General features: G+C 57.6%; 5 protein-coding genes and 2 non-coding genes across 17 annotated transcripts in view; 2 read left to right on the plus strand and 5 right to left on the minus strand.

Annotated features, from left to right (window-relative positions):
- Window positions 1-805, minus strand: part of PLEKHA6 (pleckstrin homology domain containing A6) — a 23,208-nt gene extending 22,403 nt beyond the window's left edge. For 7 of the 8 annotated variants that reach the window (XM_062594976.1, XM_062594979.1, XM_062594978.1 and 4 more), the window contains exon 1: window positions 784-805. The gene's annotated coding sequence lies outside the window, so the exon portion shown is untranslated. The remainder of the gene's footprint in view (window positions 1-783) is intronic. The other variant, XM_062594981.1, reaches the window with a different exon arrangement.
- Window positions 806-32,110: 31,305 nt separating this feature from the next.
- PPP1R15B (protein phosphatase 1 regulatory subunit 15B) lies at window positions 32,111-39,926 on the minus strand. Its single transcript, XM_062595022.1, has 2 exons — window positions 38,035-39,926; window positions 32,111-35,197 (listed from the first exon to the last, which is right to left on the minus strand). The coding sequence occupies exons 1-2, from the start codon at window positions 39,610-39,612 to the stop codon at window positions 34,985-34,987; spliced, it is 1,791 nt and encodes a 596-aa protein (XP_062451006.1). The 5' UTR covers window positions 39,613-39,926; the 3' UTR covers window positions 32,111-34,984.
- A 1,830-nt stretch (window positions 39,927-41,756) lies between these two features.
- Window positions 41,757-62,720, minus strand: PIK3C2B (phosphatidylinositol-4-phosphate 3-kinase catalytic subunit type 2 beta). Of its 2 annotated transcripts, XM_062595319.1 has the most exons (33): window positions 62,673-62,720; window positions 55,447-56,371; window positions 54,888-54,988; window positions 54,487-54,641; window positions 54,168-54,288; window positions 51,031-51,142; window positions 50,861-50,940; window positions 50,714-50,777; window positions 50,474-50,620; window positions 50,327-50,360; window positions 49,773-49,968; window positions 48,913-49,035; window positions 48,131-48,298; window positions 47,849-47,960; window positions 47,628-47,770; window positions 47,119-47,307; window positions 46,773-46,866; window positions 46,603-46,697; window positions 46,338-46,518; window positions 46,142-46,249; window positions 45,932-46,024; window positions 45,702-45,831; window positions 45,290-45,426; window positions 44,961-45,130; window positions 44,621-44,777; window positions 44,362-44,471; window positions 43,978-44,179; window positions 43,477-43,601; window positions 43,259-43,376; window positions 42,915-42,996; window positions 42,573-42,679; window positions 42,352-42,480; window positions 41,757-42,153 (listed from the first exon to the last, which is right to left on the minus strand). In XM_062595319.1, the coding sequence occupies exons 2-33, from the start codon at window positions 56,284-56,286 to the stop codon at window positions 41,965-41,967; spliced, it is 4,812 nt and encodes a 1,603-aa protein (XP_062451303.1). In that variant the 5' UTR covers window positions 56,287-56,371; window positions 62,673-62,720; the 3' UTR covers window positions 41,757-41,964. The 2 variants fall into 2 exon arrangements, with proteins under 2 accessions (XP_062451303.1, XP_062451304.1); XM_062595320.1 differs by lacking the exon at window positions 62,673-62,720 and having other exon boundaries at window positions 42,352-42,477; window positions 55,447-55,637.
- A 2,642-nt stretch (window positions 62,721-65,362) lies between these two features.
- Window positions 65,363-65,435, plus strand: TRNAK-UUU (transfer RNA lysine (anticodon UUU)). The gene has a single exon. It is a non-coding gene; the product is annotated as a tRNA-Lys (tRNA).
- Window positions 65,436-65,687: 252 nt separating this feature from the next.
- Window positions 65,688-65,760, minus strand: TRNAK-UUU (transfer RNA lysine (anticodon UUU)). The gene has a single exon. It is a non-coding gene; the product is annotated as a tRNA-Lys (tRNA).
- A 459-nt stretch (window positions 65,761-66,219) lies between these two features.
- On the plus strand, window positions 66,220-92,229 carry MDM4 (MDM4 regulator of p53). Of its 3 annotated transcripts, none has more exons than XM_062594880.1 (11): window positions 66,220-66,392; window positions 72,634-72,740; window positions 75,360-75,434; window positions 76,990-77,123; window positions 77,573-77,622; window positions 80,484-80,545; window positions 81,304-81,400; window positions 82,794-82,954; window positions 83,518-83,652; window positions 84,425-84,505; window positions 85,915-92,229. In XM_062594880.1, exons 2-11 carry the CDS (start codon window positions 72,666-72,668, stop codon window positions 86,467-86,469), a joined length of 1,425 nt encoding a protein of 474 aa, XP_062450864.1. In that variant the 5' UTR covers window positions 66,220-66,392; window positions 72,634-72,665; the 3' UTR covers window positions 86,470-92,229. The 3 variants fall into 3 exon arrangements, with proteins under 3 accessions (XP_062450864.1, XP_062450865.1, XP_062450866.1); XM_062594881.1 differs by lacking the exon at window positions 66,220-66,392 and adding an exon at window positions 66,453-66,526; XM_062594882.1 differs by lacking the exons at window positions 66,220-66,392; window positions 72,634-72,740; window positions 75,360-75,434 and adding an exon at window positions 76,668-76,854.
- Window positions 92,230-103,324: 11,095 nt separating this feature from the next.
- Window positions 103,325-105,445, minus strand: LRRN2 (leucine rich repeat neuronal 2). The gene has a single exon (XM_062595090.1). It carries the CDS (start codon window positions 105,443-105,445, stop codon window positions 103,325-103,327), a length of 2,121 nt encoding a protein of 706 aa, XP_062451074.1.
- Window positions 105,446-137,369: the final 31,924 nt, after the last annotated feature.

A 137,369-nucleotide genomic window follows, 5' to 3' on the forward strand; every position in this document is an offset into this window, starting at 1 on the left:
GCCGTCCTCCTCCACGCCACCCTCCCCTTGCTGTAGGTCACCTTAAAACCCTTTGCAAAGCACAGGCAGCCCCAAAGCGAGGGGCAGACCCGGCTCCACGGCCCGGGCAGCGCCGCCTTTCCTGCACCCTAATGACCCAGTTGTCTGCACCGGGACCGGCTCCTCGTCCCACGCACCCTGCTCGGGTGCCGTGCACCCACCGCCCAGGGCTGGGGCCACTTCCAGACTGTTTGCCCCACGGCTGGTGCCGCTGGAGGGGCAACAGCGAGACGGTGACAGGGGCTGGTTACAGGCGACGCTGGGAGACAGGGACGGTGCAAACACTGGCAGAGCACCGCCAGCAGCCCCGGAAACGGGGGGCTGCACCGACCTCCCGGCACTGCCGGTCCGCAGCTGGGGACGTCCCCTGCGAGGGTCTGGCTCTGCCCAGCAGGTTTCTAAAGATAAACCCCGGCCGGCGTCCCCCCTGCCCGCCGCCGCGCCGGCACCCGTCCTTTGCAGCGCCCGCAGCTCTGCTGGCATCGACCCAAGCACCTCCTGCCCCCTCCCCACGCTGCCCTCGCCCACCACCCCCGGGGGCCGGCGAGAGCTGCGGAACTGCCTGGGAACCTCCTTAAATCACCGCCTCGGAGCGGCTGCCGGGGCTGACCCCGCTCCTCCGTAAACTCCCGACTTAACATCTCCTGCCAAAGCACTGCAATGCAGCAGACGCTGCCCCGGCTGGAGCGCCCCCGGCCGCCGCCGCCCCCCCGGTCCCCCCACCGCCCGCCCCGGGGGTCCTACCTCACCCGGCGGTCCGCCCGAAACTTCAGCATGGTGCCGGCGTGCCCGCGGCAGCCAGCGCCGCTGCGGGTGAGGGGGGGGTCCCGCGCCGGCCCCCGCCTCGCTACGGCCCCCGGGAACGGGCCGCGGGAGCGGCGACGCCGCGGCGCGGGCAAGGGGAGGCCGGGGGCGGCCCACGGGGCTCGCCGCGGCAGCCCCCGGCCCCGGGGCTCGGCGCCGGCGGCATCGGCTCGCCTGCCGCGGCCCCGCTCGCCTGCCCTCCTCGGCGCGAGCCGGGAGCTCTGCGGCTCTCCCCGCGGGCAGCGGCTCCCGCGCCGCGGCACGCCGGCACGCCGAGCAGGGCGGCGATGACAACACAGCTCGCCGTCACCTCTCCTCTCCTTGGGGAAGGGAGCCGGCAGCGCCGCACGCGCGCCGCCTCCGCGGGGACGGGGCTGCCGGGCCGCGGCGAGGCAGGGACCCGGGCAGCGGCTGGAGGGGGAGGCAGCCCCGCCGCCCCCGCCGCCGCCGCTGCCTTGCAGGGTTTACCGGACTCATCCCAGCCTCCGGCTCCTGCCCCCAGACCGTCCCTGCTGCCCCGGGGACACTGCGTCGCTTTGCCGCCGGTGCAAGGAGGGAAGCCCAGGGAGCAGGACCGGCGCGGCGTGGGCCAACGCGAGCGCAGACATCACGTAAGAGGGAGACGGGCCCCACGGGGCTGCTGGCAACGGGGCTTTGCGCCCCCCGGCCGGGTCCTGCTAGGTGAAAAGCCCGTTGCACCCGCCGGGTCCGGGGCCAAGGGGGCGAGCACTGGAAGCAGGATTGGGGGTGAGCCGCCGCGGGACGGGTCCTCCGCTTCGGGAAGCGAATTCCCGTCCGTCAGGGCTGTTACGATAACACGCGGGAGGGGAGGGAAGGCAGCACGGACGTTTCAGAGACACCTCCAAAGAAGGAAGCAGAGTGCACCAGGCCAGCTGGCTCATGTCATGCCGCGTCCCCGCGCTGTGTGCACCCCGGCTCCCACGCCGGCGCCCCCGCCTCCCCCACAGCCCCTCCCGAGCCCCTCGCCGAGAGCGGGCCGGGACGGTCCCGTGCAGCGGCGGTTCCTGCTAGGTGCCAGGGACCGCATCAGCCAGCAAAGCAGACAACGCGTCCGCCGCATCACGGCTCCAAAACCAGCCGAATGCACCCTCGGAGGGCGCCCGCGGCTTCCCCGCTCCCTTCCGCCGCCCTGCGGGATGCTGCAGCGGCTCCGGGATGCACCAGCCGGCGCGGGCAGGGACCGCGACATCCCCCTCGCCTCCACCCACAGCAACCTCGCACCGGGCTTCCAGCTGGCCCCGATACAGCCGTAAGAGGCCCCAAACCGGGACAGCAGGAAAAGGCAGACAGGAGCGGTCCACGTTTTGCTTTCACCCTTGCTATCTCCAACCAAGAAGCAGAGCAATTAAACCAGCCCCTAGCAAGGTGCCCCCACTGCACAGCGTTCCCCGTGTCGCCCCACGCTCACCTGTGTCGCGGGTGGGATCCAGCCGGGATGGCACGGGAGACAAGGTCTGCGCGGGCCAGGGCAGCCGGGAGCACGCTACGCCGGAGCCCAGCAAACGCCAGATCTCTCCCCAACACACACCCCGTGCGGGGGTTTCACCTCCCGCCCCAATCGCCCCGTCCGGCTCCAACGGCACCGGCCAGACGCAAGCTCGGGGGATGCTTTAGGAGCGTTTGCACACAGCTTCACCCCAGCTTTGCCGGTGCGGAGCGGGCGCCAGCTGGGCTGCTTCCCAGCCGTCGGGCATGCGGGCTGGGCCCGGACCCGGCCTCCTCCGCAGCGGATCGAGCAGACGCACCGTGGGGCTGCACACCAGCCCCCGGGGTGGAGGGTGGGGGGGTCTTCTGGACTTCCCGGGAGAGCAGCGGGCAGGAGGAGCCGGTGCTTTGCCTTGGGGCAAACATCTAAGAAAACCCCCTGAAGCGTCAAGGCAGGGAGCAAGAGCAGGGAATAACCGCATCTCACGCACAAAGCTTGCACTTGCTGCCGCTTCCTTCCCCGCTCCCCCAAAATCGAAGCTGGCTGCGAGCAGGAAGGAAAACTGCTCTGTGCCAGCAAGTGCCACCTCCCCAAGAGCCCTGCGGGCATCCGGTGCCACGGGAGCAGGCCCCATGCCTCGCTGCTGCACCGCGGCGGCCCCCTCCCCACGACACACAGAGGAGCCCCCCGCTCACTGCTGCCCTTTGCAGCCAGCAAAGGTCACGGGTAAATGTGTTATAGCCGCTCTCAGCCGCAGCTGGGAGAGCGAAAGAGTTAACGGAGGAGGCTGGGAAGGAGCAGGTGGAAAGGAGGAAGCGATTTCCCAGGGGTGGGTGGTTGTTGTGCACCAGCCTCCGCCTCCCCGCAGGCGCGGGTTTGTCCCCGGGGATGTTTGCAGCCCTTCCCTCTCCCCCGCCGTGGCTCCACGGCTCCGCGCTCCTCTCCAGCCCTTGCCCCATCCGCCTGCCTCCCACCGGCTCCCAGGGCGGTGCCGGGCTGCACAGCCGCGCTCGGCCCCTAGCTGGGCAGGATGCGGCCATCCCCGGGGCGTCGGGCCTCCGACCCGCCGGCCGGTGGGAGCCGCCGCCAAAGGGAGAGACGGAGAGGTGCTGCCCGGCCGGGGGTCGCACCACCCCGTTTTTCTAGCCCCTTCCTCGCCGCTCCCCCTCGGCCGCCCGCGCGGGCCGGGCTGGGGCGCGGGGACGCCCCTCTCTGCCGGGAAGCAGCTGCCCGCGGCGCGCTCGGCCCTGCGGGAAGGGCGGCCCCGGGCCGCAGGCAGCCGCAGCGCCTAGCGCGAGCCGCGGGAGAGGAGCCGGCGAGCTCCGTCACTGCAGCTACTTCCACCCCCCTCGGCCAATCCGGGTGGGAAAAAAAAAAAAAAAGATTTGGGCGCTCGCTGCCTCCTTGGCAGGGCCGAGCCGGACTCCGGGGCTTCCCGCGCCCCAGCCCGAGCTTCCTAGCCAAAAGCCAGGTCGCAACCCCGTGGGAGGAGAGGCAGCGCAAGCCGACAGGAATTCAGCTGAACAAAGGGAAGAGCCGGGAGCTGCAGGCCAGGAGCAACGCTGACAGCGGAGAAGTTTGGGAACTGCTGCTCTCAGCGTTTCTAAACTCCCCTGGCCTGAAAAGCACATCGGGAAAAGGGAGAAAAGGAGACAGGACTGGGGGAGAAGAGGCTCAAAGGCGAGGATGGGAAGGAAAGGCCGGAGCCGCTGCCCCGGCGCCGGGCCGGCCCGCAGGCTTGCAGCCGAGCCGGGGCTGCGTGCACGGCGCGGCAGCGCTCGCCGTGCACCGTGACCGGCAGGCCGGGAACCGCCTGGCGCCCGCCAGCTTTGCGGCGAGATCGGCCCCCCCCCCGGGAAGAAAGCGCCTCGGGGGCACCAGCAAACCGGCGCCTGGTGCAGAGCCGCTGCGGGGGCTTCCCGCGAGCGCCGGGCTGGCTGCCCGCCGGCCGGCTCCCGGCCCGGCACGCTCAGCTGCAAGCACGGCGGGCACGGGCAGCCGTTCCTCCTCCGTAACCGAATCCATCTCCTGATCCGAACGCTGCCATCCAGCCGAGCGAGCGTTCGCGGCGCTGCGGGAGCGGGGCGGCGGCCGGAGGGGCAGACCCACCGCGCGCGCTAACCGAGAGGGGCCGGGGCGCGCGCAGGCTGCTGCGGCTGCTGTGCCGGGCGGGGAGCGCCCGGGTTGATCATCCGCCGCCCGTTCGCCCCTCTGCGAGCTGTCAGCCGCTGGAAATCATCGGCCGGCGCCGTCGGCGGGAGCGCTGGAGGGGTTTCGGGAGCGGGAGAGGCGGAGCGGGAGCATCCGCATCCGCAGCAGCGGTGGTGGTGGCGAGGGGGGCTGCCTCCCCCGGCCGGCGTCCCCCGCCGCCCCGCTGGGGTCCGGGCCGTGCCGGGAGCATCCGGGAAGGCCGGGGATTCCCGGAGAACAAAGCGGCTCCCGGCAGAGGCGCGTCGCCCCGCGGCACGGATGAGCCAGCCCTTTCCCGGCTCCCGGACGGAGGGAAAAGGAGTCGGGGAAAAAGCACTGGGTGTTTATGTTTTATCTCCCTGGCAACCCTGGCTCCGTCGCAGCTCCGGCTCTGCGGCTGGAGGGGCTCAGGGGGGCCGCGGCCGCCGTGCCCGTCCCTGGAGGAGCCGTGCGGCCTCCGGCGCCGCCTCCGCCGAAGGCGGCTCTGGACCAGCTCCCGGGCGCTGCAAGCCAGACCCAGACCTGGAGGATTTACACCTCCCCCTAAGCGCCTTAGCGAAGCCGCTTCCAGCGCGCGGAAATACCTGTCGTGAGCAATCGCCCGTGCGAGACAGCAAGGCGCACCGGAGCAGCTGCAGCCCGCCGAGGCCGGAAGCGGCGGATCCAGGGAGCTGCGCTGGGAAATCCCCTCGAGACGAGGCCTCGGCACCTGCTCGAAACACCGCCGGCGATAGAGCCGGCAGCACCCCGGCCGCCGCGCGCCCGCCGGCCTCTTCCCCGCCCCGCCGCTCTCGGCGCCGGGCAGCCGCGCGGTGCGTGCCCCCGCCACGGCAGCGCCCGCTCACCGGTGCCGCGGCAGGCGCCCTCGCTCCGTGCCGCCCGCCGGCTCCCTCGCCGCAGCCGCCCGGGCGGGATGATGATTTCCTCCAGAGCCGGTGGCTGCTATCAATCATTAACCGCCACCGCGGCCGCCGGCAGGGCTTAACCCCCTCGGCACCAGCGCAGGAAGGCGGCCGAGGCGCGCGCGCCTGCTCGCCAGCCCCGGTAAAGGCCGTGGGAAGCGCTCGGCGCTGCCGCACGGCAGAGGAGCCGGGGTGCGCGGGGCGGGCGGCTCGCGGCGGAGCGCCGGCTCGGCTGCCGCGCAGACTGGTCCCGGCGGGCTCCAAACCAGGATCCCCAGAGCCCCGCGCACAGCCCCGACGGGGTCTCCGCGAGGCGTCCGGCGTGCGGGGCCGCGGTGAGCAGCGCCCTGCCCTCGTCCCCGACCCCCGGCAGTGGCACGGCGGGCTTCGGGGGGTGACTGAGCGGCGTCTCGCACGCCCCAAGCCGTCCCCCCGCCGGCACCTCCCCGGGTCCTATCCTGCCTCTGCAGCAGCAGCTCCGGCGCTAAGGAGGCAGCGGACGGGCCGGGGAGCGGAGCCCCCGCCGCGCGCTCCGGAGCGTGATGTGCCGCCCCCGTCCCCGCGCGCTCGCGGCAGCCAGGGCCGGACGAGACCGATTAGATCATCCTTCGGGTCCCCGGAGCTCTCCGCGTGCAGCGCTTCCAAGGAACGGCAACGGCTGTAACTCTATCCGAGCGTGCCTACAGCCCGTCCGCGGCGCTCGGCGCCCGCGCATGGGGCGGCCGCCCCGGCTCCAGCGCCTGCATCCCTGCGCGGGCAGCGCGCCCTGCGCCAGCCTCCCGCACCCGCCGCCGGCTTGGCACCGCTAACAAACGCCGTCGCCTCTGCAGTAAGCGCCTGCCGGCTTATTAGCGGCACGGTTAATCCCTCGGGCCTGGCGCGGCAGGCAGGAATATTCCCTGCCCCCAGACTTCCCGGGAGGGGGAACGGCGGGAGCGCAGCCCCCAGCGTAGCCGGCGGTGCCGAGCCCCCGCGTGCCGGCAGGCAGCCCCGGCCGTGCCACGGGATGGTGGGACTCGCACACCAACAGCCAGGGAATTTCGCCTCCCCCAGCAACCCCCCGGCCACAGCCCTGGGTGCCTGGAGAGTAGCCCTGGACAAACATCCGCATGGCAGCACCCCGCGCAAGCGGGCTGGCGAGCGCCGGGCTGCCGCGCGGATGGTTTCAATCAAGAGGGAGAGCCATCGAACGGCCACCGAAAGACGGGGGCAGCGAGCTGCACACCCCGGCAGGTGCAGGGCCCGAGACGGCCTCGCCGTGCTGCGCGCGGCCCCGTCGCACCGGGCCACGGCCATCGGCTTTACCGGTCCCCGCGGCCGCCGCCGCCGGGGCTCGCTCGTCTCTGCCGCTCCCCGCCGGATCTCCCACTAGCTAAAGCACTTAAGTGCATTAGCAAGCGCGCACGCAGCCCCGGGGCGCTGGAGGCCGCGGAGGCAGCAGGCTGCTTGCTAGCCCGGCGCCGCCGGCGGCTCGGCCCCCGCCGCGGCGCTGCCCCGTGTCCCCGTCCGAGCTTTGCCGCGTCCGGTGGCGCCTCCCGCGCCGGCCTGGGCGCGCGACGGCCTCGGGCACCGCAGCTCGGCCCCCTCTGCCGCTGGCGGGCTCGGCGCACCGCAGCCCTCCGAGTGACTCACCGGCCGCCGGCACCAGACCTCCCGCAGTCAAGCCCCGACACATTCAGCGCATTCCTGGCGTTCCCGGCGCTGGGGCGCTGCGGGGAGCCCTGCGCGCGGCGGAGGCCAGCGAGGCACCTCCGGGCGGCTGCAGAGAGCCCCGGCTGCAGCGGCGCCCGAGCCGGGGTCCCTGCGCTGCTGGCACTGCTCACCGGCGCCCGCAGCCTGCCGCCTCTCCAGCGGCGCGAGCTCCGTGCCCTGGCTGCCACCCTGCCCTGCTTCCCTTTACGCTCGCATGGGCGCGATGGTGGCGTATGGGCAAACTCTCCGGTTTTAGCTCTGATCCCGCACCTTCGCCGGCCTCGGAGCAGCTTGCAACCGAGCGGCGACGCAAGCGTGCGGCGGGGCGGCCGTGCCAGCGCCCTGCACCGAGCCGCCCCACGGACGGCGCGAGCCCCCGGCCACGGCAGGGGCCGGGAGCTGCCGCCGGCGCGGGCCGAGCGCGGTGCCCGCGGATCGGCGCCCCGCTCTGGCGGGCGCCCCGGGCGTCTGCGGCCCCCCCGGGCGGCCGGGGCAGGTGCGAGTGCCGCCGGCCCCCGTGCGCAAACACAGCAGGAACCAAAGGTCCCCCGAACACGGAGGCTTGCTTCTAAGCAAACAGATCTCCGAGCAAACCAAACAGACGCCAGCCCCCGGGCGCAGACGGCGGCGCGGCCGCCTTTGCAGAGGTTTTCCCTGCCGTCGTCCCGGCTCTCCTCCGTGAGACCCAGCGCCCTGGCTGCCGTCTCCCCAGGCCTCGGCAGCGGGACAGCCCGGAGCTCAGACCACGCAGTCCGGCGCCGGGAGCAGCTCAGCAGTTTGCTCCCTGCGTCGGCGTGACCGGGTTGCCCTCCGACGGGGAGGCCGGCTGGGTCGGGCCCGAGTTTTGTTGCCGTCTCCAGCCCACCATGCCCTGGTGTCGCAGGGCCGTGGCCGGAGCAGCCGCGCACGGCTTCCCGGTGAATCACCGGCACGTTCCCGTCTCCCAGGCGCGGCCTCCGTCGCGCTCCCCGCTGGCAGCAGCCGAGCGAGCGAGGGCCGGTCCCGCAGCCGGGGACGCCAGGGCTTTGCCGGGGGTCGGCAAGGGAGATGCAAACGCTTTGCGCCGGACCCTCCCGGTTCCCCAGGAAGGCGCAAAGCCCGCGCGAGGCCGGCACGGCGGCGCCGTGCTCCTGCGCCACCCACCAGCGCTCTGCCCATCGCCCCCGCAGCCCCTCCGCAGCGCTGCGGAAACCTCACGGTGAGCTTCGTAGCACGGCGTCAGCTCTGCAGCACGAGATCTTCCCCCGAAGGAAGTTTATTTGTTGTGGGATGTTTCCAATTGGAAATCGGGGCTGTTCCAGGCTGAAAACAAGCCAGGTTTCCACTTCCCAGAAACCCCAGTTGCAAGCGAGCCCGCTGCCAGTTTCCCTTTCTCCCCAACACCAAGTGACTGAACGCAACTCCAGCCCTCCCTCCGCCGCGGTGGGAGGTGGGCGCCGGGCTCCCCCCACGCACTCGGCCCCCCGGGACGGGGCCGATACGCGCGGCCGAGCGGCGGCAGGCTGGGAGCTCCCTTCACCAGGCACCCTGGAGAGCCGGGAGCCGCTCCGGCGGGCCCTCGCCGCGCTCCCGGGCCCGCAGCGCCGGGTGCCAGCGCCTGCTTCCGTATGGAGACCAATCAGCAGTGGATTCTCCGCTGTCTCGTAAAGAAGTAAAAACCGCAGGAAAACACCGGCGGGACGTTCGAGCCTCCTCCCCTGCGCTGCTTTGCTGCTGCCTAACGCCACAGCTCCTGCCCGGCCGTCCATCCTTCAGAAAACTTACGGGAACGTAATAAGTGGAGGCCACGGTCCCCCAGCCGAATTTGGCCGATGCCAGCCCAGAAGTCCCCGGGAAGCAAGGGTATGGACAGAGGAGCAAGATCACCAACCCCGAATCCCTTTGGAACCAGTGAGGGGGAGAAAAGGCAGCCGCGGCACGGGGGCCGAGCGCTGCGCTGCGACCCGGGAACCGCCTCCTCGCCCGTCACCGCCGGAGCACGCTGCGAGCGCTGCAGCGCCGGGAGAGCGCGGCGCCGCCGGGGCCGGACGGAGCCGGGAGGGCCCTGCGGCGGGCGGTGGATGCTGCCCGCCTTCTCCCCGTGCTGCCGGTGGTCGGAGCAGGGACGTGGCGCCGGGTCCGGCCCCTGCTCCCGGATGCAACACGCCGCCACCACCCTGGAAGCAGATTCGCTGCCGCGCTCAGAGATGGGATCCTAAACCCTCCTGGCGGCCGCGAGCACGGCAGAACGACGCGGGCACCGGTGCGAAGCATCGCTTCCCCCAGCCCGCGCCGCCGCCCGGAGCCGGGACGAGCATCCTCCGGCACGGGCAAGGGGCTGCCGGTGCGTCCCCTCCCAGCTCTGGTCTGCCGGAGGGACTGGGGGAGGAAGGGGCTTTTCCGGGCTGCGGGGCGGGAGGAGTGGAGCAGCCCCGCGAGACGGGGTGGCCCTCTGAGCGCGCGGACTGGTGCCTGCGCACCCCACGACGCAGGCAGCGGCTGCAGCGTCTCCGCTACGGCAGGGAGGAGGCGCAGCAGCGGACTGCTTTAGAAAAGCGTTTCTTAAAACATCCCTGTAAACGGAATAAAGCAGGTGACACCGCCGGATCTCTCTCCAGATTAACCCCCGGGAGAGTGTGGCCGAGCACCGTGCCGGCGGGACGCCGGGCACGGCAGGCGCAGGGCAGAGGCTGGCAGACGTCGCCCCGGCGCCCGGGCTGAGTCTGCAACAGCTCTGCCAGAGCCGGATCCTGCCTGCTCCGAGCCCCCCTCGCCTGCATCCCTGTGCCTGGCGGGCAGGAAGCTCTTCCACAACCCTCCCCCCCGCCCCGAGCCCCGGCCAGGCTGCGAGGACGGGGGCCACCGGCCCCGGGCACAGCCGGACTTACCTGCTCCGCAGGCGCCGGCGCCGCGGCCGGGCTGCCGAGGCCGGGAGGCTCCGGGCGGGAGCGGAGCGGCGGGGAAGCGGCGGCCGCCTCCGAGCTGGGCCGCGTCCAGCCGCCGGGAGGGCTGATAAGCGAGGGCTGAAATCTGAAACCGCAGGTTGGCTCCGGCGTATATAAGCAGCAGCTCACGCACACCCCCGCGCGCCGGCTCTCACGCCACTCCCGCCCGCGCCCCGTCCTGGCGCCCGCCCGCCCGCCCGCCGCGGCCGAGCCTCGAGCCTCGCCGCCGGCCGCGTGCCCCCGCCGCCCCGGGCGCCGCCTCGCGCCGCGCTGCTTGAAGGAAAGTGGTGCATTTTGGCTGCGCGGCCGGCGCGGGCGCTGCGGGGGGCCCCCGCGCTCGCCTCCCGGTGCCTCGGGACGGCGGCAGGGACCCGCGGCGCCAGCGCCTGGCACCGCCTGCCCAGCTGCTAAAAACAGCAGTGTGGGGAAATTTTGGGTGCATTTTCCCACGGTGTGTTTTTCTTTTTTTAACCGTGCAAACGAGCACCGGGCGGGAGGGAGGCGGCACCGTGCTGCGACAGGGGCACCCATGCTCGCAGCTGCCCCCGCACCCGCTGGCGCTCCCGCTCTCGGCACCCGCGAGCCGCCGCCGGCCACCCTGGAAAAGCAGGGAAAAGCCCTGTCGGAGCGCTTCCCCGGAGCGGCGGGCCGGGCGCAGCTCGCTTAGGAAAGCGGCCGCGCTGCCAGCAAACCTCCCCTGCTTTTCCCAGCTCCCCGGGCTCGCCCAGCACCCCAAACCGGGGTGGCCGCATACCGCGGGAGGGAGGGAGATGGGCCGGGGCTGCGGGCCTCGCGCAGGGCGCTGATCCGCCGCGGGCTGCCGCATCGCCCCCGGGCCGGGAACGGGCGGCTCGTGCCAGGGGCCGCGCCGGCTCCGTCGGGGCCGCGGGGAGTCCCACGGCGCGCCGAGCCCGCTCCCCACCCCACTGCCCAAGGCCGATCTCGGCTCGGCACAGGGCGATGCACGGGCAGCGCGCCGGCGCCCAAGCGATGCCCCCCGCGCCTGGCACATTCCCTCCCTGCAGCACCCGGCCAGGGTCGGGCAAGCGCCTCCAGGGAGAGATTTGCAGGGCGAGGGGGGAGAAGTGGCAGCTCGATGCACCGCTGTTATTTGCCCCCTCCGGTGCTGGGCAAGGCAGGAGCCGTCAGCGGTGCCGGGGCGCAGCCGGCACCCACCCCAAGGCCCTCCTTATCGCCCGCCTGGCGATAAGCCCCGTGCGCGGGGCGGGAGATAACCATATCGCTATCGGCAGCCCTTCCTCTGGAGCCGAGGCCGAGGGCTGCCGGGCTCCGGAGCGGCGGGGTCGCCGGACGGCGGCTGCGGCTCGGTGCCGCCCGGGGCGCCGGGCTCCGGCACCGCTCTCGCGCGGCCTCGCGCTTCGGCGAGCTTTGCAAGGTGCGTTACGTTCGCGTGCTTAACAGTTGCTTGTTGTTTCCAAATAAGATTCAAGGAAGAGGAAAAAGGAAAAACAAAACAAAACCAAACCACACACACGCACACACACACCACACCAAAGCAAACAATTTGTCTCGGGAAAGCTGGCAGCAGAGTCCTCGGGAAGGGGAGGGAGGAGCGGGAGGCAGCGGCAGAGCAAACCCCATCCAGCGCGCTGGGCTCGCCACAAACACCAGAGTCGCTGGCGCCCGCTGCTCAGCCGACCGCGAAGAGGATCCTGATGCTGCCGAGGAAAATGAGCCCCCCCAAAAGCCGGGCCAGCTCGCCGGGCCGCTCCGGGCTCCCAGCACAAGGCACCGGCCTGTCCCCGCTGCTAACAAGCGGCGCGGGGACCCCCGGTCCCTTGCAGCCGGCCCATCCTGAAACCCCTCGAAGCCTCTTTTCCCTCCTTCTCCAACCCAGCAGCGTGGTGCCCCGGCACGCTGGCCGGCTGCTCGTGCTCCTGGGAGCCGCAAGCGCGTCGGCGCCCTCCGCCTGCCCCCCGCTAGCCCGGCCTTTAAAGTAGGAGGATTGGGGGAAAAAGAAAAAAAAAGAAAAAAAAAAAGAAAAGGCAAAGCAGCCCCCTCCCTCCCCCGGCACGTTTGCCTTCGAGCGCCTATCCCCACCCCCGGCTATAAATAACGAGAACTCTCCGTTCCGGGTGCGGGGCGACTCCGCTCTGAGCGGCATCCGGCGAGCTGGGCTGAAAAGGGAGCGGAGGAAAAGGGCCCTGCGGCGCGGGGAAGAGAGAGGCCGGGCGAGCGGGACCAGGCATCCCCCCCCGCGGCACAACCCGCCCGGCCGCGCTGCGCGGGCTCCGCGGCGGCAGCCTCCCGCCCCGGAGCGGCGCCCTGCCCGGAGCAGCGGGAGCGGAGCAAGCCGGCCACGGGCCGGGCGAGCCGGACCCACGTCAACGGGGTGATTTTTGCCAGTAGAAACAAGCGAGGGCGAGTCGGAGGAAATTCCCAAGAAACCCCGGAGGCAGAGGGAGCCGATGCCAGCAGGGCGAGAACGGGAGCGGTGACGGTCCGCCGGGGCCCCCGGCACGAACCCCCCGTCCGGGGACGCTCCGTGCGGCTCCCGGGATGCGCGCGGGCAGCCGTGGGCGCGGGGAGGGCGCCGGGGGCCGCGCCGGGAGGGGGGGGGCCGAGCACGGCTCCCGCAGGGCAGAGGGAAGCAGGAAGCCCGGGCGAGGGAAACCCTGCAAGTGCAGGGCGGCCGCAGGATTGCTCTCTCATTACAGAGCAATTACAGGGTAATTACGCTGGGTAACACCCAAAGGCCGATCAGGAAACGGGACGGCTGGGTGCCAGACAGCGGGCGCGCGCGCACCGCGACGCTCGCTCGCCCCTCGGCCCGGGCTGCCGAGCGCGGGCGCCGGGGCCGAGCCGGCCGGGGGCAGCCGCGGAGGGGAGCGGCGAGCGCGGAGGCGGGGGGAGCCCCTCGGAGCGCAGCACCAGCTGGCGAGGCGGACGCGGAAACCAGCAGCCAGAAAACTGCCTTCTGTTTGCCTTCGCCGCGGTCAGGGAGCGGGATTCGCCTTCCTCCTTTGCAAAACGAACGGGATCGTCCCGTGGAAAGCTGGCTCGTAAGCGAGCGCCTTCCTTCGTGCAAACAGCCCGGCCAGCCCGCAGAGCCCTGCGGCGCCCCGAGGAGCCCCCCTGCCTCCCGCAAGGGATTGCAACTGAGTGTTGGAGCCCGGAGGCCCCGGAGCTTGCACGTAGCTCTCGCAACCCTCGTCTCGCTGACGAGCGGGGAAGCAGGCGGCAGCCAGCGCTGGAGCTCCGAGCAGCCCCGCGAAAGGTCACTGCATTTGCACATTCGCAAAACACGCGTTTAGAAAAAACCGCCAGCAACAACAACAGTCCCCACAGGCGCACGGCGAACACGGAGGCCGCGCTGCACGAGGGGCCGCGAGCAGCACGCCGGCGCGGGCCAGAGGAGCCCGCGGGCCAGAGGAGCCCGCGGGGCCGCCCCCCGCGATCCGGGGCGCGCTCCGTGACTCCGGGGTGCCGCTGCGCCCGTCGGCGCTCGGCCGGCTGCCGCGGCACTGCCAACCCCGGGGCGCTCGGGGAGAACCTCGGGGAGGTGACGAGGGCAGCTCGGGCGTCCGCTGGCAGCCCCAAGCCGTGACTCACCCGGCAGAGAGGCCGGGAAGGCTTGAACGCTCCCCTGGGAGTGCTGCAGCCGGCTGAGCCCCGAGCACCGGAGCTCCTGCAACCAGGGGACGCACGCAGCCCTGCCCGGGCTCCCAAATCCTCCCTCGCGCAACGATTTTAAACCGCTTTACAGGCAACAGGCAGCGAATCCCTGCAACGCCGGGCTGAATTTCTCTCCGCTAACAGCAGAGAGGCAGGAGGGAGGTGCAGAGATGACGGCGCGTGAGACTGGGACGAGCTGCCAGCAGCTCCGGCCTGCGGCCTGCAGCAGGAGCTGGGCTGGGAGGATGGGGCCGTGCGAGCAGGAGCGAGCAGACCGCGGCGAGCCACCTGCGCCGGCAGAGCCTGCAGAGCCCTTTGAACCCAGCCCGCCCTGGGCTGTAATTAGCCCCCGCCGATGAGATCACGTGCACCGCGCCACCCATCCGCCGTCTGGGGCTGCGGGAGCGCGCTGCTGCCAAGGCCTCCTGCCCGCCGCGGCTCCCCCCGAGCCCGGCCGGGAAGCCCAAGGCTGGTGGGGGCAACGCCGCTGGGGTGGAGTTTTTAAGCTGTTTTTTCTCTTGCTGCCTGGGATGTTGTGCCACGGCACTGCAGGCACACGAGCACCGTCCTCCCTCCACGGGGGCCCCCTGCAACCGCTGCATCATCCCCATGCGGAGCGCAGGAGACCCGCTGCACCGTTCCTGTGCAGAGCACCCACTGCACCATCCCCCATGCAGAGCGCCCGCTGCACCGTCCCCCGTGCAGAGCACAGGAGACCCGCTGCACCATCCTCGTGCAGAGCGCCCGCTGCACCGTCCCCCGTGCAGAGCACAGGGCAGATGGCAGCAGGATGGACCCAGGCACCAGCCAGGCCCCGTGCCAGGGCGACGCTCGGCAGCATGATGCCCCGAGAGGCAGCTGAGCGCCAGGGCCTGCTGCACCGGCTGGAGCGGAACCGGCAGAGCAGGGTTGGGAGGCGGCGGGTCCTCGCGCCCCGTCCCGGCGTTTGCTGCCAGACTGGTCTCGGCTGTTCTGCCGGGCACCAGCTCCGAGCCCTGCCCAAGTGCGCATTCCTCCCCGGGTCTCCGGGTCAGCAGCGCGGCTCTCCTGCCCCGCCGCAGCTGCGCCTGGAAAACGGCCCCGCGCGCAGGCCCGCGCCGCCGCCGCTCCTGCTCCCCTGGCCGAGCCCGGGGCTGCGAGCGCCGAGGCGATGAGCCCGCCCGGGCCGGGCGCCCCTTACCTCGATGCTTGGCGTCCGGCCGAGGCCAGCGCGGCGAGGGCTCCGGGCCGCGGCGGCACCGAGCTGCCGGTGCCGTCAGAGCAGCTGCGCCGCTGCTGCCGGCTGTTATATAATGAAGCCTCGGAGGGGAGTGCTGCCTCCAAATCCCTGGCGACTGCAGGCGGGAAGAGAGAAACAACAGCCTCTCGCGGCTCGGCAGGCACGCGCAAGAGGGAACGGGAGAGCCCCGTGCGGAGCGGACGCTCGGGGCAGAGAGCCCCGAGGGCTGAGCAAGCCCCGAGGACGAGCCGCCGGCCGGCTCCTCCGGGCACCCCCGCGCTGCCCGCCAGGACGGTCACGCCGCGGCTCAGCGGCGCTCCGCATCCCGCCTCCCCGCCCCGGGGGCCAGGGACCTGCTCCGGGCCCCACGCTTATCCCGGGGAGGGCCGGGGGGCTGCAGGGACGGGCAGAAAGGGTCCCGGTGGAGGGGCCCTCCAAGGCTCCTGCCAGCCGCGTAACACCGGGAGGGAGGCAGGGGCTCGGAGCAGCCCGGCTGCCGGAGCCGTTCAGCAGCGGAGAGAGAAACTCCCCTGGTTTAAATCATCTTTAAGAAGAGCAGCGTCGAGGGGCTGCTTTGCAACGCCGCGCAGCGGGGGCACGGGCAGGGAGGAACCCCCCGGGCTGGAGCAGAGGGTCTGGGCGCAGGCGGGGAGGGAGGGAGGGGGGGAGGGAGGCAGCACCCACGTCTGGGGTGCCATGAGGCCAGCGGCCCGCAGCGAGCAGGGCGTTTGGCGACAGCACGCCTGGCGCACACAGAAGCCCTCTCATTATCCCTAATTAGTGCCTTGCCAGCTCCTGCAATTAACACCCATGCAGGCGGCTCTTGTTGAGGTAAACAGAGGTTAGAAGGCCCCTCGAGCCGCGGGCGCAGACCACCCCGGGGCTGGCGCCGAGGCCGAGCCCGGGAGGGTCGGAGCACTCGGGGCCACGATCCCCCTGCCCAAATCCAGAGCAGAGCTGTGACGCTGGGAGACTCCACCGCATCCGTACGGGAGAAGCCCGCTTAAGGGCAAAAGCGCCATATGCCACCGTCAGAGGCCACTGCGAGGGACACGTAAACCCGCCACAAGCTGCCCCCGCTGCAAAGCAAGCACCGAGAGGAGCTCGAGCGCCTCCGAAACGCGCTAATTCCCCTCTTCCAGCACTGCTAAGACTCGCTCCACGGCACGGATCCGCGCAACGCACGCCCCGGCCCCCCGCGGCACGACGGGAGCGCGCGGCAGCAGCCCGGCCGGAGCAGAGCCGTCCTCACCGTCGCGGCGAGGCTGCCGCCGGGCTGGAGGCTGCTCTGCGCCCTGCACAGCAGGCAGCACCGGGGCTTTGCGGGGCAAGGAGGAGACTTGCCAGAGCTCAGCCAGGAGCGGCGAGGGCTGGACCGCCGGCTCCCGAGCCCTGCGCACCTCCTCTCCCACCTCCACGCGGTGCAGAGGAGGCTCCAGCAAGGCTTTTATGCAAAGGGTGTCTCCTTTAGAAACATCAAAGGAAAGCAATCGCCGAGGACTTAAATAGCCTTTCTCCAGCTGACCCAGAAACATGGATCAAGAGCTGTCTCATCCCTTAATTGAGAAGTTGGTGACTTTGAATCTTTATTAAAGAGCTTTGGTAGATTCACAGATTAAGGCCATAACCGGCCGCGGCGATCATCTAGCCTGATTCCCTGCGTAGCACGGCCGGAGGGACCTCACCCCGCGACGGCTGCCGCGCAGCAAGCCCTCGCCGGGCGCTTTGCACAGCTGCCGCGTTAAACTAAAACGAAAACAGCTCCGCGCAGAAAAGCACGAGAGCCCCAGCCTGCCTACGCAAACCGAGCCCGAATCCAGCAAACCCCGGCTTCCTCTTCCAGCTCAAGCAAGTTGTGGCTTCCCCGTTGTTCCCGACAAGTAGATCTTGCTAACCCCCCCCCCCTGCAGTTCTCCAGAGCTGGAAAGGAGGGAGCGCGACAGCTCCAGGCGTTGCGTGCTAGGAGTGAACGGAGCTCGGGGGGGGGGGGGGGGGGGCTGGAGCGCGCGCGTGCTCCTCCCGCCCCCTCTCCCCGCAGATGCCCTCCTCGCCCGCGCTTCGCCCGCCGCGGCGGGACGCTCTGCAGCAGCCAGCCCTCGCCTGCGGGCCCCAGAAAGCGGGGGGCACTCGCAGGGAGCAGGGCCGAAAGCAGCCGCCCCCGGGAGCCCGAGGGCTGCAAACGGCCCCGGTGGGAGCAGGCTGGGCTACGCGGGCGCCGCAGCAGCACCGCTGCCCCGGGCGGATGCGGAGCTGTCAGATCCTAGGGAGAAACCGGGCTAAAGAGGAGACAGCGCATTCCTCGATGCACGATTTGTTCCTACGGCAGATTATCGTGTTTCCAGCTAAGGAAAGCAGAAGCAGGGAGGGGGGACGGTGGGGGAGCTGCTACTACAAAAGCCTGAGATGGAGGAACAGCTACACAGCAGTGATTGCCCCTCCGGAGAGCCAAAGAAAGGCAGGAGAAATCCCCAGCCTGGCCAAATCCCAGGGGAGCAGCCCAGACAGCCGCTCCTGGGGCACAGATGGAGCAGGAAAAAAAAAAAAAAAAAAAAAAAAGGCAAGCCAAAAAAAAAAAAAACGTGCCTGGTTGCTAAGGGTTAAGCCGACCTTGCCAGCCAGAAGGGAGATGAAACCCCCAACGCGCCTGCCCCGGAGGCGTTTGCACTGGGTGCAATTTGCCCCGACGCCAGGCAGGCCTGGCACCGGCGCGGGGCCCGGCGGCCGGCACGGCGCTCCCCGTCTCCGGCTCCTCCGCGTCCCTCCTCTCCCTCCGAGCCGCTGTGCCGGGGCCAGCTGCTGCTCCCTCCGTTACTATGGGAACTCAGCAGGAAAACACGGTTTCCCAGCAAGGTCAGCGCCGGCCCCAGCCACCCAAACCCATGCAACGAGCTTCCCCAGCAAAGACTTTGCCTCGCCGCTGCTGCTGGCACCCTGCGGGCGCAGGCGGCCGGCGAGACCTCGCCAGGGACGGGGCGCTGGGGCCGCCGAGGCCAGGCGGTGCTGGGAGCCGGGCACGGCTGAGCCGGGGCTGCCTGCAGCGTGCAAAGCGAGCGGCACGCGGAGGGTCCCCCGGCGAGGGGGGGGAGGCTTTGCACTCGCCATGTGATTTTCTAGCAGACGCTCAAGAATTTTAATGCCTCGGCCACCCCCTCTCCGGCGGTCTCCCGCCTCAAACTGCCCGCAGCCCCGAGGGGCCGGCTCCGGGCACGCGTGCGAGGAGGGGAGCGCAGGGAGACAGAGCAGGCCCGGCTCCTGCCGGACCGAGGAGGAAGGGAGGCTACAGCAGGTCCCAAGGGGCCAAGCCGGAAAGCGCCAATCCTGACCGGCTCCGCTGCTCTGGCCGAACGAGGGGTAGGACGGCTGGTTCACGCCGGAGCGGGCCGGGAGGGCTCCTCAGCGAGGAGATGCCAAGAGAAGCTGAAAGGAAAGCCTAAGAGCGACCGCACAAGCACAGCGTGCACGCGCACACGTGTGCACACACGTGTGCACGTGCACAGCCACGCTCACGCACGCACAACTGTGCACCACTGCCCTCTAACGGGAGGAGCCACGCTCCCAGCCGCGGCGCGTCCAGCCGGGAGCAGAGGGGGCCCCGGCTTTCCCGGCCCCGGGGCGCAGAGCCCGTCGGCTGCGGACGCCGCGCCGCAGCGGCTAACCTCGCAGGCAGGGCGACAGGCGGCCGGGCCCGGAGCGGTACGGCAGAGCAGGGCGCGAGCGCGCACGCAGGGCTGCAGCCTGCGGGGGCCTCTGCAGGAGCTCAGCCCGCTCGGCCCCCCCCCCCCCCCGCCGGCGCCTCTCCCCCTGCGCTGGGTTGGAGCGGACTCGCCTGCAGCTCCGCTGCCCTCCCTGCTTCGCACACCCGCCACCCTTTGCAAACAGGCGGAGGAGGAGTTTGGCCTCCCCGCTGCAGAGGAGCACAACATCCCTCCGCCGGAGACGGTTTTCCCAGCAAAGGCAGAGGAGGAAGGTGATGCTGGCAGCTTTCCTACAGGACATATAGCAGCGTGCCTACAGCGGAGGCCGCTCTTGGGATGAAGGCCAGAGCAGCCGGTGCAGCCTCTTCCGCCAGCCTTCAGCGCAGAGCCAAACACGCCGGGGTTTAATAGACTCGTGGCTTATTTAAGATGCATCATGTGATGAATCAGATCGTGTTCCTTGAGATCTAACAGCAGCGCAACAAAGCAGCAATTGACTGCCCAGAGTATCGGCTGGGACTCGCTCGCCTCCTCCAGCAGCGCCAGACACCTAAATGCACGGGGTAGCCGAGCAAATTGGGATCTTCGCTAATGAAATGCGCCGCAGATCCAGGCTAGCTGTTGCTCTCGGCAGAGGAGGGGGAGGTTCGCTCTGTTACTAACAAGTGGGTAGCGAGACTGGGAGCTGAGAAGCCCAGGGAAAAGCTCAGGTTCCCGTTCGTGCCAGACGACATCTCAGACTCCATCGATCGCGGCCTGTCCTGGCTGCAGCCTAAGCACAGCACCTCTCCAAGCCGCCAGCCCCGACCCAACGCGCGTGCCTGGCGAGCGCCTGGCCCGGGATCAGCCCATCTGAGCTCGCAGCGACAAACACGGCGGCTTCGGGGGCGCAGAGCCGGGGCTCCGAAAGCCCAGGGCTCTCCTTAAGCTGCAAGAGAGCATCTGGGGCCTCGGCTTTGCCAGTCTGCCCAGTCCGAGGCAGCTCGGAGAGCGCCGTGCTCGTGTGCACCCCAGCCACCTCGCGCAGCCCCGGCTTCCCGCAGGCCGCGGGCAGCAGGAGACGCAGCGAACGTCACAGCACGCAAACAAGCCCCAGCGCAACGCTAAGCAGGACCCCATTCCTCGCTGAAAGCGCAGCGGGAGCGATAAGGGCAGATGGACTGGGAGAGCTGGGGGCTCCCCCAGCCCCTTTAGTAGCTCCAAGGGAAGAGGTCCCCGGGGACGAGCCAGGATGCCTGCTCCTCAAGCCCTCCCGCAGAGCAGCTCCCCGAGCCCTTCCAGCACCCACAGGACCCCAGCAGCAGCACCACGGCACCCCGGGGAGAGCAGAGCCCCCGATCCAGCCCCACAGGGCTGCAGCCCAGCCACCCCACACCCACGAACACCCCCCCCACACGCACCGTGCAGGGCTCAGGGACTGTGCCGCATCCCCGCAGGGGGGATGCTCCGACTCCCCGCAGCACCCTGGCCGGGCGGCAGGAGAAGGAGGAGGAGGAGAAGAAGAAGGAGGAGGAGGAGGAGGGGAGGAAGGGCACTCACCGTGCGAGGCGGGCAGCGGCGGCCGGCGGGGCCCCCCCCGCAGCCTAGGGCCGGACAGGCGGCGCGGCGCCGGGGCGCAGCATCCCCCCGCGGAGCCGGAGCGGCAGCCGGAGCCGGAGCCGGAGCCCCAGCCCGCGCCGCAGCCGCAGCCGCAGCCGCAGCCGGAGCCGCAGCCGGAGCCGGAGCTGGGCATGCTCGCCGGGCCGCCGGGAGCGCACGTGACGGCGGGCTGCCGCGGGGGGGGCCCGGCTCGGCTCGGCCCGAGCCGCCCCCGCCCCTGGGGGAGCGGCCGGGACCGTGCTGCGCCCCCGCCCCCGGGGGCGCGGCCCGGACCGCACCGACCCCCGCACCCCCGGGGAGCGGCCACCGACCCCCCTGCATCCCCAGGGAGCAGCCAGGACCACACCAACCTCCTGCATCCCTGGGGAGCAGCCCAGACCGCACCGACCCCCTGGATCCCTGGCGAGCGGCCTGGACCACATTGACTCTCTGCATCACTCTGAATGTGGCCTGGACCACACTGTGCCCCCCCCCCCAACACCCCTGCATCATTTGGGGGTCAGGCTGGATCAAACTCCTCCTGCCACCCTGCACCTTTCACTAGAGGGGTGCACAAGCTAGTCCACACATCCCAGCATCACTTGGGGGCAGGGGAGGCAGGAAGCCTGGAGCAACATCCCCCACCTCCCCACCCCTTGGTGTGGTGGTGGGGAAGGACTGGAACACGCTGCCCCCCTGCATCTAGGCATCACTCAGGGAGGGGAGCCCATTTGTCCCCACTCCAGCCGGTGGGACCCGCAGCGGGTGCAAGGGGCTGTGCCTGCCCCGGGCGGCCAGCTGGGGCACTGCCCCACACTCTGCACCCCCAGGAGAGCTGCCCACAGGCAAAGGTGACGGCATGGGGAGGAAGGGAGCGGAGCAGCTGCACCACCGCGGCTTGTCCTCCAGGGCGCAAGGGTCCCGTGCTGCGCTGGGGGCTTGCGATGGCTCAGCGGGGGCTGGCAGTAACCCCCCCCCCCCCCAGCCCTGTGCGGGCCTCACAGCCCCCTGCCCAGCCGTGATGGTGACTCCGGGCTGCAGCACCCAGCTCTAGTAGAAGCTCTGGGGAGCTGCAGGCCCTACAGCGATGGCACCGTGCCCCGATCTATGGCACTGCCCTACTTCTGCCCGCCAGAGCTGCGAGCTCCCTGGCACCGAGGCCGGGCCAGCGCCCGGCGGGCACCGCCGGAGACACAGGCCCTGCAGCCCGCTCCCACCCTTCGTCCTCGGCATGGCCCAGCTGGTGCAGGGAGGGACAAGGGCTCTCTTGGGGGGGGGGGGGGAAACACACCACGCTGTCCTTGATCCTATAATCCCACCATTAGCCACAAAGCATCAGGGACTGGGAGGGGACTGGCTTTCACTGAACGCTTTGCATCCCACCCTCTGCATCCTCCTTCCCCCACAGCAGATGGGCCCAGATCTTCCTTCCCCTCCCTGCCGGCCAGCCAGCAGCAGAGGGGTTGGAGCATCCCCAGGCCTAGGAGCTACACGGCTTCACCTGTGGTCCCCCCCCTCTTGGAGGTGACTGTCCCCAGCCGTACCCCTGTCTTGCCACCTGTACACGGGGGGGGGGGGGGGCTGCTCTCCAACCTCACTGCCCTCCGAGCGCTCCCAAATAGCCCTGTAAACACTTGAGCAACTGGTGGAGCAAGCTGCTCTCGGGGACCCCCCAGCAAGCCCAGCCGGGGGGCCCCAAGCCCCAGACGGGACAGGGTGCAGCAGGGGCTGGCGGGTCCCTTGCTGCCTACCCATCGGCAAAGAGAGGAGAGGACGCGGCCCCACGGCACGTCGCGGCCCTGCGGTGCAGACAGTGGAGCCTTTTCTTTCGCTGGCACAGTTCGGGCACAGAGCCGGAGGCAGGAGCGCGGCGGAAAAGGGCCCTTTGTAGCAGAGCTTCCACGCGGGGGCCAGGCGCTGCCCTCCCCGCACAGCAGCCTGGCGCAGGCGGCGGCGGCCCCGCGGCGGCACCGGCCCCCCAGGCTAACGCGGCGGGGCGCAGAGCTGCTCCGCTAGCAAGGCCCTGCGCCGGGGCCGCGCACGCGTGTGGCGACGTGCGGGACATGCACCGCTGCGCCCGGCGCAGGCGTCAATGCCACCTGGTGGGTGCTCTCGCAAAGGCAGGAGGCACCGCCGCAGCGGGACCGCGCGCGGCCCCGGCGCTCCAGCCCCGGCCGGGCCCGGGCAGAGCAGCCCTAGGCGGGAGCCTGCGCGCCCAGCTCCAGCCGAGCCCTGCTCCCCGCTCTGCAGGGCTGTTTTCAGCGATCGCGGGGCACAGGAAACCCCCAGGCTGCAGCATCAGACGTGCCGAGCATGCAGGGATGCCCGACAGCGGAGAGAACCACCCCGTCCCGGCCGCGGAGCAGCAAAGATGGGACGGTGCCAGGGCCTAGAGAAAGTCCCCGCTGGGGCCCAGAGGGCCTTCGCCAAAGGGAAGACGCTGCTCGGCGCGGCAGCGCCGGGCGCGGGGCAGCTCGGGCCGGCCGGCTCGCCCACGCTGTCGCTGCAGAGCTCCCCAGCGCCCTCGGAAGAACTATTTGCATCTGCAGTGGTGCCTTGGTGCAGGGAGCATGGGCAACGCGCAGAGCAGGTCCTGCTGCCTCCGCCGAGCGCCCTTGGTCGGCTTTTGCGGCGAGGGAAGCGCAAGGGAGAAGGTGGTAGTTTCCAGGGAGGAAATATCCCTGTGCAGGGCCAGAGGCAGCGGGACGCAAGGACGGGGTGACGCCAGCTCGCAGCGCGCGGAGGAGCTGTTCGCCACCGCGGGCAGCACCCACGCGGCCTCCGTGCAGCCCCGCGTGCATCCAGCAAGCCCCCGACGCGCTGCCCCCTTTCCCTCCAGCAAGAGCTCCGGTTTGGTTCAGCTTCTGGCACACGAGGGCCAGCAGGATGGTCCCAGAGTCACATCAGCGACAACACAAGGCGCTCCAGAGCAGGGCAACGGCCCCTCAGTGTTTCGGCTCTGGCCGCTCAAGCCCTGGCACCCACTGGCAGCACAGACTCCAGCACCACCTCTAGTAAGTGGTGTGCTCTGAAGCCTTCAAAACCACCCTTGTACTACCCTGGTGCTCCTCACGCTGCACTAAACCAGCCCAGGCTGCGCTCTCCCACGTTTTGCCGGAGCCCCGGGGAGGAGCCCGGGTCTCGGTGCCAGCTCTGCAGCCGGGGGGATCTGCTTCACCGCAGCTGCCTCCGGCAGCCCCGGGCGCAAACGTGCTCGGGGGGGGGGGGGAGCAGCCCTCGGGAGCCCCCGCCGCCCTCGCCACTTACTTGATGAAGTACGAGCCCCCCTGCAGCGTGGTGTCCGCCTCCCAGCCTCGGGGCAGCCCTGCAAAGACACAGCGCGGGCGGCCGTCACCGTGCCGCCCGCGGCGGCCACGCGCCCAAACCGCCTTTCCAAAGGCGCCGGCAGTTTGGGTCCCCTCCCGTCAGAGAGGCTTTAAAGCGACAAGTTTCAGAGACCGCAGGGGGGTTTCTCTGCCGGTGACTGCTCCTAAGAGGCGTCCGGCGTGGGCTGAAGGCAAACGCGGGGACCCCAGCGCCCGTCCCTTACCGGCGCAGGAGAAGTGCCCGCTCTGGACGGCGTGGCCTGTGCCGGGGTGCACCCAGCTGGTGGATCTCGTCTCATCGCTGCGAAAGACAAGAAGCAGGTCGTGAGCACTGGCAGGGGCGGCTCGGCACGCAGCCCGGGGCCAGGTTTGGGGGAATAGCACCCGCCAGGCAGCTCCTAGGACAGAAGCGAGGGAAGCAGGGCGGAAGGAAGAATCACCCTGTGCAACTGGAAAGAAGGTGGATGGGAGGTTTGCAGCGAGAGGTGCCACTAGCACAGACCCCATCTGGCTTCCCAGTGCCCCGGATCAAAACCTGGCCGCGGCCCCTTCTCCCCCTCCAGCCCGCGCGCGCACCGTGCCGCCAGGCAAACCGCCGGGCAGGACCATACTCGATGAAGAAGACTCGCCCGTCCCCGCAGACGCCGTAGGTCCAGCGGCCCGGCAGGTCCAGCCAGTCGATGTCCTCTGCCATGGGCAACCGCGGCGGGGCCGGGGCGGCCGGGACCCCTCGCGCCCGCGTCCCTGCCTGGGCGCTGCCGCCCGCGCGCCAGGAGCAAGGTGCACCGGTGCCTGGCGAGGGAGGTGCAAAACACCTCCCGATCCTCCCTCCCAGGAGCAAACTCTTGCTCTGCTCAGACCTTCCACTGAGACTGCAAACAACCTAGGAGGGAGGGAAAAAAATAAAAGAAACCAAACCCATCAGCTTAACCCCTGCGCTGCCGCCTCGCCTCGGAGCGGAGCTCGCAGGGCTCCCACGGCGGCGACAGCACGGGCTCGGCTCCGCAGGGCCGGCCCATCGCGCTTCCTCCACTGCCTACTCAGCGCAATTACCGCTAATTAACTCGGGGTGAGTAATTGCGAAGTTGTTCCTTCCCTCTCCTGTTCACTTTAAGCAACGTCGGATTCTTCTCCCGCTTCGGATCGCGCGGGCGGGCGGAGGCAGGATGCAGGGCGCCCTGACAGTTCCCCAGAGCCCTCTCGGAGCTGCCCAATGGGTATTTTCCCCCTGCTTGTTCTTAGCCATCGATTAAGGGTCCGTGGAGGGGAAGGGGAGGGGGTGGGAGGCAGCCGGGCTGGGCGACCGCCGGGCAGGCGATGGCCGCAGCCTCTTCAAAGCCGTGCACGGAGAAGGACGCGTTTTCCGTGGAGGCCTGAAAGGTGAAAAGGAAGGAGCCAGTGCCCGAAGGAGCCGGTGCCCGAAGGGGCTGCTCCGCGCAGTCGAAGCCCAGCTCCCTGCCAAGCTCCTGGGAAAACAGTCCACCCAAAGCCTTGGGAAGGATGCTCGTGTTGTCCTTTGAAGGTAAGGAAAACGGCCCTGGCTAGTTGCAGCGAGCCGGTCGGGATGTTTGCTGGACCCCAGCGTAGCAGGGAGCGATGCCATGGTCCCGGGGCGCCGTTTTGCAGGAGAATCGCTCAGCTGCAAGCTGAAGGCCAAAATCGAGTCTTGCTTGCGCCCCCGCACCCTTGTTTGGCCACGGCTCCGCGCTTCGGGAGCGCGCGCAAGCCGTCCCGGGGGAGCTCAGCACGCTGCTCGCCGGTGTGAGGTTACCGGCTGGCTTTTTGCAAGACTGGGCTTTTTGTCTGGGCTTGGGCTGAACCCCAGGGATGACATTACTCTGTGCCTGCCTTGCCCGGTTAGGTTACGGTCACGGGGGTGAAACCAGTGCGTTGCCACCTCTTATCAAATTACCATCCGCAAGGGAGGCTGCGCCGCCCGCGCGCTTGCTCTCACCTTGCCCCAGCCGCACGGTTTAACACCTCGGCGTCAGTCGCTCCCTGATGAGCGACCGCAGGAGCTCCCTGGGCTGGGATCCCGCGGGGCGCCCCGAGATCGGGAGGTTACGGCACGGCCCCGGGCCCGGCAGCTCGGTTCCCGCGCTGGGCTCTGCTCTCCTGCGGGAGCCAAAATACAGCGAATAAACACCGGGCCTCCGGGCCAGGGGATTCTTGCTCCGTCGGCCTAGACTTGGGAGGGCAAAAGCTGCTGGACGGCACGGTGCTCCACCTCGCTGAGGATCCCCGCTTCCCCCGGGGCGCCTCCGGCAGCCCTTCTCCCTAGCCCGGGCACCAGGACACGCAGCTTCTGGCCAAGAGCAGCCTGCCGGGGCCAAAGGCGCCGCGTTAAATCGCCCCGTGACCAGCCACGGGCCGAGCAGCGATTTGGGCGCTGGGGCTCAAGTCAAAAATAGTTTTATAAAGTCAAATGCAGCAAGAGATCAGTTCCTGATCTGCCCTAATCCTATTTCAGTATTTGGAGAGGCGCCGCGGGGATAACAGCGGCATTCCTAGAAACAAGGATTCCTTCCACCCAGCCCGTCCCAGCGGCCGCTTGCAGAAGCGCCTTTGTTTGCCGGGGCAGCCCCTAATCCCAGTCGCTCCTCAAACACCGACTCGTGCATCAACATAAACATTCTCGTGAGCCGCTCCAGTGGGCCAGGCCTCCCCGGACCCCTCCGGAGCCACCAGCGTCTCCAGCGATCTCTGCATGTGACACAGCTTTCAGGCCCGAGAGCTTTAGAAACCAGCGCTAATTCATTCCTGCAGGTAAGAACTAGAAACCTGAAGAGGACCAGGACCAAACGAAGTCTGCTCGGCAGACACAGGGTTAACAGCTCGCTGTACACACCTCTTAACTTTTAGCCCAGGGCAAAATCTCTTTGATTACCGTGGAATTACTCTTGCACATTCCCTAAGGGTACATAGGATCAGGGTCCACGGGAGATAAGCTCACCTGATCTTGAAAGAGCCCCTTCCTTCTCCAGCAACCCCACCGTGGGGACAGCAGCCCCTCGACTGCGCGTGCCCTCAGGTCCTCGGGGCAGCGTCCGTGCCAACCGCAGGGAACCGTCTAATCCGACACTAAAACCTAGGAAACTAGAAGGAGCTGTTCCAGGCCGGGGCGAGCGACGCGGAGGTTGTTGGAGGCTTTATTACGCACCCAGCCAAGAATCCCGAGCCGCTCCAGGCTCTGCTCTGTCAGGTAAATAAATCAGCTTTTATTACTTTCCAGTAAAGAATTTCTCCCTATTTCTTTATATCTTAATCCAGTGCAAATTCAAAAGGGAAATACCAGCAGGGCTTTTTGTTTTCATTTGGTTTAAAATTCTTTAAAAAACACTTTATTCACTACTGCACAGGTTAGGAAGGAAGGGGAGAGCAAACAGCCAAACACCAATGTTTTCTTCAGAAAAACACTTGTGGTTGGTGTTTCTGCAGAGGGCTGTGGGAAGGTGCCCCAAGCACCAGGTGCCACAGGCTCTGCACCCATCCTTTCTGGGGACCTGGCGGGATGTGGGTGCACCCAGCCTCCCAAAGGACCATCCTAACAGCAGATTCAATCCACTCAGATTTTCTGGCTCCGCAGCCCTCCCCACCAGTGCAGAAATAGATTTGCGTAGCTCCGTGATGCTTAGGCATATGGAGGAGATGGAGAAGAAAGCCCAGTAAATTTACTCCAAGAAAAACAAAACCCTGCATATCGGTCATCTTCTGCGGGCACGCGGCCTCCAAAACGCCCAAGAACAGCGCGGCGCCGGGGTGCGCTGGCACGAGAACGCACAGCCTGGCCGCGCTGCGGGCACGGGCCGAGCACGTGCTGCAACCCCGGCGCTAGCCGAGGTGCTCGAGGACGGTGCGGGAAGGTTGGGTTACAGCACTGGCAGGCAGGTGCCAGGGCGCGGTGCGCTCCGAGCACAGGAGACACGCTGTCCTAGGCCTGCGGGGAGCAGAGCAGCCCAGCCGAGTTTTTAGTAGAGAGGCTGCAAGCTCAGAAATGACAGCATTTGACTAACGAGCCCTCGTGCACGAGGCTGGGAGACCCATCCGCGAGGTGCAGAGGGGTCTTCCCTGCGGAGCGCGCCAGGGTCGGGAGACGGCTCGCCATCGCAGCCCACGCGTAGCGGCCACGGGTGGACACAGTCCCGGGAAAAGGGCAGTGCTAGGTGAGCAATGATGTTACATCGCCACTGCTGTTAGGTTTAATCACGGTGACAGAGGAAGTCTGGCACTAGCTGCTGCCTGATACTACAGCTCCAAGCCTCAGCAAGGAGGACTTAGAGTTCAGGGGAAGATAAATCAAGGCCCGGGACATTTATTGCACAAAGGTCACTTGCGTGGCGTCTTCACGAGTCAGATGTTAGGAATGTTACAAAGCTGGGCGTTTCTGCAAAGTGCTGCCCGATTGCACTTGCCCCAGATTCACCTCCCCGTCCTACCGCTGATTCTCAGGCGGGGAGGCAGAGCACCTTCGGGCCATGACAGGAGGCCACGGGGAAGCGAAACACCACGTCCCGGCTACCGACCTGAACCGGCACAGCGAGGCGGGGACAGTCGCCAAGGGACGCTGGCCGTGCCTGCGCGCCAGTACAGTCAGCACTGCCGCAGAGGCCCCCGGCAGCGGGAGGAGAGTCCCCGCCTTGCACCGGGTGCTGTCGCATTGGGGTGGCACCACCTGGTGCAAAGGAGACTCTCCCCAGAGCTGGAATAAGCCACCCGCCGGGAGGCTCCTGGACAGTTCTGGCACCACCTCCTGGACAAAAGCTTTTTGCTTTCCTAACAAAAACAAGACCAGAAACCTGAGATCAGAACCAGCAAGCAAGGCACTTCCCAGGGGCCCAACCAAACACATCAGTAAGATGCATTTCCTGCCCCTCTCCCCAGTAGTTAATTCACAACAGATTGAGCTAAAAAGAAGTCGCAGCCTGCTCCCCCTAGCTTCAAGCTATTACATACCACGTCCTCAGTACAGTGCTCTCTAGCCTCACTCACCAAATTGAACAAACTCCCCCTCCTGGGGCCAGATGCCAAGCTAAGAACATGACACCCATTACACCTGAGCCTTCTCGCTTCGCGGTGCTGTCAGTCACTGGGCTCACAGAGGAGCACGCTTCTCTTGGCTTCCCACTGTAACAGAGAAACTAGTCGTCACCTCAAGTGTAAACTACTTGTAATTTAATGTACAGTGCCAATGAACACAGCTGCTGGGAGCACTAGTGGGTGCTGCTCGGTGGATCCTACTGAGCCGCTATGGTGGAGCCCAGACATTAAGATCGCAAGCAGATGTTTAACAGCCTTTTATAGCAAATCTGAGTAACACATTCAACATCAGGCATGGCAACCAAATGCTTCTTTATCTACCTAAGACTCATCGCTTACATAAGGCTTGTTACCATAGCTCCTAACAACCTATATCATAGGAGACGCAGAAAGCTGCCACCAGAAAACCATTCCCACCGCCCCCACTCATTCTGAAGGCAAAATCGTCCTAATCTGCTTACGCTTCCCCCTTGCCAGAAGGGTCTGGCTTCACCTCAGTCCTGGTCTATGTTATTTTAGCTGAGAAGCAGTCTGAAACACTCAGCTTAACATAAGCCCGTGCCTCACCAGGAAAGGGAAAAGCGAGTGTTGAATACAAACAGAGCGAAAGCCCCTGCCAGCTCCTCGCTTCTTTCTCAGCACAAAGTCTGTGCAAGAAGCCTGCGATCACAACCAACTTCTCTCAGCCAAAGACTGCTGTTTCCTTACAAAAGGGCTCAAAGCCTGCATAGCTATTTGCCGTTTCTCAAGAGATACCTCATCTTTCAGTGAAAGACGAATAAGCTACCCGGCATTTCCCACAGAGTAGGGCCAAACACACATGTAGTTGTCATGTGGCAAGTGGGATATGAAGAGCTGCTCCACAGTAATTTTAACATACTTACTCTCTTATGCCAACTGCATTGGGCATCAAAGCACTATTTTACAACTAGGATCTTTCCTTTCTCCTGATGTTGTTACTGTATCAGCTACTCTTTACAGCAGCTATCTTCTCTTACAGACAGATGTTCAAGATATTGCCATCCAGAGCTGTCCAAACCATCTTTGACAGAGATTGCAGGAATTCGTTCTTCAGATCTGTGTTTTACAGCTGGCAGGTTAGTGCAAAATCAATCATTTGAACCAGTAAACTATGCTGAGAAAAACATCCTTCTCCACAGCCTCTGCTATGAAGGCTGTTAACACACAGAAGCTTAGTCCAGCCCGCTCAAGTGAAGCTCTATGCACTGTATTTTTTAATATATATATATATATACACACACACACACACACACATATATATATTTTGCTAAAAGCAACACCTAGCTATTGTAGCAGGAAGAATGGGGAAGGCTGTTCATGTGTCTAACAACAGACTGTATGCCATCATGAAAACAGCAACAGGGAGGCAAGGAAAGCGATGAATATAAAATGGGCTCATACAGCCAGGACAGCTTCAAAGTAACCAACGCTTTTACCGCTAACATACTTAACTTGAGCATTAGCAGTAGGGGCAGATGGATGCCTGCTGCTGATGGGCTCTAATACTTTATACCCTCAAGACTAACGGACAGCTTTTGCAAGACTTATCTCCTCCCACCCTCACCCTTCAACCCAAAGCAGGAGTCTTCTGCACCCAGTGACGTAAACAGCCAAACACTGAAAGATCTTGGATTACATCTGAGTTACAGCAGACCAGCTCTAGGCTCTGAAGAGGAGAAGCTGTGGACTTCCCCTGGAACTGCAATCATGTCATGAGTCACAGCCCTTCTGCCACTGTCACTTCCTTCTGCCTGTCTGCCAGCTTCAGAAGAAACTTACCTTTTGGGGACAAAGCAAGCTCTACAGCAATATTAATTTGCAAACAGTATTTTAGTGGATGTAGTCAGCAGTGACTACAAAAATAGTAGCTTATTTACACCCCACGTGCTTTGCTGACAAACAAGTTCTTAAGTTCCCTGGAGAAGATGCAGCTACCAGAACAAGAATTCTACTCTAATAAGAGACTGCAGACTTCAGTGGGGATAAAGAAATCCCAGCAGGATTTCTACATTCCAGATGGCACCTTGATGCACTGCCAGATACATAAAAGCTTTCATCTTGTGCACCAGCTATATTTAAACTATTACAAAGAATAAAGGGAACATAGCACTCACTGTTTGTTCCATAGGGCAGATTTTAGAGCCAACAGAACAGGTGAAGATGACTTTCTAGAAAACCATTGTAGTTCACAAGTTAACTACAAAGCTTTCATCACCATTTTAAACGGAGTGTTGTATGCCTAAGCATTCTACAAAGTTCAGAAAATGTTTTTACCTAGTCTAGCAGTTTTCTATCCAAGACATCATTACAGAAACAAGTACTGGACAACGCTCATTCTAGAGATACCTAGAAAAGATGCAAGTGCAAAGTGAAGTATTGCTTGTGCTACAAGACATGAACAAGTAGTACTCTCTCTCTTATTCTAATGCTTAGCTCTAAATATCACTTTTCTTTAAGGTATTAACTAAAGAAAACAATTTGAAAATTCCCCTCAAAATCTTACTCTAGAAGAGGGGTGGCTAACCAAATGGCTCAGGAATTCATTCAGGTAATTTCTACGCTACAACCATGTTGCACAAAGACCAACAGGGCTGCACTGCCAGTGTCACTAGCCATCAAAGCCTCTGCTTTGGAGGAAGCTAGCCCGCTATCCTCAATACCTGGGATGCACAACCAGGCTAGCCTCACTTCCTAGTAACTCCTCCGGGAACTCCAAAAACCAGTTCCCTTCCATCTGCAAGTCATCCTACATGGCTTCTTCTCCCCATGACTGTGAGAAGAGGTGCATATCTTGCTGCCATCCGACCTACCACCCACAACAAAACTGTGTTTCCAACCTCCTTCTTCCCACCCAGAGATGCCAAGAGCTGCTGACCCAAACAGTCAGTTAAGCTGCACAATCTCCTAAGATCCTACTTCAACATTAAAAAACGTTGGATAATCCTGTGCAAAATTAGGTCTCACTGCACACAGCCACAATTCTATATGCCTGCATATTCCAAACTCATTATCAAACATTTTAGTCTAATTCATTAAACAAAACCAAGAAAATAATTCACTGCATTAGAAGTCAGTGTTACACAGCAAAATACAGAAAAGTGTTTCCAGCTCTTCTCTAATTAAGGATTAGATGTTTGGAACTTTGAGATCACTCCTATTCACAAGACACTTCAAATTAATTTCAAGACAGAAGCCCAAAAGCACTTCAGAGAAATCCCCTGAAATACCTTCAAACCCACAAAAGTATTCATATATAAGCAGTTATGCTAACCAATAAGTAAACTAAATCTACAATATCCATTTTCAATCAAAGCAAACTATCTACAATAAAACAGAACTTAAATACAAGCAATTTCACTTTGTATAGTTCACTTTGTATTTTAGTTTAAAAGCTGAATTCATCAGTATGTTTTACAACTACATAGATTTATTGGCTCAGAAGGAAGTTCAAAGGCAAGACTGCCTACAACCTGCTCATTATCACCAATTCTAACAAAAAAAATAGTTGATGTTCTCATAAACATCTAAACTAAACAAATTTAAGCTTTAAACACTGAACTGTTCACACATTCTTGTTAAAAGGAAAAAAAAGCACACAGGGCACAGCATCTCTACTTTATATGCTGATTAGAACCAGTATTTAGTATTATCTAGACAATTGCCACCCGGTTCAGTATGTATATAAATCATGCCTTGTAAAGTTACTTGCCATCACCTGTATCTTCTTTCAAAGAAAAACAACTCATTATCTTGCAAATATCTTTATTACAATTTACAGATTAGTTCTGAATAGTTTTATATACAGAAATATAACTTTAGATATAAAAACCCAACAAACGTGACACAAATCAATTAAAATCTGTATAAAGCCAATGTTGAAGGTTTTCTAACTTCTCTAAATCATACAAAAATAAAATCTGATAATTACAGTTTTGATTTAAAGTTTAAGTGTTATTTTTACTGTCTCACTCAAAGCCACTTACACATTTACACATCTTGTATGACCATTTTAAAATATGGTATCAGGAAAATGGTGACAAATAAGCTTCGCTTGCTTTTAAGTGGCTTTATTTCTCAACGTTTACGATCATAAAGTTAGTGCGAGAATAACTCCCTAGCACCTTACATTTGACACTTGGAAAACATTAGGTTTGCAGGGGGAGGAGGGGGCAAACACTTACACAAGCAGATAAATTCCAATGAAGACAGGATTTCTTTGATGTTAGAAGCACTTTTGGAAGCAGCAGCTTTTAATCTAGTTTGTATCTAATTTGTGTATTGTGTTCGGTTTCAGCTGTAGTCCTTTCCTAGCTGTTGCAAATAGCACACCAGTATCTGTGCGTTTATATTATTCTAAGGCTTCTTACAAACACTGGTAAACTAAGTGAATTATCTGGAGTAACTGAAACAGCAGCAAGTTCTCCAAGACCAAAGAAACTAGCTGAGTCGGGGGGTAGAGAGATGGAATCTGAATCATTTTTACCAAAGGCAATAAAAAACATTTTTACTTATGAGCCACATTTGGACTTTAACTCAAAAAAGCTTTCTATTATAATACATTTATCATCCTGCATGCTTTAAATGAAAAGCTGAAAATTTGTTATCAAATATGATACAGAAAAACTTTTAGAAATTAAAATTTTCATAGGATTTGAGAGCATGATTTAAGATTTCACAGACAAGATCTTTTGTAGGAACAGAGAACCTGACCTTTTTATTGCACCAGGATTAAACACAAGTGTTTCATGGCTTTCAAGACTGCCTGAATTTAAGTCATATTTTAAGTCTGTGTGACGACTCTACTACAGTTCACTGCTAAGCCTCTGACTTTCGCAACAGTAACACTTCTAAATTATAGCAGAGAAAAATAATTTTTAAATCCAAATAATATACTTTATGCAATGAGAACAACATGTCAAACAAGCTCTGAAATTTTCAAGACAGAATTAAAAGTAATGGCCAGAAAGATCACAAGATAATGCAGAAAATTCATTAAAGTTCACAAAGCCTGTCTTTTGGATATGCTCTTCTCTCCATGTATCCTTATCTTTCTCTTGAAAGAAGATTTCAATTTACTGAGCTTATACATCTAAATTGTCTAGCTTCTCCCTTCCAAAAGTAAAGCAATTCTAGTCAGCTGCTGAAGTAGTAAATCATCTATTCAAGCAACTTCATGAAAACAGATCTGAATCCTTTAGATCTATCTGTTCTATTGCACTCCCTCAATACTGCTTAGATAGCAGTCACCCAGCATCCTTCACCTCTTAAGAGCATATCTAAATGGTGCTGCCTTTTTATTTTAGCTGAAAAATCATTAAATGTTTTAGATTGAGAACACAAATAAGGAGTGTTTTTATTCCACCCAGGACTTCTCAACTTCCAGACCCAAACTGCAGTTATTTTGGTAGTAGTTGAACAAAAGTGCATACAGAGGTATTAATACTGGCTTTTGGTAAAGAATGCAGAAATTTGTAACCTTAGATTTCCGTAAGTCAAAGATAACTCTCCTTACAAGTACCAGAGCAAGTACATTGGACACAAGAAATATGAAAAATCCTCCACTTGAATCCATCTTCAGAAAGTAGAATCAATTATGGTGAAGTTACTTCAAGAGTAACCAAAGAACTAAGGCTCAGTTCCGTATGCATGGGTACACCTAAACTCAGATTAATCCCCATAGTTTCACACACATCTTTAAGTTTAACTTATCAATCAAGATGAGGCCTTTCAGTGTCCTGAAAGCAAACAATGTTGGTGCACAAGCAGCCTACACCCTTTGGAACAGTACCAAAGATATTATTTATATAAAAACAAACCAAAGGGCTCATAGTGCACCAGAGTTCACCTGAACCCCCCAGTGTTCTGGACCGAATATTAAGACAGAGTAAAGGTTATGTAAACACTCAAACACCAAATTACATGCAAAATTAGGATCTTAAAATGAACAAAAAAAGTATCTACTTTGAACAGTAAATTTAACACTAATAGCTAGTAAAATTCAAGATGCTTTTTTTTTTTTTTTTTACGAGTTAAAGAAAATAGAGAAACACAAGAAAGTAGCACATATTTTCAAACTTTAAATCAAAACTGCAATAACTGGGTTCTGAGCCCCATAAATATTTCCTTCAAAATAGGTTTTGCTTTTTCAAAGTGCAAAATTCAAACTTAATAGCCATCACTTCCCAACATACGGCAGACAAGGCATTTCTGGAATGGATTTAATCTAAACCAGTCCATTTCTCAAGTGCTACTTAAAAGGAATGCAATTATACCACTCTATCTTTGATGATACTCAAAAGGTTTTGTTTAGATACCAAAAGGGGACACACACTGGTAAATTCATTGGCTGAATATTAAACTGGGACAAAGTGTTAAAATCCCACCCTACCCCATTTCAAAACACAGGCAGCTGCCATTTTTGTTTTGAAGGTGTTTATGAGTGTCTAGGTCACAACTACCACATCTTTTAAGGTGCTAGAAGAGATCAAGCCTTTTGTAGTAAGTTTCTTGGAGTCTATTAAATACTTTTCGTCTATGCTCTATTGTTAAGCAGTATCCTATGGCATCTTCTGTTTCTTGGATACGTTTCTGGAACCTGCATCCATCTCGCGCAAGTTCTTCCCAGGGTCCTTTACGATCCTCCTCGCTGCTTATATAATACTCAGTAACTTTTTCAAGGAAGGTTACCTGGAAGACAAGCATTAAAGCATTAAGCAAACATTCATGCAGAAAGAGCTCAATCCTCATTTGCACATACAATTATTTATGTTTTATGAAAAAGAAGGTTATTAAATGTCTAAACTAACAAAAAACCTCAAGTATCAACAAGTTCATGCTACACAGGTCTTTGTACCACCCAGACAGTTTATTTTATCTTTTTAAAACAGATAAATTACACTTCAGCTTTAAAAGTGACCTCACTTCCAGGTGTTGGTTTCTTCCTCTACTGAAAGCAGTGCTCAGCTTAGCAGGTTCTGAACTACGGTCCAAGAGGCCTCCTTAAACAGAGGGAATATCCCACAATGTTCCAGACTCAAGTGGCCCTGTGAAATAACATACTCCCTGACATCGGTACTGTACTGGAACCTCACATGTACAGTTAATCAATGAGGTTACTCATTAGGATAAGCCAGAACACTTATTTACAGCTAAAAATGCGCTACCTACCGAGGTCTGATTAGTAAAGCATCTTTTAAAAAAGAAAAAAAAAAAAGAAGTGTTCTACAGAATGAGCAATCGTCTGAGTCAGCCTGTACTTTAGCACCAGGAAAGGAATGCTACATTTAAGGAAGCAACACTCATTACTATGTAACCGGAATAAACCAATCTATTCAGAGCTAGTATGAAATTCCAGAGTATTCAAGTTCATATAAGGAAATGAAATGAACGCAGTGCTTTAAAATATACCATAGCCAGAATTTTCCACTCTATCACTTTAAAAAAAGCTAGAAGTAAAACATCAGCATCACTCTAAGATAGACTACACTCTTTTTAAGAGCTATAGAACTATATTAAGAAAACAAAGAAACCTGTAGGCTCAGAACCAAACTTAACAGAACTTAGCCTATTGCTATAATAAGATTTCACCTTTTCTGTTTTCCAAACAATAAGCAAAAGCCAAACTGTACGTTAGACTCCTGCTGAACTATGTATTGCTCTTCATATAAAAGGCTTAGTTCTAAAGGACAGAACTAGCTAGCTTTCAAAGATTCCATTGAGGGTTGAACTAGAACTAGTTCCTGAAAACAAGCTAATTCCTGTAATTACATCCGATTCTATAATCGGTATACACTGTGAAATTTGCTCTGGTACAGCTACTTTAAGACCACACAAAGACAATATACTTTATTTAGCTTATGGCAGTGTTAATACATTCGCTAAATCTTAAGTGAAACAAAATATTCCCAGGTTTTATGACTTTAAAAACAAGAATACTGCTGTTTGATTGCAGGATGTTACACATCCTGCCTTGGAGCAGGATGAATGACCTAAGGATTTCTTTGGAACACCTCAATCATTGTACAGAGATTTTTGTTCCATTTTGCAGATAGGCCTAATTAAGCATCTGCTTTCAAGCATACAGAGTTGTTACATCAGCCTATCCCTTTGCGACTTACTACCTTTCATCCTTTTTACATCAGTCTAAGATGCCCTTGAGTACAATTACTGGATTTTGTAACATCATGCTAAATATTGCAACTAGATCATTGTTCTTTCATGGTGCCACTAGAAAGCTTACACTGCTATAGGAAAACTATTCTGAAAGTAGGGTAGCCAGAAAATTACTACAGCAAACAAGAACTCCTCATCTTTAACATGCCAGAAGACTTTAATCCATAGAAGTATGAATTTAGAGCAGAGCTCATCAATGCCAAGTTATAGCATTTCAGATTAGTTACCAAGTATCTCTCACAAAGACAGTTCAGCTTGGAGTATTTTCGAGGTAGATGGAAATGCAACAGCTTGTCTGTTATATTAAGGCTAGAACCGTCACTTGCCCTAGCAAAAATAAGTATGAGGTTACCTCCAAGCCAGTATCTCAAAGGAGCAATCAATTGTCTTCACTAAGAATGTTTCAGAAAGCATTATACAACTTTTCTATTTTGCTAAACTGTTACACGAGAGTATTATCCAGGGACACTGTATTACAAGCTATGACTCACACGTTTGAAATACTAGGCAGGACTCAGAAGTATATTATTCCTGAAAAGTAGTGTTGTGCATTAGTAGCAACATAAGATTTATTAGAAGCTAAATTTATTACTATTTACCTAGATCTTAGGCCACACAATAGCAAGTCTTTTACTGAGCCAACTCCTCATACACAATGGAAGTGCAGTGTGTGTATTCAGAACCTAAGCTGCAGATTATTAAAACACAAACTTGGATTACAAGTAGTAATCACTTAACCGAAAATAGGAGCAGTAATATATACATTGAAAACTTTAATGTCTTACTGTAGTGTGTTAACCTACAACAGAAGAGTTCTTCCTATTCCAAAGGCACTCAGTTGCTATAAAGTACTTAAATTGGCCGGTTAGAGGTCTACATGCTTACAACTAAATGTTTAAAATCTCAGTTATTCTATGCACACAAAAGTCCCACAGTATTTTATCATCATAACTCAAAGGATTCTTTCCAGAGGAAAATAAAATGCACCTCACAGTTCTCATCTCAGCTGAAGAAAACTACATTATAACACATAATATAGAATGAAGAGAGAACTATGTTTCAAAGTGAAATTTTAAAGTCTAGAAAGGAAATTTAGAGAAATTAATTTTTCTGGTTCACGTCACTGAACTACAAAATCTGCTATCATGTAAAAAAACATGTGGCATACTGACTTCAGCCAAATAATTAGACCATAAGCTCATGTGGGCATGATCTGCCTACCACTGCGGCTGGAATTCCACTACAAATGACCTCACCATTCACATACTACTTAGCACAATATTGTTTTTTTTTTTTTAAACAAAACATTCCCAAAACATTAAAACGCAAGTATGAATTAAAACAAAGTATACCTTTTTTCTCTTGGAACTCCCACATTTTTCACCAGAAAGAATGCCCTGCTGAACAGAGTCTGTGATGCCACAATTCTGCTTTTCCAACTGTACCAGACAGACAGTTAAGTGACTACCCTCAGAAGTGACCAAAGCTGGCCTCTCTGTTCCTTTTAAACCAGACTTCCCTTTTCTTTCTGCTGTTTGAAAGGGTGCTTTGAAATTAAGAGGATTATATGGATCATCTGAGGTACAGAATGAATTCCAGAGTTTCAAATTTTCTGCCTCATCCACACTACTACACTCCCATTCATCGTCCTCTTCAGAACTAGGGTCAGGAGAGCCTGAAGACTCCTCTGCCCACAAATCCTCCTCCTCCTCTTCTTCTGTGTCAGACCCACAGTGCATATCCTTTTCTAGATCACTGGAAGCTGTATGAATAGTAGCTGTGAAGTTCTGAGGGTTGTAAGGATCCAAACTGTAGAAGGAATTCCAGAGATGTAATCTTTCCCCATGTTGACTGCCAGCATCTGAATCTGAGAGGAGCCCTTCGCTATCAAACCCATCGTCATCATCCCAGTCTTCCTCATCATCTGCACTCTCCTCCCCACTGGAAGGCCCCCCTATGATATAGTCGATTAGTTTATTAGCACAAGCAGGCCTGGTTGAAGCCGGCAGGTTTGGCTCTGCTTCAGAGTCTGTGTCATCTTCATCAGTAAAGGTTTCCCCCTCGAAAGCAGCCATCTCAGGGGAACTCCTTAGTTCTTGCTCCAAGTTGCTGTTTCCAGACTGCCCCTCTGCACTGTGCGGCTCCTCGAGACACTTCAGCTCCCTGGTATCACACCGCTGCTGCTGCCCTGCCTTTCCTCGACCGACACCCCTATGCTGCTGTTCCTCCTCTAAGCTATGATAGCCGTGGTCCGGCTCAGGCACAGCCAGACCCCGCTGCTGGAGAAACTCCAGGCGCTTGGCGCGGAGCAGCTCGATTTCCGGCAGGCCGCCCCGCCGCGAGCATCCGCGCCAGGCCTCCATGGGGACCTCGGCGCGCAGCGGCTGCGGCAGATGGCTCTTACCGCAGCAGCGGGGCTGCCCGCAGTCCGAGCCCAGGCGGTGCGCCGGCCCCAGCGCGTAGGAGAGGAAATCCACGTGCGGAACGGCCAAGGGCACCAAGCTGCTCCGCACGACTCCGTCTCCCCAGCAGGCCTGGGCGGGCGGCGGGCCGCTCTCCCGGCCCGGCTCCAGCGGCTCCTCCGACCAGGGCAGCTTGCCCTCGCCCCAGTCGAGCGAGGCGGCGGGCTCCGAGAGCAGCAGGAGGGACGGCGGGGGAGGCTTGGCGGGCGGCTCGCCGGCGGCGGGGCACAGCGCGCTGCTCAGCGCGGGGCCGGGCAGCAGGCGCTGCAGCAAGGCGGGCAGCGGCGACAGCAGCTGGGACAGCAGGCGCGTCCAGGAGGAGGCAGGAGGGCTCGCCTGCGGCGGGGCGGCGGCGGGCGCCGCGCCGGGGGCGGCCAGCTTGGGCCAGGCCAAGGTGAAGCCAAGCCAGGAGCCGGGCTGCGCCCGCCCCAGCGCGGGGCTCGCCCGCTCGCGCCTGCTGGGCTCCATGGGCGGCGGCGGGGGCTCCTCAGCGGCGCGGCCGAGCCTGGAGAGCCGCGGTCCGGCGACGGGCGGCGGGGAGGTGGCTGTTGCTGGCGATGGGCGGCTTCCTTCGCGAGCTGGGCTTCATCGTGCCGCGGCAGAGGGCTGCGGGGCGGCCAGCGCGGGGAGCCAGGTCCGGCGGCGGCGGGGCGATCCGGTGCGAGGCGACGCGATGAGACGAGAAAACCGACGAGACAAAATGGCGGCGGCGACCTGGGCGCAACAGTTAAATCCGCCCACGGCCGGCGCGAGCCCCCGCTGGGGGGGGGCGGAGCGGCGTCAGCGCGCAGGCGCCTGCCCGCCCTCTGGCGTGTGACCCATGGGCGGGGCGGAGGCGCCGCGCGTCACGGTGCGCCGCCGCCGGCGATTGGGCACCGGCGCGCCGTTGCTAGGGTCTCCGCCCCCTCCGGAGCCGTTGCTAAGGGCGGAGGCTCCGCCCACTCCTGCGCGTGGGGATTGCATCAGCCGTAGGGTGGGGAGTGTTGGGGGGGGGGGGAGGGGGCTGCGCGGCAGCGCCCCCTCTGGCGGCGCCGCGGGGACTGCAGCGGCGCGGGCGCGGCGCCCCGACGGCGCGGAGCGGCGCGGCGGGCGGGACGGGGCGGGCGGCCCCGCGCCCCAACCCCGGGGGCATGGGACCCCCCGCAGCCCCACGGGGGACGAGACCCCCCGCAACCCCAGGGGGGACGGCACCCCTCCAGCCTCCGGAGAACGAGACCTCCCAACCCCCGAGGGGACAGGACCCCCCCAACCCCTCGGGGGGACGGGACCCTCCAGCCCCGAAAGTCTGGCTGCCCTTGGCCCTCCATCTGGCAGCGGGTGGGACGAGCCGCAGGTGCCGCGGTTATCGGCGGCGGGCAAGGCTGCAGGCAAACAGCGATAAGGCGGGTCACCATGGCAGCGGGGCGCGGGCCAAGGGCAGCCGCCGGGTGAGGGCTGGGAAAAACACCCAGCGAAGCGGCGCCCGCTAAAATAACTTCCCAGGCGAAGCCGAGGCAGCGGCTGTAACCTGTCGTCCAGCCCGCAGGCCCGTGCGTCTGCGTGGACGGGAAAAGGCCAATTAGCTGCTTTTATAGCACAATATTAGGGTTGTGACAGTAGGCTGCAATCATCCTTTAGTGGGGAGTCATTGACGCCCAATGGCGTATTAATTACCATTTTAACTGGTAATTAAGATATTTCATGTTCAATTCAGTGTGGGTGCATTTAGTCAGTATATCCAGCAATTACGGTCCAGGGAAAAATTACTATATTCCCTGGCATGGGGAAGACGAGACAGAATTAGGTTGCAGCCCGTCTTTGCTCAAACGAGGTCTTACGCAGGGCTAGAACAGCCTTGGCGCGGTAGCAGTCAGATAAGCCTTACCGGTCATCGGAGTCGCCCAGAGGCGCAATAATGCACTATTATTTGTAGTAATTTACCCTCGCGTTTTCCAGGGTGCCTGGAGAGGATCACCCCACGCCGGGCGCAGGTGCAGCCAGACGCTCCGGGAGGGGGGATTGAAGACTCCGCGTGCTCCCTTGCTGCATTTCATCTCCTTTATTTTAATGCCACCGTGTTACAGCCGGGAGGACTCCAGTGCCAGAAAGGAGCCAGCTTCAGGAGCCCTCCCCGCGCCGCCGGGGATGGCCCAGCGCCGCGTCCTTCTGCACCCTCGGCTTCCCTCCAACCTCCGTCTCCTGCTAGGTACAATACTTAAAACTTTTTTTTCCCCCTTTTTTTTTTCATATAAAGATAAGTTCATTATTCTCGATCCTGAGAAACGTTTCATCCGTTTACGGAGCTCGCGCTGTAAACAAAGCACCACAGGCACCAAGCCTGCATCCCGGGGCGGAGGAGCCGCGCGCGCCGGGCGCTCCCCGGCTCCGACGCTAGATGGGAGAGGACGGCCAGGAGACGAGCGCTGGTGGCTCCGTCTCCTCCCCGCCCCCAGGCCTCCAGCCCCGTCTGGACGCACGCTACTCATTGTTATTAAAAAACATTAAAATACCGATATCCCAAAAGGAAGAAACAGCCCCCCCGAAAGGCCCCCAGCAGTCCTCCCTGACCCCGTCCCCCCCACGTTGCTCCCTTGACACAAGGTAAACTTAAAAAAGAAGACGTCTACTGCAGCTTTCCACGTCACGATAGCGGCCTACCATGACTCGAGCGCTCAGTCCCTACAGGCAAAACACAGAGAGAACGAAGTCCCCGCGACAGCGTCCCCGGCCCCTGCCGGCGGGCCCTGAAATCCGTCCGTCAGTCCAGGATACAACTCCTGGAGTGGGACCCCCGCGCCGGCAGGACATGGGTTGAGGGCACTGCCACCACCGCAAGGCTCCTCAGAGGGTCCCGTGTCCCCGGGAGCCCAGTGCGAACCAGCCCATCTTCTCCTGTGTCAGGTCCAGGTCCCGCAGCTTGATGCCAACCTCACCGAGGAGGATGTTCTCCCAGAAGCCTTCCTCGCTGAGGACACTCAGGCGCAGCTCCCGCTGCTGCAGGTCGCCCTTGGGAACCCCGTCGTAGACCAGCTGCAGGTGCACAGCGAGGCAGGGCCTCAGGCCAGGCCACCCTCCTGGTGCAGAGCCCCCTTCGTGGACTCATCCTTCACCCTCCCCAATGGACACCTTCACGCCTGCTCCCAGCCAAGCCCCAAGCCCCTTTACCAGACCCGTAGCATGGATCTGGCCAGCCATGGCACCATTCTGGCCCACCAGACTCCCTCCTACCATCTCATTGTATGTGGGATTGCAGGTTTTCCGGGCCACTTTGGTTTTCCTCTTGGTGGTCTTCTGGGGATCAGGTAGCAGATAGGTCTTGACATACGGGTCAGGGTCATTGCCATCCTGCAGCGGCTGCTGTGGGGCAGAGGAGTGGGGACACCCACTTAGCTGTGTGGTGGGACATGCACTCAGAGCTGGGAGACACCTCCAAGGAGCCGGGCACCTACCAGACCCCGGATGTGCATCACCATGATGAAGAGCTTGTTGTTCTTGTAGGAGATGGAGAGCTTCACCTCCCCACCAACCTTCCCCACAGGCCGAGCCCATGTGGCATCTGGAAAGGACAAGAGGAGGGATGGCAGCAGCGCCGGAGGGTGGGCAGTGAGCACAGGCACCACGTGGCCAGGCAGGGAGCTCTGTACCAGCACCCAAGCATGGGGTAGGGAGAGCAGCCGCCCCACACAGCAGTCATCAGTCTGTCTGTCCTGCTCAGAAAGGCCAGGGAGGGATGCAACACCTGGCCGTGGGGCATCCCTTCCCTTTGCTCCATGGGGCGTGGGAACAGGTACCTGCAGGCTTTGGGGCCGGGTTGATGCCTGCTGCCTTCTCGTCCCGTGGCAGAGGATGGAAGAAGGTGTAGATGAGGTCGCACTGCAAGGCAAGTTGGCTGTTACCAGTGTCAGAGGTGGCCACGCATCGCCCCGTCTCACCGTTCGCAAGCAGCGCACGGTGCACGCTCTGACGTTTCACGTAGCATGTTCACCTCAGCAGATCCCGTGGGCCTTTCCCACCTAGGCCGGGTGAACCCTGCAGGGCCCCGCATCCCTGGTACCATCCCTACTTCTCAGGAGGAAAAGCCGCTGCAGAGAGCAGCCCTCTCCTGCCCAGCACTCGCTCCAAGTGCCCCCCTCACCTCCGCCACTTCGGGAGCCGAGTGGATGAGGTGCCAGATGTAGCCATTGAGCTCCTCCTTCCTCCTCTCAGCCACCGCCTCTCCCCGTGACCTCCCGATCACGAACCTGCTGGGGAAACTGCCCCACGCGAGCGAAGGGAGAGTGGGTGAATCCCTTGGGGCAAGGGACCGCGTGGTCCCGCGCTCACCCGGATGCAAACATGGCCCTGCCGGGGTACCTGGGCAGCAGCGAGGAGGGGAAGATGAGGCGCAGCTTGTTGTGCAGCTCCTGGAACTCCTCGAAGGTGCGCTGCACGAAGGCCGCCTCGCCCGGGCTCTCCCGCTGCACCTTCACCACGTAGGTCTGCGGGAAGATGCAGCTGTAACGTGAGCCGGTGCCACCAGGCAAGGACACGGCTCTGGGTTTAGCAGCATTAAGGGATGGGGATGGGAAAAAGCAGCAGGACAGAACTGTCCTAGGCTAGAGACTAAGTTGTTCCCTTTGCTATTATTTGCGAACCAGAGCAGGGACCAGCTAAGAGGAATGACAGGAGTAGGAAGGGAGAAATTAAATTAAGCCTCCTTGGGGACACAGCAGTCGTGTCTGCTTCTAATTATTACCAACGAGAGACTCTTCCCCCGCAGCACCAGAGCTGCTATCAGTAGGAGTCCCATTCCCTGTCCCTCAGAGTGGTTCGGCAGCCTGATGCCCCCAGGTAGCTTTAACCCTCCCAACTCACGTAACCCTTGCTGGGATTGAAGACTCTCTCGTGGCGGCACAGGAAGACGTCGCGGATCCGGCCGGATGTCTTGATGGTGTGCGTGCGGGGGGCAAAGGAGAGGGTCGGTCGGGCATCACAGCCCGTGAACTTCATCTGTGCCAGGTTGTGGATAAAGAAGTTGAGCTTGGTGGCCACGCTGCCCAGGCTGGACTCAATTAACCTGCGATGAAGGCCACACATTCAGCATGGAGGGGTCCGTCCACTCTTGGTGCTGCAGTGCCAGGTTATGGAGCCCAGCTCCCTGCTGAGAATGAACTGGTGCCCGTGCCTCCGACCGAGAGGTCTCTGCTCTCACCGTCCTGTCCTGCCCCATCTCTCAGCCAGCACACCCACGTCCTTTACCTGGTGAAGTAAGTGGTGGCATCGGCTTCAGAGTCCTGCGGCCTCAGGGCATCGTAGACATACTTGAGGTCCTCCAGGTCGGAGAGCTCGGGGATGCCGCAGGACAGCATCTGGGGAGCAGAGCAACCCGATGAGGGCAGGTGAGGCTGGGGCTTGCTGTGGGAGGAGAACCACCAGCCCTTGGGGGACCCCGTTCTCAAGCCGTGCCCGCTGTGCTGCGGAGGGGCAGGCGGGCTGCCCGTGGCCTCCTGGCTCTCACCAGCCCCAGCAGGTTGAGGAAGAGGTGGGTGTGTTTGCGGATGAGGTTGTACGCCTGGCAGCACAGGTCGACGAAGTCGTGGAAGCGGCTGGAGGGCTTATCCCCTCCATTAATGACGTACGCCATGTCCGAAGTGAAGACGAACGGGGCCCGATCCCTGCACCAGGGAAAAACGCACAGAAAGTGCCACGTTAGCGTGACTAAGGTCACCCACTGCTGGGGCCACAGCATGACATCACCAGGGATGGAGGGGCTCACCTACGAAATCAGGGCAAACCTCTGCTCCAGGCAGTGTGGGTGCTAAAGCAGAGCGAAAGGAGATACCAGGGGCTTTTCTCACCTCTTGATGTTGCCAAACATCTGCGCATGGCCCAGAAACCTCCCAAAGTCGATGTGAAACATGTGACCAGTGGTTTTGAGCATGATGTTGTCATTGTGCCGATCACAGATGCCCAGCACGTACGTAGCCACACAGCAGCCTGCACAGGAATAGATGAAGTTCTCCACGGCCTGGAAGAGGAGGGGAGGGATGGAGCATCCAGGGCAGGGAGAAAGGCTGGACAGCCCCATGATGAGCACAGGGCTTTGCTGGACCCTCCAAGTTGGGAAGCGATGTAGCTTGTCCTTGGAGGATGTGAAGAGCGGGGACCCTGCCATGCTCCTCCTCACCTTCTCATACTCGTCCTCCCCAGGGTTGTGTTTCTGCAGCCAGTCTGCCAGTGGGCGGTCTTTGAAGGAGCCTGTCACACCATGCTCCACCTGGATTTTGCGCAGGGTCTCAGCGTTGGGGATCATCTCCACCATGCCTGGCAGACAAGACAGGAGGGTGAGACCTGTCCTGCCAACTCGAGGCAGCGCAGAGACCCTGGCCCCATTCACCACTGACCCGGCTGCTCCCCAGCTGCCACTGTTTGGTGGCAATCCACAAAACCACGCTCCTATAGGCAGACTGGTGGGATCAGCCCCCAAGGTGGACCACAGCTACCTGCAGAGGCTGTGGCCCTCTAGCACTATCACCAACCCAGGACCATCACAACCCTGGGGGCCTCCGGCACCTGAGGATGCCCTAATGTCAGGTTACCTCGACCGCGGCCTGTGGAGAAGCAGCGGAAGATGACCATGCGCATGTCCAACCCCTCCTGCACCCAAATCTTGTTCATAATCCGGATCATCTGCAGTGTCAGCATGTCCTGCCGCAGGTCATCTCCGCACTGCGAACCCCCAGGGGAGACCTATCAGACCTGGGAAACGCCAGGCAAAAGCAGAGTAGCTCTGTGGAGCAGGATAGCATCACCGGCGGGACAGCCTCACCTTGAAGATGACCCGGATATTTTCCCCGAGAGGATCGACGTTCTGGAAGGACAGCTTCAAGGGGACGGCGTTAGAGTTGAAATAGGAGCAGTCCTGCCACCAGCAGAGGAAAGAGCAGCCCATTAAGGTTAGGGGATAAGAGGGCTAGGGTCTCCCCGAGCCGTGATGCCCCGCTCCGTGGCCCCACGAGGGTCCAGCACTGCCACTCACCCTGGGCATGATCCCCTTCACCAGCAGGCTGGGGCTCAGCGGCAGCCGGCACGACCCGTTGGCCTTGAAGAACTGCTTGACGTCCTCCAGCCCCTCGCGGAGGATGGCCTGCCGGGGGGGGGGGATGCATGGCGCTGGGACACGGCGCGGCGCGGCGCGGCAGCCCCGCTCCGTCCCCGCCGCCCCGGGGGCTCACCTGGCGCGCGGACGGCGCGGCCTCCCGCACTTGCTGGGCCAGCTTGGCCAGCGTGTTGACCAGCAGGCACTGGCGGTCGAACTCCTCCCGCAGCCCCTTGCCGCAGCAGCAGAGCAGGGCGGCCAGCAGGTACTGGTAGCGGATGCTGAACTGCGAGTCCTTGAGACCGTCCTTGAGCAGCCTGGGTGGCAGCGTGGGGTCAGGCCGGCCCCGCCGGTGGCCCCCGTCGCTGCCCGCTGCCCCAGCCTCCCCGGACCTCCCTTACCAGAAGAAGTAGTGGGTGATCTTCAGGTCGCAGATAGCCCGCTTCATGAGGAAGCGCACCAGCGGGCTGTCTAGGTAGCACTCGTACTTCAGTGCCTGGAGGGAGGAGAGGGGAGGCGGGTCAGGGGACCGGCGGGCCGTGCCCTGGGGACCGCGGGAGCTGCCGCTCACCTGGACCAGCTGGGGCAGGTAGTCCAGCAGCTCCGCGTCGGAGATGGAGTCGATCCACTGCACGGCCGTTCTCCGCACCTCCTGATCCGGGAACCTGCGGCCGGAGCGGGCGTCACCGGGAGAGCGGTGCCGCCGGCCCCGGGCCTCGGCAGAGCGCCCGCTCCCCCGAGGACCGCGCCAAAGCGGCCGCAGCCCCGGATGCCCTTCAGCTCCAGGGTTACTTGGTGGCACTGGGGTGACTTGACCCCGTTTCCACCGCTGCCCTCCCCGCTCTTGGCGGGCAGGTGCCGGAGGGCAGCCCGAGCGCCGCGGGCGCAGCCCCCGGCCCCTCGCGCCCGGGGCTTACGTGGCGTGCAGCAGCCCCAGGGCGTCCTGGTGGTTGACGTCGCTCCACTGCTTCAGCAGGGCGTAGATGTCGGGCAGGCAGCCCCAGTCCCAGCTGGGCGCGCTGGCCAGCAGCATGGGCAGTGCGCTGGGCTCCGCGTGGCAGTAGTAGCGCTTCTCCCAGAGCCGCTTCCGATCGGCGTCCATCAGCCTAGGGCAGCGGGGAGAGGCGCGCCGGACGCACGGTTCAAGCTCAGTTGTGAGGGAGAGGACGGCCCAAGAGCTCGGAGGCTGGGGCTGGGGCATCCCATCCCTCTGTGCCCGCCACGACACGACGCAGGGAGGCAAATTCAGCGGGGAGGTCTGCACGGGGCGGCGGGTCCCGGTGCAGCTGCCGACACCTGATCCTCCATGTTTACAGCCAGCGCCGGAGCACGGCAGCCTGGCTCGGCTGGGGCTGCTGGGGAGGGACGTGTGCGTGGAGTCCCACCAGGGCAGGACGATGTTATGTTCCCCCGACTTCTTTCTCACCAGTAGAGCGACTTCTTCTGCATCGCCTCCCTCAGCTTGCGCTGGTCCTCCTCGCCCAGGCTGCCGAACTCGTACCTGGGGCTGCCGTCGGCCGCTGGCGGGCTCGTGAACTTCACGTCGAAGGTGGAGGTGGGGAAGTCAATCTGGCCGAGAGGCAGGCGGGTGAGCCAGGGATGGGGGGGGGGGCGGGCGGGGGACGGCGCGGCGGCAGGATGACGCACCTGCAGAATGACGCTGTCGGGCTGGTTGAAGTTGGGAGCGCTCGAGCGGGCTCTGGAGTTGTCCTGCGTCGCCGGCCACAAGCCCAAGAGCTTCCGCCCGCAGGTCAGCACCCTGCGGGAGCGAGCGGCGGGCTCAGCGCCCCGCTTTCCCGGCGGCGGGGGGCTGCCTTTCCCGCCGCAGCGATGCTCTTCGGGACGCGGACGGGGACCCTCCGGCGCTGGGGACCCTCCGGCGCGTCCCCCTCGCCCACCCCTCCGTCCAGCTGCGGGGAGGATACGCACTGCCTGAAGTTGAAGAGCGGGGTGGTGACCCAGCCCAGAGCCTCGGGCACCCGCCGCTGCTTGTTGGCCTCGGAGGAGCTGCCGGGCGGCGGGACGGGCACGGCGAAGAGCGTGACGCTCAGCAGCGTCTCCCGCGGCAGCCGGTTCACCTGGACGGGGAAGCAGATCCTGGAAGAGAGCGGCGGGCGGCTCAGCCGTGCCCCGGGCAGCGGCGAGGCTGGCAAACGCCTCTGCCGCCGGCACCGCGCCCCGGAGCACCCGGGGCCGCGGCTCCTCTCGCAGCCCGCAGCGCTCCCAGGGAGCCCCCGGCGAGAGCTACATCCTGCCCGCGGGCAGGCGAAGGGAAGAGCCGCGCGGAGGAGACCGGCCCCGGCTCGGCTCCTCTCCGTGCCCTTCGGGGGAGGAGGGAACGGGGGACAGGCGCCTGCTAAAATTATCCCGTTCCCATCCCTGGTGCAAATGCCGGGCACGGCAAGGGCTGGGCACAGCCTCCCTGCCTGCTCCCAGGGCTATTTTTAGAGCAGATCCCCTTTCTGCCGGGGCAGCTGGGTGCAGACGCCCGGGCGCGGGGATCACAGGGCCGGAGCCGCGAGCCAGCGCTATTCCCGGGAATGACACCAGGGCCTCCGACACTCGCGCTCCCTCCGCCGGTGCAATGACCGCTCCGAAACGGGGAACGGCGCGGAGCTGGAGTTGGAGCGCCCGTGGGAGGAGGAGGAGGAGGAGGAGAGGAGGAGGCAGCATTGCTCCGGATGGCCGCCAGCCCCCGGGGTGCTCCTTACTGCTGGTCCCAGATGATGAGGTGGAAGAGGTACTTGTAGACGTGGGCCTTCCTGGTGTGCAGGGGGCTGCACAGCTCCTTGCCGCCGTGGCTGAGGGAGCAGGAGAGGTAGAAATCTTCGTAGCTGCAAGGCGAGGAGAGGCACGGTGAAGGGCAGGCGCCGGGGCGGGCGCAGGAGGTGCCCGGGGCTCTGCACAGGCCGGGCAGAGCCGGCGCGGGGGGTTGCCCCGCTGCAGGCACCCGCGTGCCCGGGGCTGCCCGTCGCGCTGGCACCGCTTCCTCCCCGCCGGTGCTGGAGGAGGGGGCGCGGAGCGGGGACACCTCCCCGCCGGCGCGCCATATGCCGCCGCGAATGCCATCGCACGGGGGTCTCCCGGGAGGGCCCCGCCATGTGGCAGGTGCCGAGCCACAATCCGGGGAGGGCCGCGGGGCGCCGGAGGTCAGGGGCTGCCGGCATTTCCCAGGCTACCCGCTTTGTTCGGAGGCAGTCACCAGTGGGAATACATTAAGGACAGGACAAAGGCGAGGGGTCCCCGGCGGGGCGGCCGCCGCCGCCGCCGCCGCCTAGTGCACCCTCCCCGCGGCGAGCCCGCGAGCAGCCAGCGGCGCCGCCGGGCCCCGAGCCGGGCCGAGCGCCGGCAGCCGCTAACAAAGGCGCGTCCGCCGCCGGGACCGGGCTCCGGCCGGGACGGGACCATCTGCCGCCGGCCGCGGCGAGCCCCGGCGTGCCGCCGGCCGCGAGCGTGCCCTCCGGCAGGGCTGGGGCGCCTCGGCCCTTCTTCCAGCCCGGCGCCTGCTGCAGATGGGGGCCGGGGCCGCGGCGGCGGCAGAGCCGGGCGTGCCCCGCGCCGCTGCCCTCACCTGGCGGCCCAGGTGATGGGGATGCGGTGGGTGGCGTAGACGGTGAAGGAGAGGGGGCAGGTGAGCAGCCGGGCCTCCTGCACCGGGTGGTGCTTCCTGCAGCCGTGCACAGCTGTCTGGAAGTCGGCGTTGAAGGTGCTGCAGTAGAGCTCCACCAGGTCCAGGATGGAGGCCGTCAGGCTCTCCACGATCCTCTCTGGCGGGGAGGCAGCGGTGAGCCGGGCTGCTCCGCGGGGCCCCCGCGCGCCCTTCCCCGCCGCCGTCCCGCGCGGGACGGCGACGTGGGGACGCCCCGGGGCTGGGCGCGCGGGACCCGGCGGGTCCTGCCGCGGGCAGAGCTCCTCTGGGACTGAGCGGGCGAGAGGAAGAATTTGAGTCTTCCCCTCTGGCTGAATTTATGGGAGACACGAGAGCCATTGCCTCGAGAAACCCTCCTTCCTTAGACAGACAAGTTGCAAACCCATTTTTTGGTCTTAACAATTGAGCAGAAGGGGGTTGAAGATTAAAAGTACCAAGAACTTCAGCCCAGAAGGGGAGGAGGGGAATAGAAATACCTCGGTTTTCCTTCTTGGCCAGAACACTTGGATCCTGTTGAGGAAAAAAGAAATAAAAAAAAAAAAGAAAGAAAGGAGGGGAGCGGCGTCAGGAGGAGCCGGCGGCGAGCGTCGCCTGCCGCGGGGCCCCCGCGGCTCGCCGCTCACCTTCTGGATTTTGGGCTGCATGCGGGAGGGGCAGGGGGGCATCTGGTTGAGGGCTCCCGTGATCTCCTGGGACTCCACGGCGGCCAGCGCGTTGCAAATGGCCATGACGGACTGGATGACCCGCTCGGCTTTCAGCGGGAAGTCTCCCTGGAAGGCAAGGCGGAGGGCTCGGGCTGCGGCGGCCGAGAGCCCGGCTTCGCCGCCCCGGCGCCTCGGCTTCGCCCGCGCGCGGGAGCTCACCTCGGCCGCCAGGAACGCGTCCACCTCGTTGTGGAAGGTGTCGAAGAGGAGACTCAGCGCCTGCCTGCGGGCACAGGGAGCGGCGCTGAGCCCCGGCGAGGAGGGCGCGCGCGGCGGGCCCCCCCCCTCCCCCCGGGCGCCCCTCACCTGCTGATGGTCTGCTTGACGGGCCGCTCCTGCAGGTGGACGTAGTGGTTGAGCGTGGAGGGGCTCCGGTCGTCATTCGCCTGCGGGAGGAGAGCGCTGCGGAGCTGCAGAGCCGGCCGCCGCCGAGCATCCCGCCGGCCCGGGTCCGCGCCGGCGGCGGCCGCGCTCACCGTCCTGGCCAGCTCGCTGCGCACCGCCTTCCTCCTCATCAGCTGCAGGCGGATGTCGATGCCGAACTTCCTGCAGTGCTGGATGTACTCGTGGCTGCCCAGCGGGTGCTGGCTGCGGGCACACGCGCGAGACGCCTGTGCCCGCAGCCTCTCCGGGAAAAGCCTGCAAATTCATCCCGGGGCGCCCGCTCCCACCCCCCGCCGCTGCCGGGGCTGGCGTTCCTCGCCCGCGGAACGGGTGCCGCGCGGAGAAGCCGGAAAGCCCCCCCGTTTTCCTAAGCCCCTGCCCGGGAGGGACGGCGCGTGTCCCGTGCACGCCGCCGCGGCCGCGCTGGGAGAGACCCTGCGGGTGCAGGCTGCTCGGCTGCCCCCCGGCCCTGCCCGCCCCGGGGGGCTCGTCCCGCTCTGCCCTGCTTTCCGCGAGGCGGCTCGGGCCGGCTTCGGAGCTCGGCGGCTCGGCCGGCTCCGCACGGCGCTTCTGGCACCCCCTCCGCGCGCAGAAAAAAAGCCGGGAACAAAAGGGCTTTATTCCCGGGGGGGCTCTCCGAAAGGCCCTTTGAGGCCCCCCGGGAGACGGAGCCGTGCCGTGCCGTGCCGGCTCCCGGGGAGCGGCTCGCTGGCGCCGCGGCGGGCACGGCGCGTCCCGCTCGGCGCCCGGATGCTCCGTTCCCTGCCAGAACAAGGCACGGGCCCCGCGGGGAGGCGGAGAAGGCTCTGCCGCGGCGGGGAGCCCCGCGACCGGCGCGCCGAGGGGATGGGGCTGTTGTGACCCATTTTCCGAACGGAGAAATTGGGCAGAAGGGAGGGAATTCCTCCCCCGGGGCACGCGGCAGCGCTGCAGACCGCAGGCCCGGGCCGGCAGCCGGCCCCGCCGAACCGGCCTCGGGGCCTGGGCGACGGCTGCAGCATCCCGCAGGCAGCGGGTGACTCCGGGGTGAGGAAGAGCCGACCTTGCCCCTTCCCCCTGTGCAGCCCGAGCGCGAATCTCTGTAAAAACCAGCGCTGCGGAGCAGCCTGTAAAAGACACGGCGAGCGCTGTTTTCTGGCCTGATGCAAATCCCATTTTTTCCAACAGAGGCTGTTTCTAGTTAAGGCTCATTAGAGAAAACAGAGACTATCTTTTTGCTGACAACGGCAGCATTCACGGAGAAAAGCCCCGCAGCTGAAGCGCAGCGAGGACGGGGGTGTACGCTGCGCCCTCGGGAGCTTTGCTCCCGCTGTGCCTTCGGGGGCCGTTTCCCTGCGAGCTGCCTGCGTTCAGCCCGGCCCTGCCGGTGCTTCCCGGCAGCCCCAGTGGGTCGGGTCTGCGCAAACGCTCCCGTGTCCCTGCATACTCAGCAGCTTGCACGCCCCACGGCATGCAATCTCACCCCACGGCATGCAATTGCACCCCGCAGCATGCAATCGCACCCCGCAGCATGCAGTCACACCCTGCAGTGTGCAATCACACCCCATGGCATGCAATTTCACCCCGTGGCGTGCACTTGCACCCCGTGGTGTGCAATCACACCCTGCAGTGTGCAACCTCACGCCGCGGCATGCGCGCACACCCTACGGCTTGCGCGCACACCATGGCGTGCACGTACAACCCGCGGCATGCACATGCGTGCATGCACACGTGCTGCGCAGCTGCACAACGGCGCAGCGCAGACGGGGCGAGCCCCCAAACGCCTCTGCCGGCCAGCCAGACCGCCGGCTCGGCTCCGCCAAGCTCTGCTCGCCCTCCTCCCCGGCACCGAGGCTACGCGGTGCCGTTACGGAGGCACTCCCGTGCTGAGCTGTTCCCAGCTGCCCCTTTAGGGCCTAAAACTGCGGCTTTCGAAGGCAGTGGCAAAGCTCCCACGGATTTCAGGCTGCAACGCCAGGCCTCGGGGCAGCTCTCCAAGAGCTGGAGCTGGCTCCCCGCACGGAGCCAGCTGGAAATGCTGCCTGTGCCCGTGCGTGCGTGGTGTCTACCCTGCCTCCAGAGAGCACCTGGCCTTGGGGAGAGCTCTGGGGAGATCGGACGCAGAAACCGCTCCGGAAGTGCGGCTTTCCTCGGGCTAAAGGCAGCGCAGGAGGGGAGCAGCGAGCCGGGGAGGGCGGCCGAGAGCCGGGAGTCCCCGGGCCGCCGCTCCGACCGCCCAGCCCCATCCCTGCACCCGGCCAGCGGCCCCAGGCTCCCGCGCGCTCCCTGCGGCTCAGCAACAGGAAATAGCCCCGAGGCTTAGAAAGCTTTTATTGCTTTCCGTGCTGGAAAACTGCAGTGGATCTGGGAGAATCATTCCCTGGATTTGCCTCCCGCGCGCCAAACCGCCCCGCGCGGCGGCTGCTCCCCGGCCGCAGCGGCTTTTGCTCTCCGCCCGCCAGCTCGCGTGCCCAGGCAGCGCGGCCGGGCCGCCAGCTCCAGCAATGCAAAGCTGCAACCGCGACCGGCGTCCTCCCTCCCCGCTTAACCCGCCCCGCGGGACAGCGGCCAGCACGGGGGGCCCGACGGCTGCCGCGGGGCCCCAGCCCTGGGGCAGCTCCCGGGCTGCTCCTCCACAGCCGAGGAAGAGCCGAGGAAAAGACATGTCGGCTTTGGTTGCGTTTCACAGGAGAAGGGAAAAGCGGCCCTTTTCTTCCCCCTTCGCAGAAAAGGGCATTTCCGAGGCAGCCTTGGAAAGCCCCTGAAGCCCCTCTCGCTCCCACTGCCTTTTCCCTGGGAATGGCCTTTTAAAGCCTCCCTCTGCAATTTGAAAACAGGCACGGAGAAGCCAAGCTCCCGCCTGGACAGCTGGGCCCGGCCACTCCGCAAAGTGACATCGCTGTTACTAATACTCTTCCAAAGAGCTTTTTTGGCAGCTCCCTGATTTTCAGGCCGCTCTCCGGGCCCGCGCTGCAGGCACGTGGGGGTCAGCTGGTGACTTACGTCCTGCGGTTGAGAAAGATGCTCCTGACACGCTGGTTTTGGCAAGAGCATCGTGCTGATCCGGGAGGCAGGAAACGGAGCAGCAAAGAGGCTCCTGATGCGCACTTGGACGCGCGAGGATAAACCCCCGGGCCACCCGTCGCTGCCTCCCGAGGCCGCGCACGGGGCGCGCGAGCCGGTTAAGGGGTGACCGGCGCGCCAGCCCGCGGACCCCCCATCCCCGCTCGGGACCCCTTTGCACGCTCACTTTTGCAGGAATTCCTCCAGGCCGCAGAGCTTGAGCACGAAGTCCTCGACGTCGACGGCGTGCAGCTCGTTGTGCGTGTAGCACAGCGTCTGGTAGATGAGCAGGTCCACGGTGGAGGAGCCTGGGGGGGGGGGGGGGGGGCCGGAGCAGCGCGGTGAGCCTCGTGCACGGCCACCAGCCGCCACCAAACTCGGTGTAGACCCCCCCAAGGCTCTGCCCGGTGGTTGCTTGAGTCTTCTCCTGCCCCGCACCATCGTGGGCTGCACTGGGCGCCGCGGGCGGGCAGCGGGCAGGAGGCTCTGCCCCGCTGGACACTCACAGTCGCAGGTGAAGGTGAGCGGCTCCCGCAGGCTGTCGCACACCACCGTGACCTTCAGGCTCATGCCGTGGCCCAGGTGCTCGGGGCTCAGGTTGACCGCGCTCCACACGTAGCCGGTGAGGGAATAGTCCTGGGTGCTGTAGCCCGAGCGCAGCCTGCGGGCAGGGGACAGGCGGTTGGGGGTCGGGCTGGCACCTCGCTCCTCACCCACGCTCGTTCTGCTCCCCGCAAACGCCTCTGCCGCGGGGCGTCCCCGTCCCAGGGCTGCTCCGCTGCGGCCGCAGGGTGCCGGTGCCCGCGGGCAGGTCCTCGGCGGCTGCAGCCCGCGCTGCTCCGACCGGCCCGGCTCGTGCTTTAGGGAGAGGCGCAGCAGCGGCTCCGGGCATCGCCCGGGTACTTACACGTCCAGCATGTGGCAGAAAGCAGCCACCTCCTCGTCTCGCTCCTCGGAGACCTCGAAGAGCTCGTAGCCGTTGGCTAAGGAGTGCGGCCGGGGGGCGACCTGCGGGGCAGAGCGCGAGCCCCTGAGCCGGCGGCGTGCCGGAGCATCGCTCCTGGCCGGGGCACAGAGGCGGCGGCGGGGGGGAGGCAGCAACCGGTAAAGACGGTTTTGATGCTCTTTCTTAAGTAGCTGCCGGCAGCGAGGAGGCAGAGTGGCCCCGGCTGCATCGCTCGCTGGCCGGGAGCCGCAAGCGAGGCGGCTTCCCGTTCACTTAGAGAGGAATCCCGCTCGCCGTTTAACGGAGCCCGAATCCAAAAGGATATTAGGAGCAGGAAAGCGGCCGCCGGCTCCCAGGAGGAGATTTGCATCTCTTTCCAGAGGTCTTGGCAACGTTTCCCAAGCTGTCGGAGGAGCTGGCGGGAAGAGCGGGGACACGAGCCCTGCTGCAAGCCGCCCGCAGCCCTGGCCACCGGGAACAGCCCGCGGGGGGGACGGGGACCGGCGGAGCAGCCTCTCACCGGCTCCACCGCGCTCCGGCGGTCCTTGGTGGGCGCCAGGTTCTTCCGGCTGCCGAAGCGGGAGGCGGAGGCGCGGGGCGGCACCTGGGGCGGCATGGTCTTGCTGCGGGCCACCGGCTTGCCGCCCGCCTCCTTCTCCAGGATGCTCCTGCCCTCCTTCCAGCCGCGGGCGGCCTCGCGCAGCACCTCCGCCTCGTAGGTGGACTTGAGGTTGAGGCAGGTGATGGCGTCGGCGATGCCGCCGTAGCCGGCGAGGCCGTAGGAGTCCTCCTCGGAGATGCGGCGCCCCAGCAGCTTCCCGCGGGGCGCGGAGAACGCGGCCACGTCCTTGGGCGGGGGGTCCTGGCGGGGGCCCTTGGGCGAGCCGCGCTCCGCCGCGGCGCAGCTCCAGCCCGGGCGGCGCGGGGGCAGCGGCGGCGGCGAGAGCTTTTTGCCCGGGGGCGAGGTGCCGTGCAGCGGCTCGCCGAGCAGCTCCGGCCCCGAGCCCTCCAGGATGTAGAGGTAGTCGCCGGCGAGCGGCGCCAGCAGCCAGGGCGGGCGGCCGGGGGCGGGCGGCGCGCCGGGCGCCCGGGAGCTGAGCGCGGGGTCGGAGCCGGAGAGCCCCCGCGTGCCGCGGATGCCGTTGCAGCCGCTGCCGTCGCGGGGCGCGGGGGGGTCGTGCCGCGGGGCGAGGGGCCGCTCGGCCGGCCGCTTGGCCCGGCTCTCCTCCTTGTCCTGCCGCAGGCGGGACAGCGCGTCGTACTCCATCTGCAGCGCTTCGGCCAGCGCCAGCTCCTTGCGGCTGATGCCCACCGACTCCAGGGACTGCCAGTGCTCCCCATTGCCGCGGGTGGCAGACATCGCTCCGGGACGAAGGCCTGCTCCTCCTCCTCCTCCTCCTCCTCGGCTCAGGGCTCAGGAGAAAGGCATGCTGCGCGCCGGCCACCTAGGAGGAGCGCACGGCGAAGGGTTAAGCGTGGGGCAGGGCGAAGCGCTCGCGGGCTGCAATAAATCTGCCCGGAGGCGCCCAGCAGGGCCCCGCGCCCCCGGGGAAAGCATCCGCAGCAGCTGCCGGGGCGCTTCGCCGGCGCCCGGCGGATTTCCCCGAGGACGAGGTGGGACGGGGAGGGCGGCGGGGACGGCGCCCGCGCCTGCGGCTGGCTCGACCCGCAGCCTGGCTGCGCGGGGCTGAAGGTCTCAGCCGTCGCAGCCGAGACCCGGCGAGCTCTCCGCGCCGCCGAGCACGGCTCCTTCCTCGGCAGAGCAGCCGGGAGGAGAAGATGGATTTGAAACCACCTTCCTGGCACCCGCCCAAAGCGTCCCGGCCACAGCGACCGCAGCGCCGCGCGCCCTGGACCGCAGCCCGGGGCCAGCGCCGCCGCGCCGGGCCAGCCGCATGCTCTCCAAGCAGGGCTCCTTCACCTCCTCTTCCCTTCCTAGCAAAATAAATAACTGAGTGGATGTTAAACAGGAGAAGGGAGTGAATCCAAAGCCTCCGGAGATGCTCGGCACCGAGCCGAGAGGCAGCTGAGTGTCTTCAGCTCTGTCCGGGGCTGGAAAGGAGAGGGATGGATCGGCGCTGCAGCTCCTGCTGCAAAACTGATGCTCTGGTTTAAGGCGAAAGGGTGCAAGCGCCCTTCCCCGCGACCGGGAGAAGCTGCGCTTGGCCCGCTGCGAGCACGCCTCCTCCCCGAACGCGCAGTCCCGCGGTCCCCCCAGCATCCCGGGAGCGCGGCCGGGGCGATAAAGCTGCAGCGCTGCCCCTGCGCAGCGAAACTCGGCCAGGCCGGGATTAGCGGCAGCGAGCAAAGCGGGGCAGCCAGCTGCGGGAGCGCGGAAAACCGGCAAGCTGGGGAGGAACGACCTCCCCCACGCCACGCCGGGGCCGGGCGGGAGCTGCCGCCTCTCCTCCCTCCCCCGCTCGCCCCTCCGCGCTGAGACCTGCCAAACTCGCTGCACCCGCTGCCGCCGGCCAACAGACCCCTCGCTAAACCTGCTTTTTTTTGTTCTTCCAAACAGGGAAAAATGACTCCTGGAGGAGGCTGGAAATGTTCCCTTCCCCCAGCATTTCTGCCCCTGCTGACAGCCATGGGCTTTTCCCAGAAAAATAGAAATCCCAAAAGCTGGCAGTCCCGGGCTCCTGGAAGTTCAACAAAGAGAAGCTGCTTCTAACCCCAAAGCAATAAAACCAAACCGACTTTTGCAGCTGACAAAGCCGCCGACGCTTTCCCGTCCCCAGGAGCAGCGCCCGCGTCCCACGGACACGCCGAACGCGGAAACGCTCCCGCCCGGCTCGCTCCAGACCTCCCCGAAAAGCCGGGGTGGACGGACGCCCCGCTGCGCCCTGTCCCCGCGGGCCTCCGCGTTCGCCGCAGCGGCTGGCCGGCCGGCCACGCTTCCCCACCGCGCACCTCTCCCCATCCGGCAGCCTATTAAAAAAGAAAAAAAAATTACATAGGACTGAAATTTGGCGGGCGAGGTCTCAGCCCGGGAGCCGAGGAGGCTGGATGCAAATTCCAGAGGAGCAGAGACGACTGTGTTTTTCCTCCTTGAAATAATGCCGCTAATAGTATAGGAATATTTTTTTCTGACTTTAAATTTCCTGGCGCCTGCCGCGGTCACGTCAGCCCCAGGAGACCCGTTCAGCGAGCGCTCGGTGTCCCACCGTCCGGCGAAACCCTTCCCCGCGCTCGCTTAGCGCTGCTTCAGCGTGCGGCTCGGCCGGCAGCGCCCAGGTCCGAAAGCGAGCATCCCCCGATTACGGAGCGGAGCGGACCGGCCGGCCGGACCCTTCCCCCTCCCAGGCAGCTGCTTTCGGACGCAGATAGAAATGTCTGGAGCATCTGGGAAGACACGGAGCATGGGAGGGCAAGGAGGCAAGGCAAGCCCGGGGAGCACCGCCCGGGAGCGGGAGCCGGCGGCGGACCGCTGCAGGGGGCAGCGCGGGAACCCAGCTCGCCCTGGCTCTGCTCCTCGTTCGCCTCTCCCACTCCCAGGCGGGAGGTTAACCAGGCCTCTAACACCTCCTGTGCTATGCCAGGACCGGCAAAAACTCTCGGCGTCGGTCCCGAGGCTGCATTTCAACGCGGCCGGAACTCCGGGTTTCACCCCGGTTTGAAACCCGAGCTCCAAAAAGTGAGTTTGGTCTCATAGGTTATTTAAAAATGAAACCCCAAAGCAAAATGCTTCGTTTCTGACGCCACGCTTGGCGCTGCCCAAACGCCCCTCGTGGAACCGAAACCAGTGAAGTCGGAGCTCCGGAAGCCCTTGCAGCGAGAACGAAACGCTTCCGCACCGGGTTTGGTCCCGACGGACACCTTCGGCGGCTCCACTCGCTCCCTCTCCAAAAAAAGCCAAACACGACAGATCAAGCGACGTGCCCAAGGCCAGAGAAGTGCCCAGGGCAGAGCCAGAAACCCGGATCAGCGCCGCGGGACGGGGAGGGCCACGGGCAGGGAGGCGCCGGCGCGGGAGAGGAGCCGGCTCGCGCCCGGCCCTCGGCTGCAGCCCTGCGCGACCCGCAGCCGCGATTGCCCTCCAGCACGGCCCGAATAAATCAGTATTTTGCAATCAAAACTTTCGAGGAAGGAGCTGCCGCGGGCGCGCAGCAAGGCCACACTGTCGGCCCAGCAAGGGGATGCGCCGGCAGAGCCTCGATGGAGCAGGAGCAGGAGGAGGAGGAGGAGGAGGAGGAGGAGGAGGAGGAGGAGGAGGAGGAGGAGGAGGAGGAGGAGAGAAGGTTTCCATTGCAGAAGAGAAGCGGAGACCGGCCTGAACAGAGCAGAGCGCGGGGAAGGGACGAGCAGCCCCGAGGGCTGCTCAGCCCCAGACCCCAGCCCCAGCCCCGCTCCCCCACACCCAGGGCTCCCCGGGGAGCTCTGCGGAAAACTTTGCTGTTCTCACCAGAACCCATTTCTCTCTCCTGCGGGGAGCCGGCTCCACTTTTCGAGGCTGGTTTGAGGCCTCTCTCTCTCCCTGCTCCCCCCCCCAGCATCCGAAGCTCGTCTTTTGGCAGCGTTTCTTGGCATTTTCCCACGCCGCCCCGGCGTTTTCCCGCGCCGTGCCGGCTTGCTCCGAGGAGCCGCCCTGAACCCCCCAAGGGGAGCTGCACTCCGGGTCGCCCTCGCCTCCTCCGGGGCTCTCGGGGCACCCGGCAGAGCTCTGCCCCGTGCGCTGGAGCACATTTCCAGAGCCCACTGTAACCTGGAGACCCGCAGCCCCCGCCTGACCTCCCGGGAGCGCCCGCAGTTGCGGCAGCTCAGCGCCATGCAGGATTAAGCCGGTCAGTTAAGGGCAATAAACTGCACTATCCGCCTATCACCCTGCACCGCGCTGCATGCACCGAGCTGAGCAAACACCTTGAAAACAAACAGCAACAGCGTCGTTCGCTCCCAACCTGTTGCCTTAGAGCATTAGGAGTTTCTTCCTCTTTAAGCCAATATGTTTCCTATTAATAGCAGAGTCCAGCCCAGTCCCGGCTCTCTGGAGGAGGCAGGATGTGCTGCTTGCTGAAGCCAAAGGCTCTGCAGCCGTTTTTCTACGCATTTCCACCCTCGGGAGGAAATCCTGCCCCGGGAAGATGGGTCAGGTTTGGGACGGGAAAGCCCTCGCTCCGGGCAGCCGACAAAGGGAGCTTTGCAGAGCGAGCAGCCCCGCAGAGCGGCCGCCCCTTGTCGGAGCGGGGTCCGCGCCGGACGGGGACAGCGGAGGGGATGCGGGGCCCCGCCGGCAGGACCGCGGGGCAGGAGGCAGCGGGGCCCGGCGGGGAGCGCGGTGGACGACGACCCGTCGTCGCCCGCCCCGGCAGCGAGGTGCCGCAGCCGCACGCCCGGCTGCGCAGCGGGCGTCAAACCGGCCCTGTGCCTGCGCGGCCAGCGGCGAGGCGAGGGGGGAGCCGGGAAGGACGGCGCCTTGCTGCAAACCGCCTCCCCCCCCCAGCTGCTTCCTGCCCCGGGGCTTCCCGGTCGGTCGGCCAGCTGCTCGCTCCAGAGACAGGGGGGGAAATACCCCGCGCCTGCTCCCACCCCCGGCCCCGGGGCACACCTGAGCTCAGAGTTTCTAAATTACTCAACCCTCCTTCCTCCGCCGCTCTGCACCCGCGTCCCGGCCCAGGTCTCCTCGAGACTGAGCTTCCCCGGGGGACGTTTGCGGTCGGGCTCTACCCCACGCAGCGGCTCTGACACTCGGCTCTCATGCAAATCTCGGCTTCCACCCGGCTGCAAGTGCACGATGCCGAACGACCGTCTCCGGGGCGGTCTGCGTGTCCGCGCGTGCAGTCGCACGTGGGCCGGCTGGCAGCGTTCCTGCGCGACGCTCTTCCCGGCAGCGACGGGTTTAACCCCTGCGTACACTCAGACAGAGCCTAGCAACAGAAACCACGGCAATGCAACAGCTCCCGGCCTTAGCAACGGGCGCTGCACCGGCACCGCCGCCCCAACAGCAGAGTCCCATGCGGAGCAGAGAGCCACGACGGGCTCGCCGACGCCAGCCCTCGCCGCGCCACCGCTGACCCAACGTGTCGGACGCGACGGCCCGGATGCCGCTGCTGCGACCGCAGCCGAATTTGCCGTGCCTCGTGCTGGCAGAGCCATTCCCTGCTGCCGCGGGCTCGGGGGCTCTCCCTCGCCCAGGTGCTCCCACAGCCGCACCGGCAGGGCGCCCAGCGGCAGCTCTACTTTGCACCCGCCTCGCCAGCCCCGGCGGGTGTAAGAGGGGCTGGCAGCTCACCGCGGCACCGCACGCCAGCCCCGGAGCAGCCCTCCTCGGGGACCGGCTCGTGCACCGCTCAGCCCCCTTCTGCGGGGCCGATCCACCTACCGCGGGAGAGAAAAGCAGCCCACGGACGCACCACGCACACGGCTCCTTCAAAGCCACCCGAGACGCACGGGAACACCTCGCTGGGGACGGGGCCGCGGCAGCGGCGGGTCCTGCGCGCTGCTCGGGGCGAGTGTGCCCGGCGCCGCAGCCGCCGGCCGCCCCAGGCGTGCCGGCTGTGCCCCGGCTACGGCCGCCTCCGGCGCGTGCATCGGGGCAACGCGCGCACACACATGTGTGCACGCGCGAGGGTGCCTACTCCCGCTGCAGCACGCGAGGGCGGTGTAAGCGCCAGCACGAGACGAAAGGCAGCTCCTGTCGGCTCCCTTCTCTCCCCAACCTCACTTCGCTGCTGATTTAAGAGGGTGCTGGCGAGGCGAGCGCCCGGGAGAGGCGGACAGCCCTTGACCAGGCGGGTAGCCCGCATCCCGCTCCACGCCATGGTATGCTTTTCCCTCCCACGTTGGGAGGGAAAGATTGATTTTTCTGATCACACTGGTGCTAGCTCACCCTGGCCCACATCCCACTCACAATTACGTTCCTGCTTGGCTTCGTATGTACGAATAGCTGTGGTTAAGTCAATATATCTCCCTTGCCGAGCAGCAATAACCCCGGTTAGCCTCACATATCTCCAGGGTCCGCTGTTAAATACATGAGCACTTTTGCACATCCAAGATCCAAAATACTCGATTACAGCAGCAGGAAAAACATCACAGCACGCTGAGAAGCGCTTTTGCTGCTGCAGACCATACCTACTGCCCTCGGCGGGTTCGGTGGGACGAGCCGACCCCTCTGAAGCGAGCAGGGGCACTGGAGCGTGGGCCTGTCCCGCGAGCGGCAGGGAGACGGCTTGACATCGGGGAAGAGAAGGGAAAGCCTAGCGCTGCCTCTCTCTGCCACTGAGACTTTGCTGATGGGCAACTTTGCAATTTGACGCGGATTGTTTTATTGTTCTGCTAATAAAAATAACACAACTTCCCCCTCCAGCCCCTCCGCCTGACCGTGCATTTCCAAAGGCAAGGATCCAGCCAGCGCTTGGCTTTCGCTAGCTCAGGCGGCGCAGCGCCCTTCCCAGCCTCCCCCCAACCCCGGGTCCATTTCGCGAGAATTTTTCGGGTTTGCAGTTCGGGGGGGGGGGGGGGAGGGAGGAAAGAAAAAACAAAAGAATACAAGGCTGGGCTTGACTTTTTGGACAGCACACAGGAAATGAATCACAGCCACCCGCTCCGTGATCCGATCGAGCAGGGACCCCATCTCGGAGAAGGTTCTTTAAAAAAAAAAAAAAAAGAAGAAAGAAAGAAAGAAAGAAAAGAAAAAAGGGAAAGAAAGAAAAAGAGAAAAAGGGGAAAAGGCGGAGGGAGGTGGGGGGAGGAAGAGCGGGATGGGGGAGCCGGGGCCGCCCTGTCCCCGCCGCCGGCCCGGCGCGGCCCTACCTGCTCGGAGCGCGGTGCGGCGGCGCGGGGCAGCGCTGCGCCGGGCCCGGGCGGCGGCGGCGGCGGCGGGAGGAGGAGGAGGAGGGGATGGAGGAGGGGATGGAGGAGGAGGGGATGGAGGAGGGGATGGAGGAGGAGGAGGAGGAGGAGGGAGCGCGGCGGACAATGGCGCGGCGCGGCGCGGGGCCACCTCCCGGCGGCGCCCCGCATTGCACGGCGCGGGGAGCCGCTCCCCGCCGAGCCCCCGCCTGACCCCCAATTCGCCCTGCCGAGCCCCCACTCCTCCCTCCACCCCCAACACGTGCACACCTCGGTTGCCCCCCGGCTGGTCCCCCGTCCCGCCCGTCTCCCCCCAGCACCCCCGCGGTGGCGCGGGGACGAGCCGTGCCGCCCCGCTCGCAGGGTCCCCGGCGGAGCTCTCAGGGCTCTTGCTCCCCCCTGCGCCTCCCCCCCTCCGCAGGGGCAGCTGCTGGCTCCCGACTCCCCCTCAGCACCCTGCTTCCCGCGGGGGGCGGCGGGGGGGGGGGGGGCTCGAGGATGCAAGTCCTCCTCTCACGTCCCCTCGGGATGCTCTAACAGCCCGTGGGGGCCTTTGTGGGTCCTCAGGGTGGTGAGGGGGTCAGGAGCCCCCCGGCTCCCCGCCTGCCATGGCCACCGGCCCTGGGGTGGGCAGGGACCCACATGGTGCTGGAGAAGCCACTGGCGTCACGAGCAGATGTGCTGTGAGCGATCGCAGCAATAGCCGTAATTTGTTTTTCCAGGCAGCTGTCCCTGCCAGGCTCTCACAGATGAGGGTAATATTCTCCGCAGCCCTGGCGCTGCCCAGAGCCGTGCTTGGGAGCTGCCAGCCCTGCTGGCACGGCTGCGGGGAGGCCACTGGCCCCTCTCCGAGCTGTCCAGAGTGCAGGACGGTGCCTGCTTCGTTATGTCCTTCCCAGGCATCGCCGCGAGGCAGGCATTGCCCCATGGCTGGGGCTTCTTCCCTGCATTAACTCCCCCAGAGCCTTTCCCAGGGTGGCGCATTTACAGCCCTGGCCTGTCTCCAGCCGGCTGAGGACATGGCTCGGCCCCGCCGGTGGCTGGGCCAGGTGGTTTTGGTTGTGTTGACACATTATTCCAACCTTCCTGTTTTTCTAAGGAGGCTGGAGGATGGAGTTTGCTGCTGCATTTGCCCACTCTGGAGCCCCTGGACATCCCTGGATGTAAGCAGTTACTGCAGGTTATCGCTGGTAGCAGCCGGGTCCTTGAGTCTCCGGTGATTACAGGTGCGGCGGTGGACACTCCTAGGAACTGAGATAGCAAGCGCCCAGCCATGTTTCCAAACAACTGCAGTGCTTAAAATCAGCACTCGGTTCTCCAAACATCTCCCCTGCTGGTGCAGGGCCAGGTGGAGCAGGTGCCGCTCGGGGCTGAGCACGCCGTGGCCCCCATCCCGCCAGCATGCGTTGTCCCCCGGGGCCAGCGCCCCATCGCCACCCGCACCGGGCTCTCGTGGGGGGGTCGGCCCCGAGCGCGAGACCTTCCTCCTGCACAGGAGGGGCGACGGGGGCTCGCGGGGGCAGGGTGCTCCAGGCGCAGCTTTGCATGCCCGTGCAGAAGGCCTTTACAGAAAAAATGGCTCTGGCCGCTGTGCTGTCTGCCTGCAAAACCACGCGGGCGGCATCCGCCCTCTGATGGAAAACGTTACCCATTGCACAGCGGGACCCAGTCAGAAGCTCGGTCTCATCCTTCCCAGTGCATCAGCCCTGTGCCCAATTTCCCCCTGCCCTGCTCTCCACCAGCCCCCAGCTCTCAGTTTCTTTCTCTGGGCAGAGGGTGAATATACCCCTAACACTCATCTGCTTGTACTGAGACGTGTGGCATGGCCTCTCCTCCTGCACCCCTGCACCCACTTCTTCGAGCACCTTGTTCCCATGCTGCTTTCTCATCCTCATAGCCAAAGCATGCTCCATGTCCCAGCCCCTCCGGTGCCCCTCCAGACACGGATACCTAGGCTGCATTGGGAGACAACCTCTTTCCTTCCGTGGAACTTCTTTTGGGCTGGGCAAAGGCATGGGGTGGGAAGCTGGGTTCCTGCAGCCTATGTTGAGTCTACGTTAAGAACAACATCCAGCATCAGCCTGCATTATTTCATGTGTATTTCAAGATACGCAATAAACGTGGGGTTAATCAGCAATGCTGAGCGTTGGGGGCCCCGATGAACGTTGTCATTGCCATCGACATGGGAAGAACGAGCAGCAGTGGGAAAAGGCCAGCCTACGCCGCTTCGCCAGGAGGTGCATGCATCTTGGGATGGGACAGGTCCGTCCCCTGTGTTTTGGGGACAAAATGCCAACGAGTCCATACTGTCACCCTGCACCTTCAAGAACTCGAAGACACCCACAGAAGCAGCTGGTCCTTCGCTCAGCTCCTGCCCGAGCCTGCACGGGGGCTGTTTCTGAGCAGGGCGGGCTCCTTCCCTGAAGATCTCCCTCAAGCTACAGCTGGGAAGAAAAAAAAGAAGAAAGAAAGAAAGAAAAAAAGCTAGCTCAAAAGCTTTGTATGCGGCTGCCAAGGGACAAATGTGAAACGGCGGCGGGGCAGGGAAGAGGAATCCCCAGCGCGGGGCTGGCGGCGGGAGCGGGGTGCGAACACCGCGCGGGGCCCGCGGAGCAGGTTCAGGTCGAGGCGGGGGGAGCTGCTGTGCCAGAGCCCGGATAGCTCAGTCGGTAGAGCATCAGACTTTTAATCTGAGGGTCCAGGGTTCAAGTCCCTGTTCGGGCGAACGATTCTTTCTTTCTCACCTTTTTCAACTCCTTCTGTATTTCCTTCTCGTTCTCCCAGTTTCCTTAATGCTCCCTCCGTGGGATTTTTTTTTTTTTTTTTTTGCTCCCTGAGCGGACTATCAGGATTCTCAGACGGGACCTGCGGATGGGAAGAGCAGTCCCCCTTCATAGGGGTTAAAAAACAGCTTTGGAGGAGGAAAAATCCCTCAGAAAGAGGGGGAAAAAAAACAGATCAGAAAGGAAAACTATCCGCCCGAACAGGGACTTGAACCCTGGACCCTCAGATTAAAAGTCTGATGCTCTACCGACTGAGCTATCCGGGCTTCGGAAAAACACCGTTGCGGCCGCTAATGTAACCACGTCGTCCCGGATAGTACGTGCTGTGGGCGGTGCACAGCCCTGCACCGTGCCGGGGGAAGGAGGGGGGGGCACAGCCGTGCAATAGGCTGGGAGAGAAAAAGGGGGCTTGCACGGGGCGGGAGCACGACCATGCACTAGGCTGGCGAGGGGGGGCGTGCAGAGAGGACTTGCACTCGGCTGGGGGGAAGGTTGGTGCACAGCGGGGCTTGGAGAGGAGTGGGGGGGGGGCACAGCCATTTACCGAGCTGCAAGGTGGGGGGCAGAGGAGCTTGGGGGCTGCAGGGGGCAACACGTGCCCGCCTCCTGCACCGCGGTCCTCCAAGGCCTGGGGGCAGCAGAGGCGCCCTCGCGGGGTCGCGTCCCCTCTAGCGCCGCTTCCGGCGCGCTCTGTGGCGCGGCGCCGCCGGGCCGGGCGCGTCCCCGCGGCCATGTTGCCTGCGAGGGGAAGTGGCGGCGCGCAGCCCCGCTAAGATGGTGGCGAGGCGCCCTCGGGGGGTGTAGGGGCCCGTGTCCCTCCCCCCCCCGCCGCCACCACCACCCCCCCGCGCCCCTCCCGGGCTGCGGGGCGACGCGGGGCCCATGGAGCAGCTATAGGGTGAGCCTGCCGCCTGCCAGGCCGCGGCCCGGCCGCGGGGTGCTGGCCGGAGAGGGGGGGGCGGGCGCCGGGCGGGCTCCAGCGAGAGGGAGAAGGCGCCGGGGCAGAGACAGACACCGTGCTTCGCCTCCAAGGTGCTTCCGCTTCGGAATACTTATCTTTTTTTTTTTTTTTTTTTTTTTTTTTTTGGGGGGGGGGGGGGGTTGGAGAGCGAAAAAGGCTGAAAAACGGGACCCAGACCTTCCCGTTCGACCGCTGCCTTCCTCTCAGTAGCATCACGTTGGTTGATCGCAGTAGCGCTACGACGTTCATTTATTTCTTCTCCAAAGTCAGCAAGGGCTCTACCTGCATGGAGTCATCCTCAAAGCTCTAGCAGCAGCATTCAGAAACTAACATATACTTCCAAACTTTAAGTATTATTCTGATTATATTCATTTTCTGCTGAATAGTTTTAAGGACCTCTTATTTCCAACAGCTTATGGTTTGCAGTTAGCTGATGCCTATACCGTCTGTTTTGGTAATAAAAGGAAATATGACAAGTGTTTCTGCATTATTGCATCTTTTCTGTAGCATGCTTTGTCCCAAGTCTTTGCATACTTGGTGGTTGTCTCGAGCACTGGTAACTCCAATGGCATGTAAACAGCTGGATGAACACAGTATGACCTGACTGCAAAGGAAAGCTATGACTGGGACTGTTCAGCCATGTGGCTGTGTGTCATCTTTCATGCCATGATTTTTAAAGCTTAGATCCCACTATGTTTTTGCAGGGCAGAGCTCTGCTAGAAGCTGTGCAGTTTAGCCATTGAAAGTACCTCTTCTGCTAAGTGTGGTATTAACATCAAGGAATACTTTAGAAAAAGATTTAGTGGAAGATTGGATGTGTAATGTCTCACAGTTGTTACACAGATGAAGTTTAAAAGACATTCCCTGGTTTCTAGGGCAGTCATGACATTGTCTAAGTACTGCAGAATTGCAGTTAACTCAGTGGGTTAGAACAGATTAAAAGCTCCACTAAAAATACTGAATAGTTGTGTTTGATGGAAGCATAGTTTAACAGATGCAAAAAATTTTTTTGGAAGAGGAAGAATAGCAAGGATGAGATTGCTAATACCAAATGGCCCACTGAAATGCAAGTAATGTTACAAGAACTTGAATTTATTTCTGCACTGATATTTGATCCTTTCCTGCTCCCCTACAATTGCTAGGATGAGTGGCAGTATGCCAAGCAGTCTTGTGGACTGTTCATGCCAAGCAAGTGGCAGTTACTGCCCTGTGAGATAACCATCACTAGGAGGCTGTGGTAAATGTGCTCATCAAAAAGAGTAAAAGTGTCCCAAGTACCTCTCTCTTGGGAGCTGTACTGTGGACTCTGTGCATGGCACACATTGCAAGAGGACTTAAAAGAGTGAATGCTTATATATTTAGCAACTCTTTTAAGAGTAGAGCAAAAGTCTCTAGATGTTCAGTAATAAACTAATCTCTAGTGAAACATTATATACTTACAGCTAGTTCTACTGAAGGTATGACTAAAATAAAGGCATTTCTTGGGTTTTTTCTTCCAGTGCTGCAAGAAAATAGTTGATTCTCTGCTTCAGTTTCATTCATCATATTTGCTAAATTACTTGACTCAGCACTGAAGAGAAACAAATTGAGGGCTTACATCTGTGACAAACAGCTAGCACGGTCATTTCAGTGTATTACATAGCACTTACCTGAAAGAAGTATATTTTAATGATCTTAATCATTTCCTGCTTCATATTTGAATGTATTAGTGATACTGATTTGACATCATGTTAAGGAACATATGCCATTAGAAAGAGCATCCTGAGACTAGCCCAACTTAATGTGTTTAAATAAGAAATGAAAACAATAGCTTATGTAGTGGGTGGAACTCTGCAGGATTTTAGACACATCACCAATGACAAATATGCTGTCAGCTGCAGTTGATTTTGGAAGATTTGTAGGGCAATTTGCCAGTGTTCCATTTTTAATTGAAACAATCAGTTTTACTTTGCTGCCTGCTTAGCTACTTTTGCAATAAAAGCATTGCATAACATTTGTACTTGTTAGCTACTAACATTTATCAAAGGTGGGATTATTTGTGTGTTACTGGGAGATCTTTGGGTAGCAGCACACTCAGTTCTTTATGGCAGATGCATCATGTCACCAACAGAGCTACTGGTGGAATTCAGACCTGTTAAAATGGATTTTTAAAATAGTTCTGAATTTTACTCTGCAGTAATTTCCCCAAAAGGAACATTTTAAAATGAGTGTTTCAGCTAAATATTAAATAGTACCACTGCCTTGCCTCTTGTTGCAGTGGGCAATCCATTAAAAGACTGGGTAGTGAAGTTATTCTCTGGATACTTTTCCTAGCATAGGGTATTTTTTGTAATTGAATACCAAGTCAATATCAAAACACCAAATTTGAGCACTAAACTGAAAACAGGATAACAAATTTTGAGTTCAGGCACATGCCAGATTCCTCCTCCTGATGCCACTTCCCAGCCACAGTTCCCCCCCAAACACTCAACACTTGCACTGTCCAATGGAATAAAATCATGGAAAGGCAGCACTTGTTGGGAGGTGGCACTAAAAGAGCAACTTGAAGGTTTCCTTGGCTGACACATCTCGGCTCTTAAGTCACATGTGTGAGCTTGTTGGGAATAGTGATGTGATCAGGTGAAGTTATGGCTCAGAGAAAGGCAGAAGTGCTGTTAAAGCAGTGATGAGCAAAAGATGTAAGCAAGGCATGGTTTATGCAGAGTGTTTTAGTAAGCCAACAAATAACTTGACAGAAGGATGTTCAGGCATATAAACTTTCACAGGGACTCACTGATGGGAACAAACCTAGTTAGCTTCAGCCTAATTGTCAGCTTAGAGCTTACTTAAAACCCTCCCCTCCAGGGCTTCTCTCTGCATGATATTGTACATGAGACTGCAAGTTTGTTTTCTGTAGAACTTCCACAATATTTGAAAGCAGGGAGAAGGATGTTTATTGAGCACAAGACTTGATGACATTAAGTGTAATCCACTGTTGAAGTTAACCACTACTGACTCTGTAGATGCACTAAACAGAACACTAGTGTCTATTTTGCACTCCCCAAAACTATTTTCACTTCACACAGAAGAAACTGCATTATTTCCTTAAAGGAACAAAAATTAAGTAAACCCTGAACCTTAGAAATTTAGCTTCAAAATTAACCTTACAGGCACTGGATGCCAAGAAAAGTTATACACCCAAAAGCTTGCATTCTTGTCCTAACTACACTGGTCTGTTATGATCTTTTGCCACAAGCCTTGCCTTCCCCAAGCACCAAAAACTATAGTTTCATGGGGTTTTGAACTATTTGTTAAGCCTTGTAAACTTGTACTCACAGAATTGGGAAGCTACTTGTTCCTGTAGTACACATGACCATATAAAGTGTTCAAATGGAAGAAATAGTTATTTCATGACTTTCCTTGTGATTCATGGTTTCCTCCGAGTCATCAGTCTGTTTCAGTGTCATTTTTTTGTATGTGCCATTTCAAAGCTATAGAGGGGAAGAATACCAAGATCACTGGTGCTTTGTTTAGTTGAATACAAATTCAGTAGCAATCCATAGTTTAGACACTTCCAGGGTTATGGGGGAAAATATTTGCCATAAAATAAGTGGCAAGAGCACAGCTGCAGGGAAGTTATACAAAATTGATGGAGCAAGAAGCTTCAGTCTAGGAATTCCCATTTCTGGCTATCCTGTTTAGAAGGAGTAGTAATAGAAGATTTTGTCTTGTTTGTACTGAGACAAGATCAGTAGGTGCCTCCATAAATCCTGTGTGTATCTGCAGCCTAGACATGCTTGGGAAGACAGCATTCAGTAATCCCAAATTTAATTTCTGTTTAAAATGTAGTTCTGCCTTGCAATATTAAGTAAAAATACGTGTTACTTGTACAGACTGGAGGCAAAACACTGGCTTGGCTGCCTGTTTCTCTAACAAACCTAGTACTGAAGCAGTTAAAATGATGCTTACATCTTAGTTCACTGTCTCAACCTAGCAGAGATTCCTTTTCAGGAATGCAGGGTGGAGGGGCAATGCATTGCTTCCTCCTGTTCTGTTTTTCACACCAATTCAAGCTCTCATCAGAAAATGATGTATTTAGTGCCTCCCTTTCTCGACTAGGAAAATAGTCAGAGGAGGAAGAGAGCCCTCACCACTGCCAGCACAGACAGGAGCATTTTTTGAAAAAGTGACTCAGATCCCAGAGACCAGTAGCAGAGGCAGGACTCAGGAGCTGCTCTTAGGCACAAGGACTCGGACTCTTAAACAGAAGCAAAGGGACTGCCTGAGGAACCAAGGAGACTTGCCAATCCTGGTAATATTCATTACAGCAGAGAAGTGGGACTGTTCAAGGTCAGTAAGTCAGTCTGCAGCTAGTACAAAGTACAGCTCAGCTCATAATGTGTAAAGGCTCTTGTAGGCAGGCTGCTGCAGTGTGCATGGCATTACAAAGTAGAAGTCCTAGTTGAAATTTAATGCACTGATAACATGGAAGTTTTTTGCATTTATAAGCAGCTTGCAAGCTAATATTGATAGTGAAGAGATCTAGATGATTACTGAACTCAAATATTTGATATGCATTAAACAAGCTTTCCTGTGTATTTAGATATTTGATATTTGGGGGATGATTTTATTCCCTATAGTGCCTTGTTTCAGAGAAGTGTACCAATATAAGAAACATCAGAAGGCTCTCAAAGTGAGTGTCTGTCACTTGTTAACAGACAGGGCAGTGAGAGGCATAGAGGTTGACCAAATTAACACTGGTCAGAGTTAAACTAGTTTTAGAACTAGATGTTTAGTCATGACTGAATTTTCTACCCTAACTACTATAGATATTCTGCCTCTAGTTTTCTTAAAACCCTGTTTGATTGTATTCTTCAGAGGTAAGTTGTTTTTTTGCCAGTATTAGTACAACTAATCTTATTGGCTTTCTTTTTTTATAGCTTATGGTAAAAATTGTAGCTGGAAAATTCTAAAATATAGGTACTTCCTAGAAAGCTTTTGAAAAATTCAGCTTCAGATTTTCAAATCTATTTTAAACTACTGAAAGGGTTAAGATGGCACCTCTTCCAGAATCCACACAAAAACTTTAAGTTTACAACTATATACATAAATTTAAGGAAAGATGTCACTTCAGTTCATCTCTTACTCTAGCCTTAACTTTGCCAAAAAGTACAGCATCAGTTACATGGCTTGTTTTAGTAGTACCTGCAGAAGTATGACCAGAATCATGCTGAAATTTTACTGTAGCTGGGTCCAGAGAGACAGAACAGTTTTACTGGTACATGAATCCGGACTTTAATGCTGAAGCATTGTTGTATAAGAATAGCAGGTTAAGACTTTGCTTTCTTCTCCAGCATGTTGAAGTTACATATGCTAATAAGTAGTTATTTTAGTGTCCTTTTTCTGTTTTAATATTACCAAGTTTTTGAACCTATTTTGTGGTGAGTAGACTAAGCTGAATTGTTCCTTGAGCATGAGTCATTACAGATCATTCTGCATTTGAAGCTGTGGTCTTTGGGTGGATACTGAAACTATTGAAATAGCTTCAGGACTTCCCCTTTGTTCCTTTCCAGGAAAGGATCCTTTTACCTGCTCACCCAGTTACACTTAAAACTGTTAATTTGTAGCCTGCATTTAGTCATTTGGGATGAAGGCTCCAGCAAGTCTTAACTTCTTGAAAAGCAGGTGGGGAATGTGTTAATCACTGCCATCAGCAGTGGGCACACAGCTGAGAACCTTGCCAGCACCCCAAGGGGGTTGCCCCTTTGATAAAGATTTCCATTGGGGTTAATTGTGACTCAGTTTATTTTCCCCTTCTGACTCAGAAATTTCAACATTTTAAGAGCTTACCATGCCATAGTGAGACTGGCCATTCTCCTCCAGCTGGCAAGTCCCCGAGTACCTCAGTCTACCACACTGTTCCCGGAGATGAGCCGAGTAGCAAGGTCAACAGCAGCCCGAGTCCTGCCAGTTTGTCCCAGCTGTTCTGTCCCATGGCTGCTCATCCAGGCATTGAGCAGCCAGATGCAGCATGAACAGCAACAAGCACATCAGGACAGGTTGGGGGAGGCACAGTAGTGTTTGCTTTCTTCAGCAGTTTATTTTTAAACACCAATTTCCTGAAACTTCTAAGTGGAAGTGGTTAAACTTAAGATCAGGTTTCTCAGCTTAACTGGTAAATAAACCTTCTAATTTCTAGGTTTGTACTACAAACAGCTAATCACTGCCAAAATGACATCTTCAAGCTCTACCCAGTATCCAGCAGCTGAGAATGCCTGCAGAATCACACTTGGACAAGTCAGCCAGGTAATTATCTTCTACTTACCTTTATTGCTTTGTTCTCTCTAGTTCCTTAATAAAGGTCAGACTTCTTCCATCAAACCAAAGTTCTCCTAAGTAGGAAGGATTTCACTTGATGGCATATGGCTTTTATCTTGAACAGCTGTGATCTGAACTTTTACCATCAATAAACATTTTCATGGAAAGAAAGAGAAAATTTAAATGAGATATACAAGAAATTGTATAAATACATGTTTTTGCACTGGACCCATACTCAAGTATTATATATAACATTCCTCATATTCCTTAATACGGGCCTGTGTGACAGCTGCCCTGGGGCATTATAAACTCATTTTGAAATTAGTTATCAGTAACACATCCCTATGCCTCTTCTGGCATTAGCTTTGGTTAGTATTGAACATGTAGTGCTCCCATTATTGACTGTTCCTAGTAAGCGGTAGCTGAGAGCCAAGGCCAGCCTGGTGTGTAAATAGTGTATAGGAACATGGCTCACGGTACATGTTAACAGCCAGTCAGAGGAAAAGCTTGCAGCTCAAGCAATGGCTAGAGAAATCTGGTCTGAAAGTCAGGCAGGTTTCTTCAAGACTGGCAGCCCATCTTCCAGAGTTGCTTCATTAAAACATACATATATATAAGCATAATATGGAAGGAAGCAGCAGGAGGGGAGATAAGCTGAGAAGTTCAGAGAGCTTCCCATCTGAGGTTAATTTAGAAGTTGGGAAATTTAAGTCCTGTGAAAAGTTTGGATGCTTGTTTATTCAGTTCACTTTGCTTGAATAAGTTATGGATAACCAGACTCTGATACTAGTACTAAAACATTGATTGTCAGCACTTGGTATCCTAGGCAGGGTGATTAAACCAGCTCTTCCATTTTGGCTGTTTTAGTGGCTAAGGGCTCATTTAAAATGATCAGGTTAACTAGATTACTTCTTCACTCAGAATAAGATGTATGAGAATCTATTTCAAAGTCCTTTTGAGAGTGGTTATTAGAGAAACAAATACATGCAAATATATGTTTTTATTGTGTTAAATATCCACATACTGATGGAAGTATTTAGCTGAATTGTGCTCAGTTTTTTTCCTGGTAGAATAGCTGTTCTTGAGAAACAGGCTTGTGGCTAAGCATTAGTTCTGTTTGAGCTTGAAAACACGCCTACCAGCCATAACAATAAGAAAACAATAGATAAATTCAGAGGAGATGAATTGTTTATAGTGCTCACAAACACAAAATGAATACCTTGTCAAGATACCCTCTGATAGCTGAGGGACAAACAACAGCAGTGACACCCAACCAAAACCCTCTTGCCTTACCTTATGCAGGAAAAATAAGGCTGCTGCTAGAGGTACATGTTGAGGAGCTGCTGTAAGAGCTCTAAGCAGACTCACTCCTTGAGAAGAAAGGGAGTATTTCAATTGCATTTATATAGGCAGGGAGGAGGGGTGTTTATGAGACGCAGCTGAACCCACCAAAAACTGACAGGTGAAGGCCTTTGCAGGTGAAAGCAAGTATTACGTGCTTTGAGAGCAGAAGCCTGTCAAAGTCTAGGGGAAACTAACAAACATCATATGCTGAGTGTTGGACTTCTTGTCATGTGACTGATTAAAGTATCTTGCTGTATTAGCTTTTGACAGACAAAGGAGGAGAACAGAGGAAGAGATTCACTGTGGGAAACATTTACATCAGTATACAGTATTTGTATGCAGTTGTATAGCATACAGCTTCCTGGCAGAACAGTGAAGGCTTTTTGACTTTCAGGAACACAAAGCACGAGTTCATGGGGTGACACTGTCCTAGGAATAAAGGAGGTGGGGCGTGGGGGAATAGATATTTAAAACTTGCTGCTGTTTTATATAGCATCATCTGTCTAGGCTCAGTTTGCTTGGGTGTGTGGGTGAAACCTAAGGGGGCTGTGGTGCACTTGCATCTTCCCCATGATGCTTTATGTTTCGTATAATAAAGATTTGTTTTGATGACTGAGATCCACAGAAAATACAGGTTCCGATCTTTGTTAATTAACCACGACTTGTGTTTAATGCTGTCTAATTATTATATGTCTATTCACGAATCCTAACAAATACATACTCCCTAAGTCTGTACAGAGCAGATTATTCACCGCACTAATTGAGGAAATTCATGCCTGCCTGTTATTGAAGTTCTGATGTGAATACAGCATCCTTGCTACATTTGGTTAGTTGCTGCCTAGGACTCCATACTAAAGGTCTGCGTTTTCAGCCTTCCCTCATATGATGAATGACATCAAAGTTAATGGGACAGTGTGAGTGATTAAAGCATTTAGAGCTGATTGCCCATGTTCCCGGCTTTTTTTGTCTTGCAGGTTAGTCAGAGTAATTGTGTTGATTTTCAGTCCTTCCAACTTGTTTTTTAAGCATTTGTCCATGCAGATTATTTGTAAAAGAATACTAGCCTTCAGGAAGCTAGCCTAAGGCAAGCAATATTCCATGGCCTCCCACTCATACTATAGTTGTCTGCTCAGTGCTTAGTGTGACAGTCAAATGTGCATCAAGCAACTCAGGCTTACTAGCTACGATATGGAGCCACAGATGCCAGGGTGATATGGAAGGGCACTGCTTAATTCAAACAAAACTCTGTACTTTGCATTTTAGATGCGACCCAAACTGCCGCTTCTGAAGATTCTGCAGGCTGCAGGTGCACAAGGTGAAACCTTCACATTGAAGGAGGTGAGCTTCGTTTCTAGGCACTGAAACTGAGCCTGTCCCTGGTTGTTTAGCAGATGATTCTTTGTGGGGGAGGAATTAGGCTGACTCTTGATTTTTCTGTATTTCAAAGCCCTATAAATAGGGTAAAATAGGGTACCTTACCCATGGGGCTGTTGTGATTCTATTGATCTTAAATTGCATTGAGAGCCTCTGAAGGAATTGGGATAGGAGTGTGAAATACTAAAGAAAATTATTTATTTTGGAAAATCAGAAACTACATTAGAGAAAGGCGAAGTAGAATAGGCTCACACTGGAGAGAATGCGGGAGATTTTGTTGTCTTACTGTCTACTCAGCCCTTGAAAATTTGATTCTAGTTGATATTTTTCCCTTAAGTTGCCTTTGAAATGGCTTGTCAGCTAAACCTAAGAGACTCTGAATTCATTTATTTTAAGATAAAAATACAGTGTGTGTACAAGGTTAAAAAAATAACTGTGATTTACAGGAGTATTCTGCCTACAAAGGATTAAATGCAATGCTTTTTCATTATGAATGTGTCAAACACTTATGCATTTAAATAACTTACTTAGCTTCTAAAAATCTTTGTAAAACAAATTGAATGGTTTAAATGGGGAGAGTTGAGTATTAAATGCAGGTTACTCATGTAGATTAACATTTTAACTCAATTAAGTCAATTTCTCTGCCACGAATGGAGTACTACTAGCAACCTGTTGCTTGCATTTACTGATGTTCAGGAGGGTCGCTTTGATGGCTAATCAGGGGTGGAACTTTGCTTATGTTTTGCTTAACACATACTGCTTTTCCCTCTGATACTCTAGATTTCTTACTGTGGCTGGCAGTGTCTGGTAGCTCTCAGAGCATGTTTTCTCTCCATGCTTCTTTGTGATCTGTCAAGCAAGTTGTCTTCTCAGGGCCAGCACTATAGTTGTGGTCATCCTTCAGTAATAGCTTATCCTTTCAGCTGGTGATACCTTCTCCCTCCCCATCACACCATTTCCTTCTGATCTTTACTCCAAGATGTTATACTGTTCTTCCTCGTGTTTCAAAGGGAGAACACAACCAACAACCTGCTGTGGTCCTTGCAGGGTGTTCTGCACTATCTGTGTCTTGGCTGTGCTGCACTGCTTCAAATAGTTCTTCCAAAGGCATTTGGAAGAGTGGCAGGCTCCTGTCTGGTGCTCTCACTGAGCCACAGTTCCACCACTTGCTTTCCATGTTGCTGAGAGGGAGATTGCCCAGATAAGAGTGTCCTTACCATTGTCATGTTCTGTTTTAATGTGGGCTAGAAAAGACACTTCTAATTATCTATCTTTGACACAGTTTTTCCTTCTGTCAAGGGTTAATAATTACAAATCTTAAAGCATATGGTGAAGCATAACTCTCCCTTGTTTGGGACATACAAATGCATGACAGAAATGACGAGTAAGTACATACTACTTGACTGACACTGCATAGGGCAGTGAGAGGCAAGTACCATAAACCAAAGCAAATTTCCAGGGCCTTTGGGGTTTTGATTTCACTTTCACATATGACTAAAGGTATGCTATGTATCCACAGGTTATGCATTACCTAGGACAGTATATAATGGTGAGGCAGCTATATGATAAAAGGCAGCAACACATGGTCTATTGTGGAGGAGATCAACTGGGAGAACTGCTGGGACTGGAGAGCTTCTCTGTAAAAGATCCAAGGTAGGAGAAAGTGACCTTTAACGTATGTTGCATTACAGAAATTGCTGAATCAGGAGACCCTTGGTGATACTGTTCCTGTTCATTGTAGCAGAAAACTCGGTGAATGCCAGATACCCAGCTCAGTGGCTTACTGCTAATGTTCTGGAATGCCATTTAACAAACTGTGTTTTGAAGAGCAATCCAGGCTGTGAGCTGCCTGAGGTTACATCTTTTCCTCCTTTTATTTCTGCACCTTCTCAGCCTCTTGATCTCAGACCCATGCTAAAATTTGCATCCTTCAGTCATGTTCTGAAGTAGACTTCTCTATAGCAAGAATTTAGGAGAGGCAGACAATCCATTGCAGTTTCCAGCATCTTTTTGAACAATAAATGAGAATTCGTGTCTGTAGTTTAAAATGGTAGTACTGATTGTTATTGTGAATAAACTCTGTGTCTCCTTCTCTCTTGTAGCCCAGTCTATGACATGCTGAAACGGAACCTGACTTCTGCTGCTATGGCAGGTAGGTTTGTCACAGTATGGGCAAGTATATTCAGTACAGTGTTGATGTAACTTGGGTAAGTAACAGCATTCAAAAAAGAAAAATGTTTCTGAAGTTGGAACAAACTGCTAATGAAGGCTTTGGTGAGAGAATCTCTTGAGTATGTGTCTTTTGTGTGTCTCTACCATCAGTAGCTGTGATTTGAAATCAGTTAGCTGTCTGAGTAACATGGCTGCCCACAACCAATGACCAAACCTCCAGCAGACAGACTCTGTCTGGAAGCACACAGACAGGGCTAAATACTGCGGATGTGCAAAGCAACTTGGCTGAAGGATCCCTCCAAATTATTACCAGTGTCTCCATTGTTTTCAGTTTCATAGCATGCTGTGACTTCCCTCTCTTACCTCATTTTGTGCTTTCATGTTCTTGAGCCTGAATGTAGAGTGCTGAAAACCCTAGCAAGTCAAAAAGCCAAAAAGTTCTGCAGTTTAACCAAATCCTTAAACCCTTAAAGGTTACTGTCTCAGCTTACGGGAGAAGTTACCATATCCATTTACATCAAAAGTCCTTCAGTCATAAATTAAAGTGCATTCTTAACTTAATCTCAGCTGATGACTTCCTTGCAGCCATTTACTATTGTACATCTGGCAATTTTTATGTGAAAAAGAACTTCTGATGAAAGTGCAAGTCATGAGTGAGATGCACTGAGAAAAAGTCTTGCATCATGCTTGCAAGGTCTCTAAGCAGAAAATATGGGCTTAGTTTTTCAGAAGGACTTAGTCTATTTTTGCACTAGTGCAGAAAAGCTTGTGCCAGTTTAGAAACTGTTGGAGAAAATGGGGTCCTAAACACAATAGTCCCCTGCTGTGATCCACATGTCTTCATATGTTCATGCCTCTGAGGTCACTTCTTTTTGCTGTTTGTATAGAAGAACCTTCCTAAGCAGCTTCTTGTCTAAACACTTGCGTGAGTGCTCTTTCCCTTGCTGGTGATTCCCTAGCCTCTTACCTATAGGTGGTGTATGTGGAGAGCAAAGGATCCCAGGGAAGTGATCTCTCCTCTGCTGCCCTTTTCCCTTCTGCTTGGTGTGTGCATATGGCTATGTGTACATGTGGCTATGTGTGCATGTATGGTCTGGTCATGGCGTAAATCTGCCAAAGGAAATAAGGTTCGTTTAGTGAGCTGACCATTGAGTTATACCAACATGTCTGCATGTGTGTGTGTGTGTGTGTGACTACAAAACGAAGCAAGCTTGGCAGACCAGGCCTTTGACAAGTACATAGGAAGGAAGACTCAAGGTATTATTTTTCCTTCATCTCAACATAGGAATAACAAGAAGTATCACAGGCCTTAGAGAGACCATTGTGTTCTTAACAGCCACTTGTATTCACTAGCCAAATCAAGGCCTATCAGCATGTCATTTTGCAGATTATCTTGACCACTTCTTTAAAGTACACTTGTAGAAAGAAAATTGACTGCATAACATCTTGATAATACAGACTAAGCTCTTACATAGTACTCTTTATCAGATGGTATCCTTACTTGTCTAGCTTTTACTGTAAGTATGAATCATATGAGATGTGTTTAGGGATACCTCACTTTAAGGACATTTTGTATTCAGTTCCTAATATATATTGCAGGAACACTTCTCCAATAAGTGGAGCGTATTGTCACACAGTGTAGGACTAGTGTGCAGTATTTATAAAATATCAAAAAGGCAAGTCTATACCTCTTCTAATGCCACTGCAGAGCCAAAGCAATTGTGGATGAGCCTGTTGGCTTCTGTTTTGCTTCAGACATCAAATATCTGTACAGCTGTTGGTGATGGAAGGGAAAAAGGAAAGTGAAACTAATGCGTGGAAGGCAAAGAATATGGAGTTCAGCCATAATGCATGAATGGAAAAGTATACAGGATTCAGCCGTGTCATTTCATGGTCCTGTTTTTTGATCCATTTTATGGACCAGTTATGGTCCACTTCTCTTCCTATAGCAGCAGTCTTCAATGTCTTCATATCATGCCATGATTCATGACGTGAATCAGAGTATGCATGTCTCTCTGGTATTTGGTGGGAATTCTGCTGCCAAATTGAAAGGGGAGCAAGCAGAAGCCATCCTTACGTCTTGTTCTCTAGCAAGTCCTTCTATTCGTACTTCCTAAATGCAGCTCTCATTGTGTTGAAATATTTATATTCATTTGATTATTCTTGCTAGTTAGGTTGGCCTTTAATTAACCTTTGAGGCCAGCATAATTGTCTGGATTAAATTGTTACCCAGAAAAGAGCCTGCTGTACATGGAATTTTCTTTAGTCTAGTTTTTGTTCTTCATACCCACCTTCTTTAAAAATGACATTTTTCCTGTCTGTGCATATGCTGAAAAAGACAATGTCCTCAGATTCTTATAAAAATATTACTCTTCTATATTCACCTTCCTCAGCACTGATCTGATACAGCCTTCAATTGAGACTCCTCACCCTCTGCTGTTGCTCTGGCTTTCCTGTCCTCATGCAAACTTGTTGTTTAACCTAGAGCTTACAATGGGAGGACAGACTGTAGGAAAAAGAAGTTTTTTTTTTTTTCATATTGGGCAGAAGGTTCTTACATGCTGTGAAATTTCACCAACCTTTTGTCTCTCAGTAGGCACAGACTCTATATTCCCTCGCGCATTGCCTCCATACATACCTGGCAAAACCAAGGGAATACTGGAGTAATGCATATATAGGAAATGACCAGTTCCCTAAGGAAGAAAAGATTCTGGTTTCTCTCAAAGGGTTACCTAGCAGTCTGTCAAGCCTGGCTCGTTGGTTGCTTGCTGAAGGCCTTCTGTGTTGTGAGAATGGTTATTACCAGGGAAGGTTTTTTCTCTTGTTTTACCTGCCATCTAGATGCTGCACAGAATCTCGCAAAGGAACAGAGCGTCGATAAGCCAAGCCAAGACCAACCGAAGGTAAACCCACTGCCTGGTGGTTTCTTTTGTTGTACAGAGTGCCCCTTCTCTGTACCTGTGCATGGTGGACTACGAGAACTTTTTGCTGCTTGGCTACCAGGTCCTCACCTTCCTGAAAAGTTCTTGGAGTCCACAGAGCAGGGACAGAGTGACCCTTCTCTGTTCTCTTCATAACAGAGTACCAGTCTCTGAGCGCGTTTCTCTGGGGTGTAGCACTTCTAGTCCTCAGTTCCTCCAGCGTGCTCTGTATTTATGTCTTTCCTCCTCTTTCTTCCCTCCTCTAAATAAGAATTGCCAAATAATTAAACTTTCTAAAAGTGTAAACAGGTTGTGTGTTCAGTAGGATTGTTTCAAAAGCTTTCAGGCAGAATCTGAAACCTAGGAAAAATCTTAGCACATTCTGACTTGTTTCAGATATATTTTGGGGTTAAGGTAGTCCGATCTGGGAGATGTGTGTTGACACTGGGGGCCAGGGAGTCATGAAGATCGTAGTGTTACTGCATTAAAGATGGCAACTTTGGACTTTTGCCAATCTTAAGATTTTTCCTGGGTTGAAAATATATTGTGTGTGCTGATAGCAGATGCATTGCAGCCACTTTAAAGGGTTATAGCGTGTAGTTTTTGTTCAGTAAACTTTATTCCTGTGTGTACCTTCTTGGTGTTATACTGCTGCTGGTGACTCAGAATGGAAGTGCTACATCCCCTTGTCCCTATAAGCTCTGATGGACTAACATCTGCATTTTCCTTCCTTCATGCAGTTTAGCACACAGGAGGGTTCAGACACTGGTGTAATGGAGGGTGAAAGCAATGCTTCTGCTTTGTCTACCTCAGAGCACAAATGTGGAAATTATGAAGGTGAGTGCCACTTATCCCCCCATAATACAATGTATATGAGTTGTTCTGCCCATTCTCCAGTGTGACACGCTGAGCTCTGCATCAGGAAACTGCTGCAGGAGGGTGTTGGGAGATTAATAAACCTATTGTGGAAAGCAGTCTTTAAATGTCATCATTTTATGGCAAAGATTTAGAGAATCGCAAATGTCTGCAAAAGGTATTTTATGATGGACACGTTTTCTGGCTTGGATATTTGGCCTCATAAATAAACAACACTTTGAGTAAAACAGCAGATTAAGCCAAAAAGCGCATCTATCACTAAACAGTGCCACCAAAAATCTTACAGACCTTGCTGAAGGGTATTTTAAATGCTGAAATTATACCTGTATCTATTTATCTTCCCAAAGGACTCTTTCGTCTGATTACATAGAACATATACTGAGCTGTCTGCAGTCATTACTTGCAAACCGTTACTTCAGTCAAGAAACTGAATAACAATGGTGTATATTTTCTATCCAGCTTAAGAATAATACAGCTCCTTCATATTTAGACATTTCCTTTGTTTTAGTACCTGGGGATTTCTTGGTAGTTCACTAATACGGATTTCTGATGTTACGGAAACAACTCCTGTTTTTCCACTTTCTCCTCTCACATCCATTCTCATATTGAGGAACTTAATATGTAAAACCAGATCTTCTTTGCAAGTGTGGTTATATCCAGATCAAGTGAGGACACTAGATAATTTTCCCGGCTGCAGATACAAAGCAGATAGAAACAGTCCTTGTCTGTGCCTTTGAAACTCTTGGCACTGAAGAGAGATGGATTGAAGGTTATCTTGACATTCAGACCTCTGCATTTAGGATCATGGATTAAACTTCCTGGGCTAAAACAAAGAAGAAAGCTGAGGCAAGGAATTACAGAGGACAGATTCTTATGTTCCTGCTTTCTGTTTTGAGCCTGCTTTTGGAATCCAAGGATTCCAGTCACTGGAAATTTGGACCAAATTCAAAACAGTTCTTCTACATCCTAAGTTACTCTGGAAATTTACTCAATGTTGATTTAGGTTGAGCTCTGAAAGAAGTGTACTAATTTGTGTGTTGGGTCTTAGTAAGGCAATGCTAAAGAGAATCTGTACAGTTATAGAGACACTGGGAACATAGTGATGTTTCTCTGACCTCTAATGGCTGTGCAGTGACTATTCTGCCAGGTTCACTTGGCTAGATACAGCAATACAGATGTGCTGCATATCTAGCATTGCAGTACTCTCATATAAATACCAGAGCTGCTAGCTGTAACTCTGGCTGTAAAATGGAGCAAGAAAGATTTCTAAAATTGGATGGGGCCAGATTTTTCTCTGCTAGTCTCTCAAATAATTTAGGTGTGGCATGACTTAGATTCTACTTGGCTCTTACAGACAAAGACTTAATAGAAAACCTCTCTAAAAGCAAGAAGCCTAAACTGGACCTAGTGTTTGAGGAATGGGATGTAGCTGGTCTTCCATGGTGGTTTTTAGGCAACCTCAGAAGCAATTACAAGTCCAGAAGTAATGGATCAACAGATATTCAGACTAACCAGGTGTGTAGACATTTTAAAGAGGTGCACTGTATTCTCTTCCTCTCCTCTTTTGTATTCAAAGTAAATAATATATTCTTGTCCTTTCTTCCCTCTTCCCACTTCAGGACTTTCAGCCTTTCGCTTGTGTGTTCCCGTCCCAGCCTTTCACATCACACGGTTACGTTTGGTGTTTCTAAATAAACTGTGTGTTTTCTGAAGGCTGTGTTCAGCCATTGGAGGTCCTTCTGCACTCCAGAGCATTGATTGTATTTCAGGAGTCACCCCTCTTCTGGATTGAAAGTTGTTACACAGTGCAGATGCCTGTACCATGGCAACCAGCTGCTGTATGGACAGCTAGCAAGGGGAATGAGCTGTAGTACTGCTTGCAAAAAGGGGCAGCTTTGTGAGAGCAGTTAGTGAGTTGCCCCTTTCTCCCCAAGGGGCAACTGAATAAGCTGGCTAGGGCTCAGGCTGTTAGTGAGGAAAAGGGGAGAAGCATTCACCGTGGCCATGGCTGCCGTACTGGTATTTCTGCTACTGAAAGGCTGAGCTGTAAGTGTTCTCTCCTGTTTCTTCTCTAACAGGACATAGACACTGCCATTGTTTCAGATACTACTGATGACTTGTGGTTCCTCAACGAATGTCCATCAGATCAGAGCAGTGCCACGGTCAAAGTGGAAACAGTTGACTGCGAGGAAATGAAAGAAAGTGACAAAAAGGTACTTCCTCAAACATCCCTAGTGTACGTGATCCACAGGTTAGCCTTGTTTAACTGATCTTATGGATGTGCAAAATCCTTAATTTTTCATCTTCCCTGCTGCTGTAGAGCTGGGAGGTGCTAGATCTGTAACCATCCAGAGTTCTAACTTGTGTTTAGAAAAGGCTGTCACCATGCCATACATGGAGTGATAGTTTTTCTCTGAGGATGTTGTGCAGGTATTAGGAAGGATCTGCTTGGTTTTGGTTTAAATGTGTATATTTTCAAGGCTTAAAAATGATTTAAAATGATTTAATATTCTAGCAGGAATTTTCTCTATCCCATCTCTGGCCACTATCTGAAGACTAATAAATGAAAAGAGGAAACTCTCTCTTGATGTTTTATTAGCTCTCAGTATATGATAGGCTGGTCTGAGTCTGCTCGCTGAGGTGGTAGAAAGATTGGTGTTAAAAGGACTGAGCTCATGATTTCTTGCATGGAAATTAGTAGGAGTGCTCAGGTACAAATTTGTTTGCCGTATTTGTATGATTCTTTTGTGTATCAGGGAGAGAGATGATTTGGCCTTAGAAAAATGTAACATAAGCCACCCAAGCAATACTTACCAGCAAGATTCTGGAGCAGCTGCAGTACATAAAATGGCTTTTCATTTGCTTCTAGAAATGTATTAATTTTCAGGGCCATTATACTGTCATTTTAGTTTTGGTGTACAGTGCTGGGCTTATCATAAATACAAATTTCTGCAGTGCTTCTAACGCCATATCCACACTTTCCAGGTGACTGAGGAGACACATTTGCATGACTTTGAGGATTCTCAGTGCTTGAGTGATGACACAGATACAGAAGCTGCCTCTGAGGTAGGCATCCTTTAAGTCAGCGTTCCTTGCTTGGAGTGTGCTACAATCTCATCTGTAGTTGCAAAAACTCCTCCTACAGCTTCCACTGGTTGTGTGGTAGAAGAAGCTGATACTTGTGTAGGTTTCAGAGATCAAGAAAGCAACTCCTCTCTTTCCCCCCCCCCCCCAAACATTATTTTTTATAACCTACATGAAGGAGTGCAGCGAAGTTGGCTTGACCTGGTCCAGTTTGTTTTGGATAGGGCTCCGTTAAATTCTAAATTAAATTGACATTAAGCATTGGCAGCCCATTAGTGCTCTGACCTACCCAGACCAACAAGACCAAACATCTCTCGTGGCTGCAGAGCAGTACTGGTATATATTTGATTTGGGCCACTTTTTGTGGCAGTGTCAAAGGATTTATATGTGCTATGAGTGTCTTTCCACTACAAGACTGAATCTGTCAGTTGCTTCATGGTGGGCTCTGAGATGAGAAGAGAATCCACTGCCCATTTCAGCCTTTTTTTTCAGAGGTACTTTTATAGCCTTCGTCAGGGGGAACGCCTGGATACCTGCTAGTTTAATGTCTTTGTCCTCACACTGCCTCTCTGAGGACAGATCAGAGCTAGTGTTTGTGTTTAAATGAAAAAATAAGATAAAAAGAGAGAATAAGCAATAATTACTGGGTTGTCACTCCTCCTCACTACCCCATTTTTCTTCTAAATTCCTTCATGGTATATATTGAGGGACATCAAATTTGTATTCTTTCATCTGCACTTCTTTTTTCTCCCAGTCCTGCAGGCTGCCTTTTGAGCTTCTGTTGCAAGTCAGCAAAAGTGTATCATGATACTCTTTGCAGCTGGTGGCAACAAATCTTTTAGCACAATTTTCTAGACTGTGCATGCTTGACAAATTAGATTGTCCCTGGCAATGGACAGCTAAATCATAGCTCTGAACCTGGGCAGCTCTTGCCCTTGCTATGTGAGGTAATCAAGTAAGCTACTATTAGTTGCACAGATTCAACAGATGCCAAGTGATTACTGAGTCTGGAAAATATATTCCTAAATGATTCCGGGAGCACTACCCTTGAATTTAGAGTGGGATTTTTAAAACTGCAATACTTCAATAAACTGCATAGCTTGAGAACATTGCATTCTTCCAGAGTGCTAAAGGCTGAGGGGGAGGAGGGACAGAGTTAAATGTTTAAGAGGTCTGAATCTGTAGAACACACAGGGGCAGTAAAATATACCTTAGCCTTTCTGAGGTACTGATAATCAAACTAGTGATCATGTATCTGCAAGCCTTTACTCAGTAACAGATGTCCTCTTCTGATGAAGCAGCTTAGCTGCTTTTGCCACAGAGAGGAAAGCAGTCATATGCAAGAATACCCTAACCTGCTGCTGTTTTTGTCTGCCTCGATCATTCTTCAGGACTGCTGGCAATGCACCAAATGCAAGAAATTTAACTCTCCAGTCAAACGGTACTGTTATCGCTGTTGGGCCTTACGGAAAGACTGGTACTCAGATTGTCCCAAACTGGCTCATTCTCTTTCGCTGTCCAACATTGATGCTATGCAAAACAAAAATGATGATGAAGGGATAGATGTCCCGGACTGCCGAAGGACTATTTCTGCTCCAGTTGGCCAACCCAAAGACTTATATGGGGTAGAAAACAAATCACGTATAGATCCCTGCAGCTCTATTGAGTCTTTGGATTTGGCAAAAGAATGTGAAAGCAAGGAGTCTCTGTTGCAGTTCACTGAGCATAAAAAGGAGGAAGAAGTACAGTCTTTAGAGAGTATTAAAAAATTACTCAATCCTTGCTTCTTATGCCATCACAGACCACGAAATGGGAATATTGTCCATGGAAGGACTGCTCACCTGGTGGCCTGTTTCAAGTGTGCAAAGATGCTGAAGAAAAAGAGGTCACCTTGTCCAGTGTGTAGGAAAGAGATTGAGATGGTGATCAGAATCTTCATGGGGTAGTTTTGTTAGTTCAGGGCTCCTCTGCCAAAAGATTTCAAACAGATTTTCTTGCAGTCCCACAAAACCTAACTTTAGAGCTCAGCTGGTGTATACCAAAGAAAATTAAGATGCACAACTGACCAAGGACACCGAGGAATCCCTCACATCAAATGAAGCAGCGTCCAGTTTTTGATGTCCATTTAAATTAAAGCATGTAGGGAGCAGGGAGCGACTGACATATTGGTATGAATGACCTAGGTTTGAAATTGTCTAAATCTCTGAATTTCAGAAGTTCTGTGGTGTCACTGGTTCTCTGTTTTGACAACTGGTCCTTGCAGAAAGCAATTTTTGGGAAGAATTATAACTTTGGCTGTTGGAGTGTTGTTCTCCAGTAAGTCAAATCCTGTGCAATGCCTTTGAAGAGAGGAGTCCATATTTGAAGAATATAGCGGTGGGGGTGGGACAGAAGGCGGATGGGAAGGAGGATGAGATAAGCCATTTCTCCAAGGATCAGTTTTCACGAGGGTAGTGAGAAGTGAATACCCTGTTTCTTATAATCTCTGATTTTCTTTTTAATGTAAGTTTATTAGATAAGGTAAAGGTGCTCTTGCTCCCAGACTGGAACAAGTCCTCCCAAACTTTTAATCTATAGCAATTTCAGGTCATATATCAGTTGGCAGAAGAATAGGGTGCTACACTTTGCGTCTTGATTAAATCAGATACAATGCTATGTTGGTTTGCATAGCTTTGTTGAAGCCTGTACAATGTTAGCTGAGAATCTGGCCTGCTGGTTGAGTTAAATTATAACAGCTCTGTGCATGTTTTGGGATGTTCTCATAGTTTTCTGCTCACAGCTCCTTTGCAGCTTCTACCTGCCTTACTTCATCAGGCCAGTCCAGGAGAAGCTCTCTTTGGAGTGTGATGGAGATTTATTAACATACTGTGGACCTTTGAGACACAAAAACATTCCCTGCAAAGCACTGGATTGCAGTTAGTTAGTCTGTGTCTGGTGATTAGCATGGTTAGTCTCCTGTGCTTGGTGTTAGCTTTTGAATTCCTCCACTGACTTTCTTTCCCAGTGACTGAGCGCTTCAAATCTATTTGCAGCATTTATATTATCCTTTAAAGCAGTTCATGGTCAGTCAGCTGGCCATTAAAACTCAGCTAGGACTTGCAGTTTAAAGCTAAATTTTCTCTGAGATCAAGTCCTAGTGCATGCTCAGATCTTCAGCCTGCTGTCTTCATGAGGGCTGGTGTTCAGAGAATATTTCCCTATGGAGAGGAGCTTTGTTCTTCCAGTGTGTAGTAGGTGGCTGGGTGCGGCCCTAAAGCTGGGGAGAATTACAGGAGGGTAAAGCAGTCACTGTTGCCACTTGCCCAGGGTCTTGAAGAACTGCCTGTGACCATCCTGGGTGCCCTGAGATCCCAGGAAACTGGCACCCTATTCTGTCCCTGTTCTGGCTTTCTCTTCCAGGGAGGCTGCACAGGGCAGCGGCCTCTGCAGAGTCAGTGGAAAAGTCAGCACTGTGTGAGCGAGCATCAAGCACAACCTCTGCCATGCACAGATTTCTAGCAGACTTAAGAGCAGATCATTCACCTTTTCTGACCAGCACCATCTCTCCTCTTTTAAAACACATTTACAAAACAAAGGGAATTTACTTCTCCTCCCTCCCCGCATTTTCTCCTTCTTTCCTGATTCTTTTTTTTTCCTTACCTAGAATGGTGCTGAGGAGACAGGAGTAGCCGATCAATTTACTCTTTTAGTTTTCTAAGTCATTATTTATTTAAAATGTAAAGCTGACGAATACTTTTTGGCCAATCCAGTCTAGTGTTCTCTAATGTGAGCAAGAGGTGTGGTGGAGACATCTCTTGACATGTTCTCTAGGGCTTTGGGAGAGCGCATATCATGTAGCATTAGCAATAGCGCCTTTACCTCCAGCTTTCAGGTGTGCAGATGTTTGAATTCAGTACAGTGCGTAAATCCCACGTTTTGTCATCCTCTGTATAATTCCCTCTCTGACCTAGAAGGTGGTTCATTCCTTTCTGAAGACAGACATTCCCACTTTGCTGTGGCAAGCATTCATACCGTGCAAGCAAGGTGGAAAATCCTATTTGGGTGGTGAGCTAGCAGAGTTCAGGAGCAACGCGCTCACTCTACTTTTGAAAGTCTTTGTGGAATCAGGAGCTGCTTAGATGCTTCTCAAGGCACTTTCCCATTGCTTTCCACACTCCTTCTGCTGGTCCAGTCATAACAAGCCAGCTGTGCAACAGGAGGCCCCAATACTTGTCAGAAACAAGCTCTGTCAAAGTTGTTTCTCTGAAAAGATATTGGAGTAGATGCAATACGCAGTCACTGTCAGTCATTGCCAAAAGATGAAACCACTTTATATTTTGCGTAATGTTGTGATTATTTCTATGTTGGCTGTTATTTAGACTATTATTGTTGACTGTTATTTACAGTTTTATTTTAAAAACCAGAGGTTAGCTGTCTGGTATTTGCTGCACTATCCGTAGTCCATAGAAGACAGTCCACATAAAAGCCTACTTATTGCTCCCTTAGTTGGAGGGCTGTTAAATTGAAGGTGGTGCACTTTAATCATGTTAAGTTCAGCAGCGTTACCTCCTGGAATTGTGGAAGCAAATGCTGCTGGGTACTCTCTTCCATTTTAAATGGCTTGGGCGCAGCAGGGTACTTTGTAGCAAGCCCTTAATGCACTTCTGGATACTGTGAAACTGCCCCCCAACCGGCGATTGCTAGTAAGAACTTACATTTTGCTGAAAGCAGCTTTACTGAATTGTTCAGATCTGGCTACACTGAAAAGTATGTGATCTGCATTGACCAAAATAAAAGAAAATTGGGAGTGTTCAGGTTTGAGTAAGTTAGGGGTTAAATGCTCATACCAAAATCCTCCTGAGACCTAGATACAGGAAGTCAGCAATGTTTCCTGAAAACATATGGTGTCCTGAGGTGCAGCTCTCCCATTGTTAAGTGAAAACTGATTCCCTTGTTACAGTTTGTGATAAAAAAATGAATCTGCAGGATAGCTTTCAGGGTAACACTCTTTGTATCTGTGATTGTGCTTGTTCAATATAACCATGTTGGTTAGGACATGCATTTGCTAACTTCATTGTTCCCTTTACTGAAATAGTTGCTGGGTATCGCATATGAGAATGTTACAGCCAATTTTCCCTCCTGTATAGGAATAAGCTATTGCAGTGGAAGCACAGTGTATGTAGGGGTAATTGCCTAGATTGTGGATGGAGCTTGGATGGGGGGAGGCTTGGGGGAGGGAGGGAGGATGTTTTATTACTTTAATTTAATCTAAATCTGAATAGTAATTCACCCAGAACTGCCTTTTTTTTTTTTTTTTTTTTTTTTTTTTTTTCCTGACACTTTTTAGGAAGTGCAGACTTGGGATGTAAGTTGAAGAAATAGCTCAAAGCATTCGATTATAATACTTATGTAGCAGCTTAGAGATATGCAGATGAGTTGTTTCTGGGGTGGTATTACTGCTTTCCTTTTCTACAGATGAGGCATTTAACATGGACACCTATGTCGGAACCGCAGGTTTTTCAAAGGTGCTGAGCATTAGCTGAGATGGGTGTGAACCACAGATGCTCAAGACCTCTGAATATCTTGCATTGGTGTCTCATAGTGAATGATAGCTCTTCTCTCTTACAGTGGTTTTCCTATGAAGTGCAATATGAGAGAAGAGGTCCTAGGGATATCTTCAGCAATTGTTGCCACATTTCTGTTATGAGTGGTATTGAGCGTAGCTGTCTTTTGCTGTTCTGACTAGAAAGGTTTATCTGTTTCCCTGCTTCTTCCTTCAGTGACCTTGGTCACTGTCCCTTGGGAATGTGTGGAAGTCTCACCTGCACCTGTGCTGCAGGTGGTATTTTATGCACAAGATTCCTTGGCTTTTCAGCCAGAAGTTTGGGTACCATTTATCCCCAGAAATAGTAAGTTTTGTACTTTAATTGGTATTTAATTATAGTATGGGAACCATGAGCCTCCCAACTAAATAGTGCCACTTAGTACATTACAGTGCTCTGCAGTGTGAAGTCATATGTGTATATCATATGTATATGCCCACACTCTCTGTTTTGGTAACCAGAGGTACACATGCTGCATTTACTTCTGCAAGTTTTTCCAGTTTTAAGTGCCTCTTCTCAGTTGCTCTCTGATTCATTCACTAACGCACCCAGGATATCGTCCTTTTCTTATGCTCTGTTTAAAAATCTCGGTGACCCTCCTCTGCTGGGATGTGTTATCAAGCTAAATTTAGCCTAGCCAAAGCCATGACATAAATTATAAAGAGTCTGTAGCGCAGATTCCCAAAATGCTTATTTCTTCTGACTGATGGGTATTTCCAAGAACACTGTTGTGAACTTCCAGCCTGCATGTATTACATATTTATTATGCTGCATGACTGTGATGAAAACTATGGTGCAGCTATCCAGCATGCTCTCTAGCCTTCTGCATCCAAACACTGTTTGTGTCTACTACTGAGACGCTATCCTTGCAGAAGAAAGTAGCTATTGGACAAACCAGGGCCCTCCAAAGACACACAGATGCTGCAAGGATTCCCAACATGTACATGGAAATGGAGTATTTCAAAACCCACTGTGGTAGCTTGCTTTTGCCTGCTTACTTTGCCTGCTCAGAGCATCTCTCCTGCACGGAGGAAGACAAATGCTCTTACTGAAGGCCTTCAGTGAAGGCTGATTGTTTTGGAAGAGGTGACTGAAAAAAGGATTCAGAGCCAGGGCACTGGTCTCTGTTCTCATTTTGCTTCTGACTTGTTACATGAGCTGAACGAGGCACTCCCTCAGTCCTGTGCATGCTTGTTAGCTACCTGAACATTTGCAAGCAGTGTCAGAATCCTTGAGAAAAAAGATACTGCAAGGCTGTTCTATCAAGAGCAAGAATAAGAACCACAAATGATGTGGGGGTAACACACTTCGTGTATGAAACATCTCCAGGAGCCCAGATGACCTTTGGACAGCTGCTTTTCTGCTCTGGAAATCCTCTTTTGGTTATCTGCCTGGAGAGGCTGGAATTAGCCTTGTTCCTTAGGAAGTAAGTGAGAACATGCCTGTAACTAGATGTTATTGTCAGACCAGTAGAATGGTCAACTGCCACAAGCTGGGCTGTACTTCCCATCAGCTTGCTGTCTGTATCTGATTTTGGTTAGTACAGTCAGCTGTTACATTTACAATCCTGTTTTTCTACCACTTCATGAGTGCATAGGTGCTATTGCCCTGGTAATGTGCATTTGCTGCATACATGTATGGACATTCAGTGTCTGCTACACTGAGCAGATGCTTCATTAGCTTCAGAGTCTGACTCCTAGAATATGTGACTGCCTTTGAGGATCTGTCTGAGAAGATACATGAAGAAGGCTGGAACATGTTGTACCTCTGGAAAGATAATAAAGACTTGCTGTTCTGGAAAGAGTGGTTTCCTGCCGGATCTCCCCAGCACTCTTCCTCTGCTGGATGTTATTCCTGAATGTATTTTTTTTGTTCAGAAAAATTCAGCATCTGACCACACACCCACACAGTCACTGCAAGAACCACAATCAGGAGAGCTCACTAAACAACATCTGTGTGTTTGCACTATTTAAAAAAAAGTCTTGTAACACAATAATTGATGACCTGTTTTTGTTTCCTGCTCATAATGAATTTAATTAAATTGAGAGCATACTATGTAGGTTTATTTTTTCATTTGTACTGCGTTTCGGGGAAAACTTTAAGTAAAGACCTGTTACCAGTTAAGTAGCCTCTGATCTTTCTGTGTTCGCCTTTTCAGGGAGGGGGAGACTTCTCATCCCTCCCAGGATGTCTCTACTTTCTGCTCAGGAGAGGATGTTGTAGCACAAATACACGTGTCTGCAAAAGACGGCAAGAATGGTAGCAGGGGAATTGCATAGGATTCATCTCCTGAGCCAACCTGAAAAAAAGTATTTGTTGTGTTGCTTTGAAGGTGGAGCAGTTCCCCAGTCCCATCCCCAGCAACAGTTATAGCCACTGAAGATCCCCCAAGTGGCGAGGGAGCAGGGTGACGACCGCCATATGATTTGCTTCTGCTTAATGCAGAAGATTGCTTAGCCCTCTCATTTTTTTTCCCAAGCTTTTTGCTTTGAGTGTGGGGTGGAAGCAACCGTGGCGGAGCCGTCATGCACCCGTACACCCCGCTGCGCCGCTCGGCGTGCAGAGCTCCCCTGGCAGGCTGCTCACTAGAGGGCACCCACAGGCCGCTCACGGTACGGAGCTGGATGCTGGCGGTTCCCTGCAACTCTCATGTCATTGCCTTTAGGCTGTGCATACTGAACCTTTAATGCTGACATAAATAGGTTGCACTGGGGGACATGAGTACAAGGCTGGGATTAGGCTTTCCTCAGTCGCCTCTTAGTTTTTGTTTTTCGGGGGGGGGGCTCAGTATTTTAGTAGCACCCTGGCTGTGCTTGCTGGACAGGAGTGTCCCTGGTTTGCAGTGCTAGCTGGGGACAAGCAGGCTGCACATAAGAGGGAGATGCAGCAGATGACCACTCTGTGCTGGAAACTAGCCCCACGCACACGCTCAGCAGTGGTTTAGCACTAGTTGCTTGCCAAGGAGATGCTGCTTCGTAATAAACAGCACCTTGATGCTTTGTAGGAAAACAATAAAACTCCACCTTTGGCATCAAAATAGGAGAACCGCAGTCAGCTCCCCTGTCTCCCACACAAGGATACCTTCTCCTGGCAGAAGGTAGAGTTGATTGTGTTTATGGTCCTGCATGTTCACTGGCTGTGTTACTAAGAGCAGCTGTAGGTAGAACTGGTTTCCGAGAGCACCTATTGGCAAGCTGCTCGGCTGCACCCTGCAGTCCTTTCCATTCTGTCTTCCATTCTGTCTTCAGTATTTACACTTGCCGATAACCTCTGCCAGACTTAATGTCTGCAGGGCAGTTTTGTGGCTCTGCCTCTGCAGTCTTTTGTCTGTGCGGCTGTTCCTTCCGTCCAGCTATCCAGTCCCAGTGTGCTGTAAAAAGCAAGTCCCTCAGAGCAGATTAAAGCACTCACCCACTGCCAACACTCAGGTTCTCTGAAGCCAGTTCCCTTCCTGCTGCAGGAAATCCCAAATCAACAAGGTGACCTAGGGCTGCTCTGCGCACTTCAGGCAGGAGAAGCCTTCCTTGTGGAGGACCAGTTGCAGCTCTTGCTTTCCCCATCGCCTGAATACAGTGCGTCGTACACCCCACCATTTGCGTCTGCAAGGCTGCCAGGACGTGGAGGAACTCTGCCTCTGTCATGGCAGGTGCAAGATGCTCAGGAGACTAACTGGGAAACAATCCTGTGTGAATGAGCTGTTCCTGGATAAATGCAGCAGATTGCTTCATCTGCTTCCCCCCCAGTGTTTTGCTTGCTTGTTTGTTTTTCATCTTCCTCTAACTCATCCACCCCTACAGCAATCCCTGCAGTCTCCTTCAGATCTTGGGTGAAATGCTAGGCGTGTCTTGGCACACCTTCCTGCATCAGTGTTCACTGAGGAGCTTTCTACATACCAGCTGCCCAGAGATTCTCACCAAGCTGGCTAAGGGAAGGAGGCTGCTTCGGAGCCTGTTTGCCAGGGGCTGTCTGTGCAGGAACACCACGTGAAGCTTGCACTCCCAAGTCTGTTGGTAGGAGCTAGTGGTACTTCTCCCTCCTGGCTATTGGGTAAAGAGGGCAGAATCCAGCTCACTGAATCGAAACGGCCTCACACCTACAAATCCGGTGACCTTTAGCAGAAGTGGCAGTGACCCAAATGTGGCCATTCCAGCCCCAAGAACAATCTAGGAGACCATCTGATGTCTGTTTAGGATGTCCAGCTGAAGCTTGCTGGAAACAAGCTACGGCAGGGAGGCAGGCAGTGTGAAATCTTGCTAGCAGAGCAGGCCTCAGGTGTGCACTAGCATTGCACAAAAAATGAGCTTTTTTTAAAGGAAAGAACAAGCCTTTTTTAACAGCTAAAGCCTCATTAATTTAAGACTGAAATGGCCACACCATCAGGAGCTGGCATTACAGTCCCAGCAGTGGATCTGAATGTGGTTTGAAAGGAAGCAGCGTGAGCCCCTGAGCTGATGGGATCGCGGGAGGACCCATAACTTCACTCGCCTTCTGTCTTCCGTTCGCCATGGGGAAGCTGAATGAAGCACTCCAGGTGCGGCACCAGCTCCTGCACAAAGCATCAGCAGCTCTCACATCTGTGGATACCGTTTTGTTTCTGGCAGGCCAGATTATCCTCTCTCTGCTTTGCCTTTGTAACTACATTTAGTAAGACTCCACTGGCTTTGCCTCACAGGAGAGCTGAGTGGCTCTGAGATGGTGTTAAAAACTATCTTAAGTCAGGGGTGTGTTGGGATACATCCAGGTTGGAGTTCAGGGGCTGGCTGGATCGCTCAGCGCTGAGCTGTGCGGAGGGAGGTCCCCAAGATGCAGACACGTGCTCCAGCCAGGGCAGCCCCCAAATCGCATCCTGGCCCTGAGAGAGCTGGAGGGCCAAGCACAAGTGCAGAGCCCTGATTGCCACCGAGGATCCGTTATGTTTCCCTGCACAGCTCCTGAAAACCCCCCTTTCCTCAGCATCCTGTAGCTTACCTAGCTGTAAATCAGGAAGGGTATTTACCCCTCAATGGCATGTAAAGATTTGCGTACTGTTTTGAGTGTGGGAACAGCTTTACAAGTGCTAGGTATTGCTGTTTTCCTTTGGAAACCATGTTCTCTTTAAAATTGACGATGCAAGGAAGAATGCTGCGAACACGGTATTTGACTTGCTACAATACTCCTATTATTGCTATTAGCAGAGAGGATTGTAATCCACGCTGACACAGCCCTTCTCGGTTTGGATGTTATTCTCATTTGGTATAAAGCAATGCTTTCTTCATCATGACAGAGAACCCTTAAGTCTGACCCTTCCTTGGAAAACTGCAATTTCTGCTAATACCTAGAAATATAACACGATGCAGTCAGGCCTAACAAAAACTGAATGCATAGAGAATGCATTGATCTGGATTAAAACCCAAGTCCACGGACATCTTGCCATCCATCAACAGCACTGTGGAAGAGAATAATGAACCTGGTCTGTTCATCATGTGGGCAGTGCAGGCTTTATGTCCTTAACTATTAATCCTGTGCTATTACTTTCTGTGTAAGGAGTGAAGTTGGTGGCTCTGTTGCTGTCACTTAGCAACCCTAAGTGGGCTTAATGGTGGCAGCGTTGGAGTGTTCTCCTGGGTCCTGATTCTGCACGTGCTTTGAGGTCCCACTTGCTCTCCAAGCGCAAGGAGGTGATTTGGTCTGCCAGGCTGGGAAGTGTGTGGAACAGCTATGGGCCAGGCTGCCCCAGGGGTAAGGTGGCAGAGCTGGTTGTGCCCCGCGAAGGGTGCGCGTGGGGTGGTGGCCTGGCAAGGGGGCTGAGCAGTGGGGTGGTGGCCTGGCAAGGGGGCTCCCCCCCCCTGCCCCACGTAGTCCTGGTGCTGGTGCCCTGAGAGCTCGCTCTTGCCTTGGCTCCTCTTCCAGCTCTCAAGCTGCAATCAGTTGCCTGGAGGAAGAAGTTTATTCCTGCCTTTGCTGACAGGGGATGTTTTATTTTATCTCCTTGGTGACTTTATTTGGATTTAATGTTCTACAGGTGCCACTTTCATCTGTCTTCTCCCCCCTTTCCCTCAACCTTGTTAGAGTAATCACGGTATCCATATTAAATATTTACCATTTTTTCTCTACTGGTGAGCCTCCCAGTTCCCTTCCACTTTCAATTAAAGATTTACTAGGCAGGCATTGGTGCTTATGCAAGGCCAACAAACCAGCCCCCCTTCCTAGGTTTTTAAGTGCTTCGTTATCATAGTTCAACAGAGCACACCATAAATTAGGTCCAAAACACGCTATCACATACTCACCCACCCTAGAGAGGCTCGATTCGTCTGTGCAAGGCTGAGCCAGGAGGCAGCAAAACAGCCACCGGCGAAGGTGGGCTCCTGCCAAGGCAGCTTGCAGCACAGCAGGTCAAGCGCCAGCTCAGCAGCAAGATCGTCTCTGCCCTTGGCAGAAGATCCAGGCCCTCCAGGGTCCCCTGCTAGTCTCCCAATCTCTTCTTGCACAGCCTGAGCGCTGCTGGGTGCTGGGGAGATGGTACCGCTCCCGAGCAGAGCCGCTGCCTTCAGCCCAGGCCCTTGGGCCGCGGATGATCGCTGCGGTCTGCGCTCGATGATCCGGCGGCAAGAGTGCTTCCGCGTTAATGCTGTGGCTCCCCGAGGGAGAAATAACCGCTGCTCACCGCTCGCTCGCGCCACGAGGGCCGGGCAGAGGCGTCTTAGCTGCTTTGTGAGTAGAGGGCGCAAAGTGCCAAGCGGCACCTTGCTCGACATCTGCTGAAGTGGGATGGAAACCCCCTTGTCGGAGCTTACGGGCTCTGCCCGCCGTGATCTTGAGCGCTTGGAAATGGCTGAGTTTGGAGACGGCGGAGGAGGCCGGGACGTGGGCTCCCGTGCTGGAGAAATACCAAGTCACAGCACGCGAGGACAGTGCCTGAAGTCTCTGCACAAACCCATTACGAACCAGATAAAATCATCCTGGAGGCCTCAGAAATGGGGGGAAACTTCATTCAAGCGGCAGGGCTGTGTCCGTGGCAGGTCTGGGTTCAAGTCTCTAAAAGACAGTGAGGACTGTGCTGTGCCAGGCGCCCGTCCTGACATCCCGAGGCCTGGGAAGGGGCGATAAATAATAAATAATAAATAACATAAGTAATAATAAATGATGTCCCCAGGGAGCTCGTCCCCCCGGCACAGCGTGCTGTTTCCACGGGCTCGGATGCGCTGCTCGGAGGCCGCCTGCCTGCTCGTGTCTTCCACCCGGCGCCTCGGCTCCGCGGCTGCGTCGCACCGGGACGTGGGGCTCGAAGCGCCGCGGGTGCCCGGGGGCAGCTGTGTCCTTCCGTGGGACGTTAGGGCAGCAAAACGCACAAAAATGGGGGACTTTCTCCTCGCTCTCCTGCAATATTTATGACTGGCAAACTTTTTCTTGATCAATATTTTATTGGGAAGGTTGCTGGGGTAATTCACACCTAGAGCATCTTTCGTCCATGTGAATGAAGTTGGACTATTAGGACTAATTAACTTTTGCCAGTTACCTTTAGCGAACTAATAAATCTTTAATGTTATCTGGGAATTTAATAATGGAAATGCAGTCGGTGACCTCAAAACTTAAAGAAAAGGTTGGTGGAGGGAGGCAGATGGGAACAAGCAGCAGGAACAGAACGGCAGACGTGGTGGCAAAGCAAGGAAAGGAGCCCGACCCGGGGGGCTCTGGGGGTGAGAGACCGCTTCTGCTGGGATGGAGGTGGATGCGGCGACGAGGGGCAGATAAATCCAGGAATTTATTCGCTGCGCAGCTGCTGCGGGCTGGTCAGACCTGGTCCGAGGCTGTGCGAAACTTTTGGCTCTTCCTCAGCTGCTAATCGAGGAATTTTGTGTCCAACCGGGAAGGAAAGGCTCCCCCCCGCCGCCGGGGCTCGTCGCAGCCCGGCTCCCCCGGAGCCGATGCTTCTCGCTGCTTGTCCCTGCTGGCAAGCCGCAGGGCTGTCAGAGACCTGCATTATTTATCCGCTCTGTAACATTTACTGGGATTTAGTGTTTAATAACTGTCACTCCAATATATCTTTTCTTAATCCCCCTCAGATATGTGGCTGTGGCAATTTTAAATATTTATCAACGCAGTTTGTGTGTTCACTGTGAAGGTTGCAATTTTCTTGTAATTAAAGATTTACAAGACACTGCTCAAGATTTAGAAAGAATTGGTAAAGATCAAAGCTGTTTGGTATTCGCACTAGGAGTCACCAGCTTTCCCGAGGTTTCCTGCAGGACCCCGAGCTCCCGACACGCGTGTGACAGTGCAAACCCCTCCGCAGCGGGCGCCCTCTGCACCGTGTTTATTTTTGCCGTTGCTTCTCCCCGCTCGCGGTGCCGGGCTCGCTCCTCTCGTGGCACAGCCGCGCTTTGCGGAGGTGAGAGCCGCGGCGCGGCTCGGCTTCGCCCCCGGGCGCTTCCCTCCCTCCTCGCCTCGCCGGGCGCTTTCGGGAAGGTCCCTGCTGGCCCCGGCACGGCCCCAGGGGTTTCTGTGTCTGCTCCCGTCGCCGCCGAGCCGGGCTTGGGGTTGCTATTGCATATTAATATTCATTTCTCATCAGCACGAGCCCTGCCTGCCTTTCTCTGCTCCCTACTTTTTTTTTAGCCGCATGCAACTCTGAAATCGATTCCCCCTTTCCCCGCCTAATGAAGATTTAATACGGTTCCAGGATGACTCCGAAACCTCGGCTCGCGCCTTCCGCCCGCTCGCCCTCGACGTCGCCGGCGCCGGCGGCACGCGGGCCTCGAGCACGGCGCTGCGGGCTCGCTCCCCGCTGCCGCGCGGGTGCACGTCGGTTTGAAGCACCAGGTCTCACCGCCCGCGTGGGTTGTCGATGCCGCCGGGCGCTCGTGGTGAGCGGCGGCTCCGCGTCCCTGGGAGAGCCTCCGGAGCAAGGCTTGGGAAAACGCTTCCCGGTGGTCCCAGCAGAGAGGCCCGGAGGAGAGCAGAGGCGGGTCCGGAGGAGCGGAGAGGCGGCTGGCCAGGGCTCGCCCCGGGCCGAGGCTGCGGCCGTTTGGAAGTTCGCAGCGTGGCTAATTGCAAATCAGGCCCCCGGAGAAGTCGGCATCTTCCCAGCTTCCGACAGCACAAAACTGACCTCACGCTGCCTCCCCTGCCCTGCTGCTTGCAATCAGCCTGATTTCAGCCGAAATTGCCCACTTGAACGCGGCAGAATCCATTGAATAGGGCCAGGCCAGGAAGACCAGTGGTTCTAGTGGGAAGCAGGAGCTGGTTCAGCTCTGGAAGGCTGGGAAGAGGGAAGAGGGAATAAATGAACCATAATCATTTCTGCTCCTTGGATCCTGGCTCCGCTGCTTCCTCCTCGCTTGGGCTCCTCCTCAAGGTGAAGGCCAAAGAGGTGCTTCTGCAGTGGCTCGAGGGCGTGCTTGGACATGGCAAAGGGCCCCCGGGCTCCTGCTGCAGGTGCCCGTAAGCCACGGACCTGCTCCGTGCCTCAGTTTCCCCCCGCTGTACTGCAGCAGCGTCGGCGCAGCGGGGCGAAGCGCTGAAGTGTTTGCAGGGAGAGGTGCTCAGCACAGAGATTGATGGGCAGATTTTTCCTAAAGGTTTTTCAAACTGCACCTGCTTCCCCGTAATGGCATCATGCATATGGATAACACTGCTGACATTTCCCAGGGAGGTCGCGGGTTTTAATTTAAATCATTCTGGAGGAAGTGCTGAAGAGAGGAGGAGAGGCCTGCTTTGATTCTTTAACGAACTAATAAATATGAGCCTGTCACGTACTCCTCCGCCAGCCCAAAAGACTTTGGTCCAGGCAGGCAAAGCCAAGGTGCCCGGGCAGCAAGCGGGGTGATAACGGCGCGTCGGGGACGGCCCCAGCGGAGCTCGGGGACTGGCGTGGCGGGATGCCCCTGCCCTCTCCCCGGGCAGAGCTCGGCTTTGGCTTCAGCAGGAGAGCGCGTCGCTGCGTCCTTCCCCCCGCCGCGGGCTCTCCTGCCCGGCTAGGTCGGCATCTCCTCAGGACCTTCACGCAGCCCCACCGCGGTGCAGCGCGGCGGGACGTCTCCTCCCGGCCCCCTGCCCAGCCTCAGCCCAGCCGCCGCGGGATGCTCGGCGGCTGCAAGGGCTCTGCGCAAGAAGGACACAGTGATGGAGCCGTTCCAAAAACCAGTTTTATTAGGTGCTTAAAATAGTCTGGCACACGATGTTCTCAGTTGGGTTTGTCAAGAGAAGCTAAGTTGCATATGAGATCCACAATGCTGTTTACACTGAGAAAGAGAGGAGGAGGAGGACAAAGGGCGGAAGAAGCAGAAATGAGGACTTTAGTACTGGTCTCAAAGTGAAGGTAATGAAAAAAGGAGAAATTAAACTTGATGAGCTGCTAAGGAAGGAAGGGTTCACGGGAAAGATGCCAGTGCCCAGAGGCAGGACCTGACGGGACATGCTGGAGGAGCAGTGATCCCCAACCAAGCCTTTTACGTCCCCGATGCAACCTCAGGTTGTGAGGAGGACACCTGATTTCTAATCTGAGTTTCTCCACCTTCATCTTCCAGCCCTAGACCTTGTTACGCCTTCGCGCGCTAGGTTGAAGAGCCGTCTGATCCGCAGGTCAACCGCTCGTTTCCCCCTTTCCGAAGTGCCTTCGGGGGTTACTTCGCGCCTCTGTGCTCGCCCTCGCTGTAAGGGGGACGCAGGCTGCCGAGGTGGGACCGTGCCGAGCAAGCCTCCGGGAGCCGGCAGCGCGCCGGCGCGGGGAAAGCCCGCGCGGGAGGAGGCCGTGGCCGCCTCTTGCAGCGAAGCTCAGTCCAAAATCAGCTCCCGATCTCCGGTGTCAGCTGCTTCTGGGGAGGGTAGGGAGGAAAGGGGCCCCCTAGACCTGCCCAGTTCCTCGTGCCCTTGCCCAAACACCCACGCGTGACCCCGATCCGGCGCGCGTGGCAGCTCGGATCACCGGGCAGTCGGTGGTTTTCTCGTGGTGCTTGAAGCCAAACCGTCAAAGCGAGGACCCACGCGTCTCCTGCGGGACCTGGGCGGACAGGGGCGGGGGAGCCCTGGCGAAGCGCAGTCCGGCTGGAGCAGGGAGGCCGTTTCGGAAGCGTTTTGTCTAGCACCGTGCCCGGGAAAAACTGGTTAGGGCTTTAATTATAAATAACAATGATTAATAGTGTATGAGGCTCCTCCGGCACGCTGCAGCTGACGTCCTCAGGGTAACTCAGGAGGTATAAATGGTTCGCAGAAAGTTTCCTGTTCCGGGGGAGCAGCCCGAAGGCACCGGGGTCGGTGCCGTGGGACGTCCCCCTTGCCCGGGGGCGCCCGGAGGAGCCCGTTCCCGCGCGCCGGGGCGGCTCTGCCGGCCTCCGCGCTGCCTCCCCTCCCCTCCCGCCCCCGCCAGAGGCGAGGGGGTCCGTGGCCCGCTTCTTGGGTTTTAATCCTTGCTTTTGATGGCGCTGCTTTTAGATTAGAGCAGATGGATTCAGGCGGCGGTCGAGCCTTCGCCTCCCGGTCCCGGCCGCGGCCACGCCGGTGACGACCGGAGATGCTCCTTCGCTCCACCCGCACGAGTACAGCTTCCCAGGGGCTCGGCGCTCGCCTTGCTTGGGCGCTGGCTACGGTCCTGCCGGGCGCGAGAACGAGCTCGTTCTGCGCGGCGGAGGCCAAGGGGGAGGCGAGCGTTGCCGCCCGGCCGGCTGGCACCGAGCCGCTACCGAGCGGAGAGGAGCGGCGTTAAATTAAGGCTGCGCTCACGGAGGGGAAATGCCTCGGCAGGTATTGCCACGGATTTTAGCATTGATTTAGCCGAACCGAAGGGTGTATATTTTGCGTGTAATTTCCCCCATCATAGAAAAGGCCAAAGAAAAAGATTATTTTTGGCCCTGAGTTTGCAAGCGTTTAACCCCGTGCGCCTGAGCAGCTCCGCTGCCGGGACTGGGGCTCCTCCGGCGGATACCAGGGTGGCTTGTGGCCAACTCGGCGCCGTATTTAAGCAGGCGCTGAGCTTCCAGCACGTGCTTCAGGCCCTGTGAGCTCCTACCGGGGCCCAGACACGTGCTGAAGTGTTTCGGTGGATGGCGATGGTGCCGAGCAGGGGCTGGGGAGAGCTGTTACCCTCCAAAATAACCACTCAGCAAAGCAAGCCCCGGCGCGTGGGACCCTGCACCCTTTACGTCACCTTCAAATAGCCTCAATTCCTCCAAATTCCCAGGCACTAGCAAGTCTCCCGCCCCATCAAGGGGTAACGAAGCAGGGCAGCGTGCGGCTGCGGTGGCTCGGGCGGCTTCGTTCTCGCAGCCCCTCGCACATCAGAGACCCCCGTCCCGCTCCCGTCTGCCTCCGGAGCGAGGCTTTTCTACCACGAAAACCTCTAACTACAACACCAGCATACAAAGGATTTTTCTTCTTTTTTTTGTTTTTTGGTTTTTTTTTTTACAAAAACAGAAAAGCAAGTATTTCCTCCCCTCTCTCCCATTTTTTTTCCTCTCCTTTCTTTTCTTTTCTTTTTTTTTTGTATCCACAAAAGTTTACAAAATAGCCTTGCAATTACACTTGTGGGACATGGGATCCAACTGACTCTTCCTGGCAGAAGTCAGCCAGCTCTACAGAGATGCCGCTAGCCAATTGAGAGATGTGTCATCAAGATCATCTTTATTTCTTTTCCCAAGTCACCTCCTTCCCCTCCGCTTTCCTCTGGCCGATCGCAGGCGAGCAAACGACAGAGCTGCGGGAAGGGAGCTGGGGCTGGGTTTGTGGCTCATTATCTGTGACTGCTCAAAAATGAAAAGAAAACCACCCTCCCTGAACCCAGAACGTGTATCCCGAAGGGAAAGGCATTTTTCTTGCATTTCCAAGACGGAGACTGTCCAACAAGGAGCCGACACTGCTGGGGGGTGTCGTGTCGGCGCCGCGGGGAGAGGGGTGATCGGCCGATCATCCGTATGGCTGTTCGAAGGCTCAAGGCATCGCTCTTGGCGCCCGTTTCGGGCACGAGCGCTACGGGCGCCCACCCTGGCAGGCGCCTCTGAGCTGCACCCGGGTCCGGACGGACGCTGCCGGAGAGGCGGGCGAGAGCAGGGCCACGAAGGGGCTCCGCAAGCCCCAAGCCGGCTCTGCCTTTCCCATCGTGCTGCTTTGCTTGCATCAAGTCCTTTGCTTGTTTGCTTGAAATCCCCCCCCCCTTTTTTTTTGTCTGTTTTGTATTTGGTTAAAAAAAAAAAAGTCACTCTCCCCACCCTGAACCGTCCCACGACTGGTCCTTCCAACGCGCTGGCACTCAAGACTCCAGGGGGGTCGATTGCACCTCCACGGTGAGGAGCTTCTCCCTGCGCTGCCCCCGACCCCAGTGCTGGACGAAGGGTGGGTAGATCACACGCTCCGAGGAAGCGCCCGGGCTGCACGGCGTGCAGCGTGGGAGCAGCTCCGCGGCGCTCCTAGGCTCTGCCCCGAAGGACCTGAAGCCATAGTGACCTACCAGGCTGGCGGAGAGCAGCAAGATGCAGAGCACCAGCATTGTCAGGATGCTCTGCCTGCCCTCGAGGAACCTGTAGCGGTAGCTGGCCTCTTTAGTCCTGGCGTTCACGCAAGCCACCTTGGCCTGCAAGTCTACAAAGGCCATGTGGAGGCAGGCCCAGTACTCAGTGTCCTGGTGGAGCCGGGTGATGTTGTACGTGTGGGTCCCTATAGGGATCCGGGCCACATTGGTCATGTCCAAATTGGAGCTAAGCAAAAAGCTGGACCAGCTGAGGTTAGAGGAGATGGTGTTGAGATGTGGCTTCCATGCAACCAGGATGTGGTAGGCCTGGACCTCCATCACCACCAGCTCCAGGCTGTCCTCATTGAGTGGGAAGGAGCTATTGACCGTCACACTGATACTCTTGGTGTCTGCACCAAGGAGGTTATGAGCCACGCAGGTGTACAGCCCAGCCTCCTGAGCGGAGATCCTGTGAATCTCCAATGTCCCTTCGGGGTGCACTTTGTACCGCCCATCTTCCACATAGGGGATCAGCTTAACACCTGAAGGAGTGACCCAGTAGATCTCTGGTTCTGGCTCTGCCAGAGCTCGGCAGTGCAAGGAGATATTCTCACCGTCTGCAACCTCAAGATGGGAGGGGAAGTTCTTGGCAGAGATAAGAGGCAGGCACCGGTCCGTCATCTCCCGGAAGGGGACATCTCGGATATGCCTCCTCTTCAGGTCTGGGGGCTCAGCGCACAGGGTAGACTGGGGTTCAATGAAGCGGATGTGGTTCTCGGTGCTGTTGACCCAGCGGATGATGCAGTCACAGCGGATGGGGTTGCTGTGGATGCTGATCTCCTGCAGGTTGGGCAGGGACTCGACCGTCTGCTTATGCAAGGCACTTAAGGCGTTGTTGTTGAGCATGAGGGTTTCCATTTGAGGAAGATGGTGGAATGCACTGGGGTGGATAAAGGACAGCTTGGGGTTGTTGGTCATGTCTAGTTTAGTCAGCTCAGGGAGGTTGATCAAGGCAAATTTGTCTATGGAAACCAACTCCTCCATGTTGTTAAGCCCCAGCTCTTTGAGGTGTAGCATGTTCATGAAGTCACTTTGCTTAACCCTCTGCAACGGGTTTTTATTCAAATCTAGGAACTTGAGGCCAGGAACTTGCTGCAACGCCTGCTTGGGGACATTCACAAGCTTGTTGTCATAGAAAGAAAGGCTCTCCAGGCTCCGCAGGCCTTCTAGCGCATAGTCTGAGATCTCCCTCAGGTTCATCCCAGCCAAGACCAAGCTCCGCAGGTTTGACAGGGGCCTGAAATTCATATCCAAGATAGCATCCACCTTGTTGCCTCCAATCATGAGGATCTCAAGGTTGGGGAGCATCTGGAACCAGCGGCTGTCAACTGTTCTGAGCAGATTGGAGTTGAGGTGGAGCCGGAGCAGGCTGCCAAGGCCGGAGAAGGCCTGGGGGGAGATCCTGCATAGCTGATTGTGGTTCAGATAGAGCTCCTGCAGGTTACCCAGGCCAGGAAAACTGTTGTCAGGCAGCTCGGCCAGCTGGTTCTCCTCCAGATGCAGGCTGAGCAGCTGGGGCATGTTCTTCAGGCCAAAGTCCCAGACATCAGAAAAGCTGTTCTGTGATAGGTCCAGCTCCGACAGGTTTTTGAGATAGTCCAGCTCGCTCTGCTCAAGCCTGGCAATGTTGTTGCTTTGCAAGAGCAGGGTCTGCGTCCCCTCCGGCAAGTTTTCAGGCACCGCAGAGATGAACAAGTCATTGCAGTCCACCGTGGCAGCCTCACAGTACACAGAGCGGGGAGTATACCACGGCCTGATCTGGCAGACGCATTGCAGCGGGCATTTGACCTTCCAGGGCACGATGGGGATGGCGGTGGCAGCTACCACGCAGAGGAGAAGCAAGCTTGTCTGGAAGAGTCTCATTTTCAACTGGAAAGACTGGTTTCCCTCCAGGCAGGAAACGTTCACGGGGCACATCGAGAACGGGGCATTGAGTGGCAGCAGGGGGGAAATGATATCCACAGGAAGAGATCCCCCATGCAAACCCCATGCACCATTCAGTCCCTGCTCCCAGCAGTGCTACAGCCCCGCTGACAGCTGCCCGGCCTGGCCCTCCCTGCTGGAGGAGTCATAATATGCCAGACAGAGGTTTGTTGCTCCTTTAATCAGAATTTCTCCTTTTTTTCCTCCCCAAATGATTCATTTTTGCACTTTGCTGCATTTTTCAGGTTGCTCCTCAAGGTCATTCCTGAAAGAGGCCAGACAACAAGCTGTGTTAGAGGAGACCTCGTGCACGTGGCAAAAAGCATGTCAGAATAAATGAGCACGGGGAAGGCTGCTGAGGCACTCAGAGCCCCCCACCCGGGAGCTCCAGCGCCCTGCCTGGCCCTGCGGCAGACGCTAACGTGTTCTTTTAATGTTTTGTACTCAGTGTTAAACGTTCCCGCCCAGCCCAAGAGCGTTTGGGTGTTATCCCAACCTTTGCTCCCCACAGCCATTGAGCGGGACAAGGAAGAAACGTCCCCGTGGGCAGGCTGCCTCCTGCAGGATTTTGGCACAGCATTTTTGGCTGGCCAGTGCTGGCCATGGCTGTGGCCCAGCCTTGGAGCTGGAGGGCCTGTTTGCTATGATTTGCTTCCCCCCTAGAGCATGTGGCCAGGAGAGCTGAGGCAGCTCTGACAGCCCACCAGGGAGAGTGGGCTGCTCTGCGGAGAGCTGCCAGCAGCTCCACGGCTCTTGGGCCAGCCTTGCTCAACAGCTCGTCCCTGCTCTGCATGTCCTGTGCTGGCTGAGGAAGGGCCACGGTCCAGCACAACTTCCCCAGGCTCTCAGAACTCATGAAGTTCAAGAAAGGCAAGTGCAGAATCCGGCCCCATGGAGCCCCACGCACCAGGACAGGCTGGGGGCTGACCTGCTGGAGAGCAGTTCTGCAGAGAAGGACCTGGGGATCCTCGTGGACCAGCTGGCCACGGGCCAGCCATGTGCCCTTGTGGCCAAGAAGGCCAATGGTATCCTGAGCTGCATGAGGAAGAGCAATGCCAGCAAGTCCAGGGAGGTGATCCTTCCCCTCCAGCCAGCCCTGGTGAGGCCACACCTGGAGTGCTTTGTCCAGGTCTGGGTTTCCCAGTATGAGAGAGACATAGAGCTACTGGAGCCAGTCCAGCAAAGGGCTACTAGAATGACTGAGAGACTGGAGCATCCCTCATTTGCGGAAAGGCTGAGAAAGCTGGGACTGTGTAGCCTGGAGAAGCGAAGACTGAGGGGGGATCTTATCAATATGTATAAATACACACAACCCCAGCCACTCTGCGACCGAGCTGCGACACTGGGATCACAAGCACAGGGACAGCGGGCTAACAGCTACCATGCCAGGCAGACCCCGGCCCCTCGCTGGCAGGCAGGGAGAGCAGATAGCCCCTGGCATGAGCTATTTTTTCCAGGATCTGCATTTACTGCCCCTGCATCCCTCTGCATTTGTAAGGGCTTCCTAAGCTCCACGCTGGAGCAGATGCAGCCCGGCCTGCACGCGAGCACCTCACAGGGTTAGTAAATCCAGGTGAAGGTTTTACAGTCTTCAGCTCCTGTTTGCTTTGGACAGCGAATAGATTACCTGCAGCCCCACACAGATCAATCTCGTCCTTCTTAGTGTGAACATTAGTCAAGCAGTAAAAGAACCTAAAGCCTGTTTTCCTTTGAATTTGCCCCTTCCAATCAGCCAGGCTAGTTGCACTTTTCACTCTCTCCAGATTCCCATTTTCTCATAAGGCTTCTAATTATTGCAGCCACCAGTTTTTTCCTGTGCTAAGGGCTACTATGATCACAGCCACTGCCAGAAGAATCTGAAACATACACCTGTCTCCAAGCAAAATTAGACCTCAGGGTTTAAAACAGCAGACACTGGGGAAGCAGGTGGTCCAGACAGCTGATGGGGAGCAGGAAAGCAAGCTTTTAGGGGAAGAGCAAACAAGTGCACACAGCCCCAGCACAGCAGGGCGGCAGCATCCAGAGCAGCACAAGGACTCAGCAAAGCTGAAACATCTCCAGAGCTCACAGATCAGTCTGGTCTGTGGTTCCTCTTCTACCTTCCTCTTTAGCTTCTCCATTAGAGTAAAATTGCTAGCTCTAAGCAATGAGCTTTCCCAAAGTCAGCCCTGGCTACCTGCTGTTGCCTGTCCTGCCCAAAGCAGTGCAGGGAACCCAGCTGGTCTGCAGGGAGTGCTCACAGCAGGGCTCCTTGAGCACAGGAAATCTCATCCCACCAAGCTCCTCCCAGAGCCCAGGTCTTCCTGGCCCCTGCCTTCTCTGAGGATCTCTGATGAGTGCTCATCTCAGTACAGCAGCAGGAGAGCTAAAGATGAGCAGCCTCATGGACCTCTGCCCCCAGCTCTCTGCATAGCAAAGCCAGGCAGCCCCAGCCCTGGGCTGCTTTTAAAGCTAAGGGCGAGCAACTGCCTGTGTGCAATAAACCTTAACGGGGCTCATCAGTGGCTCCTGGGTGAAGGCAGAAACCCCAATTAGTTCCCTCCATGCTGGGTGCAAGCCTGGCTCAGCCCCTTGCCGGAGAAGACGGGGCTGAGGTTGGTTGGTTGGATGCTCTCTGGGTGCACAGAGCCACAGCAAGGGTGCGAAAGCCCCGGGCTCGGGCTCGGGCTGGGCGGCAGCGAGGGAGCAGAGCCAGGATGTCCCTCCGCACCCCCCGGTCAGAGGATGCCAGAGCCAACCACCAAGCTGCCTTTGATTTTTCATTTTCTACAGCTCTTCTGACCTGCGCTGATACAACTCAAACTCAGCCCCAAAGCTTTCCTCCATCTTAAAAGCCTCTCCCACAGCAGGAAAAACATTACAAAGCAGCCGGAGTCAGAAAAGAAAGTTTCTCTCCAAGCCACTGTATTTTATCACCCCCCAGTTCTCTCTATAAAGGCTCCCAACCAAAGTTTATTCAGCACTGATGCATCCAGGCCTTGCACCAGAATTGATCCCGCACGCTTCCTCTCTTGCCTGCTGCGAGGGCATTGGCTTTTAAACCGCCTCCCAGAGAAACAGCATTAAAGCAGAGGAAGGCTATATTGATTTCTGCATCCTTCTGATGGACCCTCATCTTTCTTTTTAAGTGCACAGGCATTTCTGTGACTATAAATCTTCCTGGCCATTAAAATATTATAGAATCTTCTCTTCTTAAAAAAAATAACATGGAGGATTTTTTTTTTTAACTTCCTTAAGGTTGTGAAAAAGGGTCCCAAAAAAGTACCTTGGCTCTAACTCCATTTTTATAGGAAAGACTCGCTAGCTCTGCTTTCTGGTGATATCTTTATAGGCTTCATGTTCAGCACAGGGTTTTATCACTTTTGCCCAGCGTGGGAGCGGGCTGCAGAACCGACGGCCGCCGAAAGCCTTGCATGCAAGATTATGCTGTAACAAGCCAGGTGTTTGTATAAGTAATAGGATTGGTGCTTAGAGAAAAATGCAATTTTTTGGAAACCTCTTCATACTTGGAGTTCCAAACGAGCGAGGCGAACGGGGGTTCTGCCGGCTCCGTCCGCAGCCCGTGGCGGCGGCGGGTCACCAACGCTCCCGGCCCCGCGGCGGCCTGCCCGGCGCGTCCCCGCGGCTCGACCCCGTGCGATGGCAGGGGGCTCGCCGCCCGTCCTCACCCGGCGCGCAGCCCACGGTGCAGCCTGCCTCGTTACTTCTTAATTAGCACCGAGGAAGCCTGCAGGCAGCACGCAAACTCGTCTAGGCTTTCATCGCGCCGCACCGAGCCGCGGCCGCGGGAGCGCCCCCGACCCGCGGGAGCCAGCGCCTTCCCGCCCGGAAAACGGCCCCGCGTCCCCCCCCGGCGCCGTCCGACCCGACGCCACGAGGCTCAGCGGTCTCCCCCAAGGAGCCCGGATTTCATCTCCCCGGCGGCGCCGGCGCCTCCTGCTATTTCGGGCTCCTCCTTGGCATGGGCTGCCGCGCGGCGAGCGTGACAGCAGGGAGCCGGGGGACGCCTCTGCCCGGAGCCTATTTTTTCTGAGAAACGCAGAGCCGGGGTGATGGGAACATGCGTTGCGGTGCTTTGGGACAAGGAGGAAAGTGCTCCCGGCTGCTTCTTTTCTCTTTTCTTTTTCTTTTTCTTTTCTGCCCAGACGCCCGCTGATTTACCGCTTGCTTTGCAGCAGCGCTTCGGCCAGACGCGGCGCGAGGAGCTGCAGGGAGCGCGGGAAAAGCTGCCACCCACGCCGCGGCAAAGCCTGGTCCTCGCCTCCGGCCCGAATTCGACCCAACCCCACGGTGTTTTCCCAGGGCTGGAGGAATCGCGCCCCTCTCCATCCATCCCCAGCAGGCACGGAGGGAATACAGCTGAGAGATGAGGACGGAGGGATGAGGAAGCGCTAAGGAGGCAGACCAGGAGATAAAGAAAGTGGGGAAGGACCAGAGATGAAGAGAAGGAGCAAAAAAGGAGCAAAGAGGCAAATGGAGAAGCAGTGCAAGAGGCTGAGGAGGGAAAGGGAGCCGCGGAGCAGGGCGCGAGGGGCCGAGCGCAGCTACACGAGAGCAGGCAGAAACCCAGGGGAAAAAAAAAATAAAATAAGAGAGAGAAAAGCACCGAGAATGAGAATTGATGAGGCACAGAGAAGGGAAGAGTCTTTTCATCAGCAAGTTTGCTGGATGAAGGCGGTAGATAAATCACCAAGTGGAAGGAGCCTTGGTCTCGGTGCTTGCACCGGCTGCCTCTCTCCCTCTGTCATCTGTCTAACAGCCCGGCGGCGCGAGATAAATGGCTGCAGCTGAGTCCCAGGCTCGCTCCTTCCCTCGCTCGGCCTCACCGCAGCGAGCGGGGCCTGCCGCTTCCCGGCGCCTCGGCAAAGCACCGCGGCGGAGCCCGGGCCGGGGGGCAGCCCGGGCCAGGCTGGGGCGGCGGCGGCGGCCGCGGGAGCCTCCTGCGTTTTGCAGACGCGCCGGGGCAGGCGCCCGCCCGTCGCCCCGCGTCAGCCCGCCGGCTCGGCCGGGCACCCGCGCCGGCCCCGGGGAGCCGCCGCTGCCCCGCCGAGGGCCGCGAGCTGCGGCCGAGCTCCGTCCTGCCCGGGCGCAGAGCAGCCTCTCCCGGGGGGACGGCGAAGCCCTGGTGCGCGACGGCTCCGGTGCAGCTCCGGGTTCGTAATGTTGTTAATAAAATCCTTCCCGTTCCCCCGGGGAGGGGATCGCACAGCGCCGCTGCTCAACAGGCGCTTCCCTTCTCCCTCCATCCTCGCTCAGCGCAGCGGCATTTCCGGAGGGTGAAGCTGCCTCGATCGCGGTAACAAACCCCTGCGAGGTCTTAGGGGCAAATAAACTCCCTGCACCTACAGGCACGGCCACAGGGCATCCATCGACCGAGGGGCTGTTCGAGGTCGTGCTCTACCCAGATTTCCGGCTGAGCTGCCTGTTTTCTCCCGTGCGGTGCGCCGCCCCGCTCAAGCCTTCGCGTAAGCGCTTCTGCAGCACTGATTAGCAACGAAGCCAGCAGGAATTAAACAGGATTCAAAATCAATCTCTTGCAAAGCCTTTGAAACAAGGTACTCTCTGCCGTCACCCGAAGCGCTCCGGGATCGCTCCTTTACCTCGCGGGGGATGCTGCATGAATTCTGCACGGCTTCTCCCCACCGGCCGCAGCGCCTCCGGGCAGGGGGCCGCCGGCCGCGGGGGAGCCCGGGGCCCACGGGGCCCACAGGACCCACGGGGCCCGCCGGAGCCGACCCCGCGCGGGCGCCGCGGACGCGCTCGGGCCGTGCCGCACGGTCACGGTACCGTGACCACATCCCCAGGGACTGTTAAACGCGCGCGATCTGGATCAGCCGCCTACAGAGCAGTGGTGCTAGCGGTGTCTGTTAGATAGCTGTTAATCTTGAATAAATGTTTTTAATGATCTCCTGTTTAACACACAATAACCGAGTTATTAAACCTCAATTAAGCCGTGGAGGTCAAGGCATTCTCCAGGGTTAATGGTGAAGATGTAACTCCTCGGGCACCAAGAAAAACAAATATATCCTTCAAGTGCCACATGTGCCACCGAGAGGCTTTTTCCCGCGGGTGGACGACCCGGAGCGGCTGGCGGCTCGGGGGCGGCGGGATGGAGGCAGCGGGCCGGCGTGGGGCCGGAGCCGGGCGCTGCGTGGCGTGGCTGCCCCGGTGCGGGGGGCTGCTGCTCGTCAGCGGGGCGCCCAGCTTTCCAGGGGTTTTCCGCAGTGACACCGCCAGGGAAGGAAACCTCCGGGGAGAGGGAGCTGGAGGGACGCCCCGCGGACACGCGCGCCGTCAGCCGCCGGAGCTGCCCCGGCCGCAGCCGCGCACCGCGGAGCAAGGGGCCCCGCAGCTCGCCTGCATCATCCTGAGCGTTAATCCGCTCCCACTGCTGGGGGGAGACGTCCCCCCCCCCCCCCCCCCCCCCCCGTGCAGTAACGTTTCCAGGTTAAACCCTGGATTTCAGGGCCAGGATTCAGTTCCCATCTCAGCCCCGCGCTGCAACTGTGGCAAACGGTTCAGGCTTGCTTTTTCCAAGGTGCCGTGCCCCGACGAGCTCAGCGTGCAAGGCAACGGCAACAGCAAGCGCTCGGTCTCTTTGCAAACCAAATACATCCCCTCCCTCCCTCCAGCAAAACAGGGATGTTTCGGCACGGCCGCCGCAAAGCCCGCGGCTCTGAGGCCCTCGGGCAGGAAAGCGGCCGCTCCGTCCAAAGCGAAGACGATCCTCCCGCAGATCCTGGCAGGCAGCTTACAGCCTCGGTGCAAATAAATAAATAATAATAATAATAATAATAAAAAGCTGACTCTCCGCGGTAGCGTGGCAACGGCCCCTCCTGCGCCGCACGAGCCGCCCTGATCTGTATGCCTTGTCACAGCCCCGCGCCAGGCGCTGGGTTAGTGCCATGGCAACGCGCTGCTCTTTAAACACAGGAGTTTGTGCTGTGATCGCAAACAGCATTAGGCAATTTAATTAAGCAGCTGGCAAAGGAAAAACTTTGTCTGTTTGAGGCTCTCTCTTTTTTTTTTTTATTATTATTAAATTCCAGCCTATTATGCAGCTCTGCGCCTCTGCTGTGTGGTTCGAGGGGCAGGAGGATGCTCCCTCCCCGTCCTTTCCCTGGGTTTAACCCCAAACTCGCGCAGCTCGCCCGTCACGCCAGCAGCTCTCCCTTCGGAGCCGGGCAGCCCCGAGTTTTCCCCCCAAGGGAATCACAGGGCTGGTTTACAGATCACACGGCTTGCTTCTGCCCTTGGAAACGTCTTGCAAAAGCAAACAGGAAGAGCTGGCTGATCCCTGCTCCGGATCGCTGGAATAAAGAAAGGGCTGGCGAGACGGATTCGCATTCTCAGCTCGTAGCCAAATTGGTCTTTACTCTGTAAAATTTGCATCGTTTAATGAAATTCATGCTGCATTGGACTGCACCTCACTGCACTTTTGGAAGCTTCCCCAAGGCGCAGCAACGTGCCCGGGCTGCAGGAGGAGCTGAACCCCCCGCGCGTGGCCTGCGCCCGCACCTGCAGTCAGACCCCTCTCCCCAGCTCTGACGTGCTTGCAATCGTGCTTCAATAAGTATTATTTCCCTCATCTACTGGCGACCGGCTGCCTCATTTCGCTGCGCCATGGCATTACTGTATCGTAAGGAAGAGCGAACGATTTCTCCCACGCCACCCGTAATTTTACAAGCCCCGCTGCCTCCCCATCTCCCGCACAACCCGAAGCGTCCTGCTCCGTTCCGCTCCCCGACGCGGCCCATTTCGCAGCTCCGGCCCTCGCTGCTCCCTCCCGCCCCCCCGGGAGAGGCTGCGGGTGCTGCTCCGGCCGCAGGCGTATCAGCGGCTTTGGGCTGCTGCCGTTGCCCTTTCCAGCTGTGGCTGTGCTGTGTCACTGTTTGCAGCGAGCTATCTCCAGGATCTTGTTTCCTGAGTGGCAAGAGCTAATTTAGAGCATAAAAGCCGTCGCTGGGCCCCCCAGAGCCTAGCGCATGGTTTCAAATGCCATTCGGCTCCTGAAGCCCCCGGAGGCTTTGGCAGACGCTGTCTGTGATCAGCATCGCTCGGCGTCGCGGGCACGCGGAGCCGCGGCTTCGGTGCTCCCGGCAGCCGCGCTGAGCCGCGTTCCCACGTCCTCCGTGCCCACGGCAGCGGCCAGGACGCGAGCCAGGCTTCCCGGTCGCCGTGTCCGGAGCTCGTCTCAAAGCCTCCGCCTTCCCGAGGAGCGGGTCCCTGGGACCGCGCAGCCGGCGCTGCCTGTGACAACGCTCGCAGTAAAACCAAGGGCGGACTGGGCAGCCGGCCGCTCGCACGGGTAGAGGATCAAACTCCCCGCACATCTGCTGGCAGCGCCGATCCTTCCCGCTCCCAGAAATGCGGGTGGGTTTCCAAGCTGGATGCAGGGAGGTGCAAGTCTGTCTGTCCTGCATGCCAGCGGGGGAAGGCGAGGGGGACGGAGGAGCATCTGCAAGGCTGCACGCAGTGCCGGCATCACCCCTGCCAAAGGGGAAGGGGACGGGTCCTGCTGAGCCGCGAACGGGACTCTGGGGTCCCCGGGGAGCTTGTTTCAGTGCCTCGCTCCTCCTTTGCCTGGGCAGCTCGTACGGGGCTGCAAACGGGGTGCATGCCCGCAGCAGCAACGTGCACCCTGAACTGCAGTGTGCTCCCTCACCAGCAACGTGCACCCCGGCCAGCAACGCGCACCCCGGCCGGCATCGCACGGGTCCCTTTGTGCCCGGCAGGGCTGGAGGCGCCGGGAGCCGGTGCCAGCCTGGCTCCCCTCCCCGGAGCGGCTCGCTCGTCCCTTGCGAGGCAGCGGGAGCTGCGCCGCGGGCACAGCCCGGCCCGGGCGCCGCCGCGCCGCGGCCAAGAGACGGCCAGCCCCGGCCCCATAACGAGACCCCTCGGCTTGCGCCCCGCCGCGCGAGCAGCGGCGTGCTAAATAATTCAGGCGCGTTCCTGAACTGCCTAGAAAACACCTCCAGCTCTTTCCTAACAAGCTCGGCGCAGAGCCGGAGCCAGCGCCGGCGGGAGAGGGCAGAGCCGGTGAAGGCAGGGCCGGGCGTGCTGGAGAGCGTAATCTCGGCCAGGCTGGCTGCAAAGCCCAGGTTTAATATTTGCTCGGCAACCTTCTGCGAGGGGGTTAAGCCCGCGGGACCGGAGCCGCCTCTCTCCTGGTGCCTATCAACTGCTTTTTGTGCTAATGCTTCCAGGCCGCAGCAGGAAAAGAGGGTGAAAATGAACAGAGAGAGGAAATAGTGGGAAAAAAGGGGGAAAAAGGAGGGAGGCGGAAAGATTCCCTGCAGGCTGAGGCACTACGTTGGGTCGATCTCACTGCTGCAACTACCCACCCAACTTGCCGAGAGCTGCTGAGCTGCTCTCCAGGCCGGGCGGTTTCCGGAGGCCCTCGGGACCGCACGGGTGGCTGCGTCCCACGGGCCTGCCCCGCTCCCGCTTTCGGGGATCGGCAGCACCATGTCAAAACGAATGCCGAGCGCTCGGGCCGCAGCCCAACAAGGCGAGCGCGCCGGCTTGTTTGGAAAGCCCGAGCCTGGAAAGCAGAGCAGCCCTGAGTCCCAGGCGGCCCCATCAATTCCAGCTAATAAAAAGGATATTTCACACATCAGGCACTTCGCAGACGCTTTAATGAGAGCAAACAAAGGCTCTGGGATGCAGATTAGGGGATGCAGAAACGCGGCTCCCGGGCCGGCTGCGGCTCGTCGCGGCTCGTCCCCTTCGCCGACCCGGTGCCCGGGCGGCTGCCCCGTCCCCGCGCCGCGGCTCGGCCACGCGCGACGCTCCAGGCAAAGCCGCCTCGGGTTTCCCGCAGAGCCCCGACCGGGTCCCCGGGGCTGCCCCACGGCTGGCAACGCCGGAGCCTGGGCCGCCTCCGGGCGCGCTTCCCGCCCGCTCCGCTGCCTCGGGCATAGTCAGGAACGCGGGTTTTTTCAAGCAAAGTGAAATCCCGTGCCGTAGCACTATGAAATCCAGCACCCCCTGCCCAGCAGGGCCAGCGCCGGGTGCCCGGCCACGCACGCAAGGACGAGGGGACCCTGGGCACGCGCTGCGCTGGGCCGAGCACCCGTCAAGACAGCAAACGCTTCCCCGAAGCCGGGCGGCGATCATGGCGCGCTCAGAGGGATGAAGTTTGCCAGCGCTTTCCTCGCCCTGCGCAGCTACGGGAAAAATCATGGTTTTGAAGCAGACGGAGCCCAAAGGAGAGCCCAGGTGGCTAGAGCTCAGCTCCCCACGCGATAACCCCCGGGCAGAGCGCGGCTGGACGTGGCGCTGGAGCCCGCGTCTCAGCTGGACGGGTCTCCAGCCAGCTCAAAAGCTCGGACCAACTCGGAGCAGCGCTGCGTCGCGCAAGCAAACAAGGTGCTGGGGCCGTGCAAGGGTCCCGGCTCGAACGGCTGCGACCCCGCGTGGGGAGATGCCCCCCAGCACCTCCAAAGCAAACGGGGCTCAGCAGAGGAAAAACAGGGCAAACAAAGCAAAAATAGACTGTTAATTGGATCCGTTCATTGCTTCAGCTCCAGTGCCTTTACCAGGCGCTTAAAACCACGGGAGTGCTCCATCTGAGCCAGACTTCTGCTGCTTCTGGTGTGGACTGCCCAGAAAGGGAAGCATCACTGGAAGAGTTAATTTTTTTTCCCTTCCCTTTTCCTGAAGGAGAGATTTCATGCCACGCTGAATAAATAAAATAATGTGATATTATAAAAGACTGCAGCACAGTATATTAGATACCACAGCACTGTTGCAGGGCGTCTGTCAGCACTAATCACGATGACTGATGACTTATCAAGAACGGACCTGACATTTCCAAATGAGCTGCTTTGATAGGGACGTCATTCAAAACAGATCTAAACTAAAATAATAATAATAACAACAATAATAATAAAACGGATAGGAACAGGAAGAAAAACAGAAAACACTTGCCGCCTTTGTCCCATTTTTTTTAGAGTTCCCAGCTTGGCAGCAGGATAATCCGGTGTTGGGCTGGGACTGGGAGAGCTGCAGGAAGACTGACGGGGGTGCCCAAATCCTCCCTCCAGAAGCAAAACTTTGCTAAGACACAGCAACAGCCCGAATCCCCCTTCAGATGCGACAGACGCCCGGGATGCACGGAGCAGAGCGCAGCCCCGCTCTGATCCGCACCGAAGCGGGCGGGCGCTGAGCCCGCGACTCTGCCTCGGCTGCGGCGCCGAGTCTCCCTGCCGTTTCCTCTAGGCGCTGTGCAAATACTTGAATTACTTCAAATAATATCACAGCTCTTTCTTGCTCTTCTGGAGAGGCGAGTTTGCAAGGGATACAGGATCCCTCTTGAAAAATTTCGGGCTGGGGCTAGCGACGCCCGCGCGGCTGGGGAAGTCCTCCCCGCCGGCCAGGGCCGCCTCCGCGCAGCGGCGGAGCGAGGCGACGGAGGAAGAAAACCTGCACGCGGGTTTTCACCGGAGGCTTCCCGACTCCCGTCGCGTTTGGTTCCCGTCGCGCCTCCCCGGAGCCCCGGGCGGGAGCTGCTGCAGGCGCCGCGGGAGGACGGGCGGGGAGAGACGGCCCCGGGGCTACTTATCTCCAGAGAACTGACGAAATATTGTTTTCTTAGGAAAAGAAAAAAAAAGAAGGAAGACGCACAGAAGATACTGTTCGCATGACTGAGCTCCGAGGAGATATTCATCCATTCACGTCAAAGAGAGCGAGAGGAACTGTTTTCGGAGGAACTTTCAGATGTGTCATTTCGGGTTCCAAAGAGCTGTAAAACATCAGGCAGATTATGCATGTGTGTGTGTATGTATGTGTATTAAGAAAAAAAAAAGATAAAGAAAGGAAATTCCAAGGGCCATTTTCAAGCAAAAACCTACTGTGGAAATGACACGGCAAGGATGCCCTGTTGCAGGCAGCCAAGACGCTCTTTAGACGGGCTCAGGCCTTCTAGCAGTGATTTTAATTGTTTTTAGCTTCCAGCGAGCTGGGCTTTGACCTGCGTTGTGCAGACGGCTGCCCGAATCAGCACCGAGCAAGCCCGGGGCGGCTGCAGAGCCCGTCGGGTCGAGGGCCGCGGGGATGGACCGCAGACACGGACTAACCTGGCGGCAGCGAAAGGAAGGGGCCGGGAGGCGGGCGGCTCCGCGCAGCTGCCCCGGCTCGGCGGGCTTCGCTCGCCCCTGCCCCTCCGGGCACGGCTCAGCCTCCAGCCGACGCTGCGCCACGGACCCACTTGGTATTCGAGAACCAGCAACCGCCTTCTTCAATCTAAATTAAGCATTAAAGCGCAAGGCAATTCAGCGTGAGAGCAGGAATTCGTCAGAAAACGTAGCTAGATCCAAAAGGTGCTGCAGACGATAACGCAACGGCAACGCGGGGCCGGGAGAGGGCTGCAGACAGAGACGTACAAGCAGCAGCCAGGTAAAATCAGGAGGAGGAAAAAATCAGTGTATTATTTTAGATGAAGATTAAATGACAACTCCTGGCTTCAAAGGGCAGGCGAGAGAGGCGAACAGGCGGCGACAAACCAGGATGCACTTCCCTTAAATAAAACTTTTACTGGCCGCGATATCTGCAAAGAAACCGCCCGCGATGGGAATCGACGGCTTTCCCCAGGCGCCCCCGGGCGCCGGGGGGCCGCGGCCCCGCGGCACGAGGCGGAGCAGCAGCGCGGGGGAACCACTTTAGCCTTCATTAGGCCAAATTAAAATCAGAAGTGAGATGACAATTACAATTTGCGAGCGGCTGACGGTTTGTCTCGGCAGCTGATCGTTGCGCAGATTGGGAAAATTAATTGCTCGCAGTCCCAGGTGGGTCGGCTCCGAACCGCGGCTCCGGCTCCGGCTTTCCGGCAGCCCCGGGGCCGCGATGCTCTGCCCACGGGGGCCGTGGCCCAGGCGACTTCCCCAACCGCCCTCTCCAGCTGGCGCAGAAACGGGGACGCCGGGGAGCCGCTGGGACGGAGGAGGGAGCAGCCGCGGGGAGTCCCACCTTTCCCTCCCGGGAGACGGCGCTGCCTCCTCCCACCCAGGGCTATTTTGAGAAGAGACGCGCTGCCGCGTTTGGATGTCGATCCCTCCAGAGGGATAAATCGAGGCTCTTCAAACCTTCCTCGTGGAGGGAGGGGCGGGCGGGGGAGGAACAGGTTATTAAACAAAGCCTACAAAAACGGAAAGAGTTCCTGAGCGCAATTAAAATCCAAACCGTGGTGGGACGGCTGCTGTTATTTCTCTAGAGACGGCTGTTGTTGGAAACAGTATTTCTCCAGCGAGGCGGCGTCGCTGCAGGCGGGGAGCGTTTCAAAGGCAGAGCGAAGAGCAGGCGAGGCGCAGGAGGGCCAGAAACCTCGCTCGGCCCTCGGTTCGCTGCGCTGCGCTGCGTCCTAGAGCACCTGCAGCGAGAGCAGGGGCAACCAGGGAGGAAAGAGCCAGGGGAACCGCGGCCAGCGCGGGGACCTGCTTCCTTCGTTTGCACGGCAAGTCGCTGCGGATCCACACGGCGGCTCCTCGTCCCCCGGTCACGGCAAGCAGCCCGACACCAGCGTGGTTGCACCAGCGCTGGGACGTCTCTTAGGTCCCTCAGAGGCCTCCTGCAGAGACAGGTCCCACCAGCGCCGGCGGGCAGGAGCGCCGCGGGGCCGCTCTGTGCGCGCAACGCGGGGCGAGCTGGAGCCCAGCCCGGCTCCATTTCATCTTCAGCGCAAGAAAGGTCAGGATGGCAACGCGGCTGCTTGTAAGTGCTGCAAAATCAGGCTTAATTTCTAATTAAGGAGAAGTCTCTCCTCGTTATCTTCCCGGAGCGTTCGAGCCTCCTTGGGCTGTGTGGTTGCGCTTTGGGGCCGGAGTCACAAAGCAGCTGCTGGGGGCTCTGGTGTGTCCCCCCACGGAGGACACGATGGCCTCTGGAGCCTGAAGGGAGCAGGGCATGCAGGTACTCGAGGTGTTCCCGGGGGGCTGAAGCTGCCCAGCACATGGCTGGACTCTGCTGCTGCTTCCCACAGCAGCCTGGCGAGCTCCTGGCCACCAGCATCTCCAAGCCGGTTCCTCCACTCTGGCGAGGAGCCTCTTCTCCTCCAGGGAGGAAAGTCAGCGCCTGCAGCTGCTGCAGCGCTTGGCCCTCCCTTAGGTGCTCCATTGCCATGATGCCCCTGGAGATACCTACATGACCGGATGATCTCTGGAGATCCCTTCTAACCTCAACCATTCTGCAACATGATGTCCCACCAAAGCCACCCCGTGCAGGCTGGCAAACGCCCAGCCACCAGCCAGGGGTGCTTTCTCCCTTCCCCATTCTGCTGGCCAGCAGAAATCCCAGCAGGTTCAACGGCAGCATGCGGTGTCCCATTTTGGCCCCAGAAAACGTTGTTCCAGGTTGGATCCGAAACGACGGCCCACGCCATTCGAGGTCCCCTGGGATCTCCAAGGGCTCTGCAGTCGCGCGCGTGAAAGCACCGGCTGGGCTAGACCCACTCCCAGCCCGCGCGCCTCCAGCGGGCCACGCTCCTTCCACCCACCCGCACCCCGCACGCCGCAGCAGGGCCACCGCGCCCCAGCGCCGGGACGCTCTCCCAGGGCACCCACGCGGTGCTCGGGCACACGACACCGGCGCGGAGCAGCGGGCACCGGCGAGAGGATCTCCCCTCCAGCACGCAAGCAATCAAGGCGAACCGCTTCGAACAGCGCTAGAAATTGGGTCTCTGATTGTAAAATAATAATAATAATAATAAAAAGCCTTGGGGAAAAGCAAACACGACGCTGGCTTCCTGGCAGAGGCAGCGAGTCCTTCTGCTACCCCGCTGGCCAGGGCGAGGAGGAAGAGGAAGCTCTTGTGACCAAAAGCAAAGACGAGGTGACGCTTCCCGGGCTGGTTTTGGGCCAGCAAACGTGGGGCAACCCCCCCCCCCCCCAGCCTGGCAGCCAGCAGTGTTCCCACGACGTCCCTTGAGTTCCCACTCACGCAGATTTCTGCTCCGGGTTAAACGTTTCGGCCGGTAATTGCAATCCCAACGTTTCAGCACCTGACTCGGAGGTGACAGCCCCAAAGAACGAGTCGGCGGCGGGCGGGCTCGGCGGCGCCGCGCAGGCAGCGCCCGGCGCGCGGGGCCGGGCCGGGAGGTGCTGCAGCGCTGCGAACAGCCGACAGGCAATAGCAGGAGGTGACGCATGAGCGTAACCAGCGTTTATCTGGCTTAAAACCCCACAACCGATTTTAGGGCTACATATGAGCTCAGCACTCGGAAACCGGCCCCCAGGTGAGGGCAAAAATAATCTCTACACCTGAAAAAGACTTTGGGCTGCCTTTTGCAGCTCTGTGGTGGCATGCCAGGGGCTGCATCCAGCGACCGCTGTGCAAGACCTTGCACGTGGTGATGGATGTCGGCTCCTGCAGCGCTGGGCTGTGCATCGACCCCCTGCACCAGTCGGGGGTGGGACAGGCTCAGCGCGGTCCCCCGTGGTCACAGCAGGGTCCCTCTTGCTTCTCCTGGGGCAGCAAGCCACGATTTGCCACCTGCCTCTTGCAAAAGGCTGGATTGCAGATCCCAGTCTATTCCTTCCCCTTGGGAAGCACCAGAGGAGGCGGCTGCTCCCGCGGGAGGTGGGAGCAGCAGCCCCAGCCAGGCCTGGGCTCTGAGGGATGGGTCTGCAAACAGGGGGAGCCGAGAGGGGGATGAGGGGCGGCAAGCTGGTCTTTTGCAGCCCCCAAAGCTGTAAATTACCACAAATGCCAATAAGTCATTAGGAATCACAAGAAAAATGTAGGGTTGTCATAGCAACTGCCGCGCACAGCTTTCGGGGCTGCTTCCCCCCTTCCTCAGGTGCTCCGCAGCCGGGGCCGGTGGCAGGGTCCCCCCGGAGGCAGCCACGGCCGGGAGCCGTGCTGGCATCGCTCCTCCTTGGTTTTGGGTGCCCAGCAACACCCCGGGGAGCAGAGGGGCTCTGCCACCGGCACAGACCCTGGAGACACTTCCCACAAGAGGACGGGCGAAGGGACGGGGGCCACCGAGTCCCCTCGGCCCGTGCGGGGGGGGGGCCTGGGCAGCAACCCCTGGGTGCCCAAGGGACCGAGGAGGATCCCTCCCCAAACAGGAGATGGGGGTAACTTTGCATGGGCGAGAAATTTTTATTTATTCTTTGCAAATTCATCTCCAATTTATTTTAAATTAAACTGTCTAACTGAATGCTTAGAGCCTGATGGCCAGGGGAATTGAGAGTGGAAGAGAGGGAGGGAATCAGCCTGCAGGAAAGGAAGACGGTTGGTTACAGGTGACCTGTCCTCCGGCACGGCTGCTTTTGGAGGGTGCAGAGCCAGGGGCTGAGCCTTCGAGCGCAGAAGTGACCCTAAAGTTTTATATTCCCTGGAGGAATTACAGGAACAAGGGACATGTAAAGAGGCAAAGTGCATCCAGCTGCTCCTCCACGCACCCGCCTTGCACTGGCCCACGAACCCTCGTTTCCTGGGCTGCCACGTGCTGTCGCAGCTGGGTCCCTAAGCCCTGCAGCGGGGCAGGATCCAGCCTTGGACCCTTCCCCAGCACTCACTACCACTTTCACGTGCACTTTAGAAAAATGCAACCTTTCCCTGTTCTGGTTTCCCCTCCTTTCTATTTCCCGCCCTTTTCTTGCCCCTCGCAACATCCACAGCAGCAAATTAGAGGCTGGCTTTCCGCAGGGCGCCTGGGTTGCAGAATAACTGCCTTTCCCCTCCTGCCTCGGTGCCGTCCTTCCCCAGAGATCTGCCTTCCAGAGCGGTCGCTAGCAGGAAAACCTTGTTCCCATCCTCATCAGAAGGAGAGAGCCACGAGGTTCTCTCCAGTTTGCCCTTAATTCAGAAAAAATGCTCCTCTCCTTGGGATCTCGCCGGTTTATTCGCAGGACTTGTTCTCCCCTGGGTTTCCGTCAGCGGAGCGCCGCGGGGGGCAATCGCGCGGTTGTGTTATTTACGGGCGCTGCCCGAGGAGACCCCTCGCACCCCGGACTTTGCAGCACCCCTCGCCCCGCCGGCGGCCAAACCCCGAGCTGACGCAGAGGACGCAAGCACGTGCCGTCCGCAGCAAGCAGCGCCGCCAGGCAATACCGTAGCGCATATCACCCGTGTCTCCTCCGAGCGCACCCACGATTTCCCGGAGGCGGGTGACTTTGCACATTGCTCTCACCCACATCGGCACCCTTAAAAACACACAATAAAGCACAGCGCAGCGCGGGGCTTCGTGCGGACGCCGCGCGGCCGAGGCCCCTCCGCAGGCGGGACCCCCGAGCGCCGCCTCGCCCCAGCCGCATCCCAGCGCCGCAAGCGATTGCTTTTGAACACGAGCAGCCCTGGATGTTTAACTGCCGTTAAAACCCGAGTGCAACAGGGAAAAACGCAGCACTCGCCAAATAGGAAGGGACAAGGGCAGCCCGCACGTCAAGCCCGGCGACCCTCCGCGGGCCGCGAGGGGCTGCAGGCCCACGCGGGCTTTGCGAGTCAAGCGAGCTGCTTTGATTAGGCGTTTCCAAGCGAGCTTTTGAAAACCACTGAACCATTGAATTAAATTTAACAATGATACTTTGAAAGAGTGACAGACACCCTATTAAACTGTTTATTCCAGCCCAAAATGAATTGGTTCTTTTTTTTTTTGTTTCACAAATAAAACCCAGCACTTCCCCCCCATTTCCAGCAGACTGACACTAGTACTTCTTCATTTTCCCAGGGCGTTGATGTCTCTTCCCAGTACCGCTGGGGCACGGGGCTGAAGGAGGAGCAGGGAGTAAAGCTTCCCATGGGGGAAAGGTGCTTTCGCCACTTGCAACTAGGGAGCTGGTTCCTTTCTGCCTTTTAGAAAGGCTGGTTACAAGGCAAAAACCTTTACGCTGATTACAAATTCCTCCCTGACGAAGGCTTTGAAATTCAAAGCCAGCGTTATTACGTTTCACGGAAGCGCAGTGGCCTGTCTTCATGCAAAACAGTTTTCCCTGCTCGAACCCGAGCGCAGACTTGGCTGAGATTTGGTCAACGGGAAGGACGAAGCGAGTCACGCTCAGACCTCACCCGCCAAGTCTAATCTTGGAGGGAGTTTTTTTATTTTTTATGACTGGTTATAAATGCCACAAAATACGGTTTTATAATAGCACCTGGGATAGGCTTTTAAATCCAATGGGCAGCTCTGGAGCCTGTAGAGGGTCAGAAGATACCAGAGTATTTATAAGCTGCTAGAGGAGGGAAGCTGGCGTTAATTCTGAATTGGTGAATAATTTATCACAAGTAATTTATTGACTAAGTTTGTCTCTTTTCGCTGTCTGGGTGAAAAGCACCCCGGTGCCGAGAGCCAGCACAAGACTTAGGCACCACTTAAGTCCCAATTAAGCCCTTTGTGAATTGTCTGGGAACGGATCCCAGTTTTCCCATATTTATTTGTAATTCAGAATTACACGCCAAACAGAGTCGATGCATAATTCCTGCTCTGCCTCGGTGTTTGCAAACAGCTCCCGGGGAGCAACGGCAGCGAGGCCTCGAGCTGTCTCCCGGGACCCCGCGCTGGGACGGCGCCTTTCACCGAAGCAGGTTTCCCGGCCGGATCGCGAGCGGCGGCGGGGGGCTGGGCGGGGGTCCCGGGCTCCCCCCGCCTCTCCCTAGCCAGCCGCCACTGGGCTGCGACGCTCTGAGATGCAACCGGAGCAATTTCCTCGCCCATTTACTGCCTTCCTAAAACCCACCCATCAGAACGGCCTTTTGCAAAACCCGCTATAAATATATTGACTGCAAAACAGCCTAGTCCCTCAGCAGTCTCCAAAGCCGCATATATATTTCACTACCTATAAGTGACTGATGCCCTGGAGCAGCTTCAGGCTTCCAAAGCGCCATCCCCGGCCCACCAGGAAGGTCCCGTAGGAGCTGGCGAGCACGTGGGGAGCAGGGCAGACCCGCGGGCTGGCACGGCCGAGGGGGGCAATGCCCCGGACCGCTGACGCCTTCGCGTTGCAGCAATCGCCCGGAAAAGTCCTGGCTGCGAAAGCTCACGGCCAAAGCGCATGTTTTGCACGGCCCCATCGAGCGGCCCCAGCCTGCTGGCAGCCTCCAAGCCCCCGGGCGCCTCGTGGGGGGTGATGGAGCCCGCAATGAATCTGCAACCTAGCGACCCCGCGCAGCGCTTTAGCCACCAAGACCGGCTTCCTGCTTAAGAGCAAGCTTTACACTCATCTAAATTTAATGTTTTTCCATTTCCGATCCACTCCAAGCAAGCACGAGGCAGCGTTCTCCTGCGCAGCAGCATCCATAACTCCCCCTTCCCTCGGCTTTCCCGGCCGGAGGTGGGAAGAAGCTTGTGGTTTTCAATGCCAGCCCTGGAGGAGGGCACCTCCAGGAGGTCGTTTGGGAGGACCCGAGGCACCGGCACCTCCCGCGCATGCCCGGGAATAAATAAAGGGAGAGAGCCTGGGGAGCGTTTCCAGGAAAAGCATTCCCGGGAGACGGCCCTGGCCTGGCAGAGGTGCTGCCTGGGTGGCAGGAAGCTCCCAGGCTTGCAGGTGCCCACCTGGACCGAGCCCAGGACCTGCCTGGCGTCCTCGTCCCCATCCCGGCCAGGCTCCGGCAGCTGGACGGCGGCAACGAGCGATCCACCGCCGGCATCGCTCTTGGAGCTGCTCGGCGCCGGGAAGCGCTGCCCTCCTGGCCCACACCGAACCATGCCGGGTGGCCGGGCTTCCCCAGGGCGGCAATTACACAGCCTAAGACACGGTGCCATCAGAAAAGTATTTTTTTGCTGATGCTTTGTCCCTGCGCTGCTGGGACCCTGGGAAGAGCTTTCCCCAGAGCTGCGAGGCAGATTGGGAGGATCCCGCCCCAGCCCCGCATGGCAGCGGGGAGCTGGGCACGGCCTCCCAGCTCCCAAATCCCAATGGAAACCCACAAGAAGAGAAGCTGCCGGAGCAGTCAACACTTGGGGAAACTTGTGCTGTGCTGGCTGCATCGCGTCACCCTGTGGCTGCGTCGGGCTCAGGCTTTTGCAGATAGCCGAGAAAAATCTGCTTCCCAGCGTTGCTGCAAGCTTCCCCGCACCGGGCTGCGGGCTCGGGGCTGCTTGTGCACCGACTGACGGCAGGAATCGCGCCCTGGCCCGGCACCACGACCCAAGCGCGGGGTGAAACCCAGGCAACGCAACGCGCTTGGCCCCGTTTCTCCCCGCCGGCCCCGTGGGTCCTGGCTCAGGGAACCGGATCCTCGTGGCCAGGGCGACAAGGGCTCCTACTTCCCCCCCCCCCCCCCCCAGCTTCCAGCAAAAGCCTCCCTGAAAACACAGTTCCGAAGGGCCTTTTCCCACCTTGCAGCGCCCAACCCAGAGCAACCCCTGCTCTCCCCCAAGGCCCCACCGGGACGAGCCCCGAGGGGCAGAGGCCTTGGTCCCCTTCCCCACCCTGCTGGCAGTTCCCAAATCCCCTTGTACGGGCTGTGGCAGGAGGAAAAGGTGGGAGGAGAGAGGAGAGGAGACGAGATCCCCGAGCTCGGTCCACCACCCTCCCCTCCGGGGCCGCCGGGTGCTGCGGGGCCGCCGGGTGCTGCGGGGCCCCGGTGCGTGGCGGAGGCTGCGTGCCTGCAGCCGGGGAGGGAAACGAGCAAACAGCAGAGCCCTCGCTCAGCGCCCACCCGGCGTTTCTCATGCTCGGAGGGGACGGGGAGTGGGGGACCCCATCGCCCGGGCTCCGCATCTCCTTCCCCGCCCGCGGCACCCCGCGTCGGCTGCTCCGGGGCTGCTCCCACGATCACCTCTGCCGTCTGCCAAGGCAGCCTGCCCTCTGCCGCGCGTGGGCCGTGCCCGGCACCGGCGGGCTGGGAAGGAGCCAGGGAGACCGGAGGCAGACGGGGATGCTGAAGGCAGCGTCTTCCCCGCGCCCGTCGTCCCTCCTCGAACGGCTCCCGCCGGGCTCAGGCACCGAAGGGTTAACGCACCGAAAGCGCCGCTCGCTCGCTCGCTCGCCGCCCCAGCCGCCCGCCGGTGCCTGGATGCTGGATTTGGGTCTCGGCGAGACCAGCGCAAGCCCACGGCGTTGCCGCGGGGCTCGCCGCCGTTTCCCCACGTTGCACCAGCGCTCGGGCGAGGATCTGCCCCGTCCGGGGGAGATCCCAGAGCGCGAACCGGCTCCCGACATCCGCGCAGCAGGAACCCTCCCTTCCCTCCGCCGCTTGCCCCTCCCGGACCAGCGTGGCTGTGAGGCACCGATGCCGCAAGCATTTCCTATTTCCATCTGCTTATTTTTTCGTAAACACACAATTCACCATCCATCCCAGAGACTAGAGCGAAAGCAAAGCTCTGAAAGGAAGAGGGGGGAAAAAATCCCGCAAACAAACTGCCAAGCTCCGGGCACAGGAGACCCCCGAGCCGCGCTCGCCCCCCGCCGGCCCCGCCGCCGGGGCCCCCGCTTACCCTCGGGCTCTGCTGCCGGCCGCGCCGTCACGGGGCCGGGCGCTGCCCGCCGCGGCCGCCCGCGCATCTGGCTCCGGCGGACGAAGCGCCGGGCCCGGGCGGCGCGGGAGCCGGGGGGGGCCGGGCCCCAGCGCGGGGGGCTGCAGGCGGCCGCCGAGACCTTCGCTCTTCCCCCGCGCGCGTCTCGCCGGCAGCGGCGCGCTCTGCGCCCCGCTCCCCGCCACCTCCTCCTCCTCCTCCTCGCTTCTCCCCTCCCTTTCTCCCCCCCTCCCACCTCCGCCTTCCCCCTCCTCCTCGCTCCAGCCTCCTCGCCACGGACGTGCCACCCACCTGAATCAGCTCCCGCCGCCTGCGCCGCTGCTTAACTCCCGCGGCTCCGGCCGGCGCGGAGAGCAGGGAGGCGGGCGGCGCCGGCCGCCTTCGCGTGGGCTCCGCGGCGCCGGCCGCCCCGCTGCAGCCTCTCCGGGGACGCTCGCCCCGAGCAGCAGCGGCGCCTCCGCTCCCGCAGCGCCGCTGGGCTCCCTGCCTCCGGGGTGCCCTCGCTGCAGCACGGAGACCCCCGGGGTGCGGGGGAGATGGAGCCAGTCCGGTCCCCGCGTGGGACGTGGAGCCCCGGTGGCCCCAAAGCCAGGCGAGCGCCCCGGCAGCCCGCGGCTCGGCTGCTCCCTGCAAAACCGCCGCCGGGCTCTGCTGGGTCTCTGCCCCGCGGTGAAAGCTAGCGATGGCTAGCGGGGGGCAGCAGCCAGGGCTGCCCCCGATCCGGCTGTTCTGAGCTCAGAGTCAATAAATATTTTTCCAGCAAAGGCAACCGCATCATTTTGATGGCAAGACGCAATGGCGAGAGGCAGAAGTACACTTGGTGGGAAGGACGGACGGGCTGTCTGAGGCTCATCCTTTCTGGAAGGGGATGCTGTGAGCCTCCTAACCTTGAGAACACTGGGGAAAAGCCACTTTTTGCTGTGTTGTGCCTCAGACGGAGGGATCTGGGTGCTGGCTGGCTGCCAGCAGCACCTCTCGTGGGGAGGGACGCCTGCAAGTGCCGGCCTCATGAGTGCCCCGGCATGGCCAGAAGAAGTCCCCAATTTGCAAGGAAGGGCTGGTAGGGAGAACTGCAGGTTTCTAGTAACCTAAAGCCTAGTATGGAGTGGGATTGCAGCCAAGCTAATTTTTAAAGTCATGATTCAGTTGCAATTAAAACAAAAAAAAAATAGTAAAGCCTAATTTGGGATTCTGAGCAATTCCAAAGGCCTGAAAAACCAGGATCCAGGAAGGGCACTGAGACCCAAATGGACCCTAGATTCTTCACGGTTCCGGGCACAGACACAGGGCTCACGCGGAGGCAGGATTTGGGGCTGAAAGCCACCCACTGCACCACGGCAGCAGGCCAGCCCCAACTTGCGCTCGCTTTCCAGCGGCCTCTCCCCGAAAACGCTTTTCCCAGCCCATGGCTCTTCCTGGCCGACGGCAGAGCCCTTTGGATACCACGTGCCCCAAGAGCGGCAGCAGCCACTGCGTCCTCGTTTCGTGCCTCTTGCGAGCCGCACTGGGGATTTGGCTTGTTCCCAGAGCATTTGCCTGGGGCAGAGGGCTGGACCACGGAGATGGAGAACAGACACGTGCAGGCTCCAGAGAGGGAGAACGGGAGAGATTGGAGTGACCTGATTTAATTGGCAGGACTTCAATAACATAAAAATCCCTGCCCATGTGCCCAAACCAAATGGGTGATGTTCTGGCACATTGGCCCCCATTCAACAAAGCATTTAGGCAGATCCTTAATGGGAACACATGCTTAACGTTAGTCTCGCTTAAATGCTTTTTAACACAGACTGATAGCCAAAGATAAGTCTTGGCTGGAAAGTCCCCTCCTGGCCCTTCAGACAGCAAAGGGCGAAGCGCGAGGTCGTACTGCAGCACAGGGGCAGGCGAGCCACATCTCCTGAGCGTGCTGGAGCCCCACAAGCGTCCCACGCAAGCCTCCTCCCTCACGACGCTGCGGAGCTTCGCGTCAGTCCAGAGAGCCCTTCAGGATGATCTCCGCGTCCGTGCCCACGATTCGCTCCCGCTATCAGGAGCGCAGACGCTCGGAGGAGGGAGCAGGGCGAGAAGGTGGGGTTGCTTGTGGTTTGCAAACCCCCCCGGCGCCGGCCAGCCCCGGCTCAGCACGCAAGCAGCCCGTGCCCTCACGGCAGCTCAGCTCCTCCAGGACTCATCCGGCCTGGCCCAGCCACCGCGCTTTGCTGCGTGTGGCACCGAGCTGGGTCACGCAGAGCCACCGCTGCTGCCCGGGGCTGCGGCTGCACGAACAGGCACAGCTCGGGCCCAGCCTCACGCGGGTGCACAGCACCCTGCAGGCAGGGAGGAGGGTGCAAGAGGAGAAGAGCAGCCTGCTCTCTTCCACCCGCCAGCCGTGCCAGACGCGCGCTAGACCCAGGAGCGGGGCAGCAGCTGGAATCCTGCCAGGATGAGAGAGCACGCGGACGCCCCTTCCTTCGCCTCTGCGCGATCCAGCCGAGACGCGACATCCCGGAGACGCTCCAGCAGCAGCTGCAGCCACTTGCCAGGTGACTTGCTCACTCGGGGCCGCCCTCTCTGGGAATCCCTTGGGATCCCGGGACTGCAGCAGAGGGGCTCGCGGGAGCTGCAGCTCCCTGCATGGCCTCAGACCAGGTGCTTCCTCAGGGATCCCTTTCCTGTCTGCAGGACGGGGACACCAGTGTCACCCCGCTCCTGGTGCAAGGGGACACTCACAGCTGGGGACAGCGAGCTGCTCTGCCTCGGGGGTGGCCAGTGGAGATGCTGGCCCACATTTACAGGGCTCCTCCATATGATTTGGGGTGTGGAAGGAGAAGCATTTCTGGAATATGCTTGTATTGATCTGAGATGTTTCCACTGGAGGCAAAGCAAGAAAGTGGAAATGGGCATTTCCCTGCATCCTCTCCCAGCACACTGGGAGGGGACGCGAGCCCCAGGCGGCCCGGAGCCATCACCGTCTAACACCTTGCTGGTAAACACGCTCCTGCCGCACAGGGCACCAGCTTGCTGCAGCTGATGACTAATGCATGTCATTCTCAAGAAGCTATCTTCAGGCAGATGAGTACAGCCTGATTCAGGTTTTAATTGTGTGGGATTTTAGCCGAGATGGCACTAATTCATTTTCTCTGCTGCTTCAGCAGTTCTCATGCTTTTCCTGCACTGGAAGTCACTTGAAACATGTTTCCTTAGTATAAGGGGTTAAAAACTGTTCTTGCTGGAAAAGCAACTTGCAGCCTGGGGATAACTTTTTGCCTGCAGCCAGGTACATGTGTACTGTTGTATGGAGCCTTGTATCTCCCTTCCTATCCCCCAAGACACAGCACCAGCTCCTTGAACAACAGCATCAACATGGTCTTGCAAAGCTCAAGCTTTGCCCAAGCTCAGCCCTGCCAGCCAAACCTTAGCTCTGAGGGACTTGGATGAGTTGCTACCCTAGCACCTCTGCTTCCCTTCCAGATCAGCTCTCCAGCTCCCAAAGCCTATTTTGTGAAGGACACTCCTTGCACAGGCTCCTCACAAGCCTTCAGCTCAGCTCATTACTCTCGGTTGGAGGGGCCAACACATACAGCACTGTTTCACCTCATCTCCCACTCCAGCAAAGAGCAATAGGCACAACAAAACCGCATGAGACCAACACACCAGGAGCCTTTGCGCTTACCCATACCTTTGGGGTTTGGGAATTTGGCCACCAAGCCATGCACTCACTTTAATTTCACACCCATGGTGGATTGATAGCTCATGAGACCAGATCAGGAGCTTGTCAGCCAAAAGAACAACCAAAATAAAACAAGAAATATCACACAGACCTCATTCCCTGCCAGCTCTGCCACCATGGTGTCTCCCTTTCCAGTCCTCCTGGTGCCCATAAGGGCAAAGCTGTTGCTGCCGGCCCTTTTTGCAGCCTGAGTTTTCCCCCAGCTGAAGCCCATCCAGCGCAGCTGGGTTCAGGTTTCATGCCCTGCAGCTGGAGCATCGAGATGGTCTATGAAGGGATGAGCTTTCCCAGCCATGGCCATCCCTGGCCCATCACCTTTCTCACAGGGCCCCAGGGTGAGGCTCTTTGCTGCCTAGGGAGTTTCTGCCAGCTCAACATTTTGATGCCCCCTTCCCAAAAGAAGAAGAAGAAAAAAGGCCCCCAAAACACGCAGTTTCCCTTCCTCCGGCAGGCAGGTGGTTGCTGCGTCAGCCCGACCGCTACCTCCCCGAGGTAGCTTCCTGCTGGGCAAGCAGCGCTATCCGCTGCCGGAGACTCGCTTCGGCATTATTCGGGTGTGGGTATTGGTTTGGGTGTCACGGTTATTACTATTATTTAATGATCTAAGGATATAACAGCAGCTCCTGTAGGCGGCACGATGGAGTCGTAAACCCTGGAGGTGTTTGGAAAAGCTGCCTGCGGCCCTTTCTCGGGAGCCGGGGAGCAGATACCCCCTTCCTCCCGCATCTCCCCGGAGTGGAATAAACCAAATCACTGCTGAGCTGCACGGAGTAAGTTACTGCAAGCGTATCAGTGGTGCAGGACAGAGCCGTAACTCACGCGGGCTCCGGCTGCTCCTGAGTTACGGCAGCTCTACGGCCCGTGGCAGGGCAGCTATACGTTACCCCTGGCATTCGGGGCTCTCCCCTTGGGCGCTGTTGTAAGCAGGGATCAATAACCCTGCTTCCTTTGGCAGCAACGCCAAGAAAAAACAGCCAGGAAAAAAAAAGCAAACAGGCTCACACAGGCTGAGCCCCAAAGCTTCCTCGATCTGCCTCAGAAAGGGAGGTTTTTCAGGGATGGACACTTGTTCTCCTCCTCCTCTTCCTCCTCTCCCGGGGGCTCCACTAGCTGTTGGCAGCGGGGGGCTCCGACCCACGTTCTCCACCTGGGGCAATTGCTGGGGGCTCTCCTGCAGCGAGGCGGGCGCAGTTCACCCCAGCAAGCAAAATTACAGCCCACGTCGGGGGGCTTGGAGGCAGCCATCCACCAAAACCATCCAAATAATCGGCATTTTTGAGGCGAAACATTCGTGTCCTGCTGCGGATACCTCTCTGCGCTTGCCCCATGAGTGCTGGAGCGAGGAATCGAGGCACAGAGAGGCTCAGGGCCAGATCAATAACAGCATTTAAGCAGCCACCTCCAAGCCCCCAGGGAATTCAGTATCTTAAATACATTTGGAGCTCTGGGTCAACGCGACCAAGCCAAGGTCACACCAGAAGCGTGTAACAAGGAAGGGAATTAAACGCAGGACTCTTTCCTGAGTCCTAGCCAGCGTCCTGAATTACGGCGCCGTCCCTCTCGCTACCCACACAAGCTAATTCGAAGCTGATTAAAGAGCGCTCGCGCCCAGCCTTGCGCCATCCTAAAGAAATCGATACGAAACCCCGTCTTTTGGTAAATCAGCACAACGGCACGCGCTGCCCGGCCGGGAGAGCAAAGCCCCGACGAACCGCGCTGCCGCTCTGCAGCGGGGACGGGATGCAGACGCGGCAGGCGGCGAGGCCGGGCCGGGGACCCCGCGAGCAGCATCCGGCGGGGCTCGGGCGCTGCTGCAAAGGAGCAAGTTGGGTGGGAAAGGAGAAATGTTCTTCTAGTTACTTTATTTCTCTACTTTGGGGCTGGTTTACAGCTACTATAAAAGTGGATAATAAATCAAGGCTGATGCTGTAAAATGCAGGAACAGCCATAGTCGGAGCCCAGAAGAGACTGACTCCCTCTACCAGCCCCAGAAATGCAGACAGAGCCGCGAGGTTTATCTTCCCCCCTCCCAGGTGCCTTTATAGCCACCTTGGGAAGGAAGTTATAGGGGTGAAGGGAGCCTGATGGAGTCCCCCATTATATGAACACGCCAGCAAGGCGTGCTGAGTAATGTGTCCGTTTTTAATGGCATGCACTTTGCATTGCAGAAATTTTATATTACGCTCTCTTCCTCTCCCTCTTGCTGTCCTCGCCCCCACCTCTCTCAGATTTACAGGCAGGAGATTGGTCCAGGGGGAAATAAACTTCCTAAAGAGCACAGTGTTAGCTGATAAAGAAAAGAAAAACCGGCAAAGAAAATGATGACAGTGCCTCCTGTGTTACGTGCTGCTTTACGGGTCGAATTGGTTTCTTTTACTGCCAGGCAAAAATGTAATTAAAAGGCTGCAGTGTCAGCCAGTTACAACTGAACTTGTTGCATTTGTTAGCAGACAGGATCATTAACACCTTTTGTGTCTAAGTCTTTTAACCTGCCTTGCACTGAACTCCTTGCAGACACCTACCCAAAGCAGCATGGATGTACCCAGCTGAACGGCAATACGTAGACGTCAGGGCACGGCCTTCCTTCCTGTTTTCTGGCCTGAAAAATTAACTGCAGGCTTTTATTGTGTTCTCCCAGGATCATGCAGTGATATAAAAGTTCCCTGAGTGGGGGACCGCACCCAGGACAGGGCCGGCGGGACGGTAGCAGGGGGAGCAGGGTGGCAGCGACGCTGCGCGTGGTGCGATTCCTGCTGCCCCTTGCGTGCGCGCGGATGCTACGTGCCTCAGAGCTGCTGCTCCAGAGCAGGCGGGGAGTGAGCCCGAGTGAGTGAGTGGTGTTTACTGGCATATCTGTATCTGTCAGCGTTTCCATGACAATGTGAGCCACCTTCTCTCCCCTTGTACGTGCACACGCACACACATGCACACGGTTGCTGCAAGCATGCACACATGCATTCACGCACAGGCCCTGCACACACGTGCACACACGCATCTGCAGGCACAGAGGCACATGCTTGCGTGCACACACGCGCACACGCACGCAGGTGCTCACACGCGCGCTCGTGCCCACGACCGACGTGCACGCACAGAGCCTCCTCTGCCCTCTCCGCCCGTCCCTCGCTGCCGTTCCCAGGGAAGGTTTTGCAGGCCTCCAGGCTCTGCAAATACGAGCAATACGGGCAGGCTGCTTTCAGCGTCTGCGCTGACGGCTGAACACTGAGCGGAATAAAACTGCAGAGGCGAAAGCCGCGGCCGCGAGATGTAGCTTTTATTTGTTTCCCTGTTGCTGGCTCGTTCGCGCGCACGCAGGCTCTGCGCGCTGCTGCTGGGATGAGCGCCGGGGCTGCGACCGCCCCAGGTCCCTGCCGAATGGCTCCTTACCAGCATTTCAAAAAAAAAAAAAAAAAAAAAAATTAATAATAATCCTCCTTTTTCACCAGCACAGGAGTTAATTACTCGGGTAGTTGTGTCTAACGGCCGCAGCCGTGGCCCCCGCTTCGCCGGGACAGAGCGGCTGCCCCTGGGGCCTGGAAGGAGGCGGGGAGCGAAACGGGAAGGTCTTGGCTCCCTCCCCGCGGCTGGGACGAGGGTGCCGGAGGGGGAGAGGAGACGAAGGGGCGTGGGACGGCCGCCTCGGCCCCCGGGCGCCCCGAGGCTCCTCGTTAATCATCGCTAGTGCTTCCCCAGCCTCCGTAATCCCATTAGCCTTCCCTTCCCGGCTCCCTCCACGGCCTCTTATCGGGGGCTTTGCAGCAGCCCGGCTCCGGGGTGCCGTCCCCCTGCGCCGCCCCTGCTCCCGGAGGGCCGCGAGGCGAGCGCGCGCCTTGCTTCCCCTTTTTATTTTTTTAATTGGAATCTCCACTGAATCCGCTAATTAAGTTCTTTGCCTGCAACTAATATCGTGCTGCTAATTCCTCCCCGGAATGATTCCTCCAGCAGCCGCAGAGGTTACATTCGCTGGCATCCTTCCACAGCTCCTTTATATATAAAAAAAGAAGAGCCCTTTTTCATCCTTTTTCATCACGGCGAATGACTCATCCGACAGCGAGCCTCGAGCTCGGCACCGCCGCTCCCCGGCCCCGCCGGCTCCGGCCCCGCGGCCCCCGCGCGCCCAGGGCTGCCCCGGGCGCAGGATTGTCCCTGAGGCCCCGGTGCCCCGTCCCGCCGCTGCCGCTCCACTCCCGGAGGCCTCCGGCTCCGGGCTATGATCTGATCCGAGAGGCTGCTTGCTCGCACGCAGCATGAAAATTCAAGAGCTCTTTGATATTTTTCCTCTCTCCCTGTTTCCTCTGCTTTCTATTTTTATAAATAATACCTGGTCTCGAACTGAGCAGAATACCAAGCATGCAATTAAATCCCTGGGTGCTCGCGGTGCCTTTGAGGAGCGCTTCGGAGCAGCTCTTCCCAGAGGCTGCGATGCCGCGGCGAAGCCCACGGCTGGCTCAGACCCTCGCGGAGGAGCAAGAGCCCTTACCGGGGCCTGACCCCGCGCCAGCGGCCCCCAGAGCCGGGCACGGCTCCATCGGCAGCGGCACCACCGGACCTCTGCTCCAGCTGCAAGCCGCATCCAGGCTCCCCCGGGAGCAGCGCTCAGCCCCCCTCCCGTTCCTTTGATCTCAGTCCCCATTAATGCAAACGGAGCTGGCGTGGGAACGATAGCTTCTCCTGCCTGGCTTAAGCACGGCATTGCTGGAAGGCAAAACTTGTTCGAGCGAGCGGAGCCGGACGGGGGAATAACGCGTGTTCCTCCGCGTGCGCGAACGGCGGAGGCACAGCCGGGGACCGGCTTCCGTACCGCACGCTGCGCATTTACTGTGCCTTGACATATCCGACGGCGCGAGTATCTACCGAGGACAGGCAGAGCGAGACCTTCCTCCCAGCTCTCGCCCCGGCCCTGGGGTGCTGGCGAGCCTCGGCTCTGCAGGCAGCGGGAGCTGCCCTAGAGCCACCCCGAGGCTGCTCGAGCACCGTCGGGGCGAGCGGGCCAGTGCCCCACGCAAGCGGGCAGGCACAAAATCCGATTTCACACCGCGCGGGCCGGAAACAGGGCCAGCTCCGAGCCCGGGCGTACACCGGTGACGCACGGGGGGCTGCAGCCCTGCAAACCGGGGGGGAGCCGGGGGGAATCGCGCCTGCTGCATCGCCGTCCGCTGGCACACGCTGGCGTGCAGGCAGCTCCGGAGGCGGGAGGGCTGCGGGGTTGCCATGACAATCAGGCATCCACAAACCCTCGCTCATCTCGCCGCAGCTTTGCTTTGGCTGGGCGAGAGTTGAGCCTTGCTTTTCGGCTGAGGGGTATCGGAGGGCTGCGGGCGCAAGCCGGAGGCTTTCACCGAAGAGAAGAGCTCACAAGTACCAACGCACCCAGATTCCCACAAAGTCTGGGCTGTTTTATTTACCGTTCACCTCCTTGGGGTGATACGGGCTCAAACGTCCCACAGACCGGCAGATTCAGTGCCGTGAGGCACACGCAATCCAGGTCCGAGCTTCCTTAATTAATCGCTTCGTCTCGGTGGCTGCGCAGGTTTGGAGCGGGCTTTGCCCGCAGGGCCCGAACGGAGGGCTGTCTGCTAGCAGTGCTTTCCAAAGCAACTTCCAAAATCCAGCAGAGCCAACTGGGTAATTCTCATTTACAGTATTTCGTGCCATCTTCCTCGCTCCTTTGCTAGAGCGCCGCACCGTCTCTGAGCCTCATCCAGCCGCAAGCCCCTTTGCCGAGGCGCAGCCCAGGCTCTCCCTCTGCAGCCAGCGGGGCATCCGGCCCGCCGAGGCCGAGCTTACGACACGTGCAGGAATCGAAACCGCCTGAACCGCTCCGGATGCCTCTCTACAAACCTTCCGTCACTCGGGCCGTGAAATACAAGGCGCCCGCGGGGTGACGTCTAGCGGCTCGTAGCTGGGAGCTTCTCTGCAGGGCGCAAAGCAGAACGAGTGTCGTTCAGGGAGATGAGCGAGAGCCGCGCTGCCACCGGCCTGTCTAGCTTCCCGTCAGCTTCCCAATTCCTCCCCCTTTATTTGAGGCATTTCAGTAATTGCTTCTAAATCTAATAACGGATTCTTTTTGATGCCTTCAGTGGCACTGTTATGGAAAATCCCATATAATGATGCTGCATATTTTATAGACCGTGTGTTTGCCAACATCCCTGAGTGCGCGCGCAGCTAAAGAAATACCTTTGATTGCAGGATCAAAAAAAAAAATCACAGGAAACGTAAGGACAATACCAAAAAAGAAAAACTCAAGGAAATCAGGGACCTGTGATTAAACTGATTTGATTTTGCCAATAGAGGTCAGTACGAAGTATTAAGGTTCAGAAACTGTACAAAGAAATCCCATTTTTCAAGGAACAGACGGGCTATTTTCAGGCACGAGAGGAAATTACGGGAGCGAGAGAGTAAGAGGTTGCCAGAGCCAAAAAGCTCAAGATGCTTTAGCAGGCGCTATTATACTTACAGATTGAAATACTGGGGATACAAACTCCAAGCTGGGGGAAGCCAGAGTGGAGCAAGAAGCCCCCGTAGTGCTCTGCTGATGAATCCTCCACCGTCTGTGCCATCTGCACAAGGAAGCAGGAACCGGGACCATCCCTGGCTAATTATGGGCATGAGCTGATGATGCTGAAAGAAGCTTAGACAAGACAGAGCTTTTCCCAGAGCCGGCGTCTCCCTTCCCCTTCCCACGTTTCGCAGAAAAGCTCCCGCACCGCGAACGCCCCCGCGGCTCCCGCCGAGGAAGGCAG

Source organism: Rhea pennata, chromosome 25, assembly GCF_028389875.1.
Source record: "Rhea pennata isolate bPtePen1 chromosome 25, bPtePen1.pri, whole genome shotgun sequence".
Lineage (NCBI taxonomy): Eukaryota > Metazoa > Chordata > Aves > Rheiformes > Rheidae > Rhea > Rhea pennata.

Coding starts and splice junctions, on each gene's coding strand:
- PPP1R15B (XM_062595022.1), bottom strand. CDS start 39,612: ATGGAGCCCAGCAGGCGCGAGCGGGCGAGCCCCGCGCTGGGGCGGGCG. Junction 35,198..38,034: donor GGAGTTCCAAGAGAAAAAAG/GTATACTTTGTT, acceptor CTTGTCTTCCAG/GTAACCTTCCTTGAAAAAGT.
- PIK3C2B (XM_062595319.1), bottom strand. CDS start 56,286: ATGTCTGCCACCCGCGGCAATGGGGAGCACTGGCAGTCCCTGGAGTCG. Junction 46,698..46,772: donor ACCTGCCCCAGCTGGTCCAG/GTGAGCGGCAGC, acceptor TCCTCCCTCCAG/GCACTGAAGTACGAGTGCTA. Junction 44,180..44,361: donor GCCACCACTTACTTCACCAG/GTAAAGGACGTG, acceptor CCTTCATCGCAG/GTTAATTGAGTCCAGCCTGG.
- LRRN2 (XM_062595090.1), bottom strand. CDS start 105,445: ATGAGACTCTTCCAGACAAGCTTGCTTCTCCTCTGCGTGGTAGCTGCC.
- MDM4 (XM_062594880.1), top strand. CDS start 72,666: ATGACATCTTCAAGCTCTACCCAGTATCCAGCAGCTGAGAATGCCTGC. Junction 75,435..76,989: donor AAACCTTCACATTGAAGGAG/GTGAGCTTCGTT, acceptor ATGTATCCACAG/GTTATGCATTACCTAGGACA. Junction 77,124..77,572: donor TTCTCTGTAAAAGATCCAAG/GTAGGAGAAAGT, acceptor TCTCTCTTGTAG/CCCAGTCTATGACATGCTGA.